The sequence below is a fragment of the Phaseolus vulgaris genome, chromosome 8, assembly GCF_000499845.2.
Source record: "Phaseolus vulgaris cultivar G19833 chromosome 8, P. vulgaris v2.0, whole genome shotgun sequence".
Taxonomy (NCBI): Eukaryota; Viridiplantae; Streptophyta; class Magnoliopsida; order Fabales; family Fabaceae; genus Phaseolus; species Phaseolus vulgaris.
In genome coordinates this window covers 53,795,347-53,939,525 of record NC_023752.2, presented here as the reverse complement: position 1 = coordinate 53,939,525, position 144,179 = coordinate 53,795,347, and the positions used below count along the sequence as shown (strand labels likewise).

Below are 144,179 nucleotides of genomic sequence, written 5' to 3'. Positions count from 1 at the left end.
TCCTTTCGGGAAACCTCCCGTATCATGAAAAAGAGAGCATAACTTCCATTATGTCAGGCTTGAGAGTATCCCAACACGACTTAATGAAGTTGATGTTAAACCCGTCCGAACCTGGGCTTTTGGAGCCATCACATTGCCACATCGCATCTTTTACTTCTTCCTCAGTAAAACCAGATATAAAGCTTAGACTATCCTCCATAGAAAAAGACTTGAAATCTATAGAGCTAAGCCTAACCCCAAAGTCATGAGTAACCGCAAATCTTCCTTCAAACATCTTCCTAGCTTCCCGCCTCACAACTTGGGGATCATCACACCACTAATTTTCTACCTCAACCCCTTTGATCTCATTCCTAAGTCTTCGCCATCTGATAACCGAGTGGTAGTATTTAGAATTGGAATCTCCATGTTTTAGCCAAGAGGCTCTAGCTTTTTGTCTACATAGGGATTCAATCTTGTTGTCAAACACCATCAGTTGATTGAAAATCTCCATTCTTTTCAACTTTGCTTCGTCGTCAAGATCGCATAAATTATCTTTTATGTCAAGATCCTCAATATCCTTCAACAACCTTTTCTTACTCAATTCCAAACACCCGAACACATCACGATTCCATACTTTTAGGTCAGACTTCAACATTTTCAACTTGTATTTAAACTTAGTTATACTAGTTTGCAATAATAGGATGATTATAAGAAAATTTTTATTTTTTAAGAAGATTTTTATTTTTTTGAAATGTGTAAAATATATGTTTACAAATTTATTAATAATAAAATATGAGATATTTTTATGTAAATTTTAATTAATTAAAATTTAAAATTTTAATTAAAAGACTGTTAAATAATTATTTTTAAGAAAATTATAAATTATTGAACATTATCATAAATATAAAAAATTGTCATAAAAATAAAGTAAGAAATGTATTAAATTTTAAAAACTTTTATTTTAATTTCAAAAAATTTTGATGTAATTTTTTTTATTTAATAACTTTTTTATTATAAATACATATAAAAATATCTTTATAAAATCAAATCAAAATTAAAATTAATTTTTTATTATTGTTAATATTATTATTTAATAAATTTTTATTTTAATTATTATTAAATATGTAATTTATATTTATTTTATTTTTATTATTATTGTTTATAATTTATTATTATTATTTTAAAAATTTATTTTAATTACTATTATTATTTATAATTTTATTACTTTTTTATATATTATTTCTATTTTAAATATACTATCATTATTTCATTGTTTTTAGATTTATATTACTAATTTCTTTTCTTTTATTATTACTATATAAATACATTTATATTTTATTATATAAATATGTTGGTTTTATTACTATTATATTATATTATATTATTATAATTAATTATTTCACTTTTATTTATATTATAAATATATAATATTTTTTATTATAATATATATATATATATATATAAAGTATTATTTTATATGTGTATAAAAAAAATAATTAAGGATAATTTTAACTTTTTAAAGGTATTGTGTAAATTTTCCTAAACTTTCATTATTTTTCTTTACTTGATATAGGAAATTGTGTTTATCCCTTTACCTTTAAATTAGCCTTTTTCGAAAGTAAACAAAATGTTTTCTTATTTTTCTATATAAGTAAATAGTATTTACTTGGATAGAAACGGAACTTCATACTTTATTGTTTGTAATGATTTTTTTCTAAGGTAATAAATTAAATTTTTAAAATTAGTGTCCTAAAACGCTATAAGAAGTCATGTTATAACAGTTAGGTGACAGTTTTGTTGATAATACTTACACAGTCACTTTTTAAGTGTGGTCTAGTATTTGGATTTTGAATACGTTTAGGTTATATTCTTTTAATTTTAGACACCAATTTTTTTTTGGATTTTAGATAATATTTTTACATTAATTGACATTTTCAGCTTTTAATTAAGTACACTTTAATTTTAGATTTTTTATAAAATATTTTATAAAAAAGATCTGTCTAGTGAATTTGGAAAGATTAATGTTTATTTGATAACTATACTTCAATCTTTTAATTTTTGTTTAATTATAAATATTAATATTTATTATTATTATGGTTGTAGAGTAAAGTATGATTTTTAAAATATCAGAAATTAGAAATTAGTGTTTGCAGTAGGTCCCAGATAAGTGGGTGTGAAATCAGAGGCATCCTTTTTTTTTTTCAGTGTTCCATTAGCCGCCTTGTGTCGGGCATAGGTGAAAGAATAAGAAAAAAGGAGAGAAGAAAGAAACCGAAAGTTGAATGTTTAAACTAAACGATAAGAAACTTTAGAATCGTAAGTGATTGAATTGACTTGGTAGAATACTTTTTTATATTTATATTCAGAAAAAAATTTAAAACATATAAATTAGAGTTACAGTAAAAGTTAAACTAAAATATAAAATTATTTAAAATCTTAATAAATAAAAAAGGTATATTTTAAAATAATAATGTATTCAAATAAGCCATTTTAAAAAATATTGAAGTTTACATTAGTTAATTTTAATAAAATATTAATAGAGAATATAAATATTAATAAAATATTAATGATATGAGAGAATATTAGCTATTTTTATATTTATTTATTTATTTGTTTGTTTTTTATTCTTCGTTTTATTTGCTTTCCTTTTTTTTTTCCATCCATCTACGTTTTTTTTTTCTTTAAAAATAATCAGGCTATTTCTTCCTGTAGCTCTATTCTTTCTTTTTATATTTCTGTAAATATAAAAAATTTCAATTTGTCCTTTTCTTACAGTTTTTTCCTAATTTTGCAATCCACAAAATTCTTAAATTATGAAATTTGTAAATGGACAGTGATTCTGATTCAGCATATCTTGATGATTAAGGCTATTGTACCGGTATAGGTCGAACGGTATAGGTGGAATCGTTAATATTCTGTCTTGGCTTAAGCGATTAGGTCGATTGACACTTTCGGTCCAATCACGTTCAATCAAGGTCAGTAAAGTTAAGTCATCATTAAGGCTTTGTTTGGATTAGAGGATGTGGAGAAGTGAAAAGTTGAGGGTGTGTGGGAGTGGAAAATTGAGGGTGTGGAGGAGTGGAAGTGTGAAAATTTAAAAAAGAAAGTCTGAAGAAAGTTTAGAGTGTTAGAATTGGAGTATGTTACACTGGATGTGTGAAGAAAATTTATTGAAATATGTGAATGATGTGATGATTGTAAGAATATTTTAAACTATTTTTAATTGTGTAAGTGATAAGATTATAAATTTACCCTTGTGTGAAAATAAATGATAATTAATTTTGAGCACATTTTATTCAATTAAAATAATTTAAAATTTCAATTATAAATAAAAGAATAAAATAATGTAAAATTCAAATAAATAAATAAAATATAAAATGTAAATATAATTATATTATTTTTCAATTTATTAATTTATTTTAATTTTGTTAGTTAATTTAATGTATTTAGATAATTTTAATATTATAATATCTCAAAGTAATAAAATATTATTTTAATACACCTAAATTAAATGATTGTATATAATATCTCAAAGTAATAAAACATATTAAATTAATACATGAATTGTATTATTTTAATACACATAAGTATTGAATGATTGGATAGAGAAAAAAATGCAGTTTATATTTTCCTATTATCAAAATAATAATTTCAAATAAAAACAAAATCTTTTTTAATAAAGAAATAAATGTTAAAAAATACTTTTGTAAACAAAAGAATTAAAAAATAAAGGAATATTCTAAAACCTGAAAAGAAAATTTAATGTTTTATGAATAATATGAAAAAAAAACCTCCTACTAATCAATAAAAAATAATAATTATATTAATTTGGTCTAGATTTAGAATGAATTTTAATTAAGACAAATTCATTCAAATGATTCTTAATAGCAAAAATATGTAATTTATTTATTTAATTTTAAATAATATAATACAAATTTTATTACTATCTTAATATTTTTATTTTAAATTAATGTATATAATTAATTTTCATGAAAATGATTATATTATTTTATTACTAATAATATTTGCAAAACAATACAAATTATTATTAAAAAAAAATTTAATTAACACAAAAATTCACAAATTTGAAAAAAACTAACAAAATCGATTATTTCTATAGTTAAAAAATTAACATAATCAATTATTCAAATACATAATCGATTACCCTCACTTTTACACAAAATGTATAATCGATTATGGTCGAAAAAAATAACGATTATCTCAAGAGCATAATCGATTATCCACTATTTTTAATAGCATAATCGATTATGTACTTTATTCTTTTTCACTCATAATCGATTATGTGCTATACAAAACCAAGACAATGCTAACCTGAGACCAAACAACCACTACGAAACTCACTCCCCTACCACTATGATGCCTCACGAACCTCTCCAACCCTAGTGAACTAATTCACAAGTCTGTAAAGATAGTTTGAGTTTCTTTGAGTGAATTCTGAAGTTTCACATGCCATGCGTAAACATTGCAAGTGCATGGAAGAGAGCTCGTGCAGATTGAATGAAGAAAAGGAAGGGTAAATTCGTAAGTTCTTATGTGTGACGTGGCTTTCCATTCACTACTCTATCCTTTCTCTTCATTCTTTAGCTGATCGCGTAACCTCTTCCCTTTCTCTCCATCACCTCCCTCCCCCCGCATGCAACCCTGGAACCAAACAGGGGTGGCACTCAACATCCGTTGTCGACTACAGTATCACCCCCAGATCCAAACACTGGCTAAGAACTAGGTAACGCACATTCCAAGAATTAGGTACGTCATTTATTACCGTACTCTAACATTCGAGTGTCGAACACCCTTTGCTAACTTGAGCGTCAGAGTGTTTTCTGCTGGTACCCCCCATTCGGTATTCTTTAGAAAACTGAGTGATCGAGTGACCAAGACCCTAAGGAGTAGCAGAAAGTCAGGGAGAGGAAGCTGAAGTGTAGATCGACCGCCCAATAGGAAGGAGAAAGACGAAACCTCTCAATAGTTCTCTAGGTCTCATCTCCCTAACAGGAACAATTAGTGCCCACCGCGGAGCCGAGAGAATTTGATTGAGGAACAAAAGTATATGGTATCAACCTAACGCATGGAAAGGATGAGTGAAGTCGACCAGATGGCGATGTTGTTGTCTCTGCAGAGAGAGATGGTCGAGATGAAGAGAAAGAATAAGTCACGAGAAAGAACAAGCAGGAGATGCATGCTCTCCGCGTAGAGAATGAGGAGATGAAAAAGAAGCTGGTAGATGGAGAACCATCTGCTGGGCCGACAAATGTTGTCGGCAGGTCCTACACCTCCCCTTCCAACCCGAGACCGGTTGAGGAGATCAAGGACAAGGTTCCCACCCATGAGATGGATGGTGAATCCTGTCTCAACAAGTCGGCTAGGACGACTGTCACCCTGGACTCGGTTCGTCGACACCCCTTCACCAATGTTGTCATAGAAGCTCCATTGTCGGACAATTGGAAGGGCTTCAACAGGGATCGATATGATGGTACAACCGGCCCAGACGAGCATATATACCACCCATATGAGTCTCTACACATCGAACGACACAGTGTTATGCCGAGTGTTTCCCACGTCCTTGAAGGGAGGAGCCCTCAGTTGGTTCACCAAGCTCCCGCCCAACTCCATTGACAACTTCGCAACACTCGTATCGAAGTTCGAGACCCAATTTGCTACTAGCAGGCCGCACCACCTGACCTCCATCGTCCTGGTTGGCATTCGCTAGGATAAGGGAGAATCGCAGAGAACCTTCATTGACAGGTTCAACAAGGTGGCAATGAGTATCCGAAACCTTAGCTCGGACGTTGCCATGCACCATATGTTAACGACCCTGTGACTGGAACCGTTTTCCAACAATCTTTGTATGCAGTCGGGCGCTAGCCTGGATGATCTTAGAAAAGAAGCCAAGTTCATGCAGCTGGAGAAGTTGAGGGAGTTTCGCAACCAAGCCTGAGCAAAGGCCAACGGGGAGAAGAGCAATGAGGAGAAGGATCGCCAAGGCCGGTCAAGCCACCGAGGCGACAGGCATAAAGATAACCGAGGAAGCCAGTTCTCGAAGTATACCCCCTTGACGGCTGAAAGGGGAAGAATTCTAGATGAGGCACTCAATGCCGAGCTGATCCCTCCTCCCAGGAAAGTAGCAAGCCCAGACAATGTTGACCAAAGAAAGCAGTGTCGGCATCACCAGAATAGCGTGCATTCTACTGAAGAGTGGCAGGCTTTAAAAGACAAGATCGAAGAACTCATTTAGGCTGGACATCTACGCTAGTTCGTCAGGGGTAGCCGAGGTACGAGGCACTCTCTTCCCCATAGACGAGCTCGCAAAAAGGAGACGTTCGCCTCCAAGACCACGAGTATGACCGAGATCGCCACAAGTGACGATTAAGGATGGACGACCCTCTGCGAAGAGACGACCCTCCACGGGAGACCGAAAGGTTATTAACACAATCGCTGGCAGATTTGCCGGCGGAGAAAGCACCAACACTGCCGAAAGAAGCATCTTTGGGAAATACATTAGGTGAACGCAGTGACATTCCGGCTGAGGATGTCGCCCATCACCTTCACCAACAATGACTTCAAAGGTGTTGACTACCGGCAAGATGATCCTATGGTGATATCGGTTGATATCGACAGGTTCACCGTCAGGAAGATGGTGGTGGACCAAGAAAGTTCAATAGACATCCTATACTGGAAAACCTTCAAAGCCATAAGGATACCCGAAGCCGAGATGGTGCCATATGACGACCATGTGGTCGACTTCTCGGGCGAAAAGGTGGGTACTAAAGGCTATATCGAGCTTTATACCACCTTCAGTGAGAAGAAGAATTGCAAAACCATAAAGATCTGATACTTGGTGATCGATGCAAATACCTCTTACAACATCCTCCTTGGACGACCGTCTATCAATCGACTGATGGCGATCGTGTCAACACCCCACCTGGCGATGAAGTTCCCTTTACTGTCAGGGGATATCCTCATGGTCCATGTCGACCAAAAGGAAGCAAGAGAATACTATGCCAAAAGCCTGAGGGTGGAGCCTTTGAGGAACGACCGCTCCCCCAAACATAAATCTTCTCGGAAACATGACTCCCCTCGAGAAGCCCAGCCGATACCGATGGAACCCGTAGTCGCTTTAAGGGACCTGGACCCCCGAACGACTAAGGATAGGCTGGAGGACAGGAAAGAATTACGACGAGTGCCCCTCCTAGATGAGGAGCACAGTACCTGCGTAGGCACGACCATGGCGACTGTTGAGGCCGAGATAATACACACCATGCTAATGAAGAACATAGATCTGTTCGTGTGGACCTTGTTCATATGCCGGGGGTAAGCTCGGACGTCATCACGCACAAACTGTCAGTATTCAAGGAAGCGCGACCGATCACGCAGAAGAAGAGATATTACGGCGACGAGAAGCGTTTAGCAGCTGAGGCAGAAGCTGAAAAGCTTTTGTCGACCAGTTTACACGCGAGGCTCGGTATACAACTTGGTTGACCAACGTCGTTATAGTCACCAAGCGAACGGTAATTGGAGGATGTGTGTGGACTACAAATACTTGAATAGTGCATGCCCGAAGGATTCATACCCCCTTCCCAACATCGATCGGTTAGTGGATGGAGCGACCAATCATAAAATTCTCAGCTTCCTGGGTGCTTACTCTGGCTATAACCAGATAAGTATACATCCTTGGGACAAAGAGAAGACGACCTTCATGACGGTCGATGCTAACTACTACTACGAGGTCATGTCGTTCAACCTCAAGAACACGGGAGCGACCTACCAGCGACTCATGGACAAAATCTTTCAAGGACTAATTGGTCGGTGCGTAGAGGTCTATGTGAACGACATCGTCGTGAAGTCGGACTCGTTTGACCGATACGTCAAGGACCTCGGGGAGGTGTTCAAGGCCCTCAGGGGAGCCAACATGAAGCTCAACCCCGAAAAGTGCACATGCGAAGTTGAAGGGGGGGGGGAGTTTCTGGTTTTTATGTTAACGCACAGGGGGATAGAGGCCAACCAGGACAAATGTTGGGCCATTACCGACATACGGAGCCCTAAGAACATAAAGGAGGTACAACAGCTCATAGGGTGCCTCACAACCTCTCCAGGTTCGTCCCCGCTTGGCCGAACGTATGAGACCAATGGTGCAGCTACTGCAAAAGACAATCAAGTTTAGTTGGGAGGAAAAGTGTGAAGAAATCTTTAAGCAGTTGAAGGATTTTCTATCATCACCGACAATCATTCAGAAGCTGAGGCCTGATCATCCTATCCTAGTGTACCTAGCGGTTTCGGAGGAGGTGGTCAGTGCTGCGCTAGTGCAGGAAGTAGAGGGAGAAGAACGATCGGTATACTTCGTTAGTCGGACGCTCCATGCGGCCGAAACAAGATAGAAAGTGACTCTCGTCCTCGTCTTAATGACAAGGCGAATGTGCTCCTGCTTTCAGAACCACTCCATCACTGTAAGGACTGACTATCACATTTTAAATTTTTTATCTAAACCCGAACTTGCAGGGTGAATGATAGGATGGCCAGTCGAGCTCTCTGAATTTGACATTTGGTACCAACCGAGAGGCGCCGTCAAGTCTAAGTGCCTGACCGACTTCTAGATCAAGCTCAAACCACTGCCAAACCTCTCGGTAGGGTGGATACTTTATGTCAACGACTCCACCAACAAGTGGAGTAGGAGTCGTCCTCGAAGGACCGGGCGACCTCCTCTTAGATCAAGCAATCCAGTTCGGATTCAAGGCCACCAATAACTAGGCCGAGTACAGGGCCCTGCTCGCTGGGTTAAACTTAACATACGACATGGGAGCCCATGAAGTAACATGCAAAAGTGACTCCCAAGTTATGGTTGGCCAGATCAAGGGGGAGTTCGAGGTCAAGGAACCCCTGCTACAGCGGTACTACCATGTCGCCCGAAACAGCATCGTCCGTTTCCACAAGGCACCAGTAGAACACATCCCAAGGTAAGAGAACAAGAGGGCCGACGCCCTATATCAACTTTCAGTTACCAAGAAAAAGAGCCACCAGAGATCAGTCATGCAAATATGACTAAGACACCCCAACGTCTCAGAGACCAAGTGCCTGGCAGTTGCTGATGTCGAAGTCGATAGCTGGATGACCCCTATCGTCTAGTACCTTGAGCATGACACATGCAAACCAGAAGAAGAGAAAATCATGAAGCAGCAGTGCGTTCAGTACACTATGCTGAATGAGGATCTATACCGCAGAGGCTACTCGACCCCCTGCTAAAGTGCATCACCCAGGAACAGGTCGAGTATGTTCTCAAAGAGATATACAAGGGGGTATGTGACAACCACTCGGGAGCGCGGACAATGGATGCCAAAGTCCTCAGAGTCGGCTACTATTGGCCAATCGTCCAGGGGGACTACACGGAATATGTGAAGAGATGTGCCAAATGCCAAGAGTTTAGCCCCCTACACCATGCAAAACCAGAAGTGTTGCATAGCCTCACATCCCCATGGTCGTTTGCCATTTGGGGGATGAACATCATCGACCCCTTCGCACCAGAAAAGGGGCAAACGAAGTTCCTCCTTGTCGGAGTCGAATACTTCACAAAATGGATCGAGGCCGAGCCACTCACATCCATCTCCACAAAAAATGTGCAAAATTTCGTATGGCAAAGTATTGTGTGTCGGTTCGACATACCGAACACAATAATAACATATAACGACCGATAATTCATGACTAGGGGCTCCAAAGGTTTAAAAAAAAGAATAATTAGGGTGCTGTTTGAAAAGAAAATGATAAAGATTAAGAAATTTAATAATCGGTGATGGTAAAACATTAATGATGGTCACAACAATAGTGAAAGCTTCGCCCCAATATTTAATAGGAAGAGATGCATAAGCCAAGAGAGTCATACCAACTTCAGTAATGTGACGATGCTTTCGCTCAATTGACCAATTTTTCTCATGGGTGTATGGACAAGTTAAATAGTGATTGATGCCATGTTCGTCAAGATATGACTTAATGCATAAAAATTCTTTTGCATTATTTGTTTGAATAGCTTTAAGTTGAAAACTGGTTTGTTTCTCAGCAAATATTTTGAAAGATTTAAAAATTGTTGCAGCTTGAGATTTACGTTGTAAAAGATAAAACGAAATGTATCTCGTGTAAGCATTAAGAAAGGCAATGTAGTAGTATGATCCATTAGAAGATGCAGTAGGAGATGGTCCCTAAATATCAATATAAACTAGTTGTAAGGGTGTAGTGTAAACTGTGTGGGAATAAAAAAAGGGTAACTAATGAGCTTTGCCAATAATGCATGAATCATAGAAACCTTTTTTTGCAGAAAAAGAAAGCAGTGCTTCATAATACGATGGATAATAGTGTCATTAGCCAAAGAGTATAAGTATCAGTTGTAGACAAAAGAATAGTAACATTAGTAGATGATTGAAAGTAAGGAACCAAATTTGAGAAAACATATAAACCATTCCTAAGCTTTTCTTGAAGGAGTATCTTATTTGTGTCCTACTTTTTGACAAGACAATGGTGAGGATGAAATTCAAAGAAAACAACATTATCATGGGAAAATTGAAAGACACTGAGAAGATTTTATTGATGTGAGGAATAAGTAGTAATTTATTTAGAGAAAATATGTAATGATTATTTGGATTAATGAAATTTGTTGAACCAATATGTTTGATATATAAGCCAGAACCATTACTTATTTTGACGATTTCAGATCCAGTATATGGAGTTTTGGCATTGAGAGTTGAGGCATCATGTGTAACGTGATGTGATTCACCACTGTCAAGGTACCAAAAAGATTCATGATAGAGGGAGGAGAACCGAGAATGGAGGGCTCATCATTGTTGCTTAAAGAAGGAGAAAACTGTGAGTGGTTAGCAAAAATTGGAGATGCAGTGTGACGATCATACCTATGCCAGAAATCAAAAGCGCAATGAACCATTTTCTAGCAGATTTGACACTGAATCTTGGTGGAACTAGTGGAGTTTGAAGAAGATGAAGAAGAGGTCCACGAAGGTTTTGTTGAAGATCTTGCACCAGCAAATCGAAAAGGTTTGTGGTGAACGTGGATCTTGAAGAACCACGAGTGTATCGTAGAGTGTTTGGAGAAAACTTGGAGTAAGTAAAAGAAGTAGCATGAGCTTGATAAATATGATCGTTATTGTTGTGATATTTTTCTAAGCGCCCTTCTTAAGCCGAAAGGAGAGCCTTGACTTCTTCTACTGTATAGGGATCAGTTCAAGACATTAAAGAGGTAATGCAGGCATCGTATTCTTCATATAAGCCATCGAGAATTATTTCAATGTGTTCTTCAATGGAGATAGGCGATTCAGCAGCAACCAAGAAATCTACGGATTTCTTGATGTCTTGGAGAAGACCAAAATTGAACGGTCTCTTGTAGGTGTTCGTAGAAGCATTCACAATTTCTTGTATATCAAATGAAAACAAGCTACAATGGCTAGATCTTGTCTATCAAATGAAAGAAAGGCAGTGGAAAAAATGGAATTAGACTCATCTGCAACAGAGGAAAGACATGGACGAGCAGATGCAGAATCCAAGAACTTGGTGAGGTTGAGGCTGTGAAGAGTTGTTAGCAATTAAATGTATTTTCTGTTTTGTGTAGCGGTTACCTATTATTTAGGGATCATGTGTCATGCATTTAGGAAACCACCTATTATTTAGGAATTAGGTGTCATGCATTTAGGAAATCACCCACAAATTCATATATGGAGTTAGTGGGTGTAGAATCAGTTTTTCTCATCTTTAATTATATGGCTATAAAGCCTAGAGTCTGAACTTTGAATTAAGTAACACAAGATTTCACAAAAACAGAGAAAATCTTACTTTTGTGTTCACAATTGGTATCAGAGCTCCGTCATAGGGGTCTGATCTAGAATTTTGTTAAGTGTGAGAGAAACAGTTGTGAGTGAGTGTGTGAGCACACCTCTGAGTGAAAGAAACCAACAATTCTCTCTATTGAAAATAAGAAGGGACATGGCAGAATTGAACAAGAACAAATATGTGCAACCTGCAATCCCTAGATTTGATGGGCATTATGATCATTGGGCAAAACTCATGGAGAGTTTTCTTCGCTCTAAGGAGTATTGGCATTTGGTAGAGAATGGGATCTCAGTTGTTACAGATAAAACAACTGCGTCAGAAGTTGAACTCAAGGCCATGGAAGAACAAAAGCTGAAGGACTTGAAGATAAAGAACTATTTGTATCAAGCCATCGTTCGTGAAATTTTAGATACTATCCTCAATGATGATACATCCAAAGAAATTTGGGACTTCATGAGAAAAAATTTCAAGGGTCCACAAGGGTGAAAAAGGCACAATTGCAAGCTTTGCGTTGAGAATTTGAAATTCTGCAAATGAAGGAAGATGAAAGGGTGAATGAATACTTTGCCCGCACCTTGAAAATTGTTAAAAGTATGAAGGCGTGTGGAGAAGGCGTGTGGAGAATGCATGTGAGAGGACATTATTGCTGCAAAAATCTTACAGTCCATGACCCTGAAATTTAATTATGTTGTGTGCTCAATTGAAGAATCCAACAATTTGAACACTGACAATCGATGAACTGCAAAGTAGTCTTTTAGTTCATGAGCAAAGGATGTTGTGTCATGTTGAGGAGGAACAAGCACTTCAGATTACTTATGAAGATATGGGAGGAAGAGGACGAGGAAAAGGAAGAGGTTCTTTCTGTGGCAGAGGGAAGAGGGAGACAGTCAATCAACAAAGCTGAAATTGAATGTTTCAAGTGTCACAAACATGGACATTTCTAATATGAATCTCCTACCTGGGAGAAAAAAATAAATTATGCTGAGGTGGAAGATAAGATAGATCAAGATGATGAACTCTTGCCAATGACTTCTCTTGATTTTAAGCAAGGGAAAACAGATGAATGGTTTCTTGACTTCGAGTGCAGTGACCACATGAGTGGTAACAAAAATTGGTTCTCAGAATTAGATGAGAACTTTAGAAATGCAGTAAAACTTGGCAATGACACTCAAATATTTGTAATGGGGAAAGGAAGTGTTCGGTTGAATGTTGACGGAGTCACACATGTAATCTCACATGTATACTATGTTCCAGAACTGACGAACAATTTGCTAAGCAAAGGACAACTCCAAGAGAAAGGCTTGTTTATACTAATTCAGAACGGGAAGTGTAAAGTCTCTCACCCAGAAAGAGGACAGATTATGAAAATAGATATGAAGGGAAATAAGATGTTTGCACTAACAGCTACCCAAACACCTTTGAATTCAAAATGTTTTCAAATGGAACTAAAGGAAGGATCACATCTTTGGCACAACCGATTTGGTCATTTAAGCTACAGTGGTTTGAAGACACTTTCCTCCAAACAAATGGTGAATGGACTGCCTACTGTCATAGTTCCAAGAGAGATCTGTACACATTGTTTGGCTGGGAAACAACACCGAAAGTCTATGGAGAGCATCAAACAAACTTCAACTTGTGCATGCAGAAATATGTGGACCTATCAACCCAATTTCAAGCAGCAACAAAAGGTATATTCTAAATTAAATAGATGATTACTCCCGGAAAATCTGGCTTTATTTCATGAATGAAAAATCAGAATTTTTTTCATTCTATAAAAGGTACAAGGTGTTGGTTGAAAAGGAAGTAGGTGTCAACATTGGAAGTTTGAGGACAGATAAAGGAGGTGAATTCACTTCAAATGAATTTGGTGAATTTTGTAAAAGTCATGGCATACGTAGGCAGCTGATTGTACCCTACACACCTCAACGAAATGGAGTTGCTGAAAGGAAGAACAAAACGATTATGAACATGGTGCACTCTATGCTTATTGAAAAACAAGTGCTTAAAATATTTTGGGCTGAAGCTGCAAGGTTGTGTGTTCATATTCTCAATAGAAGTCCTATAGTAGTTGTACAAACAAAACTCCTGAAGAAGCATGGAGTGGAGTGAAGCCCACTATTGATCACTTTCGAGTATTTGGATGTTGGCTCATGTCCATGTACCGGATCAACATAAAGTAAAACTGGATGATAAAAGCAAGAAATGTGTTCTCCTAGGAGTAAGTGATGAATCAAAGGCATACCGATTGTTTGATCCCATCAACAACAAGGTTTTAATTAGCAAAGATGTGATTTTTTGAGGAACAAAAGGGTTGGAATTGGAAGCAAAATATAGAAGAACATCAACAAGATATTCTAAAGTGGGAAGATAATGAAGAGTATGTGAGTGATTCCAAAGAACAGTTTGAAGAAAACGTTGTGGAAAGTATTGATGCTCAAGAAACCGAGGATAAAAATGAAGATATTGAGAATAGTTTTGGAAGTGTTGATACTTATTCTAGTGACTCTCTTATTATTAATTATGAGACTCTAGATGAAGGGAGGGTTAGAAGGAGTAGGACATAACCATTTTGGATGAAAGATTACGAAAAAGGAGAAGGTTTATCAGATGATAATGGCCTAAATGTAATGATAGTCATTGAGGATGATCCAATCTCATTTGAGGAAGCTGTTAAGAGTGAGAAGTGGAGAAATGCTATGATAAAAGAGATGGAATCAATAGAGAAAAACATGACTTGGGAGCTAACTGATATGCTAAAAGGAGTAAATCCAATTGGAGTCAAATGGATCTTCAAAACTAAATTTAAAGAGATTGGAGCAATTGACAAGTTCAAAGTCAGGTTAGTAGTCAAAGGGTACGTGCAACAATATGGAGTGGATTACACAGAGGTATTTGCCCCGGTGTCTAGACTTGACACAATTCGCTTAATACTTGCTATAGCAGCACAATATAACTGGAATGTGTTTCAGCTAGATGTGAAAAGTGCCTTTCTTCATGGTGACCTTAAAGAGGATATCTATGTGCAACAACCAAATGGTTTTGTGAAAAAGGGTGAAGAAGAGAAAGTGTACAAATTTAAAAAAGGCACTTTATGGCCTTAAACCAGCACCAAGAGCTTGGTACAACAAAATAGAAGCTTATTTTGTTCAAAATGGATTTGATAGATGCCTTTGTGAACATACACTGTTCACAAAATCAAAGGAGGGAGGTAAAATTCTAATTGTAAGTCTTTATGTTGATGACTTAATACACATTGGAAATGATAGAAGTATGCGTGATGAGTTTAGAAGATCCATGATGACAAATTTTGATATGTCAGATTTAGGCAAAATGAGGTACTTTCTTGGTATTGATGTTATTCAAAATTCAAATGGAATTTTCATATGTCAGGGGAAATATGCTCAAGAAGTATTAACACGGTTTGGCATGGAAAACTGTAATGCAGTCAAGAATCCAATTATTCTTGGCACAAGATTGTCAAAAAATGATGCAGGAACCAAGGTTGATGCAACTTTGTTCAAACAAATAGTAGGTAGTCTTATGTATTTGACTGCAATTCGACCAGATTTAATGTATGGAGTAAGTTTGATTGGCAAGTTTATGTCCAGTCCCACTGAATCTCACTGGTTTGCAGCCAAAATAATATTAAGGTACTTGAAAGGAACAACTGAACTAGGTATTTACTACAAGAAAGGGGAAAACGCAAAGATTGTAGCATATTCTGACAGTGATTTTGCTGGAGATATAGACGATAAAAGAAGCACTTCTGGATTTGTATTTTTATTTTGCTCTGGAGCATCTCATGGTCCTCAAAGAAACAACCAGTGGTCACATTATCCAACACAAAAGCGGAGTATATAGTCGTTGCATCTTGTACATGTCAATGTATTTGGATTAAAAGGGTGTTCGAGAAATTGGGCCTTGAAGAACATAAAAACATATTGATTTTCTGTGACAACAATTCCACGATACAATTATCAAAGAATCCAGTGTTTCATGGGAGGAGCAAACATATAGATATTAAATTCCATTTTTTAAGAGACTTAGTGAAAGATGGAACTATCAAGTTAAATTACTGCAGCTCACAAACTCAGGTTGCTGATATAATGACCAAGCCACTCAAGTTAGAATAATTCTCAAAGCTGCGTAGGATGTTGGGCATGTTGGAAGCTTCAAAGATAAACTAAATCCCACTGCATCTAGTTTAAGGGAGGGAATTGTTAGCAATTAAATGTATTTTTTGTTTTGTTTAGTGGTTACCTATTATTTAGGGATCATGTGTCATGCATTTAGGAAACCACCTATTATTTAGGAATTAGGTGCCATGCATTTAGGAAACCACCCATAAATTCATATGTGGAGTTAGTGGATGTAGAATCAGTTTTTTTCATCTTTAATTGTATGGCTATAAAGCCTAGAGTCTGCACTTTGAATTAAATAACACGATATTTCATAAAAACAGAGAAAATCTTACCATTGTGTTCATAAGAGTGACGATAACCCGTTGTTCTAATTTAATAAGGAAAGTAATTAAATTATTGTGTGAGTGAATGTAAAATCTATTAAAAAATTAGTACAACTACAGGGGTTATGGATCATAATAAAATGGATTGGACTTCAAATAAATTAAATCTAGATTAAGTCTACTTTGTTAATTAGATTAAATATACTTTATAAAATGGCTTGACATCAATCTGTTTGAATTGACTCGGTTCGACATGAGTCCAGGTCAAGTCAAAATCCAACCCAAAATCTATTTGGATAATTAAAAATGTATACAATCTATAATTAATTCATATCCAATTAAATGAATTGAACTAAAAATCCAAAAATATGGATATAGATTTAAGATAAATTCATTTAAATAGATTAAAAGTAATATGGATTTGGATAATTATGAATTGGATTTGACAATTTAGAATTTTTGTCCACCCTTAATTACACCCTATATAATTTGAAAAACTATAAAAGAAAAAGTATTCGAAACAATATTCATGGTTTGCGGTGTTAATTTCGTATAGATAATTAACATCTTACAACATGTTAAGATGTATGTAAAATAAAAGTGTGACTTTTTAAAATGTTTATTAAAAATAGAAAAAAAGCATTTGAAAATAAATAAAATATTTTTAAAAGTTATTTCACTTAGTTTCAATAAAGATTAATCTTGATATATTTCCATTCATAATAAAAAAAAGTCAGTATTTAAGTAATACTAAAGAATAAAGACTTTTTCTTAGTATGGTTGATATCTTTAATTATTATTTTATATATATATATATATATATATATATATATGTAAAATAAAAATAATTTTTTAAATATTTATTTATTTTTTTTAAAAAAAGCATATGAAAATAAAGATCTTTTTAAAATTATTTGAATTCGACAAGAATTAATCTTGTTCCTACACTTTTCTATTCATAAAAAAAATATCAAAATTTACGTAATTTTAAGGAATAAATATTTTTTATTCATGTGTTTGAATTATGTTTTTAAAATCTTTAATTATTATCCTTTTAATATTTCTTTGATTTATGATTTTATGATTCATGCATGCGAGTGAATAAGCGGAGATAGCATTATGTACAATACTACAGATTGTTTGCATAAATTTTATTAATTTTTTTTTTAATTTTTTGGTATAAAAGTATTGAATAAAAGATAGTGCATATGATTATACAAATACTTAACACAATAGTATTAAATATCAAATTATTTGTCTGGTCAAATAGATATCTAAAATTTATTTAGATGTAGCGCAAATTTTTTATTTATTTATTTTTAATTTTCACACAAAAAAAGTTGGTGATTGTATATATAAAATATTAGTGGCAAATAGCATAAATGTTGGGCTAAAATAACCAGCCCACACTTGTTTAAATAAAATAAACGACTGTTTCTTCCTGCACCTCCATATATTCTTCTAGCACCTCCATACGCAACATGAAAATACAATTTTATCCTTCTTGTGCCATCCCCATAGAATAGCTTCCAGATTATGTAATCCAGAAACGTATTTGAAAAAAGACTTCCAGATTATGTAATCCGGAAAGTAATCATGCATATGAAAAAAGATTTCCAAATTATATAATCCGGAAGCTAATTACAAATTTGAAAAATGACTTCCGGATTATGTAATCCGAAATATTACAGAGGGGCATTTTTGGAAATACGAAAATCTATGGAGGTGAGAGAAGAAGGTATGGAGGTGCAGGAAGAAGCAGCCAAATAAAAACTGGTGGATTCATAAACAGAAAGGCAGTGGGAAATAGTAAAAGTTGATGGGCCACCAAATGGGTACAGGCTTTTCATGAAAGATTGTATATATATTAAAACCGGGTGGTAAATAGTGGAAAGGTTGGGTCGAATGAATGGGCCCATATTTTTTAAAAAGCTAGGCTGAGAATGTAAAGAACAAATTTCGGACTGTTTCTTCCTGCACCTCCATATCTTCTTCTGCCACCTCCATACACAACATGAAAATACATTTTTCTCCTTCTTGTGCCACCCCCATAGAGTAGTTTCCGAATTATGTAATTCGGAAACTCATTTGAAAAAAGACTTCCGGATTACATAATCCGGAAGCTAAATAAGACTTCCGGATTATGTAATCCGAAAAGTAATCATGTATCTGAAAAAAGACTACCGGATTATGTAATCCGGAAGGTAATTACAAATTTAAAAAATGACTTCCGGATTACATAATCCGGAATATTATATAGGGGCATTTTCGGAAATTTGAAAATTTATGGAGGTGAGAGAAGAAGGTATGGAGGTGCAGGAAGAAAGAGTCCAAATTTCGAATAGCAAAAGTAATGGGCCAGATAAATAGGCCTAGTCTTTTGCATAAAAAGATGTTGCGTATATTAAAAAGTGCGAGGAAACTAGTAGAAATGTTAGGCCTAATGAATAGGTCCAGGTTTTTTAAAAGACTAGGGGTGAGGATATAAAGAACGAGTGTGGAATAGTGCAAGGGCTAGGTTATCCAAAATGAGCCCAGTCTTTTCAATAAAATGTAGGGTGTTTCTCCCTGCACCCCAACAAAGGACTTCCTGCACCCCATCATTCTTGGAAAAGATCATTTTACGCATTTAAAAAATGACTTCTTGATTACTCTTTCTGAAATATTTTCAGAACATACTTTTTGGAATATATTTTATGAATTTCTGATTTACCATTCAGAAAATTAAAAAAATGTATTCCAGAAAAGATGTTCCATAATGGTTTTTTGTCTTCTGGATTTTCTATTATGAAAACATACTTTGCTTATAGAACCTCTATTCTGGAAACGCTTACAGAACCCTTATTCCATAATCTTCCAAAATTATCAAGAATAATTTTGGTATTGCAAAGAATGTAGGGGTGTAGGAAGAAATATCCTAAAATGTATGGTGTGTAAGCAACTAGTATAAACTTAGGCCGATTGAATGGGCCTTGTTCCTTTAAAAGAACAAAAGGCTTGGGCAATTGCTTCCTGCACCCAACACTTTTGAACTTGCACTCAACACAATTTTAAAATTCTGAAAATACCCTTTATTCCGGAAATGAAAATCCAGAATTGAAAATAATGCATTCCAGAAAAGTAGACCTGGAAGAGATTATTGTGTTCCGGATATAAAAATCCGGAAACAAAAAAACAAAATCCCATTCCGGATAAAAAAAATTCAGAATTAAAAATAATACATTCCAGAAAAATTTATTTGGAAGAGATTATTGCGTTCCGGAAAAGAGGATCCAAAATGTAATTTTATATGTACCCCATTTTTTTAAGAGTATTTTTAGCTTTTCCCATATAATTGGGTGCAGTGATATGGTGCCGGAAGCAATTGTCAAAGGCTTGTGGTAGTAATAATGAAAACACATCTTTTACAAGGAAATTGCTTCCTACTCCCAATCTTTTTTAACCTACACCCAACACAGTTTTAAATTTTTGAAAATGCCCTTCATTCTGAAAATGAAATTTCAAAACTGAAAATAATATATTCTGAAAAAATAGATCTAGAAAAGATTATTATGTTTCAAAAATAAAAATCTAAAAACAAAAATTAAAATCACGTTTCAGATAAAAAAATCCGTAATACAAAAAATTATGGAAAAAAAATCCAAAACATATTTCGAAAAAGGAGCTTCAGAATGTATTTTTATATGTACCCATTTATTGAAGGGTCTTTTCCACTAAAATTGGGTGGTGATATGGTGCAAGAAGCAATTGCCCATTTTACAAACATGTGCACGAGGAGGCTTATAGTGACAACACTATTGGCAATATCGTGAATCTCAGCCCTTGCTTTTAATCTCGTCGATGGGGCTCTCCGCGTCTTCTAGGTGGCGGGGACACGACCCGGATCCGTAGAGATGGCGTCGCAGTAGGCGATGCCGCAGACAACGGCGAGCGCGGTCCTTAGGGAATGAAAAAAAAAAATGGAATATAATTATTACAACTTCCAATTATTTGCAATCTTGACACTTTTTTTAAAAGTTAGATATTTTTAAGAAATATTTTAGAATATGTTTCCAAATTTTAACCAAGGTTTCACTTGAATTATGAGATAACAATACCTTTTAATAGATAAAATAAGTTTAGTTATTTAGTTGAGAGTCGGTGATTTTAAAATTGAATAGACTGTATTATTTTTATTTATTTTTTCATTGTTTAATTATAAATAATACCTCTGATTAAACATCTTTAATTTCTACACAATATTTTACTCCTTTTTTTGGGGAAACTTAATAAACTCGTTCTGGAATATTTCTATCCTTTTCCTAACTTTGAATAATAAAACAGAAAAAAATACTATAAATTTAATTCAATACACATGAATATGAACGCTATATTTTTTTTATACACAGGAATCCAATTCTGTACAATATAAACCACATTAAATATGCACCACGTGAATTATTTATGTTCATCTTTATTTTCAAGATCGAGCCATCATGTTTGGTAGTTGTAATAATTATATCCCATCTTCTTTTATTCTTGGTCAATCCCTATAATTTAGAAGCTTAATTCAGTGAGACAGCAAAAGCGTGTATCCGCGTAAGAAAGTGTATTTAATCAGAACACACTAAATTGATGAAAGTAGTTGAGAATCCATAGTGTAGTTTTGGTGTGTTTGTAGCATGGGAAAACATGGTGAGGAAGAAGAGCGTCTTGGTTTCACCTATGATGTGTTCATCAGTTTTAGAGGGGAAGATACAAGGAACACTTTTATAGGGCATCTGCGTAGAGAGTTGGGTAGGATGGGAATAAAAAGTTTCAATGATGATAGGAATATGAGAATAGGGGAAAGTCTTTCACCTGCTCTGTCGAAGGCCATTGAAGAATCTAAGATTTTCATAGTTGTGTTTTCTGAGAAGTATGCATCTTCCACATGGTGTCTGGATGAACTTGTTAGGATCATAGAACGCAGCAAGATGAAGAAGAAGATGCATCTTGTTTACCCAGTGTTTTACCATGTAGATCCCTCAGATATAGAGCACGAGAGAAATAGCTTCGGAAAACACATGAAGGCACATGAAAAGGAGATTGGAAAAGAATCACAGAGAATGCAGGATTGGAGGTCAGCCTTCTCTCAAGCAGCAGTTGACTTCCAAGGGAGGCATATTAGCACCGGGTATGTATAACAAACCATTCATTCTTATTTCTTTTTCATCCCATATTTAGAAAAAAATAATGTATTTTATGGGATAATTATTCACAACTAAAATAAAATTAATAATGTAACTTTAGTGAAAGAAATAAGATTATAATATCGTCAGTTTATAAATCTAATGAGAAAATAATAGTATATTATCTATGGAATGGTGTGTACCTATGCATTTTGTTTTGAAATAAAAGACAAGATTTATTGTTATGGGTAATCCATTTTGACTATTAGAATAATCTTTTTGTTGCTTATGTACCTCTTAGTTTATCAGTTAATTTTTGAATTTAGATAGCTTTCGTGTATGTTTAGATAATTTTTATGTTCATATTTTTTTTTGTACTAGACAAAATTATAACATATCATCCAATTTGGATTACCAACATACTGCTTTTCCTATTAGTATACACACATAATCATCAGTAACAAAATTCATTTAATAAAAATCATATAATATAAGTCTCTAAAATATAATTATAATCTTTCAAAACATAATACCATGCCTAATGTTTCTCTAAAGTATTTAAGAATATTCTTAATAACAATTCATTGTTCTCTGCCAGGATTTACCATAAACCTATACTAATCGTTGTCACTCCTTATTTAATGTCTAGTATTTTTTTTTTACATATGACGTACATAAGGTTTTACATTGTTGATGTATATAATACTCAAGAAATCTCAACCCTTATTGCTTCATTTATAGGACTCAAACTTGAAAATAATTTAAAATTGATAACAATTGCACATGCCCATTTGGGTGAGCATACCATATTACTTAGATATGGTTTTTATGAAAGTTATTTGACATATAAGAATATGTGAAAGTCGATTTTAGAGATCTATTCCTTGTCCAAGCTCATACTTTTGTTTGTGGCAAAAAAAAAAATATCTCTTCTGCATACCCGGTCTCATTCTTAAAGACAATTTTATTCTTATAATTTTATATGTTTCAAATGATCTCTACCCACATACACCTCCACATCCTATTTCAATTGTTCACATATTCCACATAACCTGCCTAGTGCTTTTTTTTTATATTTTATTTCTAGTTTCGTGAACCCACTTGTTAGGATTATATTATCACCAGTAGAAATAGAAGATAATGTTCCTTAGCCTAACATTGAATTTAGTAATCTTTGTTAGCCTCTCTTAGAATAACTCTTTTACCTTGCTTTTAACAATGACACGGTATGTACTCCATTACCCTAGATTTTCAACACCTTTAATCTTATTCCTACTTATTTTCCAATCCGTAACAACATGGAAATACCAAGAGTTTGAGTCTCCAAATTGAATCCATTTTGACCTAGACTTTTATTTCTCGAAGGACTTATGTTGCCAGCGTATGAGTTTAAGTTCACTAAATAGCCTCTTTCTTTCCATCCTTCCTTTCTCATTTAGATCACTTAAGTAATCCATTTTGTCGAAATCACCTATGAGTTATAGTGGTTTGATTAATTTGGTTTACATTACCAAATACCTATTTGTTACAAATTTGTAAGTCCTACTAAGTCTTTTTAAATTTGTCTCTTAAAACCATCCACTAACAAAAATTATTGAATTACCAATGGAAATTTATCGACAGATTTATGTGTATCAATATTTTTTTTTATTATTGACGAATTGTATACATTATCGACACATTTACTTACAGATATGTGTTCGTCGATAATTATCGACGAATCTGAAAATCGAAAAAAAAATTAGACACAAATCAATATCTATCAGTAATTGGACATCAAACTTGTTAAAGATAAAAAATTTAAAAAATTTATTTTGTTACAAAATAGAGTTTAGTCACGTTTCTCTAATTAAGAGATAGTTGATAATAGCTACTAAGCCAAAGTTATTTAGTTTAATTATGATTTTTATTATTCCTATTATGATTTTTATATTGTTTTCTTCCTCACCATTGTTCCATCCATTCTTGCAAGGATAAAATTGTGGAACCTACTTTTTGAGAAGTATATTTTCTACCTACTAGAAGGATATCCATGATTTCAGTATTTTCTATAAATTCATTAATTTTTATTATTTCCTTAATTTATACCTCTTCTTTAATATAAATTCCTTATTGTGTTAAAATTTCCCAATACATAGCAGGTATTGCATTATTGTTCCTGTCTTAATCTTAATATTTCATTCCATATTACTTACTTTTCACTATAGTTAGAAAAGGAGTACACATTCACTATTACTATTAACATATTATTCTTTTTGTACTTTCCTTTAACCCCTAAAAAACTTGTGTTTCTAACCAATGTTTCACATGTGAAAGTATCCTTACACCACATAGTTAAAATTCCTTGTATCCCATTTACAACTGAATGTTCCCATATTGTAGCATCTTTCTTTATTCACTATTTCTAATTTGATTTCTTGTAAGCATACTGCCCCAACCTCCTCCTTATTAAATCAATTCCCCTACAATGTTTAAACATATTATCTTCATTAATTGGATTCTATCTTCTCCCCCTTTAATATTTTCATCTCGCAATCTTTTTCCTTCATTTTCTCAATCATCTTTAAAATATTTTCACCCTACACTGTAAATTTAATTCTGATTTCCTAACCCAATTCGCATAACCTAATATCCTTTACACTTCCATTTCGTAACAAAAAAGTCTATTGCTATTATTAATAGCAGAGTCAGATGCAAAGTTGCTAACTTCAATTAACGTTGTTGTAGTGGGTTTTTTTCACACAGATTGTTTTTTTTGTTCCTTGGTTGTTTTTCACTTTCACCATCAATTGCGTTTATTGAACACCGTAAACTCTAACAATATTTTCTCAATGAGTACCATGTTGTTCTCTTGGGTTCCTTCAATACCTCGTTAGATTTTTTAAGCACCATGCTCCCAGGTGAGTATTGCTTTACCTCTAATCATAAATTTTGATGTTGTTGATTTTTGTTTATCAGAAAAAAAATAAAATTAAATTAAGAGGGACACTTTTGGAGTGTCCAAACTCTTATACAAGAACCAACAACCACATGTAGCTATTAACCACATATAGATCAAGACAACCAAATCAGAAAATGCATTCAGGAACAAACATGTATGAGTGGCCAATAATGCTGCAGAATGTGCTGCAGAATTATGCAGCAATAGTCTGCAAACGTTCCTTTTGACAGCAGAGAGAAGAGGTCCGTGTGCACATACTTACTACAAAAAACTGGACGGCATAAATTACCAATACGGTAACAATTGCACAGCTGTTAAACCTTAACACTGCACACGACCAAACCAAGATAGAAAGAAGTAGGCACTTGCTTCTAAGAAAGTATTTAATTCCAAGAAAGTAAAACATTTCTCTTTTTTTGTGAATTTTATTTCTAAAATCTTGTTTGTTGATCCCAAGTAATTATTATCAAATGTCTTCGATTCCCATATTTGAACTTTGTTGGGAATTATTACTAACATATTATCATCGACATATATTATTAAGATGAAAGACTTTACTTCTCTTAAAAAAAATAATTGGTAAGGAAAATTTAAAAGAAAAAAATATTTTTCCTCTCTTAATTTTTCTCTCATCCAAAAATAAATTATTTTAGTTAAAAAATAATTATAGCCTTTTATCAAAGGTTAAACACCAAAAGTAAGTTGACCTTATGTAACTTTACTTTTCACAAACAAAAATATTCAATGATTCAAGTAATAATTGATTTTTTTTCAGGGTGTTAATTGATTTTGTTAGTCATAAAGTATAATTCTGAACATTATAAAAAATAATCTAAAAGATAAAAAAACTAATAAAAAATTAAAAGTGGAAAAAATCATTTTTTATTTGAATTTGATATTATATTTAGGTATTTTTTTTATAAATTATTGATTTTTTTGTTTAGAATAAAATTTCTCTAACTTTTTCATCTCCATTAAATTTTGTATAATGTGTAATCATTATTCTTTTGTGCTACTTGCTATGAGTATCATTGCTTTCTATCTAGTACAAAAATCACAATGCTTATCACTTGGTACAATAATAATAGAAATCATGATATCAAACAAATAATTAATTATTACATTCTACTCTTATAGGGATGATGAAAGCTATTGTATTAAAGAAATTGTTGCGAAGGTCCATGAATATATAACTCCTAAATCTTTATATAGTGGTCAAAACCCTGTTGGACTTGACGCCTGCATAGAAGAAGTTATGTCCCTTTTGGAAATGAAGCCTTATGATAAAACTGTAAATATGTTGGGCATATATGGACTTGGTGGAATTGGAAAAACGGAACTTGCCATAGCTTTGTATAACACAATTTTGCAACACTTTGATGCTGCAAGTTTTCTTTCCGATGTTAGAGAAAAATCAAGCAGAATCAATGGCATTAAAGATCTACAAAAGACACTTTTATCTGAGATGTTTGAGGAGTTGGAAACTGAATTGGGAAGTACAAGTAAAGGAATGACTGAAATAGAAGAAAAGCTTCAGAAAAAAAAAGTTCTTTTGGTTCTTGATGACGTTGGTGATAAAGACCAGTTAGAAAATTTGGCAGGAGGGGGTAAATGGTTTGGTCCAGGTAGTAGAATCATTATAACGACAAGGGAAAAAGATGTGCTAATTTCTCACCAAGTTAAAAATATGTATGAAATGAAGGAACTTGATGACCTACATTCTTTAGAGCTATTTTGTTGGAATGCCTTCAGACAAAGTTATCCTAAAACAGGTTTTGAAGATGTGTCTCTGCGTGCTGTAGATTACGCCAAAGGTCTTCCACTGGCTTTAAAAAGGATAGGCTCTGATTTAGCTACTTTTCATGAAAGTTTAGAAGATTGGGAAATGGCAATGGAAGAATATGAGAGGACTCCAAATAAAAAGATTCAAGATGTGCTTAAAATAAGCTACGATAAATTGGATGATAAGGCCAAACAAATTTCCTTGTTCATCAGTTTTAGAGGGGAAGATACAAGGTACACTTTTATAGGGCATCTGCGTAGAGAGTTGGGTAGGAGGGGAATAAAAAGTTTCAATGATGATAGGAATATGAGGATAGGGGAAAGTCTTCCACCTGCTCTGTCGAAGGCCATTGAAGAATCTAAGATTTTCATCGTTGTGTTTTCTGAGAACTATGCATCTTCTACACGGTGTCTGGATGAACTTGTTAGGATCATAGAACGCAGCAAAATGAAGGAGAAGAAGCAGCTTGTTTACCCAGTGTTTTACCATGTAGATCCCTCAGATATACGGCACGAGAGAAACAGCTTCGGAAAACACATGAAGGCACATGAACATGAGATTGGAAAAGAATCACAGAAAATGCAGGCTTGGAGGTCAGCCTTGTCTCAAGCTTTTGACTTCCCAGGGAGGCATATTATTACCACCGGGTATGTATAACAAACCATTCAATGTTATTTCTTTTTCATCCCATATTTCGAAAAAATCATGTATTTTATGGGATAATTATTTACAACTAAAATAAAATTAATAAAGTAACTTTATAAAATTAAAGAAATAAAATTATAATATAACCACCTTATAAATCTAAAATAAAAAAATAGTATATTATCTATCGAATAGAATACATTTTCACTATTATTGTTATGTGTAAATGCATTTTCACTATTAGAATATTTTTTTTTTTGTTGCTTTATGTCTTAGTTCATCAATTAACCTTTGAATTTAGATAGCTTTCATGTATACCTTTGAATTTAGATAGCTTTCATGTATGCTTGGATGCCTTTTATGTTTTCAATTTATGTACTAGACAAAATTATAAAATCATCCAACTTGAATAATTAACATATTGCTCCACCTATAAGTATACACACATAGTCACTAATAGACTTCATTTAATAAAGATCATATCTAATTCTGATATTTCAAAACATAATACAATGTCTGAGGTTCCTCTGAAGTATCTAAGGATCCTCTTAATAACACTTCACATCTCAGTATCAGAATTTACCATAAACCTATACTAATTGTTGTCACTCCTTATTTAAAGTTTAGTTTTTTTACATATGTCGTACATAAGGTTTTACATCGTTGATGTCTATGGTACTCGATAAATCTCAACTCTTAGTGACTCAAACTTGAAAAAAACTTATAATTGATAACAATTGCATATGCCCATTGTGCGAGTATACCATATTATTTATATAGGGGTTTTATGTGAAAGTTGATAAAGATCTATTCCTTGTCCAAGCTTATACTTTTATTTGTGTAAAAAAAATATCTCTTCATATACGGTCTCATTCTTAAAGATATTTTTATTCCTTTGATTCTATATAATCCAAAAAAAAGATCTCTATCCACATACACCCCCATATCCTATTTCCTTTGTCATTCATTCTCGACAAGTAGAATTGTTGAAAGTTCAACTTTACATGATTTTGAGTAGCAGTACTTACTCCAACATACTTGTTGCACATATTCCACACAACATGCCTAGTGCTTTCTTAATTTCTATTTTGTCTTGTTAGGACTATATTATCACTAGGAGAAATAGAAGATAATGTTCATTAGCCTAACATTGAATTTATTTCTCCAAGGACTTATGTTGCTAGTCTATGAGTTTGAGTTCACTAAAGAGTTTCTTCCTTTCCATCATTCCTTTCTCATATAGATCATTTGAGTAATCCATTTTGTCAAAATCACCTCTATGAGTTATAGTGGTTTGCTTGATTTGGTTTACATTACCAAATTCCTCTTTATTCCAAACTTTTAAGTCATGCTTAAATCTTTTTAATTTTTCTCTTAAAACCACCTACTACAAAAAATTATTGAATTACTAATGAAAATTTATTGACAGATTTATGTTCGTCGATATTATTTTATTATCGACGAATTGTACCAATAGATAATGTTAGACATTTACTGACATATTTGTGTCCATAAATAATTACCCACGAATCTAAAAAAAAAATTTGAGCGCAAATCAATATCTATCATAATTGGACGTAAAACTTGTTAAAGATAAAAAAGTTCATTTTGCTTCAAGACATAATTTAGTCACATTTCTCTAACATTTCTCTAAGGGAACTACACATTTAGTATTACTATTGACATATTATTCTTTTTGTACCTTTCCTTAACCCTTACAAAACTTGTGTTTCTAACCAATGTTTCACATATGAAAGTATCCTTAGGCCACATAGTTAAAATTCCTTGTACTCCATTTACAACTGCAAAATGTTCCCATTTTATGTCATCGTTTCCCATATTGTAGCATCTTTCTTTATTGACTATTTCCAATTTGGTTTCTTGTTAGCACACTACCCCACCCTCCTCCTTATTAATCAATTCCCCTACAATGTTTAAACATATTATCTTCATCAATTGGATTGTCTCTTCTCTCCCTTTAATATTTTCATTTCGCAGTCTCTTCCCTTCATTTTCTCAATCATCTTTAAGATATTTTCATCCTACCCTATAAATGTAATTCTGATTTCCTAACCTAATTCACATAACCTAATATCCTCTGCACTTCCATTTCGTAAGCAAAAGAGTCTATTGCTATTATTAATAGCAAAGTCAAATGGAAAGTTGTTAATGGTATGAGTTGTTACCTCAATGAACGTTGTTGTAATGGGTTCTTTCACACAGAGCATAGAGAGTCTCGATTGTCTTTCTTTCGTTGTTTCTCACTTCCATCATCAATTGTGTTTATTGAACACCATAAACTCTAACAATATTTTCTCAATGAGTACCATGTTGTTCTCTTGGGTTCCTTCAACACCTCCTTAGATTTTCTAAGCACCATGCTCCCAGGTGAGTATTGCTTTACCTCTTATCATAAATTTTTTATGTTGTTGATTGAAATATTTTATTCTAAGGAAGTAAAACATTTCTCTTTTCTATATTGGTGAGTATTTCTAAAATCTTAGATTGTTGATCTTAAATTCTTATTATCAAATGCCCTTCAATTCTCATATTCGAACTTTGTTGGAAACTATTACTAACTTATCATCCACATATATCATCTATTAAGATGTAAGACTTTACTTCTCTTATAAAAAAAATACAATTGGTAAGAAAATTTAAAAGAAAAAATATTTTTCCTCTCTTAATTTTTCTCTCATCCAAAAATAAATTAATTTAGTTAAAAAATAATTATAGCCTTTTATAAAAGGTTAAAAACCAAAAATAAGTTAATCTTATGTAGGACTTTACTTTTCACAAACAAAAATGATTTCAAGTAATATACTTTATGGTATGCAATATTATTTTTATCACGTGTAGTTTGTTATATATAATATTCTACATCTTAATTATAATGGGATGCAATATTGTTTTTATCATGTGTAGTTTGTTATATATAATATTCTACATCTTAAACTTTAGATTTTTTTCAGGGTGTTAATTGATTTTGTTAGTCACAAAGTATAATTCTGGATATTAAAAAGTATAATTTAAAAGATAAAAAACTAATAAAAATCCAAAGTGGAAAAAATCATTCTTTATTTGAATATTATATTATATTTAGGTATTTTTCTTTATAAATTATTGAATTTTTTGTTTAGAATAAAATTTCTCTAACTTTTTCATCTCCAGTAAATTTTGTATAATGTGTAATCATTGTTCTTTTGTGCTACTTGCTATTAGTATCATTGCTTACTATCTAGTACAATAAAATAGTAACCGGAGAAACACGATGGTCGGAGTAAGTAAAGGCGGTTTGTTAACTTTCGACAATGGCGGACACTTCGTTTTTTTTTACTAACTTCCCCGAGCATTTCATGGAGAGAGATCTTTGGAAGGTTTTCCAAAGGTGGGGAAGGGTTATGGATGTCTTTGTTTCAAGAAAGCTCAATGCAAGGAATAAGAAGTTTGGTTTTGTAAGGTTCCAGGGTGTGAAGGATGTTCTTTCCCTGGAAAGAGAATTGAGTGCACTCTGGATTGGCACTTGGAAGATGCAGGTGAACCTTCCCAAATATAAGAGGAAGGATGGTTCAAGGAAGCAAAGGAATGAAGGGTCCAGATTAGGGAGGAACCCAATGACGAGCACAACGAGTGGGAAGGGGAAGCAAACGGAGCAGGTTTCGTTCGCTCAAGTGGTTTCGGGGGGGGGGGGGGGGCAGGAAAGCTTGGAACAGGCGAGATTGTGGGTAGCTCTTTGGGGGGCGACGTTGATTCTCAGGTTACAGTGGAGGTAGAACAAGACGATTGGTTAGTAGATGCTACGTTGGTAGTTTGAAAGAGCTTCCAAGCATGCAAGTGATTAAGGAGAGCTTTGTGTTGGGAGGTTTCAGCCTAGTCAAAGTAAGATATCTTGGTGGTAGGTTCGTTCTGCTGTCTTGCGATGATGGAGGAAGTCTGAAGAAGATCATTGCAGACAACAGGTCTTGGTTCGACGAAGCGTTCTCGGCGGTTACACCCTGGGATGGTTCTTTCGAACTAAAAGAACGTTTTGCATGGATACGATGCAGTGGAATCCCGCTACAGTTCTGGTGCAAACATAGTTTTTCCAAAATAGGGGTAGTGGTGGGAGAGGTGATGGAGGTCGACGAAGTAACTGAGAGAAGAGAAACAGTGGAGTTTGCTCGGTTTAGAGTTAAAACATCGGTAAGATCAACAGTCAATATGGAGAAGGAGTTGTGCATCAATGGTAGGTCATGTAAGGTTGCCTTTGTTGAAGAGATGTCCGTCCCGGAGCAGAGTCTTGGCAAGTGGAATGGCGGAGCTTTAGAGGTAGACACCGAAGCTAACTCCGATGACGGAAGCGTAGGTGCAAGCTTGTGCGATTCAGTGGGGTCGGAGCTTGGGTTGGCCGGAGATGGAGGTGTGGGTGCCGTCGGGGAAGGAGGCTTGGAGTTGGAAGAGACGGTCCAGGGCATGGTGGACCCGGTTTGTCTTGGTAAGGGGCGTGAAGGATGGTTTCAAGATAATTTAAGAGGGCCAATGAATGTGCACGGTATTTCTTTGAGAAAGAGAGTGGAGTTAGTGGGTGGGCACGGTTCTCTTAGCTGTTCAAAGATAGAGATAGTGGATTCCTACGTGGAGGTGGCTAGTTCCAAGGAGTCCAAGTCAGCGAATGATAAGGCAAGGAGTAATGGAGGGGTAAGTGAAAGTAGGTGCATGTTGAGAGGGAATGTGAGGGCTGGAGCGTCTTTTCAAGCGCCACCTCAAGAGCCATTTCAAGAAGTAGGAATGCAGGAAATTAATGATGGTGGGCTCGCTTCTTTAAAAGTGTGTCCCCCTATGATTAAGTGCGTGGAAAATGGAGTTCTAAGTGTGAAAGGAGTGGTGGGGGATTTAAAGTGCCAAAGTGCATTTATGAAGCCGTGCAAAGAGAATTTGAGTGTCCAGGATGGTTGTCACGAAGAAGAAGAAGGAGAAGTCGGGAGCGTCTCAAGACAGACGAGTTCAGTGAGTAGGGTCGCTAATTCGGTAGGGATATGTCCTTCTTTGAATGATTTGGAACAGTCTGGGACCAGTGTGATTAGAGACGGAGTCGACGGGAGTTCAGTAGCAACTGTAAAGGACATCCCAAAGTCTCCAGTAGTCCAAGGTTTGAATGACAGTGAACTGGTAGATCCTGAAAAGTTGGTCGATGCAGAGGGGGCAAGGAGGTCAGAGATGTCAAAGTCGAGAGATGGTGGGTGTGCCCTCCCTCCAGGAGGACTATTAGAGGATTTGGGGGCAGGTATGGAAGATGAAGTGGAAGGTGGAGGCAACAACGGAGATACGGAGGGCAGGGTGACGGGTTTGGATGGAGAAGTCGTAGGAAGACAGTCCTCAGTGGAACAAGTGTTTTTGGTTCATCAAACAGGCAGCTCGTCGAATTCACTTTTCACTTCTGATAGCGCAATTGAGAATTGTAACATGATTTTTTGGGTGAAAACAGATAAGAATTTGGCTGCAAGTGTCTGGGGAGTAGGGAAAGAAGCTGGGTTTTCGCTCGCCGATCGAGAAGAGGTAGTTTTAGATGGTATTTATTCGTTATCTAATCAAGGCGGGGTGACTACGAGAAGAATGTGGAAAGAGAGGAGCAAGGTTGTTAATGAAGATTCTTAGTCTGAATATCAGAGGGGTAGGCGGGGCGGTAAAAAAGAATTATGTCAGGGATTTGATCAGTAGGGAGCAGGTGAACATGGCGTGTTTACAAGAGACAAAGTGTTCAGATTTTAGTAGGGAAAAGGTGTGTCTTTTTTGGGGAACTAACGAAGTGGATTGGGTGGAAAACAAAGCAGTTAATAAAGCAGGTAGGGTGATTACGATGTGGAGCAATAAGGTTTTTCAGTTGTCCAGTTTCAAGAATGGTAGGAACTTTTCAGTGTTAGAAGGGGTTTGGAAGAGGGGTTTTGGAACCCAAGTAACCATCGTGAACATTTATTGTTCAGGATCTTTTCGAGAGAAGAAGGAGATGTGGAACGAGATCAGTTGTTTCAGACAAGGTCAGTTATCGAAGGCTTGGTGCATCATTGGAGACTTTAATTGTATAAGAAGGCAGGAGGAAAGGAAGAGTTTGGTGTCGTGCTCGGATTGGTTGATATTCCGTTGGTGGGCAGGAAGTTTACTTGGTTCAAACCCAATGGTTTGGTGAAAAGCAGGATTGACAGGGTGCTGGTCTCCAAGGAGTGGTTGGAGGTGTGGCCTAACAGCCAACAATTTGTCTTCAATAGATCAATCTCAGATCATTGTGCTGTTATTCTGAAGGAGGTGTCAGTGGATTGGGGTCCGAAGCCGTTTAGGTTTTTGAATGTTTGGCTGAAGGATCACAGGTTCAAGGAGTTTGTGAGTTCGAGCTGGTCTGCTTACAAGGTGACGGGAGGGGGAATTTTTGTGTTTAAAGAGAAGCTGAAAAAGTTAAAAGCAGACCTAAAGGTGTGGAATAGGGAAGTATTCGGAGATCAGGCTAGTAAGGAAATCTAGAAAAGGTTAGACGAGTTAGATTCTCGTGACGACGAAGACGGGTTGTTGGAATCAGAAAAGGATGAAAGAAAGTCCCTATTTGCTCAACTATCTGAGTCCAGATCCAAACAAGAGGCGATCTTATTTTAGAAAGCAAAGCAGAATTGGATAAAGCAGGGGGATCATAATACAAAGTTCTTTCATTCTGCGGTTAAGTGGAGGAGGGCAAGGAATCAGTTACATGGATTTTTCGACAATAATAAATGGTGTGATGATAAGGAGGAGGTAAAGGATAAGGTTCGTAAGTACTTTGAAGAAAGGTTTGCCCGGAACGATGTTTGTCAGGTCACTTTGGATAATGTCAGGTTCAATACCATATCAGAAGCAGATAACGCTATGTTAGTCAGCGTTTTCTCGGAAGATGAGGTAAGAGATGCGATCTGGGGGTGTGATAGTTCAAAAAGTCTTGGTCCCGACGGGTTTAACTTTTGTTTTTTAAAATCTTGTTGGGACATTGTGAAGAAGGATGTGATGAACGCAGTAAAGGACTTTGCTGATTTTGGATGTTGGCCAAGAGTATCAAATGCGTCGTTTCTTTGTTTGATTCCAAAAGTTGAAAATCCTCAACAGTTGGGGGAGTTTAGACCTATCTCATTAGTAGGTTGCCTGTATAAGATCATCTCAAAGGCGCTCTCCTTGCGCCTGAAAAAGGTGATTGGAAAAATTATTGACATAAGACAGTCGGCTTTTATAGAAGGAAGAGGTTTGCTGGATAGTGTGCTTATTGCAAATGAGGTTCTTGAGGAGTACAAGAGAAAGAGAAAACAAAGTATCTGCTTTAAAGTCGACTACGAGAAGGCATACGATTCGGTGAAATGGGAATTTTTATATTATATGTTAAGAAGGTTGGGTTTCTGTGCTCGGTGGATTCGATGGATAAAGGGATGCCTGGAGTCAGTTTCGGTGTCGGTCCTTGTAAACGGAAGCCCAACTAGGGAGTTCTTTCCTAGAAAGGGTCTACGTCAAGGCGACCCGCTTGCCCCTTTTCTCTTCCTTATTGTGGCGGAGGGTTTAGCTGGGGTGACAAGGGTAGCAGAGGAAAAGAAGTTGATTGACAGTTTGGAGGTTGGGAAGAGTAAAGTAAAGGTAAATATGTTACAGTATGCGGACGCCACTTTGTTCTTCTGTGAAGCAAATACCAAAAGTGTCTTTAATATCAGGGCGATCCTGTAGTGTTTCGAGCTATCTTCTGGGTTAAGGGTTAATTTTGCGAAGAGTAGGATTGGAGGGACGGGGATGGACCAGGCCACACTTCAGAGATTTGCAGCGATTCTTGGGTGTGATACGATGGCCCCTCCGTTCATTTACTTGGGTCTGCCTGTTGGAGGGAGTCACAAGTGCGGTACGTTTTGGAACAGGGTGATTGAGAAAGTGCAGGCTAGGTTAAGCAGGTGGAAGGGAAGAAGTTTGTTGATGGCTGGGAGGATTTGTCTGATTAGGTTTGTGCTTTCTGCTATTCCGTTATTTTATATGTCTTTGTTCAGATTGCCTACTAGGGTGGCAAGTAAGTTGATCAAGTTGCAAAGGGATTTTCTTTGGGGATGGGGTGCAGAAGGGAGGAAGATCGCCTGGGCGTCCTGGAACCTGGTGTGTAAACCTCGTGAGTTTGGGGGGCTTTGTTGGGAAAGTGGATTTGGAGGTTGGGTTCGGTTGAGGTAGGACTTTGGAAGGACATCATTTTCTCTAAGTACGGGGGGTGGAGAGATCTGGGGGTGGCAAGTAATGGTAAGAGTTGTTCTCTTTGGTGGAAGGATTTGAAGGAAGTTTGGTATTCGAAGGGGTGGGGGAGATGTTTCGAAGACAGTTTTGAGTGGAAGATTGGGAATGGGATGGACATTTGTTTCTGGAAGGATAGCTAGTTGATGGGTGAGGCGTTGAAGAATGTTTTTCCACGACTTTTCTCAATCAGCTCTAACAAACATGCAAAACTGTCGGATCTTGGGTCTTGGTCTGATGGGAGATGGGTCTAGGGACTTGATTGGAGAAGGCCTTTTTTCGAATGGGAGAAACCGGCGGCGGATCGATTAAGTCAGCTCCTGCTTGGGGTTGAGGTTGTTCTTGGAGAGACTGATAGGTGGATTTGGAAGGGTGGGGGTGTTCAGTCTTACACCGTTAGCTCTGCTTACAACCTTATCAGGAAGGATTTTGAAGCGGTTTCTTCGCAGGAGCTTAGGAAGTTGTGGAGGAGTAAAGCAATTCCTTCTGCAATGGTTTTGGCTTGGAGGGTGTTGAAAAACAAGCTAGCTACCAGGGTCAATCTTAGTAGAAGAGGGGTTCGATTAGAAAGCTTGAGGTGCGTGTTGTGCGGGAAGGAGGAGGAGTCGAGTAGCCATCTGTTCTTTGGTTGTTCGTTTGCTTGGCGAGTTTGGTGTTTATGTTTTAAGTGGCTAGGAATCCAGTTTGTGACTCATATTGAACCAAGGTGCAACTTTGATCAATTTAGATTGTGCTTACCTTCGGAGACGGGTCTGGTTGCTTGGAACACGATTTGGGTTGGGGTGATAAGTGAGATTTGGAGCCACAGGAATCGTATAATTTTTAATAGAGGAGTGGCAGACGAGAAAGAGCTCTTTGCGTTGGCACAGGTAAAGGCTTGGTCTTGGGTTTCAACAAATTCCCGGTTAGTTTCGTTTTCTTATTCTGGTGTTTGGCTCCTTTGGAGTGTACAAGGTTAGTTTCTTGAGGTTTTTTGCTTGGTTTTGTAAGGGGTAGAAGAGTTGGGTTGGTTTTTGGAAGACGTTAGTTGGAGCTGGTTTAGCTTTTTTATGTATAAGGGTTAAACCACCCCTGAAGTGGTTCTATTTTTATTTTATTTATTTTTTATTGCCGATAAAAAAAAATCTAGTACAATAATCACCACTTAGTACAATAAAAAAAATCATGATATCAAACAAATAATTAATTAATACATTCTACTCTTATAGGGATGATGAAAGCTATTGTATTGAAGAAATTGTTGAGAAGGTCCATGAATATATAATTCCTAAACCTTTATATAGTGGTCAAAACCCTATTGGACTTGAGGCTTGCATAGAAGAAGTTATGTCACTTTTAGACATGAAGCCTGATGATAAAACTGTAAATATGTTGGGCATATATGGACTTGGTGGAATTGGAAAAACGGAACTTGCCAAAGCTTTGTATGACAAAATTGTGCAACACTTTGATGCAGCAAGTTTTCTTTCCGATGTTAGAGAAAAATCAAACAGAATCAATGGCATGGAAGATCTACAAAAGACACTTTTATCTAAGATGTTTGAGGAGTTGGAAACTAAATTGGAAAGTACAATTAAAGGAATGGGTGAAATAAAAGAAAAGCTTCAGAAAAAGAAAGTTCTTTTGGTTCTTGATGACGTTGGTGATAAAGACCAGTTAGAAAAGTTGGCAGGAGAGTGTAATTGGTTTGGTCCAGGTAGTAGGATCATTATAACCACAAGGGAAGAAAATGTGCTAATTGCTCACCAAGTTAAACCTACGTATGAAATGAAGGAACTTGATGACCAACATTCTTTACAGCTATTTTGTTGGAATGCCTTCAGACAAAGTTATCCTAAAACAGGTTTTGAAGATGTGTCTGTGCGTGCTGTAGATTACGCCAAAGGTCTTCCACTGGCTTTAAAAGTCATAGGCTCTGATTTAGCTGCTTTTCATGAAAGTTTAGAAGATTGGGAAATGGCAATGAAAGAATATGAGAAGACTCCAAATACAAAGATTCAAGATGTGCTTCAAATAAGCTACGATAGATTGGATGATAATGCCCAACAAATTTTCTTGGACATAGCTTGCTTCTTTAAAGGGGAGAGAATGGAATATGTGAAAAAGATACTTCAAGAATTTTGTCCAACAACCAACATGAAATTACTTCTTAATAAATCTCTCATAACTGTCGAGAATGGCTGCCTGAAGATGCATGATCTAATACAAGATATGGGTAGAGAGATTGTTAAGCAGGAATCACCAAATCCTGCTAAACGTAGCAGAATATGGTATTATGAAGATGCTATTGAAATACTAACAAAAGATTACGTAATCCTCTACTCTTTTATTCTATTTTGTTTTTTATTTATAGATTATAGTATTTTATATTACTGATAATAGGCAGTTGATGTTGCTTCTTTGTACTTGTGTTAAAGGGAAGTGATATGATTCAAGGGTTTATGCTTGATCCCCCTCAACGAGAAAAAGTAGAATGGAGTGGTACTGAGTTGGTGAAGATGGAATGTCTCAGAATTCTCATTGTTCGAAACACACAATTTTCATCTGAACTTGAACATTTACCAAATTATTTAAGACTTCTTGACTGGGAAGAGTGTCCTTCAAAGTCTTTCCCACCAAAATTTAATCCAAAGCACATCATTGTTTTAAATTTGCCTAGAAGTCGTCTAACATTGGAAGAGCCATTTAAGGTACAATTCTATATCATATTTTCCCATTTTTTACGTTTCAATTTTTTATTGAACAAAAACTTCCATATTTATTGTCATTAATAAGTTAATAACTCAAAATGCTGCAAATAATATTTTTATTGACTTTCAAAGTTAATAACTCGATATGTTCCTTGCAAAGGGTGTCGCAAATTCAGAATTGAAGCAGAACGCATCTTGATCTTTGATCTACGAGTTTTGTTCAGTGACAAGAAGTGGGTTGGCCTTGACCGACTTCTGGAGGAGGAGTGAAATCTGGTGCAGATTTAGTACAAAGCCACTTCCTCCTTCGTGATAAGTGGTTGGGGAGCTTTTGTGTATGAAGAGGAAACATGATCTCCTATTGGCTTCTCCCAATCCCCATGTATTGAGACAAGATGTGATAACTATTTTAATAAGGGCATTGTATTTTCAGAACTACAAGGAACAATTGAATAATTAAGTAAAAGATTCACTAAATAAAAAACAAAATAACAAAGTTTGTTGGGAGTTTGTTATGATGATAATGATTAAATAGAAAACAAGTCCAAGAATTTGTTGCTTCAATTTGAAAATTGGGATTGAAATTCATCCTCTTATGTATTGAGTTGATATTTAAATATAATATTTTGTTCTTGATTGATGATTGTTATTGTCATTTTATTTGTAATGTTTGTTTCTATGATCTAGATTGATCTTGACTGGAAAATACTCTTGAGTTTCTGACCCAAATGATAATGTTTAACATATTTTGAATGTTGGGAATAGATTTGAAATGTTAATTGTTATCAACGTCTAATCGTAATGATAAGAAGTTTTTATAAATATGTGATACAACAAGTGCACCGTGTTGTCAGAAGTAATAATTTATCCTTAAGGACGAATATCGAACTCACAAGGAACACTTGAATAATCAAGTAAAATATTCATTAAATAGAAAACAAAATAACAAAGTTTGTTGGGAGTTTGTTATGATTGCAATGATTAAAAAACACAAGTCAAAGAGTTTGTTGCTTCAATTGGGAAAAATGGGATTGAAGTTCATCTTTGAAACTCTTATGACTGGAAAGTAATTCTAAGTTTCTGACCCAAATGATAATGCTTAACGTATTTGAATACTTGGAATAGATTTGAAATGTTAATTGCTATCAACGTCTAATAATAATGATAAGAAATTTTTATAAATATGCGAGGAATCAATATTTAAGAGACTCTCTTAATAATTTTATATGCGAGGAATCAATATAAATGATTTTTATACCGCATCAATATCAATCAAATGATAGACTATTACAGTTCTCGCCGAGATGAGGTCAATCTAAATTTGAGTGGGCTTCGGGTAGTCTCCCTTTAAGCTCTAGTGATTCAACTTCCAAGGAATGAGGGGGGCTCCACCTGCAAAAAATACTCTGACGCTCAACTCAGTAAGAGCATCAAATTTTGTTTATATAGTGAGTATAGTGCCAAAATTCGAGTTGAGATTACTCCCTATGAGTGGTCATCTATTTATAAGCCTTCATGGACTTGGATCTCTAACACTAGTTTCTCCAGGTTTTGATGTGACATATCATAGTATCCTTTCATATAATCTGAATATCATGGATATAAATCGGAGTACTTTGTGATATAATCAGAGCATTTATGTAATATAATAAAGGATATTGTGTAAGTTATTAAAGTAAAAGAAAGAGTAGGGTAAATCCCTTGTGTATATTGAACACATAAGGTACCCCGTTGATCCCGTTTCTCATTCTCCTCCACTTCACTGAGGAGTGGAAAAATTTAGTGTTTAGATCGCCTTGTTTCAACCACTTTAGTCTTGCTTTTTGGTGCAAGACCGCTTCTTGTGTAAAAAGGTTTCGACTTTGTTCCACTAGCAAAAGTCCCTCTCCTCCCTCCCCAGCTCATCTAACTCACTTTCATTGTCTCTTGCGTCCAACTCTTGAATCTTCTTTTGTATAGATTCCCCTTCCCGATTGACATTCTCGAAAACCTCCCTATTCCACCTCTTCAAATCTAGCTTTCAATTTTTCAATTTTTCTTTTAGAACAACCATCCCTCCACAAAACACCTCATAGCTCTGCCATTTACTGCGAACAAAATCCAGGAACCCACTATCCCTTTGCCACACATCCAGACTCCTGAAAGGTTTAGGCCCCCAATCCACCGATAAAACTTTTAGAACTAAAGCACAATGATCAAAGACCTTTCTGGTGAGACAAGAATTCTGTCAATTCTGCTATTGACCGTCCCATTTGGCTTTTACCAAGTAAACTTTTTTTCGACCATTGGAATATCCAATAACTCCGTGTTTTCAATGAAATCATTAAAATCCCTGATCTCTCTACTATAATCTGATGTTGAGACTACGCTTTTTCTCTCATCTTTTCTTCTGATTGAATTAAAATCCCCGACAACACACCATACCTTGTTTTGTTGGTTCTTCCTGATTTCTCGTAACTCATCCCAAACCTCCTTCCTTTCTTTCAACGAGCTGGAACTGTACACATTTACTATCGTAATGTGTATCCCGTCTCCTACTTTCCAAACTCCTTCGATGATAGAGTAACATTTCCCATTTAAAAAACTTGTCTTATTAAAACTACTTCTTCTCCACATAGTAATGATTCCACCAACATTATTTACTGCACCATTCTCCACCCAATCAATTTCATTTGAACCTCACATATAAAAGCAATTGTTCTTACTGAGCACTAAGGACTTTGTTTCCTGTAAACAAACCATTCTAACCTCCTCTTTTCTAATTAATTCTCTTACGTATGTTCTTTTTATATTTCCTCTTACTCCTCTTATATTCAAACTAATTAGACTCATCATAAAAAACATTAATCTCCATCTCCAAATTCCTGCAATCCCGATTCTCCAAACTGCTAAGCCTATTTAATACCACATTTTCTTCACTTAACAGTGTGAAACTCATCTCCTTACCAACTTTCCATCTCTTCCTAGCTTCGCCCTGCTCATCTTTTAACCAAAGCATTCTACTGTATTTTCTGGCATCTTTGTCTAAGATAATGATTTCTGATCTTAAGCATTTTAGTGAATCTGACATAGATAACCTTTCAATCCTCGGTGAGCTTTCGTCTCTCGATTTAGGCAAATCGTCCACCCTTCCGCCAAAACTAGCCATCATCCTCCCCACTGGGTGACTTGCAAAAAAAAGTCTCAGTCTCCCTTATCGTGCCCCTATGAGTGGACGTCTTTGCAGCTCCATCATCCTCTCTACTCCATACTAACCCCATCCTCTCCATCACGCTTGTTGTTTCTCTGATTGCCTCACACCCCAAAGATCCTTTGTTTTCGTCATCAAACCCACCTTCTTCTCCCTCAACATGTGTAACCCTTGCCACCACTACCACCACACATTCGTCGCTCACCTCCTCTCCACTGCCGCGCCCCATGCCGGAACTATCATACATAACAGCGTCAGCCGCTGCCGCACGCTGCTCCGCCCCTACAGACGCGCCGACACCATTGCCAAACACTATAGTCGCGCCATCTCCAACCACTGAAGTCGTGTCATTGCTAGCACCAATCTCGCCATTGCTCGCCACTACAGTCGCGCCACGGCCGTCACTAATTGCACCATCGCCTGCCTCCTTCATTGTTCTAGCATCTTCGACAACCGCCATCAATAATCGTTGCCCCTCACTGCCTGCCTCCGACAACTTCAAGGTATAACCAGCGTTGGGATCCTCAATACCAATTACATTAGCCGCTACCGGCGGCGCAAGAGAAGCCGCGTCGGCTTCGTCGATGTCGAGGCCCTCGAAACCAGTGTCGTAAGCCACCGTCAGCGACGTAGGGGGAACCGCGTCGTCTCCCACCCAGTTCGTCGCTCCTCCTTGTCTAACAATTTCTAGTTGTGAGTCCATGTCAGCAATTGTGTCATAAATTAGGGTTTCCCTAACCCAACTGTATGCATTCAGTTAGGCCTAAACCAACCCACTACAAATTAGGACATCTGCTCATACTCTATCATTAGTCTTTTTGCACTTAATTTCTGCCAAGAAATGTATTAAAGGATACAGATACCAGAGTTATAGAAGGATCCTAATATTAATTGGGTATCTTTTCTAATTATCAATTGTTTCTCTTTATAGAGGAGAATAATTGTCTTTTCTAATTATCAGTTGTTTCTCTTTATAGAGGTGAATAACCTTTATTTTGTCTTTGTGTGTTCTGATTCTAGTATTTAATTATTGATTATTTTCATCTTTAGTTAAACCTAGAATGAGTATACTACTTGTATATATTCAACCATTTGTTTTGATTTCAATAACAAGAAAAGAGAGCTCTGATTAGAGCTTTGGTTGCTACATTTATCTATGGGTGAAGTTGTTGATCCCTCACAAGATCTTTGTTCACCTTACCATGTTAGTTCATAAGATAATTCATCCTTGAATAGAGTTTACTCTCTCATTACACAACAATAGAGGCAAGTTTTTGGTGATCAATCCAAGGCAATGATTGCTAGTAGCAAAGGAGGTTATAATAACAATGCTACGACCTATGGCATGGGTGGTGGATATGGAAGAGGAAACTATGGAGGAGGATATACTTCCAAAATTTGCATTTATTGTGGAAAGACAGGGCATACCATTGATACATGCTATAAAAAGCGTGGTTTTCCACCTCATTTCAAATTTAAAAATCAAAACCATCATCAGAGTCATGCAGCCTTTCACAATACAAATTTTAACAATAATGAGCAAAATCATGAAGGTTCAAAGTTAGAAGTGGAGTCTCAACAAATTGGTTTTACTCCTGAGCAGTATCAAACATTGTTAGCTCTTTTACAACAGGTCAAATCCAGTGACAATGTTTCTAGTCAAGTCTTTGTTATTCCTTCCATCATGACAACACAAACTGGTAATAACTTTATTTCTTCTTTTAGTTCTTGGATTATTGATAGTGGTGCTACTGATCACATTTGTTCATCCTTAACTTACTTCACTTCGTATCATCAAATTGATCCTTTTTATGTCAAATTACCAAATGGAAACCAAGTCATTGCCAATTATTCTGGAAGTGTTTTTCTCAATCAAGATCATGTCATAAACAATGTTTTGTATATTCCTTGCTTCACTTTTAATCTTCTTTTAGTAACAAAACTGATTGATAGACTATCTTGTGTTCTTACCTTTGATTCTAATGGTTGTCACATTCAAGACAAAAACTCCTTGAAAATAATTGGTTCTGCTCAGATGCAAGATAGACTTTATATACTCAGGATCCCATCTCACCGGAAATTTCAAATTAAACCCCTTGAATGTACACACATCATCAATACTGTTAATGTTAGTGCTAGTGATCTAGAAACCCTTTGGCATTTTCGATTAGGTCATATTTCAAATAAATGTATTAATGTTATCAAGAATAAATTTCCTTATGTTAAATATAACAAATCTTTTGTTTGTGATGTTTGTCATTTTGCAAAGCAAAAAATACTTTCTTTTCCTATTAGTACATCTAAATAAAAAAAAAATGTTTTGATTTGATTCATGTAGATATTTGGGGACCATACTCAATACCATCAATTCATGGTCATAAATATTTCTTGACCATAGTTGATGACTATTCGAGGTACACATGGATTTTTCTTTTGAAACAAAAATCTGAAGTTGTTAAGGTTTTGGAACATTTTGTTATTTTTGTTCAAACACAGTTTGAGACAACAATAAAAATAATAAGAAGTGATAATGGAACTGAGTTTGTCATGACTAATTTTTTTGTCAGTAAAGGAATAATACATCAAACATCATGTGTCAATACTCCACAACAAAAATAGTATAGTTGAAAGGAAACATGATCATTTATTAGATGTAGCAAGAGCTCTTATGATACAATCTCATTTACCCAAAATTTATTGGTCATATTCTGTGATACATGTTGCACATATTATAAACATGCTTTCCACACCTGTTTTAAACTATTCTTCTCCTCATGAAATGCTTTTCAAAACTGATGCAAATTTTAATGGATTAAAGGTGTTTGGTTCTTTATGTTATGCTAGCACTTTGTCAACAAATAGAAGAAAATTTGATCCAAGAGCATCAAAATGTGTTTTTATTGGTTTTCAAAGGGGGACAAAATGATATATTTTGTTGAATATTCAATCAAGAGAAATTTGTGTCTAGGGATGTTGTCTTTTATGAACATGTTTTTCCATACCAAAGGATTCAAGATACTAGCAATGAAACTAACAGTTCTGACATTAATGATCAAATTTTGTTTGCTGAAGATCAATCTGTCTTATATCAGTCATCACAAGCCATTCTTGCACCTTGTGATAATACACCTTGTGATAATGTTGAAAATAGCAGTGATAATAATTGTGAGTCAGAAATTGATGTTTCAGAAGAAGATTGTTCCCACATAGATCAAAACCTCAATGAAAATCATGATATAGAACAAAGTTCTAAATCAGATCCATCTTTCCGAATGAGCACAAGAATAAAAAGACCACCTGAGTATTGATTATCATTGTAATCTTAATGTTTCCAGTGCATCTTCAAGAGTTAAATATCCTTTTAATTCTGTTTTGTCTTATAGCAATTTATCACCTCCTTATAAATCTTTTGTTATGTCTCTTTCTTCACATGTTGAGCCAAACACTTATTATGAAGCTGTGAAACATGAATGTTGGAGAAAAGTTATACAATGTGAGATATCTGCTTTATAGTCAAATCAAACTTGGGAGACTGCTCTTCTGCCTAAGAATAAAGGTGCCATAGGTTGCAAATGAGTATTCAAAATAAAATATAAGGCTGATGGGACAATTGAAAGGTATAAAGCAAGGTTAGTGGCAAAGGGATATACACAAACAGAAGGCATTGACTACCTTGATACTTTCTCTCCAGTAGCAAAGATGACCACCATAAGGTTGCTTCTTTCTTTAGCTTCTATTTATAATTGGGAATTGAAACAATTAGACATAAAAATGTCTTTTTACATGGAGATTTGAAAAAGAAAATGTATACATGGTTGCTCCTCTTGGAATGACTTTTATTCCACCAGGAAAAGTTTGTAAACTAAAAAAGGCTTTACATGGCCTTAAGCAAGTCAGTAGATAATGGTTTTGCCAAACTGTCATCATTTTTGCTTTCTATGGGATATACTCAATCTATGAATGATCATTCCTTGTTCATTAATTATTCTGAAGGATCTTTTACAGCATTATTGGTATATGTGGATGATATAATATTGACAGGAAATGATAAAGAAGAGATTGCTCGAATCAAACAAGCCATGAATCAGACATTCAAGATTAAAGATCTTGGGAATTTAAGATATTTTCTTGGTCTAGAAGTAGCAAAAGGTAAGACAGGAATAATGGTAAATCAAAGGAAATATGCATTAGAATTATTAACATATGCAGGTCTTTTAGCCTGCAAACCTACACCCACTCCTATTGATAATCATGAGAAATTCTCTTCTACTGGAAGTGTTCCTTTCACATATATTCAAACCTACAGAAGATTGATTGGAAAACTTATGTATCTCACTAATACCCGACCTGACATAAAAAATTTTGTACAACAACTTTTTAGTTTCTTGCTAAGCCTACAATTGCTCACTATAATGCAGCGATTAGAATTCTCAGATATATCAAAGGGCTCCAAGTCTTGGTCTATTTTTCTCTTCCACTACCTCTGTTCATCTGAAAGCCTTTTGTGATAGTGATTGGGGCACCTGTAGTGATTCAAGACAATCAGTGACTGGTTTTAGTGTGTATCTTGGGAATTCTCTCATATCTTGGAAATCAAAGAAGCAAGGAACAATATCAAAGAGTTCTTGTGAAGCTGAATACAAGGCAATGACCACTGTTACATGTGAAATTCAATGGCTAACTTATCTTTTTCAAGATTTCAAAGTTCCTTTTGAGCAACCATCTCTTTTATACTGTGACAATGACTCAGCAAGATACATTGCAGCAAATCCAGTGTTTCACGAGCGTAGAAAACATATAGAAATAGATTGTCACGTGGTCCGGGAAAAATTAAAGAAGGGTCTCATTCATTTGCTTCTCATTTCCACCACAGAGCAACTGGCTGATATTTATACCAAAGCTTTAAGTCCTCAATCTTTTAAGAATATTTGTTCCAAGCTGGGTCTCATCAATATTTGCTCCCCAGCTTGTGACGGGGTATTAAAGGATACGGATACCAGAGTTATAGAAGAATCTTAATATTAATTGGGTATCTTTTCTAATTATCAGTTGTTTCTCTTTATAGAGGTGAATAACCTTTATTTTGTCTTTGTTTGTTATGATTCTAGTATTTAATTATTGATTCTTTTCATCTTTAGTTAAACCTAGAATGAGTGTACTACTTGTATATATTCAGACCATTTGTTTTGATTTCAATAACAAGAAAAGAAAGATATTCATTCTCATATTTTTTACCTTCCTTTTACTCTTTTGTTCATCTTTTGTTCTCTTTTATTTATCTATGTTCTATTTTGTAATAAAATTATTAGGTTTACACGTTTTCCATACAAAAATTTTCTCTTTCCTCATTTCCAACGTGACATTTTGGCTCTTCCCAACAGAATTAATTCCCCCACTATTACATGCGTCGTCTTTTGGAAACTCTTCTTTTCCGTCGGAAATTGAACGATCTCCTCTCCTCTTCTCTCTTCTTGCCTACCACCATGTTCTGAGTAATCGGAGTCTGAAAAACCTTCACCAACACTATCTTCTATTTGGGCTTTCGATTCTTCCTCCGAAGCGTCATCCCATTTGTTAAACGGACTTCCAATCAAAGATACTGATGAATTGTTCTCCTCAAAATACACCTGACATACCTGTCAGTTCATGCATGTGAGAGAGGGGATATATTTAAAAATGAGAAAAATAAATAGTACATAGGATATAAAGCATCGTGTTTGGTTAGGTTGTTGTTTATGAAAAATTCAAAGTAGTTCAAAGACAGGACATGTAGTAGTAAGTATTTTGCTCAAATAACTTTTCCTTTGATAAGTAGCAATATTGTGACAAATTATGAAGGATAACTTAGTAAGCATGGCAATGTCAGAGGCACGAAAACCGAATCTTACACCACAATAGAATTTTCAGAAGGATTGGTGAGATACAACATACAATAAATGTATTACATAACATAAAAATGGTCGAATAAAAAGAGAGTTGGATATGTTAGGACATACATACATATTACATATTTAACTTGACGTTATCCTTTGAGGTTTTTTGACCATGATGGGGTTATTTTTTTTTTTGTTTTTACCAAAATGGGGTCCGTTTAAAAAAAATTACAAATTTAGGCAAATTGTGTCAATTCGGTACGATTTCATATGCAGAAGTCGTCCTAATTAGGCACGACTTCTGCCATGTCATACTAAAGTCGTGTCAACTTGGCACGACTTCAACCATGTTATACTGAAGTCGTGCCAACTTGGCACGACTTCTGCCACGTCATAATTTTTTTTAATTTTATTATTTATATATTGGGTAGTAAGTTATGTAATGTTAAAAATTAATTTGATACATAATTTTCTAAGAGTGTTAGTTTTAAGGAACAAAAAATGGGATAATCGTGTATGAATCATGTTTGACGGTAATGTAATACAATAACTTGATTATTTGATTAATTAAAAAATGAAGAAAATTGTTATTAAATTTGGAAATAAATACATAAATGAAAATTTATTGTATTTGGAAAATAAATAGAGAATTATTGTTGTGAATTTGCAAAATAAATAGCTTGAGAAATAATGATTTTACAGAACACGTAATGATGAGAAGAGATTAATTAGAACTAAACAAATTAGTAAGATTCATTACAAGATATAAAATAAAACTATAAAGTTGAACTAGAAGTAAATTATTTATGGGAAGACGTGACACAATGTGGTCTTCGTATTTGTTGTCGAGGTCTTCGTGGAAGAGGATCATCAACGACATGTTCATCATCGTTGTTATTGCCTTCATTATGAGATGTTGGTGAGGGCATTGTGGGTCGATAGTGCATGAATGATGTTGGATTATATGCAGAAAGAGGGGTGAATGCCAAAGTTCCAAATATATTTGGTGGAGTGGAAAAAGTACCTGAAGGAGAAGGTAAAAAGTTATACGTGTAAGGAATTTGATGGTGTGGAGAATGAAGTGATAGGGCACGACTTCAGTATGACAAGGCAGAAGTCGTACCAAGTTGACACAACTTTAGTATGACAGGGCAGAAGTCGTGCCAAGTGGCACGACTTTAGTATGACATGACAAAAGTCGTACCTAATTGGGACGACTTCTGCATATGAAGTCGTACCAAATTGGCACGACTTGCCTAAATTTGTAATTTTTTTAAAACGGACCCCATTTTAGTAAAAAAAGAAAAAATAACTCCATCATGGTAAAAAATTACCAAGGGTATCGTCTCTATTTTCAGCCATTTCGGAAAATTTGGCTTTAAGTTGAACAATTTACCATCTTCAAGTTTTTTTTACTGTTGAGTCTCTTCGCCATTTCATTTCAGTTAGTTCTAGTAATATAGTATAGATTTTAATATATATAAAAAAATACATAAAAAAATATACTAATTAAAAATTTACATATTCTTGAGTTAATTAAATGTTTTAGATTTAAAAATGTCAAAGCTGTTATCTTAAATATAATAGATAAAATAAACTTAGTTATTTAATTGAGAGTCGGTGATTTTAAAATTTTAGAGACTGTAATCGAATTCAATACACATGAATAAGAATGCTATATTTTTATGCAGAGTAATCCAAATCCGTACAATATAAACCACATTAAATATGCACCACGTGAAATATTTATGTTCCCATCATCTTTATTTTCTAGATCGGGCCATCATGTTTGGTAGTTGTAATAACTATATCCCCATCTTGTATCAGCGTAAGAAACTGTATTAAATGAAATGATAATAAGGAAGGTGATTACATTATTGTGTCACTTTATGGCATATGGAGTGCGTTAGAAAAGCAGTTAAGAATCTGGTGAAGTATGAAAGAATCATTTTCCGGGACCCTTCAAAGATTTCTGGATTTAGCTGTAATCAAAAGGAGACGTCACGTGCCCCTCTATTTGTATTTCTACTAGAACTTTGACCGTGCAACAAACGGTTATTTTTTCTAAACTTTCATATTTAAATAATAATATTATAATATTAAATAAATTTAGAAAAATTAATTCATATATTACATTAAATTAAATTTGATTTTCTAAAACGTAAAATATTAATTTTGACATTCTGAAACTTAATATGAGTTCTATCATAATTTATAAGTCAAAATTACATTAATTAACAATTACATAAACTAATAAACTAATAATAGATAAGATCAATATATTAAAAAATAAAGTAAAATAAATTTTACAATAATTAATAATTTAAAACACATAAAGAGACGCAAAATAAAAAAATTAAAAACCAAATATTAATATATAAGAAACCAACATAAACATATTCTAATAAATAAATAAACTAAATATCATAAAAATTAATATAAATAATACATTAAAAATAATCATGCACGTAACTAAAATTATTCAAGTATTAATCTGACACAAATTTTGAGAAAAGTAAGTAATAGTAAAGAGTTGTGTAAAAAATGATGTATCCTAAAAGACGAATAAATCAAATTTTATTATTTGGTATGTTAACATTTGCTTAAAAAATAATTATATTGTCTTCTTTAAAGTCATTTAACATACATAAATTCTTACATCCCATTCTAAGTTTTGTTGATTTTTTTGGTGCGTTTTCTTCATTGTTTAGAATAAAAATATAATTTATATAATTAAATATATATATATATATATAAATTTAAATGTAAATAAGAAACTAAATAAAAAATTAAAAATCAAATATTAATATATAAGAAATAAACATTAGCATATAAAAATAAACATATTAAAATTAATATAAACAATGCATTAAGATAAATAATATAGGTAAATAGATAACTTCTTCAAGTATCAACAAACTCACAAATTTTTAGGAAAGTAAGTAATAATAAACATATGTGTAAAAAAGGACTCATCCTAAAAGTCGAATAACTCGAATTTCATTATAAGTATGTTAACCTTTGTTTCAAAAATAATCTTATTGTCTTCTTTGAAATCATTTAACCTACACAAATTCTTTCATCGCGCATCATGTTTTGTTGATTAATTTGACACGTTTTGATTTACTATTTTGTATAAAAATACAATTTATATAATTATATATATAAATGTAAATGTAAATGAGAAAAAAAAATTATACAACAAATATTAATATATAAGAAATAAACATCAGCAAATGCCAATAAATAAAAAAACTAAACATACTAAAGTTAATATAAACAATGCATAAACACAAATAATATACATAAATAAATAAATTGTTCAAGTATCAACAATCTGACACAAATTTTGAGAAAAGTAAGTAACAATAAACAATTGTGTAAAAAAATGGCTCATCCTAAAGCAAAATAACTCGAATTTCATTATTTGGTATGTTAGTCTCTGCTTCAAAAACAATCATATCGTCTTCTTTGAAGTAATCTAACATACAAAAAATCTTCAATTCCATTCCAAGTTTTGTTAATTTATTTGGCTTGTTTTCTTTCACTTTTCTGTATAAAAATATAATTTATATAATTATATATATATATATAAATGTAAATGTAAATAAGAAAATAAAAAAATTAGAAAACAAATATTAATATATAAGATATAAAGATGAGCATATTTGATTAAATAGACAACTAAACATAATAAAATTAATATAAACAACGCATAAACATAAACAATACCTGTAAATAAATAAATTGTTCAAGTATCAACAAACTGTCTTAAATTTTAAGGAAAGTCAGTAACAATAAACAACTGTGTAAAAGAAGAGATTCTTCCACTACAAGAAAAGTTGGTATTACATACAACTCAAATCCGTATGTAACTCAATAAATTTGTATATAAAACATAGTTACATACGGACAAAAATTCGTATATAAAATTATCGTAGGTAATTGTTATATACGGATAAATCCGTATGTAACTGTGATCAGACTTACATACAGATATATTTGTATGTAACTGTGTTCAGATTTACATACAAATATATGTAACTGTGTTCAGATTTACATACAGATATATCCGTATGTAACTGTGGTCAGATTTTAAATTTATTTTATTCCTTTATTTAGATAACCTTACACACCATAATGCAAAACTTTAATTATACTATTTACAATTATACAAACTAGTAAAGAAATAATGTATTACAGATAAAATTAAAAGTGACCATATTAACAACCGGGGTGGTAAACAAATTAACTACTATACTAAAAATATGTCAAAATGAAGAACTGATCATCCAACAACTGATGAACCAAGTCAATCAACCTAGGAAGATTAAAAAAAATTATACTTGGCTTTATTATTGTAGTTTCTTTAAAGCAAAAAACCTAAAGAAGTTCATGCCAACAACATTTAATATGCAGTTCCTTGTAAAGATTTATTTTATTCTTTTATTTAGTTAAACATACACACACCATAATGCAATAAAGAGGTCCATATATAGCATAGGTTGAAAACCTAATGCAAAATTTACAGACTTTCATTTTTTTTATTTTATTTTTTTTTTCATGAAAATAAAGGGATTCGATAGAGGGAGCAATTGTTATCATGGATCAGATGCAAAACTCCACAATAAACTTTGAGAGCCTTTTTTATATTCTCAAAAGAGTCAAGAAACTTCAATACACAGCAGTATACACCAGTCAAAATTACAACAGTATAAATACACAGTATTTTACAGTCTCACACCAGTATTATGTAGTCTCACGATTCAGTACCTATCATGTTTTCTTTTCATACCATTTACAATTATACAAACTAGCAAAGTTCTAGTATTATAAATCAATGCAACAGACAAATTTGAAGTGTCCATGTTAATAACAGGGTGAACAAGTTAGCTACAAATTACTATAATACTAAAAATATGCCAAAATGAAGATTAAATTCCATTCACCTTCAATTTTGAGAATCGATCTGTTGTTAATTCTTATGAACCAAGTCAATCAACCTAAAGAAAGATAAAAAAAAATATACTTAGCGTGGAAGCAAAAAACGGACACAACATGCAGAATCTGGGTTCTGACGCCACGAAACTCAAGTCCTTCCAGTAACTAGGGAAGCATTAACCACTAGACCAGACAAATTCTTTGGTCATATTATTATTAATATAATTATAAATATTATTAATATAATTATAAATATTATTAATATAATTATAAATATTATTAATATAATTATAAATATTATTAATATAATTATAAATATTATTAATATAATTATAAATATTATTAATATAATTATAAATATTATTAATATAATTATAAATATTATTAATATAATTATAAATATTATTAATATAATTATAAATATTATTAATATAATTATAAATATTATTAATATAATTATAAATATTATTAATATAATTATAAATATTATTAATATAATTATAAATATTATTAATATAATTATAAATATTATTAATATAATTATAAATATTATTAATATAATTATAAATATTATTAATATAATTATAAATATTATTATATAATTATAAATATTATTAATATAATTATAAATATTATTAATATAATTATAAATATTATTAATATAATTATAAATATATAATATAAAAAATAAATAATATAAATATTATTAATATAATTATAAATATTATTAATATAATTATAAATATTATTAATATAATTATAAATATTATTAATATTATTATACATATTATTAATATTATTAGTATTAATATTAATAATATTCATATTATTAAAATTAATATTATTAATATTGTTAATATTAATAATATTGTTAATATTATTAATATTGTTAATAATAATAAGTATAATTAAAATTATAATAATACTAAAGAATTTGCTTGGTTTAGTGGTTAAATCTAACTTATAATCCTTTCTAACTTATAATCCAAAATCTAATAATCAACTATATTCCATGATTCTAAGTTAATTCTATAACTATCACGAAATGACTCATATTTCTCAAATTGCTTATGATACTCTCTTTCAGCCTTTATAATGCACTTCTTAGTTTAACTCTTACCTTGACAATGGACTAGGGTTATTAATTTGTTTCTGCTGGGGAGATGGGACCTAGAGAACTATTGAAGTTTTCGTCTTCTTCCCTCAGTCGGGCAGGTTGTTGGGTGCTTGACTGGGGTACTTCTCGTCTTCGTGCTTCTCCCTCGACTCTCGCTATCAGGCGAACATTGGGAAACTATATTAACACACTTATAAAGAATATTGCATATGTGTCATCTCGTTACTTACAACTTACTACATTATTTTGTGCTTCAGTTGGAAAACATTAATTTCTTTTAGAGATCATACTTAGTAACTATAACAATGACATTTATAGAGCATATAGTCAACTTTGAAACACTTTGGATATTGTATTAATTTAAGAATTAAGAATAAGTTACTTACTCACGCACTTAGTCTTAATATGTTTGTATCATATACATTTTCGCTAATTCTTTAAGATGATTTTATGCTTCATTTATGAGAAATAACATCTTTAAAATTATAATGGATATCAAAACAAAAAATCCTAGTTCATTTAGCCATTGCACACATATAACATTTAAATTTATTTAAGTTATATTACTAATTAAAAGTTTTATCCAACTTTTTTTTCTTAAACCAAATAAAACATTTTTAGATAAAATTTATTCTCTATTTTTAAATACATCCATTACCATTTGCACTAATTAATTACTTCATCTTGAATTTATATTCTTAAATTTATGTATATTTTATATAATATTTACAAAATTTAAATACGCATTTTTTTTTACTTTTCTTTTACTATTTTTTAATTAATTATTATTTTTCTACATGTTTTCAAATCTTTATAAACTTTTTAAGATAACTTCATTTAAATAATTTCAAAATTAAACACTTCCTCAATTTAATAAATTTAATTTAACTAATTTATATCATAATTTAAAAAATATATATTTATGACAATATATAAATAAAATAAGTTTAAAATAAATAATTTTTAAAATAATAAAATATTTTATATAACATTTAAATAATTTAAATAGATCTTTTCTTTTACTAAATTAATTTTAAATCAAACGCTTAATTAATTTAATAATTTTAATTTAACTAATTTATATTAAAATTTGATAAATTAAATAATTTATTATAATATTAAAGAAATAATTTTAAAATAAATAAAATAAAGAATTAAATATTAAAATATTTGTTATACATTAAATAATTTTAAAATCCTAAAATATAAACATGCGTGGGCTTTGCGTGGGTTGTGACGGACGCATATGCGTGGGCCGTGGCCGACGCATATGCGTGGGACGCATGCTGACGCATATGCGTGGGCCTGGGCCGACGCAAACTAGATTGTTTTAAAAAAAAACATTAAATCCATAAGTGCGTCCGTTTTGCATCCATTGCCATTTTTGCGTGGGTTTCTCCTCATTTTGGCCGACGATAGTAGCGTCCGAAAATGGCCCACACAGAAATTTGGAAGCTATTTGGCTGTTTTCTTGTAGTGTGTATTGTGTTTGTAACACATTCGTTTTTGTAAAAATCTTGGTGAGTAGTTTAGAATTGAAGTTATTTTGAACTTTATGTAGTATAATGATAATAAGTAATTTCATGTGTGTTTGTGATAATATGTGTTTTGTGATAATTGTTCTATTTTCCATTGAATTAAATTTACTCTTAGAAAAGTGAATGAGTGCTTCATCCACATATAGTGGCAAGATTAGGTAATCCAAGGGGTTTAATCCACATTATTATCTTTTTGCAGTTATAGATTCACTAATTATAAGTACTTCTTCTACCAATGATGTTGTATATATTAAATAGAGTTATCTCTAAAAGGTGCTTCAAAGAAACTGCCCTAGGCCCTTGTGGAAGGAAAAAGGTATTTAGCTTAAAGAGAATATGGTCTATGCCCTTTCATATTCGAGGAGATTACACGTATTTGGATTAGCTTTCCAAATAAGGACATGACTTGCAATATGGAAACGTGGTAGTCTCACAGAAGAGGCATGTGGGTGCTTTGTTTAAAAGTGATGTCCATGAACACTAGTTAGGTTCTCTGCGTGCTAATTCCCACTTATCCACCCACACAGATGGACCTTAGATTCTCTGCAAAAGCTGCATCATGCATTAACACCAACTCCTCCAATTACTATTCAATGTCCATTGTTTTCTCATTTTCCTTAGCATAAATTAACAATCAAACAAAGCATCTATCAAGACCAAAGACAAAAAACAAAAACTTATATGTCCTCCATATAATGAATGACCAAGGATTGGTTTTGTTTGATAAAAGCAAATGAGCAACAAAAAAACACGGGTATTTTAACAGAATGGAAAATTTAACATGGCTCCTCAAAGTCTATATGTGTAAAAAGTAAGTAACAATACATGCAATATTATAGGCATAAACATGGGATAGGACAAACACAACCTTCAAAGAAATTAGATGAAACTCTATTCTGTGAAAGCAATGTCATAGATTAGAATTAATAATATTATAGGAACAAGTAATTGAAAAAGTAAAAATCTAAGTGTTGATGATGAGTTCAATGTAGAATTAATCAATTGTAAGTAAAGAATCCCACTAAAAGGAGATCAAGTTTTTCTCCACTTAGATGGTCCTTTATGGTCTTACGGAGCAAAAGTTCCAAAGTGTGGGTGGTTTGGTACATGAAGCTCCCATAATGTGGGTTTGGGGACAGTCAAATATTACTAACATTTGACCCACACTCTCCACGCCACTTACTCTGCACCTGCTGCCTCTCTTACACCTGCTCCCACTCTTTCCAAAATCTCCACTACTCCCTCATTTCTCTCCCAACTTCCCACCACCTACCTTCACCTACTCTTTTTTTTCTTCTCACTCTTCATCAATATAAGGAGAGGCAGTGACATAGAAAAGGGGATGAGAGAGTGAGTAAGGTTGCGAAAAGGAAAGAGATAAGGAGGCCAGCACTCATGGTTTCCAAACAGTGTCATTCATGTGTCCACCATTGCCTTCCTTTTTCATACCATTCGTTGGCACAAAATACATCATGCAAACAGATATTAGGATAAAGAACAAACTCACCTTTGTATTTTTCAGAAGGTCGGACGGAGCTTCACCTTTGCTTCAAGATTGAGCTTCACACACTCCACTTCTGAAGATAGAATTAGGGCACACGGGTTTTGGGGGCAAACGTTGGGGTTTTAGTGAAAAAATGACAAAACTTCTAAAACTTATTTTTTTAATAAATAAATTTAAAATATCTGTATGCAACAGATGTTCTTTGTTACATACATATTTTTTATACGGATATATTTTATAAAATTTATTTACTTTTACATACAGAAAAATCAGTATGTATAAACAATTTAGTGACTGATTTTTATCCGTATGTAATATCCGTATATAAATCCATAATTATATACGGATCTAAATCCGTATGTAATAATCAGTGTGTAATGAATAAATATCTTTTGTAGTGTTTCTAAAAGGCTAATAACTCGAATTTCATTATTTGGTAGGTACTTCTACTCCAAAAGCAATCTTATCGTCTTTTTTGAAGTCGTTTAATTTACATAAATTTTTTCATTTTGTTGATTTATTTGATGTATTTTCTTTCACTATTCTGTATAAAAATATAATTTATATAATTATATATATAAATGTAAATAAGAAAATAAAAATAATAATTAGAAAGCAAATATTAATATATAAGAAATAAACATGAGCATATACAGATAAATAAACAACTAAACATAATAAAATTAATATAAACAATACATAAACATAAACCATACACAGAAATAAATAATTTTTTTAAGTATCAACAAACTTACACGAATTTTGAGGAAATTCAGTAACAATAAACAATAATGTAAAAAATAAAAATCATCCTAAAATACTAATAACTCAAATTTCATTATTTGGTAGGTTAAACAATCTTATTTTATTCTTTGAAATCCTTTAATCTTATCCAAATTCTTCAATCCCACTCCAAATTTTGTTGATTAATTTGACGCGTTTTTTTCACTATTCTATATAAAAATATAATTTATATAATTATATATATAAATGTAATTAAGAAAATGCAAAAAAATTAGAAAGAAAATATTAATATGTCAGAAATAAACATAAGCATATACAAATAAATAAACAACTAAACATAATAAAATTAATATAAACAATACATAAACATAAACAATACACGTAAATAAATAAGTTGTTCAAGTACCAAAAAATTGAGACAAATTTTGAGGAAAGTTAGTAAAAATAAACAATTATGTAAAAAAAAAATTCATCCTAAAAGACTAATAACTCAAATTTCATTATTTGGTAGGTTAATATCTGCTTCAAAAACAATCTTATCGTCTTCTTTGAGTCATTTAACTTACAGAAAATTCTTTCATCCCGCTCCAAGTTTTGTTGATTCATTTGACGCGTATTCTTTCATTATTTTGTATTAAAAAAAATAATTTACATAATTATATATATATATATATGTAAATGTAAATAAGAAAATTAAAAAAAAAATTAGAAAGCAAATATTAATATATAAGAAATAAGCATGAGCATATACGAATAAATAAATAACTAAACATAATAAAATTAATATAAACAATGCATAAACATAAACAATACACTTAAATATATAAATTGTTTAAGTATCAACAAACTAACACAAATTTTGAGAAAATTAAGTGAGAATAAAAAGTTATATATAAAAAAAAAAACTCATCCTAAAAGGTGAATAACTCGAATTTCATTGTTTGGTATTTTAACCTCTGTTTCAAAAACTATCATATCGCCTTCTTCGAAGTCATTTAACATAGAAAAAGTTTTCTATCCCACTCCAAGATTTGTTGATTTATTTGATGAGTTTTTTTACACTATTTTATATATAAAATATATATATATATATATATAAATAAAAAATAACTAAATAAATTACAAAACAACTATTAATGTGTAACAAATAAACATCAGCATATATATGAATAAATAAAAAAAAAACTAAACATATTAAAATTAGTCTAAACAATGCCTAAAGATATATAATAAACATAAATAAATAAATTGTTTTTTTTAAACTTAATAAATTCGTTCTAGAATATTTTATCCTTTACCTAACTTTCAATGTATAGAAAAACAATACTATAAATTAAATTGAATACACATGAATCTGAACGCTATATTTTTATACACAGAAATCCAATTCTGTACAATTTAAACCACATTAAATATGCACCACGTGAATTATTTCTGTTCCCATCATCTTTATTTTCAAGATCGAGCCATTATGTTTGGTAGTTGTAATAATTATATCCCCATCGTCTTATTCTTGGTCAACCCCTATAATTTAGAAGCTTAATTCAGTGAGACAGGAAAGCGTGTATCCGCGTAAGAAAGTGTATTTAATCAGAACACACTAAATTGATGAAAGTAGTTGAGAATCCATAGTGTAGTTTTGGTGTGTTTGTAGCATGGGAGAACATGGTGAGGAAGAAGAGCGTCTTGGTTTCACCTATGATGTGTTCATCAGTTTTAGAGGAGAAGATACAAGGAACAATTTTATAGGGCATCTGCGTAGAGAGTTAGATGGGAAGGGAATAAAAAGTTTCAATGATGATAAGAATATGAGGACAGGGGAAAGTCTTCCACCTGATCTGTCGAAGGCCATTGAAGAATCTAAGATTTTCATCGTTGTGTTTTCTGAGAACTATGCATCTTCCACACGGTGTCTGGATGAACTTGTTAAGATCATAGAACGCAGCAAGATGAAGGAGAAGAAGCAGCTTGTTTACCCAGTGTTTTACCATGTAGATCCCTCAGATATACGGCACGAAAGAAATAGCTTCGGAAAACACATGAAGGCACATGAATCACAGAGAATTCAGGATTGGAGGTCAGCCTTGTCTCAAGCAGTTGACTTCCCAGGGAAGCATATTGCCACCGGGTATGTATAACAAACCATTCAATCTTATTTCTTTTTCATCCCATATTTAGAAAAAATCATGTATTTTATGGGATAATTAATCATATATAATATAACTCTCTGAAATATAATTCTCATCCTTCATAATACAATGTATAATGTTGCTTTAAAGTATCTAAGGATTTTCTTAATAACACTTCACTACCCTCCACAAGAATTTACCATAAACCTATACTAATCATTGTCACTCCTTCTTTAATGTCTAGTTTTTTTTACATATGGCATACATAAGGTTTTAATTCGTTGATGTGTATGGTACTCAAGAAATCTCAATCTTTATTGCTTCATTCATAAGACTCAAACTGAAAATAACTTACAATTAGCAATCGTATATATTCATTTGAGTGAGTATACCATATTATTTAGATAGGTTTTTATGCAAGTTGTTGGGCATATATACACCAATAAGAATATGTAAAAGTTGATTAAGAGATTTATTCCTTGTCCAAGCTCATACTTTTGTCTGTGCCAAAAGAAATATCTCTTTTGCATATACGATGTCATTCTTAAAAATAATTTTATTCCTATGATTCTATATATTCAAAATAATCTCTACCCACATACACATTTACATCCTATTTCCCTTATCATTCATTTCCGACAAGTAGAATTATTGGAAGTTCAATTTACCTACACCTAACTAAGGAGACCAATTTTGAATTCATGTAAACTACCTGAATTGTCTACCTTAGGTATAAGTGAGTGTAAGTGTTATGAAAGAGACTTTGCATCCCTTATAATATTCCCACTAATTTGAAAAGAGTGGGTAGATTGTATGATTTCCACTTTTACAACCTCCCATAATTTCTTTGTAAAGCCAAATTTATAGTTATCTCACAGACTTTAATCAGTCTTACATTGCCTAGTGTTTTCTTAATTTCTAGTTTCGTAAACCCACATGTTAAAGACTATATTATCACCAATAGAAATAGAAGAGAATTTTCCTTAACCTAACATTGAATTTAGTAATCTACATTAGCCTCTCATAGAATAACTCTTTTACCTTGCTTTTAACAATGATAGGGTTTGCACTCCACTACCCTAGGTTTTCAACACCTTTTTAATCTCATTCCTATTTATTTTTCAATCCGTAACAACATGAAAATACCTAGAGTTTGAGTCTCCAAATTAAATCCATTTTGATCGAGACTTTTATTTTTCCAAGGACTTATATGTTACCAGCGCGTATAAGTTCACTAAATAACCTCTTCCCTTTCATCATTCCTTTCTCATTTAGATTACTTAGTAATCCCATTTTATCCAAATCACCTATATGAGTTACAGTGATTTACTTGTTTTGATTTCATACCTCTTTGTTTTAAAATTATAAATCCTAGTTCCGTCTTTTTAACTTGTTTCTTAAAATCACCTATTAAAAAAAATATTGAATTACCGATGAATTTATGTTTGGCAATATTTTTTATTACCAACAAATTATACCGACATATGACATTATTGACGCATTTACCGGCATATTTGTGTTTGATAAAAAATTTGTTTTGCTACAAGACACAGTTTAGTCCAGATTCACTCAGCTGATAACCACTAAATCAAAATCATTTTTTTGTTTTATTATGGTTATTATTATTCTTAATGATAATAATAATAATAATACTGTATTTATTATTACTAATAATATCAATATTACTGTAATTATTGTTAATTTTATTAATAATATTAGTACTATTAATATTAATAATATTATTATAATTATTATTCATATTACTAATATTATAATTATTAATATTAATATTCTTGTTATTATCCATGTTATTATTATCATCATTAATATTATTATAATTATTATTAATTTTATTAATATTAACTTAGTATTATTATTAAAAAAAATTATAGAAAATTTTATGTTAGGCATTGCAATTTGACATAATAATTATGTATTATTACATGAAAAAAGTATTACAATATTATTATCTTGAAACTAGGATTTGAACGCATAGTTAGTAATTATTATTAATTTTATTAATAATATTATAATATTAATTATTATGATTATTGTAATTATTACCAATACTATTATTATTATTCTTATTAGATTTATATTAATAAATATAATACTAATAATATTAATATTAATAAAATTAATAATGACTACAGAAATTAAATATATTAATAATAATAATAATTAAAATAATATTATTATTAATATTATATTAATAATTATAATATTAATAAGATGAATAATAATATTAGTTCTAATAATACTAATGTTAATATTAATAAAATTAATAATAATAATATTATTATTAATTAATTATAATAATATTAATGATAATAATAATATTATTATTGTTAATATTATTAGTATTAGTATTAATAATATTATTATTTGTATTGATATTAATAATAATATTATTTGTATTGATATTAATAATAGTGTTATCAGTATTAATATTTTTTAATATATTATTATTATTTATATTATTATTAATAATAAGAATAATAAAAATCAGAATGGTAATGTGTTCTAATAATTGAAAATAATAATATAATTTGTTAATGATAAATAGTATTTTAAAAATAATAATTGATAATATTAATAATTACTTAAATAATTTTTTCTCTTGGTAAACTCACCGACAAGCATATTATTGGTGAAATTTGGCTTGTTGCTCTTTCATAGGTATCGACAAATTTTTGGTCTTATTTATTATTTATGGATTTTGACCGTCGATAATATGTTGTTTTCGTAGTGAGTATACCACATCCACCAACACCACTATTCTTCCATGAACTCCTTACTACTACTACATCCAACCTTCTATCACCTAGCCTCTACACTTCCATTTAGTGGGTTCTTTCACACCTAGCTTAGAGATTCTAGATTGTCTTTTTGTCCATTGCTTGTTTCTTACTTCCACCATCAATTACGTTTATTCAACACCTTACATTCTAACAATATTTTCTCAATAACTACCACGTTATTCTCTTATATATTAAAAAAATACAATTGGTAAGAAAACTTTAAAAGAAAACATTTTTTCTCTCATCCAAAAATAAATTATTTTAGTTAAAAAATAACTATAGCCTTTTATAAAAGGTTAAACACCAAAAGTAAGTTGGTGTTATGTAGGACTTTACTTTTCAAAAAAATATTTTTTTTCAAGTAATATACTTTATGGTATGTAATATTGTTTTTATCACGTGTAGTTTGTTATGTATAATATTATACATCTTAATTATAATGGGATATGTAATATTGTTTTTATCATATGTAGTTTGTTATATATAACATTCTACATCTTAATTATAATAATTTATAAAAAATGTTAAATGGTCGACTATGCATTTAAATTTTAGATTTTTCCAGGGTGTTAATTGATTTTGTTAGTCATAAATAATAATTTTGAACATTATAAAAAATAATTTAAAAGATAAAAAACTAATAAAAATTTCAAAGTGGAAAACAAAATCCATTTTTATTTTAATTTGATATTATATTTAGGTATTTTTCTTAGAATAAAATTGTTCTAACTTTTTCATCTCCAGTAAATTTTGTATGATGTGTGATCATTATTCTTTTGTGCTACTGGTTCTTAATATCAATGCTTACTATCTAGTACAATAATCACAATGCTTATCATTTAGTACAATAAATTAAAAATCATGATATCAAACAAATAATTAATACATTCTACTCTTATAGGGATGATGAAAGCTATCGTATTGAAGAAATTGTTGGAAAGGTCCATGAATATATAACTCCTAAACCTTTATATAGTGGTCAAAACCCTGTTGGACTTGAGGCTTGCATAGAAGAAGTTAAGTCACTTTTGGACAAGAAGGCTGAAGATAAAACTGTAAGAATGTTGGGCATATATGGACTTGGTGGAATTGGAAAAACGGAACTTGCCAAAGCTTTGTATAACAAAATTGTGCAAAACTTTGATGCTGCAAGTTTTCTTTCCGATGTTAGAGAAAAATCAAACAGAATCAATGGCATGGAAGATCTACAAAAGACACTTTTATCTGATATGTTTGAGGAGTTGGAAACTAAATTGGGAAGTACAATTAAAGGAATGGGTGAAATAAAAGAAAAGCTTCAGAAAAAGAAAGTTCTTTTGGTTCTTGATGACGTTGGTGATAAAGACCAGTTAGAAAAGTTGGCAGGAGAGTGCAATTGGTTTGGTCCAGGTAGTAGGATCATTATAACGACAAGGGAAGAAAATGTGCTAATTGCTCACCAAGTTAAACTTAAGTATGAAATGAAGGAACTTGATGACCAACATTCTTTAGAGCTATTTTGTTGGAATGCCTTCAAACAAAGTTATCCTAAAACAGGTTTTGAAGATGTGTCTGTGCGTGCTGTAGATTACGCCAAAGGTCTTCCACTGGCTTTAAAAGTCATAGGCTCTGATTTAGCTGCTTTTCATGAAAGTTTAGGAGATTGGGAAATGGCAATGAAAGAATATGAGAAGACTCCAAATACAGAGATTCAAGATGTGCTTAAAATAAGCTACGATAGATTGGATGATAATGCCAAACAAATTTTCTTGGACATAGCTTGCTTCTTTAAAGGGGAGAGAATGGAATATGTGAAAAAGATACTTCTAGAATTTTGTCCAACAACCAACATGAAAGTACTTCTTAATAAATCTCTCATAACTATCGAGTATGACTGTCTGAAGATGCATGATCTAATACAAGATATGGGTAGAGAGATTGTTAAGAAGGAATCAATAAATCCTGCTAAACGTAGCAGAATATGGTATTATGAAGATGCTATTGAAATACTAACCAAAGATTATGTAATCCTCTACTCTTTTATTCTATTTTGTTTTTTATTTATATTACTGATAATAGGCAGTTGATGTTGCTTCTTTGTACTTGTGTTAAAGGGAAGCGATAAGATTCAAGGGATTATGCTTGATCCCCCTCAACGAGAAGAAGTAGAATGGAGTGGTACTGCGTTGGTGAAGATGGAATGTCTCAGAATTCTCATTGTTCGAAACACATCATTTTCATCTGAACTTGAACATTTACCAAATTATTTAAGACTTCTTGACTGGGAAGAGTGTCCTTCAAAGTCTTTCCCACCAAAATTTAATCCAGAGAACATCATTGTTTTAAATTTGCCTAGAAGTCGTCTAACATTGGAAGAGCCATTTAAGGTACAATTCTATATCATATTTTCCTATTTTTTATGTTTCAATTTTTCATTGAACAAAAACTTCCATATTTATTGTCATTAATAAGTTAATAACTCAAAATGCTCCAAATAATATATTTTTTGTACTTTCTATTTGGCAGAAATTTCCATGCTTGACTATTATGGACTTTTCATATAACCAAAGTATCAAAACAATACCTGATATGTCTGAACTTCAGATTCTAAGAGAACTGAGACTTGATCATTGTAGAGAGCTAACTGCAGTACATGAATCTGTTGGTGAGCTGAAAAGGCTTGCTCATTTAAGTGTTTCAGGATGCATAAAACTCGAAAAATTCGTGTCTAAAATGTTTCTGCCGTCTTTAGAAGTCTTTGACCTTAATTTATGTGAAAGCCTTGGTCACTTCCCGGAGATAAGGCTAGAAATGACAAAGCCATTGAAGATTTATATGATAAATACTGCTATTCAAGAGCTTCCAGAATCCATTGGTAAACTTACTGGGCTTGAATGTATAGACATATCAAATAACAGGGAACTTAAATGTCTACCAAGCAGCTTATTCAAGTTGCCAAATGTTGTTTCCCTCAAAATCGAAGCATGCTCCAAACTTCAAGAATCCTTCAGAAGTTTGGTGCAGCACCCTTCAAAAGCCGATGTTCGTCCAAAATTACAATCACTGAATGTCGAAAATGATAACTTGTCTGATGAAGATCTTCTTGCTATTCTTTGCTACTTTCCAAATTTGAAAGAATTGATTGCTTCAGAGAACAATTTTGTTTCTATCCCTTCATGCATCAAGGAATGTGGTGACTTGACAAGTCTCGAACTGAATGGATGTGAGAAGCTTAAAAAAATTCCTGAATTCACTAACTTGAGAATTCTTTATGTTCATCATTGTTCAAACCTTGAAGAAATTTCAGAGTTGTCGTCAACTGTTCAGAAAGTAGACGCAAGATTTTGTTTCAAGTTAACTAGAGAGACATCAGACATGTTATGGAATCAGGTAGCATGAGTTTATTACTTAAGTTAAATCTTGTACCTTTATTTTATGAAAATAATATTTTACAAATTTTCTAAAATAAATATAGAAGTGACAATTGAAAGTGTTATAATAATCTGATAGGTGAAGAAGAAAGGGGTACGTGGAATAGAACTGGTGATGCCATTTACAACTGAGATTCCAGAATGGTTTAACTATGTGGGGGTCCAAAGGTATCCTCGTTTCTGGGTTCGTAAGAAGTTCCCTAACATTGCTCTGGCCATGATCTTCCACTTCCAAGATGAGAGTGAAAGGGAAAAATTTGCTCGTCGTCGCGTTGTTGATCTGCGTTTACTTATCAACGGTCAATATGTTCCTTGCAAAGGGTCTCGCAAATTCAGAATTGAAGCAGAACACATCTTGATCTTTGATCTACGAGTTTTGTTCAGTGACAAGGAGTGGCTTGGCCTTGACCGACTTCTGATGAAGAAGGAGTGGAATCTGGTGCAGATTGCGTATAAAGCCACTTCCTCCTTCGTGATAAGTGGTTGGGGAGCTTTTGTGTATGAAGAAGACAAAACCAAAATGGATGATCTCGTATTCGCTTCTCCCGATCCCATGGATCCAGACGAGATGCCACAGGCAATAGTTCCTAAAAAAGATGATATGGAGGAATATAAAATGATGATAGAGAGTCTAGGTTTGGACGAATCATATAAGAGGACGTTGAATGAATGGCTGGACAACAAAGGAAGAGGGGGGTTTGAAGGAATGGCTGAAAACCATTCCATGCAAATTGTATTGGGAGAACTACAGAGAATATCCCAGGATGCTGAGAATGCATTAAAAGCAGTAGGGTCAGCTTTAAAAGATCCAAAATCCACTCTGAGGCAGATTCTAGATGTGCTAAAAAATGATGATGGAAAGCCTAAAGTTACTATATTAGGTGATCTAGCGTTGATAAGACTAAAGGATCCAGTGAAACTGCATAATGTAGAAGAAGCTTCAACCTCTGGCCATACGGGAAGTGAGGAGGAGGAAGGCTACGATCCTCGGGTGGAAGAAATAGTGAGAGAGATGTTTGTTGAAGGAATGGAGGATGGACTTCTTGAGGCACATATTAGATTTCCTTCACTTGATATTGTTGAAACCAGAAGAGCTGCTTTGGAGAAGGGTTATAGGGTTAGATGGAGACCTGAAGATGAAGTGCAAACATCGATTGAAACCAGGACATACATAAGTGGAATTTACAGTGGACTCTTAGAAGCAAAGCTGATGTTTCCTGATTTGGACATGTGGCCAACAATTAATACTGTGGCAAAAAGGAAAGGGATTACAGAAACTTTTGGATCACCCACTGAAGCAAAGCCGAGCTTTCCACATTTGGATTCACCTCCTCTGGTGGAAGAAATGGTGAGAGAGATATTTGATCAAGGAATGATGGATGGAGGAGCTCCAACCTCTAGCCATAAGGAAAGTGAGGAGGAGGAAGCAATAACGCGAGAATTATGGTATGAAGGAATGAAAGATGGAGTTTTTGAGGCACAAAATAGATTTCCTTCTCTAGATATTGCTGACACCATTAGCATTGCCTTGGCGAAGGGTTCTGGAATTGAATGGACACCTAAAGGGATGGAGATAATACCCTCAGCTGAAAATAGAACATACTTGAGTGGAGTTTACGGTGGACTCTTGGAAGCAAAGCTGAGGTTTCCTGATTTGGACGTGTTGGAAACACTAAATACTGTGGCAAATAGGAAAGGGATAAATACAAATTTTGTATCACCCTAGAACCAAAGCAGAGGATTCCACTATTGGATTGGACTACAGTGACACTTCCTCCTTCTCAAATTAGAGAAGCTATTGAATTGTGTGGTTGAAAGGTTGAAAAAACCAGAGGAGTTTGAAGATTTGATGAGTAAGCTAATAATGAAAACATTCACTAGAATATTTGTTTAAAACTTATACCAGGTGTAAGATGATGTCTTTAAATTGTACTCTCTGTCAATTGTTTTTTTTTTTTTGGAAATGTTCTTTCTTTTTGGTAATGATGTGTGTAACCTTAAAAATCTAAAAAAAAATGTTATTTTCTATTGTAAACAAATCACTTTATTATAAATAAAATAAAAAATGCAAAATGAGCATGCATTGCAGGTCAAAATAGTCGATATGATGGTTTCTATTAATTAGCCGATAGAGATGATCCTTAGGTAGAGAATCAATGGTATTCGAAAACAGTTTCCAATTTTTTTTCCCCTTTGGCCTCTCTTCTTTCTTATAAAACTTCTCTCTTGCCTTTCTTTGTAATTGTTCTATTTACTAACTTAATTCCTTCTTATATTTTCGTAACTCTCCACCTCCACTAATTTTGCACTCTCTTCTTTATGACGATTATGCGGGTATCGTCATTAATTTCTTGGATTGGACTGTTATAATATATTAATTGGATTGCCCCTCAGTGATCAACCCATGACTTCATATTAAGATTCTAAAATTTATTCAAGATTGAATAAATCATTACAAGGAGATAACACTTTGCATAAAAGTGGCAATTAAAGTAATTTTTTATTATTTATTAGTTAAAGTTGTACCATTATAAGACTTTTTTTTTTGGTACACACTTGTTTATTAGTTTTTTTTAATGAAAGTGTAACTTGATGAGGAAGAGTCTCTTGTTTCACCTATGATGTTTTCCTTAGTAAAATTTTGAAAAGTTACTTAATCTATTGTTTATGACTTACTAAAACAAACCAATAGCACATAATAAACCATTGTTTGAAGAAGAGATGTTTTTCTTATCTTCGTAGTTGAGTAAATCGATTTAATGTATTTTATAAAGCATTCTAAAATAAAACCATTTTATTTACATTTGGTAAGATATTTTTTTAATAGTTTTAGTTTATTTTAATTTTACTCGAATGAAACTCATATTTTACCATCTTATTTTTTAAAATAATAATAGAAAATTTTAATGTTCAAACAATATTTATGTTCATTGTTATTGTAGAAGGCTGATATAATAACTTCTCTTTATCATAGTAATGTTTCCTTCCACTTTCTATTTTTGCATTTGGTCTTGGGTTTCTACGAGGATTGTACCTACAAAAGGTTTTCAAACATTTAAGTAGGTGATTGGTATTATGATGTTTTCAAACATTTAATAGACTTTTTTTTTTTTTTGTTCTTATTTATATGGTTTGTTGAATCTTATGTTGAGAATCGCTTCTTAATTTAGTAGGAGATCCTGACCAATAAATATTGGTAACTAATCTATTGAATATATTCAATGATGGTCATTTCAAAAGTCTTGAATTTGTAACTCTCTCTTGAAAATGTGATAAGCATTAATTATCCACTATCTCTTTATGAAGAAGTCTTATTCTCATTCTCTATATAAAAGAAAAGAAACTTGTGAGAAAGAAAAAAGAGATAAAGCTTAAATGAGAGAATAGATTGGGTGAGATTAAGTGTTATCCTCCCAAGAAACAAATATTGTAATCCTACTTTTATAGGGGAAGCATTTTCTAGACTAGATCCCGTGGGTTTTACATATCAAGTTGAGGAAGTTTTTGTTAGAATATATGGTCTTAAACCAGAGGGGAGATGAATTGTTTATGAAAAATTTTCACAAACTTTGAAGGTATAATGAACTTCAATGCAGAATCTCAGATACAGACATCCATAAAGCAATCAAACAAAATTGTTGAAGTTGATTAACAAAAAATCAACCAGTTGTTTATCATTAATATTAATATTAATATCAATATTATCACTATTATTATTACAATTATTAAAAATATTTTTGTATGTAATTCTTTATATACGGATACAATCCGTATGTAGTTATTCTTGCTTCATGGCGCCAAAATTACATACTGACTAAATTTGTATATAATCATTTTTGGCTTACATATGAAAAAAATTAGTATGTAATGTCTATTTACATATTGAATTAAATCCGTATATAATCACTTTTGTTCTTATAAGAAATAAATTACAAAACAACTATTAATGTATAAAAAATAAACATTAGCATGTATGAATAAACAAAAAAACTAAACATACTAAAATTAATCTAAACAATGTATAAAGATAAATAATAAACTTAAATAAATAAATTGTTCAAGTATCAACAACTGACACAAATTTTGAGAGAAATAAGTAATAATAAACAGTTATGTAAAAAAAATCATGCTAAAAGATGAATAACTCGAATTTCATTATTTGGTATGTTAACATCTGTTTCAAAACTAATCTTATCACCTTCTTTGAAGTTATTTAACATACAAAAAAAAATTCATCTCGCCGCAAGTTTTGTTCATTTATTTGACACATTTTCTTTCACTATTTTGTATAAGAATATAATTTACGTAATTAAATACATATACATATATAAGTGTAAATGTAAAGAAAAAATTAAATAAAAAAAAATTACAAAGCAACGATTAATATATAAGAAATAAACATCAGCATATCTGAATAAGTAAAAAACTAAACATACTAAAATTAATATAAACAATGCATAAACATAAATAATACATGTAAATAAATAAATTGTTCAAGTATCAACAACACAAAGTTTTTGAGAAAAATAAGTAATAATAAAAAGTTATGTAAAAAAAATTATTCATCTTAAAAGGCGAATAACTAGAATTTCATTATTTGGTATGATAACTTCTGCTTCAAAAATAATTTTATTGTCTTCTTTGAAGTCATTGAACATACATAAATTTTTCCATCCCACTCCAAATTTTGTTGATTTATTTGGCACGTTTTCTTTCACTATTTTGTATAAAAATATATTTTTTATAATTAAATATATGAATGCAAATGTAAATAGAAAAATAAATTAATTAATTACAAAGTAAATATTAATATATAAGAAATAAACATGAGCATATACGAATAAATAAAAAACTAAACATACTAAAATTAATATAAACAATGCTTAAACATAAATAATATACACAAATAAATAAATTGTTTAACTATCAACAAACTGACACAAATTTTGAAGAAACTAACTAAAAATAAACAGTTTCATAAAAAATGAATTTATCCTAAAAGGTGAATAACTCGAATTTCATTATTTGATATATTAACATTTGCTTCAAAAACAATCTTATCGTCTTCTTTGAAGTTATTTAACATACGAAAATTCTTCCATCTCGCTCATGTTTTGTTGATTTATTTATTTTAGATTTTATTTATGTAGGCACTAAATATTTTAGATTTGTATTTATTTAATATTTTAAATAATTTAAAAAATTTATTTATTTTGTATTTTTATTTAGTATGACATTAAATATTTACGGTTTTTAGTTTTTTTAGCAATTTTGAATAATTTAAAAATTTAATTTATTTTGGATTTTTATATAAATACAGCATTAAATAATTTAAGTTTTATATTTATTTAGAATTTTGAAAATTTTATAAATTTTATTTATTTTAATCATTATTTAAGTAGGAAATACAATAATTTAAGATTTTTAAAAACTTAAAAAATTAATTAATTTTTATATTATTATTTCAAAATGCAATTAAATAATTTATATTTTTTTTTAAAAATGACATTAAAATTTTTTAGATTTATATTAATTTAGAATTTTAAAAAACTTATAAATTTTATTTATTTTAGATTTTTATTTTCTAGATGGGGACATCATGTTTGGTAGTTGTAACAATTATATCCCCATCTTCTTCTTATTCTTGGTCAACCCCAATAATTTAGATGATAATAAGGAAGGTGATTACATTATTCCGGGACCCTTCAAAGATTTCTGGATTCTTATTAGCTGTAATCAAAAGGAGACGTCACGTGCCCCTCTATTTCTATTTCTACTAGAACTTTGACCGTGCAACAAACGGTTATTTTTTCTAAGCTTTCATATTTAAATAATAATATTATAATATTAAATAAATTATAGAAAATTTACATTAAATTAAATTTGATTTTCTAAAACGTAAAATATTAAATTTGACATTAATATGAGTTCTATCATAATTTATAAGTCAAAATTACATTAATTAACAATTACATAAACTAATAATAATAATAGATAAGATCAATATATTAAAAAATAAAGTAAAATGAATTTTACAATAATTAATAATTTAAAACACATAAAGAGACGCGAAATAAAAAATTAAAAACCAAATATTAATATATAAAAAACAAACATAAACATATACTAATAAATGGAAATCGTTTTTTCATTACCCCAAATGTTCACTCAATTATATTTCTAAGTGATGAATGTCGAAGATTAAATAGCTCTTTAGCATTTTGTGGTCCTCTTCGCGAATATTTTTTCAAATGGTATCTAACCCCGCGATAAGATTTTATTATATTTGGTTTTAACATAAAACCTGCATCACCAAGATAGTATTTTCCTACAAAATATTGGAAAGTTGTGTTAGTATATACTACTATAACCTATTTATTCTTCTGCACACTCAATCCCCTAAAACTAACCTTCTGAAATAACCAAAGGATCGTCTCGTACCAAAGCGTCTTTTAATATCCTTGAATCCAAGGTTGTTCCTTCCCAACTGGCCAGGACATATGTGAACTTCATGTTAAAGTCACACACTACAAATATGTTTTGAGTTGGCCAATCTTTTCTCCCTCGAAAACGAGGTGCATCAGCACGTAAAACCTTAACACATACATGAGTTTCATCTATTGCCCCCAAACAATGCTAATGTAAACCAAATTTCATAAGTTTTATTAAACACAAAATAAATAAAACATGATACGTGATTTAAAATAATATTATCATAAACAAACCTTAAAGTAGGGGTAAAATCGATTGTTGTTAAGGATGTGCGATTCTACAACCATTCCATTTGGTTGAATTAAGAATTCCCCCTCCAACCTTAATATTGCACTCAAAACATTATGAAAGTGACGGGAAACTGTTTCTCCAGACCGATGAAAAAAGAATGACACACTTCGATTCTTCACATTATGCCCAATAATGTGTAGAAAGTTCACAACTTGTTCTTCCACGGTTGATCGATATGCATCTTTAACAAGTCCAGTTCCTCGTATTCATTGACATAATTGAAGGAAAGCTTCTGGTCCCATGGGAATAATATCACGACATTGTTCAGTGTGAACCAAGTACTCCATCAATTCTTGTCTGCGACGCTCTTTTTGTGGTTGGAACTCACTAATACGGTTCCTTGTAGTACACACCGTACGTAACAAATTCAATCCAAAACCAACATACAAAGGATCATCACAGAAGCACCTTCAGTATTTTTTTTAATTTGTTCTTGTATTTGTGAAATTAAATTCATGTTCGCCGCAACAAGGTCATCATAAATTGCAACCGTTTCCTCAAAATGTACCATTTCTGCCTCGTCGTAATGGCTACCCGAATTCATAATGTTATCCACAAAATGTAGAACTTTGATTCAGAACCATGATTATGGATATGGATAAGTGTCAATACAACATATCGAATGCAGTTACCGTTTCAGTGTAAAACTACACCAATACAGTAACCCTAATATCTAATTTTAAATAATTATAATAAACATTCTATTGTAAATGACTCTATCATTTAATTTATCTAATATAACAAAATAAATATAGACTAACAAAATTATAATTTAATCAATCAAGAAATAAATATATGTTCTCTTAACTTTTTTGATTTAGGGTTTTAGTACCATAATATTTTAAATATTTTAAATTATATTTACATTTTGTAACAATAAAAAATAAAAAATTGTATAACATTATTAATTTTTTTAATTACATTTTCCAGTATGTAACAATAAAACTTTCTATAACATTATTAATTTCTATAAAAACTTCTGTTAACATTTATTATTTATAACATGTCAAATATGAATTAATGCATCATGTCAAAATATTAACTATAAATAAATAAATGTATTATTTATAAAGAATTTAATTTTAAAAAATATAAAAAAAATTCTAAATTTCTATTTCTATTCTGTAAAAATAATAATATCAAATAAATAAATCTATTTTTTATAAACAATTTGATGTTCAAAAAATATTAACTATGTACACATATTAGTAAAACTTTTAATTTATTACGTAATCTTTTTCTGTTTTATTTAAATTACTACAATATTATATTTAATTTTTAAATAATAATATTAACAATTTATGTAAATTATGAGAAATAAATTATATATATTTTCATAACATTATGGTATGTCTATGTAAAATGGAAAAAAATTATAAATATAACATTCAAAATTTGTATTTCCATTCTATAAAAATAATCATTTCAAATAAATAAATATTTCTTTTATAAAACATTAAATGTTAAAAAAATATTAACTATCTACAAATATTATTAAAAAATCGAATTTATTATGTAATTTTTTCTGTTTTTTTTAATTACTACAATATTTGTTTTAATTTTTTCATAATAGCATTAACTATGTACACATATTATTAAAAATTCTAATTTATTATGTAATCTTTTTCTGTTTTTTTAATTAATAAAATATTTGTTTTAAAAAATAACATTAAAAATAATATTTACATTCTGTAAAAATAATAATTTCTAAAAGGTAGTCTATTCTGTAAATTTAAATAAAAAATTTATTTATTAACAGCTTCAAAGTTAAAATAAAAAAAAAAATCTTCTGTATATTTGATTTTTCTGTTTTTAAATTACTGCAAAAAATTTTATTATCTTTTTAAAAACAATATTTTAGAATAACAAATTTAAATCTCTAATTTCAATCTATAAATTCAATTCAATTCATGTCACAAAAATAACATATTCAAATTTCATGAAATTTTTACATTAACAATATACAATTTTAGATAATCAATTTTCCTAAACATTCACATCTAAAATTAAAAACTAATTAACAACTACTTTAAAATATTTTAAACAAATTAAATTCAAAATAAAACTAAACATCCAAACACAATTTAAAAAAAAAAACACACATACCTCAAGAGAGCAGAACAAAACCACAACACAATGCAAGTCTAAGATTTATCAAACTTTACCTGAAAAAAAAAATCATTCAAAAATTAGTTCAAAAAACATAAAATCATAAATCTGGAAAATTAGAACCATAATCGATTATCACCCCAGTGTAAAATAGCACATAATCGATTATCCAAATGTTTATGGCACATAATCGATTATGCTTCCAGTGCAAAAACGACCATAATTGATTATCTCACGGGAATTTTTACAGATAATCGATTATGTCATGAACATAATTGATTATCAACTATTTTTTTCAACATAATCGATTATGGCATACGTTCATTTTCAGTGATAATCGATTAAGAATGAAACTAAACTCACACAAAGCTCACCTGAGGTTACAAACAAAGAACCAAGCGCACTCACGACCCTCTCCAAGCTCTCTAGGTATGTGCTTTGTGAAGAACCAAATTGCCTTTGCTTTGTGAGGTTTGTGAGCTTGGGAACCACATATATATTGTTGCACCTCTTTATTACGCTCATCCACCCTCTCACCAACTTGCCTATGCATTCATTGAGCTTTTAACTTGGTCAAACAGATTCCTGAACAATGGTCAGGAATCTCATGTGCTTGTTGCTGAAAAGCTTCTCTTCACAAATGTGCATGCATGTTTCACGTACAATGCCCACATACATCCAAAAATCTAGTGAGGGCACAAATGATATTTCACTCATCCTACTTGGCACTCACTCCCTCACCCTCTCCTTTCTCTTCACTTCTGAATGCTCTCTCATTTGGCCCAACTTTCCCCTCACCCTCACCCACACCCTCAACCATGACTAGATCCAAACGGGGGTGGCACCCCACATCCGTTTGCGGCTACAGTGCCACCCCCCAATCCAAATAGGGGCTTAGGTAGGTGATTGGTATTCTGATGTTTTCAAACATTTCATAGACTTTTTTCATTTTTGCTCTTATTTATATGGTTTTGTTGAACCTTATGTTGGGAATCCCTTCTTAGTTTACTAGGAGATCCCGACCAATGAATATTGGTAATTGATCCATTGAATATATTCAATGATGGTCATTTCAAAAGTCTTGAATTTGTAACTCTCTCTTGAAAATGTGATAAGCATTAATTATCTACTATCTCTTTATGAAGAAGTCTTACTCTCATTCTCTATATAAAGGAAACTTGTGAGAAAGAAAAAAGACAAGCAAGGAGAAGAGATAAAGTGTAAATGAGAGAATAGATAACCACCATAATGGTGAGTGGGATGCTAAAGAGACTTTGTATTCCATTCTTCTTGGGTGAGATTAAGTGTTATCCTCATAGAGTGAGAGAAACAAATATTGTAATCCTACTTTCATAGGGGAGGCATTTTCTGGACTAGGTCCGTGGGTTTTACTTCTCAAGTTGAGGAAGTTTTTATTAGAATATATGGCATTAAATAAGAGGGGGGAGATGAATTGTTTATGAAAGATTTTCGCAAACTTTGAAAGTATAATGAACTTCAATGCAGAATCACAGATACAGAAATCAAGAAAGAAATCAAACAAAATTGTTTAACTTGATTAACAAAAATTCAACCGGTTGTTTATCATTAATATTAATAAAAATATTAATATCAATATTACCATTAATATCAATATTATTATTATTACAATTATTAAAAATATTTTGTTTGTAATACTTTATATACGGATACAATCCGTATGTAATTATTCTCGCTTTGTGAAGTCAAAATTACATACTGATTAAAAACATATATAATCACTTTTGGCTTACATATAAAAAAAATCAGTATGTAACGTCTATTTATATACTGAATTAAATACGCAAAAATTCGTATGTAATCACTTTTATTTATTTTAATCATTATTTAAGTAGGAAATAAAATAATTTAAGATTTTGAAAAACTTAAAAATTTAATTAATTTTTATATTATTATTTAAAAATGCAATTAAATAATAAATTTTTTTAAGAATGACATTAAATTTTTAAAATTTATATTAATTTAGAATTTTAAAAAACTTATAAATTTTATTTATTTTAGATTTTTATTTTCTAGATGGGGCCATCATGTTTGGTAGTTGTAATTATTATATCCCCATCTTCTTCTTATTCTTGGTCAACCCCTATAATTTAGAAGCATAATTCAGAGACATGAAACCGTGTATCCGTTTAAGAAACTGTATTAAATGAAATGATAATAAGGAAGGTAGAATCTATTAAAAAGGCAGTTAAGAATCTGGTGAAGTATGAAGGCATCATTATTTTTTCATTGTTTATTTATAAATAATACCTCAACTCTTATTAGGCATCTTTAATTTCTACACAATATTTTACTCTCTTTTTGGGAAACGTAATAAACTCGTTCTATAATATTTCTATTCTTTACCTAACTTTCAATAATAAAGTAGAAAAAAAATATTATAAATTTAATTCAATACACATGAATATGAACGCTATATTTTTTATATACACAGCAATCCAATTCTGTACAATTTAAACCACATTAAATATGCACCACGTGAATTATTTATGTTCCCATCATATTTATTTTCTAGATCGGGTCATCGAAGTAGTTGTCAAAATTATATCCCTATTTTGTATAGATTTTTATTTATTTAGCCTTTTGGAAAACTAATTTTTTTTATTAATTTTAGATTTTTATTTAAGAATGATATTAAATAATTTAAGATATGGTTTCATTTAAAATTTTGATTAATTTAGAAATTTTATTGATTTTTTATTTTTATTTAAGAATGATATTACAAATTTTTGAATTTTTTTTATTTAGAATTTTGAAAACTTAGAAATGTTATTTATTTTATATTTTTATTTAAGTAAGAAATAAAATAATTTCTGGTTTACTATTTATTCAAAAAAAATTTAAAATTTATTTATGTATGACATAAAATAAGTTAAGATTTACCTAGGATTTTGAATATTTTAAAATTTTAATTTATTTTAAATTTTTATTTAAGTAGAACATTAAATAATTTAGAATTATTATTTATTAATATTTTAAATAATTAAATAATTTTATTTATTTCAGATATTTTAGTTAAGTAGTACATTAAATAATTTAGGATTTTTATTTGTTTAAAATTTTAAATAATTTGTATTTGTTTAAAATTTGAAATAATTCCAATAATTTAGAATTTGTAACTATTTACAATTTTAAATAATTTAGGATTTTTATTTAATATAATTTTTTATGAAGGTATGACATTCAATAATTTAGATTTGTATTTATTTATAATTTTAAATAATTGAGATATTTTATTTATTACAAATTTTTATTTAAATATGACATTTAATAATTTAGTATTTGTATTTGTTTAGAATTTTAAACAATTTATAAATTTTTTATTACGATTTTTTATTTAAGTATGACATTAAATAATTTAGGATTGTATTTATTTAGGATTTTTAAAAATTTAGGAATTGAACTTATTTCAAATTTTTATTTGAGTGAAACATTAAATCATTTAGATTTTGTATTTATTTAGGACTGGGTATGTAAACCTCTATTTCAAAAACAATTTTATCACCTTTTTTTTGAAGTCATTTAACGTACAAAAAATTTTCCATCCCGCTTATGTTTTGTAGATTTATTTATTTCATATTTTATTTATGTAAGACACTAAATATGTTAGATTTAGATTAGTATTTATTTAAGATTTTACATAATTTAAGAATTTTATTTATTTTGTATTTTTATTTACGTATGATGTAAGGATCTAGAAAATAACCTTAGAGTAGAAGTGGTATATTTTAAATGATACCTGAATATTTTATTATTAAAATGAAAATGACATATAAATAGTGCACCGTCCCGTCCTTGGGCGTTGACCAAAGTCAAAGTCAACATATGGTGGGACCACTCGAGGGCCCCAAAGAAGGGAAGTCAACAGATTGACCACTGAAGGCGTCGCCAGGAGAAGGCGTCGCCAGGAGAAGGCGTCGCCAGGAGAAGGAGTTGCCAAGAGAAGGCGTCACCAGGGTAAGGCGTCGCCAAGAGGAGGCGTCGCCTAAGGAAGGCATCGCCAGGTTGAAGCATTGCCAGGTTAAGGTGTGGCCCAGAGCAGTTACAAAGAGAAGAGAAAGGTGGCTTCAAGGCCATAGTTCTGGTACCAGCAGGGAGTAACCTGACTCGTGAAGTACCCACGTCACCTCAGGGAGACCCCCGGGATAGATACGACCCACGAGAGGGTCATGCCCAGGGGTGAACCAGGTGCTTGGTGTGAGAGGAAGGTAGATACACTCCCAAGGCGAGTGACTAGAAGTTGGGGCGCATGAGTTGGCACCCAGAAAGTCACCCACTTGCGCCAAATGCACTTCAAGAAAGGAGGGTTTGCACGATGGATTAACCCTAAATTGGGTTACGGCGCTATAGGGCCCTCCACGAAGAGTCACGATTAAGTCAGAAGAACACGTGGCAATAAGCATTGAAAACATCAAGGCTTTTGTAAAAGTTCGCTAAGGTACGCGTTAATTCAGTTAAGATTCGAACGTTCCAAGGAATATTTTTATACGCTTTCAATGCGCTTTAACGCGTTTTAAATGCGAGAGATGTATAAAAAGGGACCTTGGGACGTTTGAAAAGGATCTGAGTTTTAACCTAATTCTCACAGTCTACACAAGAGCACAAACCCTAGTTGTTGTGACGGCGCACCCATTGTGTGCAGAAAAACGATTAGGGCAACACAGTTTTAGCCACTCAGTTATTTCTAACCACCTTCAGAGCATTCGTTTACGGTGTTCCGATACGGAGGTGCGTCACCTTTGATGCTTCTCGCTAGTTGACTTGATCGTCGGAGTGCAAACGGTCGCGAGGGCGCCCCTTTTGTTCACTTCTTTTCAGGTACTCACAGACGGACCAGAACGAAGGTGCCCTAGCTCGTGAGGACAAGCCACGCATAAAGACAACCCAGGTCAACCGGCGGGAACAAATAGAAAATTCGGTTATTCAGGTTTCATTTTAAAATAACCACCATCTCTCTACAAGTTCCAATTTTCCTTTCTCTCCCTTCTATCTAAGATTCTGATCTCCTCACTTATCAGTTTGGCGATCGGAGTCTGCCATTGGACTCCTGGCAGCGAAGACTACAAGACTGCCCGATCAGAATCTCTTATAGAGTAAGTTCAGTTTTGTTCCTCTTTTTCCTTTTCTTTCCCTTCTCCCTAAGATTCTAACCTTCTCGCTTATCAGTTTGGCAATCGGAGTCTGCCATTGGACTCCTGGCAGTGAACCCTATAAGATTGTTCGATCAAAATCTCAGATAGAGTAAGTTCATTCTTGGCCCCTTTTTCTTTTGAGTTAATTTTGATCTTATTAGATTTATGCTTTGCATATGATTCTTTTAGCTTCAGGAGGGTTAATTTTGTTAACAAAAGGTCCTAGTTATATAGTTAGATTTTTATCAGGATTCTGTGGTGCAGGTTAAATTACCTTTAGGCTTTTGGTAGATTTGGAGCTCCTAGCGAGCATCAGTCAAAATTCAGGTAAGGAAAGCTAGTTTTAAATTGCCAAATAGAACCCTAGGCTAGAAGATCTGGATGTGGGGGTGACGTGGTCACCAGTTTCAAATTTTCTTGCACGATCTCTTGTTTTTGTGTAGATTGGAAATTGTTTGAGATTGAAATGAAAAATTTAGATATAGTAGACGGTGTAGAATGTATATAAGTGTAGAATGTATATAATGTATTTGAAAAATGTTTGTGATGATTTTTCTTGACAATTTCAGAGCATATATTTTGATTATTTCGTCATGATTCAGTTTATGAGCTAAAAATTGTTTGTGACAATTTTTAAAGTAAACTATGAGTTGATTATTTAGAGAATTGCTATGTTGATTGTAATCTGAATTCTGGTGCTTTTGAGATAAATTAGTTGTTGGGTTTAACAATTGGTGACCAAACTTTAATTTTCATGTTGTGGCTTTCTTATCCTTTTTATTAAATAATGTTGGATATGTGGTGCTAGGTATATGTAAAGTAAAAAGAAGAACATTTATTGTTCATGCTTTTTTCTTTCATTCTATAAATGTTATACAATGTTGGATAATACTTTTCTTTTCTCCTTTTGTAATTGGTGTAACAATCTTGCAATAATTCTAAATATTAAAGTATTACAATACATGTTGGAATTAGTTCTTGCTAATGCAAATTTGAAGAAGTTGAGAACTATTGGATATAGTTGTAGTTGAGAGATAATTTTCTTTCATTCTCCTTTTATTGTCTCTCTTTTTGGGTAGTAAAACTTGATGTTATTTAGATACACTTTGCAGCCCTTTTGATTCAAGACATTTATATGAGTAGTAAATGAATTGTTGTGTGTTTTGGAAATTCTAAAATTTGGAATGATTTGATTGTTTGATGTTGGAGATTGTGATGTTTAGAATATGAATTTTAATCAAAACATAGTATTTTTAGGAAAGAAAATACCGTGTTAAGATTGTTTAGGATGTGCATTGACTAGGGATCGTCTAGAAGGAGATATCTTGACTCTCCTGAGATAATGGAATCATATAGATGAAGTTATTTAGGTGGTGAGAGTCGAAGGAGGTTCATATGAATGGGTAAGTTGTTTGAAAGATAACTAACTTGACCTGTTATATGAGTTAACCCTGTCATACTAGAAGAGATATGATATTGAGATTCTTTATGCGCATAGCTGTGTGGATTTCACAGTGAGATAGTATGACAAGTGCAGATCTCTGAGTCTAAGTCAACGCACGAGTCTTCCGCAAGTGTCTTTGTGTTGTGAGTCAGTAGAAGTCTAACATATGAAAGATGATGAATTTTATGAATGTAATAGACACCTGATGGTTTGAGAAATCATATGAGAATTGATGAACTATGCTTATAAATTTGAAATTTAAATTATATCAAAACTTTTTATATAGATAGCTTACCCTATTATTTGTTTGTGTTGTTTCTTTATCTGTGATGATCGTGTTTTACATGGGAGCAGATGAGATTGCAGGTAATAAAGCTCCTTAGTGAGCCGCTGAAGGATGAGATAGTTTTATTTGAATGCTTTGTTTTGTTATTAAAACTTTTGATGTATATATTAAATCCCTATGAAGAGATATTTCTTTTGAGATACACATATAAGAAAGTAGTATATGTTTATTTGTAATTAGATATTACTTGTTTTACTTTTATTTAATTATATATGGGTAAAATTAAGGATGTTAATTATGACATTAAATATTTAGGGTTTCTATTTTTTTAGCAATTTTGAATCAGTTAGGAATTTGATTTATTTTGGATTTTTATTTAAGTATAATATTAAATAATTTAAATTTTGTATTTATTTTGGATTTTGAAAATTTTAGAAGTTTTATTTATTTTAGATTATTATTTAAGTAGGAAATACAATAATTTAAGATTTGTACTTATTTAGAATTTTGAAAACATAGAAATTTTTTATTTAAGAATGGCATTAAATAATTTAGAAATTTTATTTATTTTTAATTTTTATTTAAGAATAACATTAAATTTTTTTCGACTTATATTTATTTTTAATTTTGAAAATTTATAAATTTCATTTATTTTGTATTTATTTACGATTTTTGGAAAACGTTAAAAAATTTATTTATTTGAGATTTTTATTTAAGTATAACATAAACTAAGTAAGTATTTGTGTTTATTTAGAATTTTAAATAATTTAGAAATTTTATATATTTCAGATTTTTATTTAAGTAGGACATTAAATAATTTAAAATTTGTATTTATTGAGTATTTTAGATACTTTATTTAAGTAGGACATGAAGTAATTTAAAATTTGTATTTGTTTAAAATTTTGAATAATTTAGAAATTCTATTTATTGTGAATTATTATTTAAGTAGGACATTAAATAATTTAGGATATGTATTTGTTTCAGATTTTGTATAATTTAAAAATTTAATTGATTTTTTATTTTTATTTAATTAGAACATTAAGTAATTTAGGTCTTGTATTACAAACTTTAATAATATAGGAATTTTATTTATTTTAAATTTTTATTTAAGTACAATGTAAAATAATTTAGGATTTGAATTTATTTATAAATTTTAATAACTTAGGAATTTTATTTATTACCATTTTTATTTAAGTATCACATTGAATAATTTAGGATTTGCATAGGTTTAGAATTTTGAATAATTTAGGTATTTTATTTATTGTAATTTTTTTATTTAAGTAGGATATTAAATAATTTAGATTTATATTTTTTTAAGATTTTTCATAATTTGGAATTTTATTTTTTTGGAGATTTTTATTTACGTATGACCTTAAATAATTTATGATTTGTATTTATTTAGAATTTTGAATAATTTAGAAATTTTATTTATTTATGATTTTTATTTAAGTAGAAATTTTTGAATCTTTGTTTGATTTTTTTGGCACCTCAATGTCCACTGTGCACTACTCTCATTCTGATTATACAAAGCTGCCAATACAATGTAGTACAAAATAGAGAAAAACAATGATAGAATAAAACTCAATGGATTCACAATAACCAAGTTATAGATTAATCCATTCATAATAAAGATATCAATTATTCCTCCATTGACACTTGTAGTTAAATTTTGTTCTTTGCATATTCTGAAAATAATTTTATTTGAATTTTCACACTAATTGTGCAAAACTTGGATTGCACATTTTTGTATAGTAGAGTTTCAAAATGCATATTGTATGATACTTTTCAGATTTGGGTTTCCATGTCTCAGAGCAATTTGAACACACTTCGGGAAAGACTCACATGTGGATGCTAGTCTATTGCTTTTTTCTCTAGGTCAGAATACTTCATTGTATTGGCAGCTTTGACACTTGCCTGACTTGTTCAAAATTCATTTGATGCAGCACATCATCTTGCCTACAATAGCTGTGATATATAGAAAAGAAAATTTGTAGACAATTCTTGAGAGTTTTCGTATTCTTTTCTGAAACTTTAGCACTTGGTTGACTTGTTCAAAATTCATTTGATGCAGCACCTCACCTTGCCTATAACAACTATGATATATAGAAAAGAAAATTTGTAGATAGTTCTTTAGAGTTTTCGTATGCTTTTCTGAAGTTTATACACTATTGTAATAAACATTGCAAGTTTGTATTGCTTTATTGCTTTTTTCTGGTTAAGTATAAAGTTGTTTTATTTTGCATATCAGTGTATCCCTATTATTTTGGAACCTCACTGTTCATTTCAATATTCAATGCAACGCAGACTTTTGATTCCTCTATACAAAGTTTGATTTATATTTGTTTTTTTTTTTTTATGTTCAGTTTGATTCCTACACTAGTTTGATATGATTGCTGTTATAAAATTATAATGTTGTTGATTTTTGGTTGCTTGAAGTTGATTTAGAGTAATTTTCAGCTATAGCATGGACTTTGTAATTCTGGTGCTCTCTGGTATCATTTCGATCAACCTAAAAATATTTTCGAACAATCTAAAATTTCTGGTGCTCTCTGGTGTCATTTCGATCAACCTAAAAATATTTTCGATCAATCCAAATTTTCTGGTGCTCTCTGGTGTCATTTAGATCAACCTAAAATATTTTCGATCAATCCAAATTTTCTGGTGCTCTCTGGTGTCCTTAAGATCAACCTAAAATATTTTCGATCAATCCAAAATTTTGTATACATATATGGATATTACTATTATTATTATTTTAGCATAGTTTATTTTGGATTACTATTATTAAATAACTTCTTGGATATATTCGGATTGTTAGAAAGTTAAATTATATGTTATGATTGCATAGTGTATTGATGTGTTAAATGAAGTGTGCAATGATGTGAAAGTAAGATCAAGGCATAGTATTTTCAGGGAAGAAAATACCGTGTTGAGATTGTTGTTAGGGTGTATTGACTTGTGAGTATCATGTGAATGAGACGATCTTGACTCTACTGATATAATGTAATCACGTAGATGAAGTTATTCAGTTGGTGAGAGTTGATGGAGGTTCATATGATTTTACCCTATCATATGAGTGGATGAGATATTGAGATAATTATGCGCATGGTTGTGTGGATTTCACAACAATAATATGACAGGTGCAGGTCTCTGGATGCTAATTTCAATACACGAGTCTTCCGGAAGTAGAATCAAGTGTTTATGTTATATGAGTCGGTGGAAGTCTGGCATATGAAAGATGAATATTGAATTTTAATAGACACGTGATGATTTGAGAATTTGTATGAGACTTGTTGATTTATGTTTTATAAATTTCAAATTGAAATTTTATAGAATTTTGTTTTATATGGCTAGCTTACCCGTTATTTGTTTGTTTTTGTTTTCTTTAATCTGTGATGATCATGTTAATTTACACGGGAGCAGATGAAGTTGTAGGTAATAGAGCTCTTCAGTGAGCAGGAGGAGGATTAGATAGATTTAAATTGAATGCTTTGCTGTGTTTTGTTTTTAAACTTTTTGATGTATATATTAAATCCCTATGAAGAGGGATATCTTTTTGAGATACAAATATCAGCAAGTAGTATATGTTTATTTGTTAATTAGATATTGCTTGTTTTACTATTATTTTATTATATATATATGGGTAAATTTAGGGATGTTACATTATGGTATCAGAGCTTTTCGAACCTTAGGAGACCTAAGAGTTATGGGGTTGTTTTTGTGTGCTTTAATTGGTTTGTTAGTAAAAACTACATAGTTTAAAATTCTAAAGATTTATCATGAATCTTTCTTCTTTGTTTTATAGAATGGCTCCTAGACCTCCTACCCCTCCCCAACCTTCTTCTGAGATGAACCAGATTGTCAGGGCTATTGAGATGATGGCAAAAGCTATCCAACAACAGAATATGGCAATGGCTCAGAATCACCAGACAACAATGCATCATTGGGAGAATGCTAGATTTGCTGCAACAACTTCCCATGTCAGTTTGTCTCAAGAGCAGTTGGGACTGACAGAGTTCATGAGGCATAACCCACCTAAGTTCAGTGGGAATGCCACTCCGGATCAAGCAAACCAATGGATAAGGGAGATAGAGAAGATCTTTAAGGCAACCTCATGCCCTGAGGATAAGAATTTGGTTTTTGCTACATATTTGTTGTCTGGAGAAGTAGAGTTCTGGTGGATGGGAGCTCAACAAATGATGGAAGTCAGAGCTGAAGTTTTGGACTGGGAGTGTTTTAGAGTGATGTTTCTGGAGAAATATTTTCCAGATAGTGCAAGGTTTGCAAAGGAAACTGAATTTCTCAAGTTGGAACAGGGAGAGATGTCAGTTAATGCTTATGCTGCTAGGTTTGAGTATCTAGCCAGATTCTACAAGCTACCTCTGAGGCTTGGAGGTGTAGGAAGTTTGAAGAAGGTTTAAAACATGAGTTGAAAAAGATTATATCACCTATGTGCATCAGGGAGTTTCCTAGCTTAGTGGAGAAGGCGAAGATGGTGGAGACCTTGGAAAAGGGGGATTCCAGGGTAATGAGATCACACCCAGGAGGGTCTTCTAGTGGAAAGGCCAAGGTACAACATCAACAACACATGCCTTATGCTAGACCTCCACAACATAGGGCAGGAGCAGCTCCACCGCAGTTTCAGCAACAACCACCATAGATACCCACATGTTATCACTGTGTTGGACCCCATTTGAAGAAAGATTGTCCTAAACTTTTATCAGAGAGAAAATGTTATACTTGTCATAAAGAAGAACATCTATCAAAAGATTGCCCTAATAAGAGGAGGATAATTCTTGGAGGTAACTTACAACTAGGAAGAGGAGGGGGTGGCAGACCCCAAGCAACTGGAAGAGTTTTTTCTATGTCAGGAGCTGAAACATCTCAGTCAGGTAATTTGGTACAAGGTGTATGTTATATAGCTGGTAGATGTGTGAAAGTTTTGTTTGATTCAGGAGCGACACATTCTTTTGTGTGTAGATGAGTTGGGTCTTTTAGTGAAAGAGTTGTCGTTTGAACTGCTGGTCTCTACCCCTGCATCAGGAAAAGTATTGACCTCTACAGTTTGTTTTGAATGTCCAATAATAGTTCATATCTCACAGTTGTCAACCCTTGAAGAGATTCCCGCCTTTCTTGCTAAAGCGGCTTTCATGCAATGCAAGCAAGCCTTTGTAATGCGCCAACCAATCCCAGAACATTTATTTTCACAAGAAAGGACCTTTAAATGCATACATCAAAATAAATTATCAAATCAATGCATATACTTACTTAATAATTCAAACAAAGGATAAAGGGTAGATGCCACTAGAGAGACTGCATATTCAAATCAATCTCCATTTCCAGTCCAAGATAGATCACAGAGAGCCTGCTGGAAATTTATATTAAGATCGAGTTCTTTACCTACCGCAACACTTTGTAGAGCAAAGACGGGGTCAGTGAGTGCCAGCTAAAGATCCGAAAGTAAAATCGATACTTTCAAAATAAATTTAATTTGTCTACCTCTTCAAGACCTGGATGTTATTCTAGGAATGGATTGGCTATCTGTCAATCACATTCTCATAGATTGTAGTCAACAGAAAATAGTGTTTTCATATTCCAAGGAGTCATATGTGATGTCTGCTCAACATGTGTGGTCAGAATTGAAAGAAGGATCAAGGTGGCTTGTAATCTTAACTCAGATGGGAGTTAAGAATGATAAAGAAATAAGTAGTATACATGTGGTGAAGGATTTCATGGATGTATTTCCAGAAGAAATACCTGGATTACCTCCCAAGAGAGAAGTAGAATTCTCTATTCATTTGGCACCTGGAGCTGGACCAGTGTCAATGGGACCTTACAGAATGGCTCCAGCTGAATTAATTGAACTAAAGAAGCAAGTTGAAGACTTATTGGAGAAACAGTTCATCAAGCCCAATGTATTTCCATGGGGGGCTCCGGTGCTTCTAGTTAAAAAGAAGGATGGAGGGTCTCGGTTGTGTGTAGATTACAGGCAGTTGAATAAGTTGACCATCAAAAACAAGTATCCTCTGCCCAGAATTGATGATTTAATGGATCAGTTACATGGAGCCTCAGTGTTCTCAAAGATTGATCTGAGATCTGGATACCATCAGATTTTAGTAAAAGATGAAGATGTTCAGAAGACAGCTTTTAGGTCTCGTTATGGACACTATGAGTATGTGGTGATGTCGTTTGGAGTAACAAATGCTCCAGCTCTTTTCATGGATTACATGAATAGAATTTTCCGTCATTTCTTGGACAAGTTTGTTGTAGTCTTTATAGACGATATACTTATTTATTCAAGGACCGAGGAAGAACATGAAGAACATCTGAAGATAGTGTTGGAAATTTTGAGGGAAAAACAATTATATGCTAAGTTCTCTAAGTGTGAGTTTTGGCTGGAGGAAGTCAATTTCTTAGGGCATGTAATATCAGCTCAGGGGATCTCAGTGGATCCAGCCAAGGTGGAGGCAGTGCTTCAGTGGGAACACCCTAGGACAGTCACAGAGATAAAAAGTTTTGTGGGTTTAGCTGGATACTATCGAAGGTTCATTGAAGATTTTTCCAAGGTAGTAGCTCCTTTGACTCAATTAACTCGCAAAGATCAACCTTTTGCTTGGACTGACAGATGTGAGTAGAGTTTTATAGAGCTGAAGAAAATATTAACTAGTGCTCCGGTGTTAGTGATTCCTGATACAAGAAAACCTTTTGAGGTTTACTGTGATGCTTCCTATCAGGGTTTAGGTTGTGTCTTAACGCAAGAGAAGAGAGCAGTTGCATATGCTTCAAGGCAACTCAAAGTTCATGAGAGAAATTATCCTACTCATGACTTAGAATTGGCAGCAGTAGTGTTGCTTTGAAGATTTGGAGGCATTATTTGTATGGAGCTCAATTTCAGGTGTTCAGTGACCATAAAAGTTTAAAATATTTGTTTGATCAGAAAGAGTTGAATATGAGACAAAGAAGATGGATGGAGTTTCTGAAGGATTATGATTTTCAATTGATGTACCATCCAGGGAAGGCTAATGTAGTTGCAGATGCTTTGAGTAGAAAGTCAGTACAGGTGTCAGCTATGATGATTGAAGAGCAGAAGTTGATTGAGCAGTTCAAGGATCTAAATTTGGGAGTGAAATTTCATATTAATCATATTAGTTGTAGTAAGTTAACTATAACTAATGATTTCCTTGGAATAATAAAGGAAAAACAGTTAGAGGATCCTAGTCTGAAGCGTACTGTGGAGTTACTAGGTACAAATCAAGTTAAGGACTTTGTGATGGGAGAAGATGAGATCTTGAGATTTAATGGCAGGATTTGCATACCTGAAAATGAAGAGCTGAAGAGAATGATCCTAGAAGAGGGTCATAAGAGTCATCTTAGTCTACATCCCGGTATGAAAGATGTACCAAGATTTGAAAGAGTCCTTTTGGTGGTCAGGCATGAAGAAAGAAATAGCTCAGTATGTTGGTACATGTTTGACATGTCAGAAGGAAAAAGTAGAACATCAGAGACCTGGTGGTTTGTTACAGCAGTTGGATATTCCTGAGTGGAAATGGGACAACATTGCTATGGATTTTGTTACTCACTTACCAAGATCAGTAAGGGGTCATGATGCAGTCTGGGTAATAGTTGATCGACTGACAAAGAGTGTTCACTTTCTTCTAGTTAATTTAAGGATATCTATGGCCAAGTTGGAACAGTTGTACATCAAAGAGATTGTGAGATTGCTTGGAGTGCCTTCCAGTATTGTTTCGGATAGAGATCCCAGGTTTACTTCACGGTTTTGGCAAACTCTACAAGACTCTTTGGGAACTAGGTTGAGAATGAGCTCTGCATATCACCCTCAAACAGATGGACAGTCTGAGAGGACGATCCAGTCTTTAGAAGATCTGTTGAGGACATGTATTTTGGATCATCTGGGAAGTTGGGATGAGATGTTACCTCTAGTGGAGTTCACTTATAATAATAGTTATCATGCCAGTATTGGGATGACACCATATGAAGCTCTATATGGGAGGAAGTGCAGAACTCCTTTATGTTGGTATCAGGATGGTGAAACAGTTTTGGTTGGGCCAGAGTTAATTCAACAGACCACTGAGAAAGTGAAGCAGATACAAGACAGATTGAAAGCTTATCAAAGTAGGCAGAAATCCTATGCAGATAAGAGGAGAAAACCTTTGGAGTTTGCAGCTGGAGACCAAGTGTTCATGAGAGTGACACCAACCAAGGGTGTAGGACGAGCTATCAGATCAAATAAGTTATCTCCTAAGTTTTTTGGACCATATCAAGTCTTAAGGAAGATAGGTCCAGTGGCTTATGAGATTGCTCTACCTCCTCAATTAGCAAACCTGCACAATGTATTTCATGTATCACAACTAAGAAAGTATATTCCAGATCCTAGTCACGTGTTGGAAGTGGATAATGTGCAAATCAAGGATAACTTGTCTTTTGAAGCAAAACCAATTAGGATTGAAGATCAAAAGAGTAAACAACTCAGGGGCAAGACCATCAGTATGGTGAAGGTGGTGTGGGATGATATATCTGGTGATTCCACTTGGGAATTAGAAGAAACCATTAGGGAAAGTTATCCCTATCTCTTTTCTGGTAAGTCAATTTTCGGGGACGAAAATTTTTCTTGTTGGGGAGAATGTAAGGATCTAGAAAATTACTTTAGAGTAGAAGTGGTATATTTTAAATGACTCCTGAATATTTTTTTATCTAAAATGAAAAGGGAATATAAATAGAAATTCAGTTATTCAGGTTTCATTTTAAAAAGAACCACCATCTCTCTAGAAAGTTCTTTTCTTTTTCTCTCCCTTCTCTAAGATTCTGACTTCCTCGTTCATCGGTTTGACGATCAGAGTCCACCATCAGACTCCTGGCAGTGAGTACTACAAGACTGCCCGATCAGAATCTCTGATAGAGTAAGTTCATTTTTGCTCTTCTCTTTGAGTCAAATTTTGAACTTGTCAGGTTGTTTTTGTCTTGCTTTGCATGTGACCCTTTTAGCTTCAAGGTTAATCTCTGTTAGCTCAGGGTCTTAGTAATATAGTTAGATTTTTTATTTGGACTTTGTGGTGCAGGTTAAGTTACCTTTGAGTTCTTGGTGGTTTTGGAGCTCTTAGTGTATATCTACTAAAATTCAGGTAAGGGAAGCTAGCCTTAATTTCCAATAGAACACTAGGCTAGAAGATCTGGATGTGAGGGTGATGTGGTCACCAGTCTCAAACTTTCTTCCAAGGTTGTTTGATTTAAGTATATTAGTAATTGACTGAGATTTGAATGTAAAATTTGATATGATTGTTGTTATAAAATTATAATGTTGTTGATTTTTGGTTGCTTGAAGTTGATTTAGAGTAATTTTCAGCTATAGCATGGACTTTGTAATTTTGGTGCTCTCAGGTGTCATTTCGATCAACCTAAAAATATTTTCGATCAATCTAAAATTTCTGGTGCTCTCTGGTGTCATTTCGATCAACCTAAAAATATTTTCGATCAATCTAAAATTTCTTGTGCTCTCTGGTGTCATTTCGATCAACCTAAAAATATTTTCGATCAATCTAAAATTTCTGGTGCTCTCTGGTGTCATTTAGATCAACCAAAAATATTTTCGATCAATTCAAATTTTCTGGTGCTCTCTGGTGTCATTTCGATCAACCTAAAAATATTTTCGATCAATCTAAAATTTCTGGTGCTCTCTGGTGTCATTTCGATCAACCTAAAAATATTTTCGATCAATCCAAATTTTTTGGTGCTCTCTGGTGTCATTTAGATAAACCTAAAATATTTTCGATCAATTCAAAATTTTGTATACATATATGGATATTACTATTATTATTATTTTAGCATAGTTTATTTTGGATTACTATTATTAAATAACTTCTTGGATATATTTGGATTATTAGAAAGTTAAATTATATGTTATGATTGTATGGTGTATTGATGTGTTAAATGAAGTGTGCATTGATGTGAAAGTAAGATCAAGACATAGTATTTTCAGGAAAGAAAATACCGTGTTGAGATTGCTGTTAGGGTGTATTGATTTGTGAGTATCTGTGAATTAGACAATCCTGACTCTACTGATATAATGGAATAACATAGATGAAGTTATTCAGTTGGTGAGAGTCGATGGAGGTTCATATGATTATGTCTGGGGTTTGAAATAGAACCTGATCTTTCAGGTCATATGAATTTACCCTGTCATATGAGTGGATGAGATATTGAGATAATTATGCGCATGACTGTGTGGATTTCACAGCAGTAGTATGACAGGTGCAGGTCTCTGGATGCTAATTTCAATACACGAGTCTTTCAGAAGTAGAATCAAGTGTCTATGTTATATTAGTCAGTGGAAGTCTGACATATGAAAGATGAATGTTGAATTTTAATAGACACTTGATGATTTGAGAATTTGTACGAGACTTGATGATTTATGTTTTATAAATTTCAAATTGAAATTTTATAGAATTTTGTTTTATATAACTAGCTTACCATGTTATTTGTTTGTTTTTGTTTTCTTTAATCTGTGATGATCGTGTTAATTTACACGGGAGCAGATGAAGTTGTAGGTAATAGAGCTCCTCAGTGAGCAGAAGGAGGATTAGATAGATTTAAATTGAATGCTTTGCTGTGTTTTGTTTTTAAACTTTTGATGTATATATTTTTGAGATACAAATATCAACAAGTAGTATATGTTTATTTGTTAATTAAATATTGTTTGTTTTACTATTATTTTATTATATATATATATATATATATATATGGGTAAATTTAGGGATGTTACACCAACAGTTAGTATAAATACATTTTTTAAATTTTTATGGAGAAAACGAATAAAATTATAAATAACTCGACATTAGTAACATAATTAACAAAATACATCAAAATTAACATAATAACAAATATTCATTGAACAACATTTGCTTATGATCAACAAAATATTGATTACATTTAATCTTGTTCGTATCACCAAAATACAGCTTACCTACAATTTTCAGTAATAATTCACAAACAAAAAATAAAGGATGGCATAGAATGATCAAAGTTTGCGTAGAACAATGAAAATTAAAAAAAAAAAAACAAAGAATCATAAGAAAAAAAATGGGGAAAACGTAAGAGAAAATATTTTGACAAACGCCAAAGAATAACAAAAACAGAGAACCAAAAATAAAAAAATGAAAAAGATGCAAGAGAAAGCATTTTGGCAAAAGAAATGAAAGAATGACAGAGATAATTAAAGTTTGCAACTTTGACCAGAAAAAAAAAACCGAAAAAACGTAAAAGAAAACATTTTTATACAAGGGAATCCAATATTATAAAATAGAAAAACAATATTATAAATTTAATTAAATACACATAAATATGAACGCTATATTTTTTTATACACAGGAATCCAATTCTGTACAATATAAACCACATTAAATATGCACCACGTGAATTACTTGTGTTCCCATCATCTTTATTTTCAAGATCGAGGCATCATGTTTGGTAGTTGTAATAATTATATCCCATGTTCTTCATCTTCTTGGTCAACCCCTATAATTAAGAAGCTTAATTCACTGATACATGAAAGCGTGTATCCGCGAAAGAAAGTGTATTTAATCAGAACACACTAAATTGATGAAAGTAGTTGAGAATCCATAGTGTAGTTTTGGTGTGTTTGTAGCATGGGAGAACATGGTGAGGAAGAAGAGCGTCTTGGTTTCACCTATGATGTGTTCATCAGTTTTAGAGGAGAAGATACAAGGAACAATTTTATAGGGCATCTGCGTAGAGAGTTAGATGGGAAGGGAATAAAAAGTTTCAATGATGATAAGAATATGAGGACAGGGGAAAGTCTTCCACCTGATCTGTCGAAGGCCATTGAAGAATCTAAGATTTTCATCGTTGTGTTTTCTGAGAACTATGCATCTTCCAGATGGTGTCTGGATGAACTTGTTAGGATCATAGAACGAAGCAAAATGAAGGAGAAGAAGCAGCTTGTTTACCCAGTGTTTTACCATGTAGATCCCTCAGATATACGGCACGAGAGAAATAGCTTCGGAAAACACATGAAGGCACATGAAAATGACATTGCAAAAGAATCACAGATGCAGGCTTGGAGGTCAGCCTTGTCTCAAGCAGTTGACTTCCCAGGGAAGCATATTACCACCGGGTATGTATAACAAACCATTCAATCTTATTTCTTTTTCATCCCAAATCTCGAATAAAAAATAATAATGTTACTTTAGTGAAAGAAATAAAATTATAATATTTGTTTATAAATCTAAATAGAAAATAATAGTATCGAACGATGCATAACTATGTGTTTTGTTTTGAAATAAAAGACCAGATTTATTGTTATGTGTAATGGATTTTGACTATCAGAATAAAATAATCTTTTTGTTGTTTATGTTTTAGTTCTTTGGTTAGTGACCTATGTTTGGATAGTTCGCATGTTTTCAATTTTTGTACTAGACAAAATTATAACATTATCAAACTCAGATAATCAATTTACTGTTCCTCCTATAAGAATGCATGATCACTATACTCCATTTAGGTCTAGACTCCATTTAGGGGTGACAAAGTGGAACGGGTTATACGGGTCGGTCTACGGCAAAAAATGCAGGGCGGATTGACGTTTTCAATCCGCTAATCCACATTAGCCCGTCCCGTATAATCCACGATCCGCGCGGGTCAGCGATGGAGCGGGGCGAATTGGTCAGGAAAAAATAAATAAAAATAAATAAAAAATAAAAAAATAATTAACTTGACAACAATGATTCAATGGAAGAGTGACAACTTTGAGGGAAAGAAAATTATTATGCAAGTTGTTGGGCATATATACACTAATATCTCCCAATTAATTAAAATTTTAAATAATAAATGTTATAATTAATGTTAGAACTAAACTGCAGGTGCAGGTGATTTCAAGTTCCTTGAAAAAATATTCATAGAAGATTTAACCATTCCACCAGTCAAGTTTTGTTATCATGTTATGATTATTATTATATTTATGAGTATGATTATCAATATTAAAATAATTAATAAAATAAAAATTAATAACATTATTCATATATTTAATATCATTTATTAAATATTATTAATATTGTTAAATATAATTAATATCGTTAAATATTATTAATATCGTTAAATATTATTAATATCGTTAAATATTATTAATATTATTAATATTGTTAAATATTTTTAATATTATTAATATTGTTAAATATTTTTAATATTATTAATATTGTTAAATATTGTTAATATTATTAATATTGTTAATATTATTAAATATTGTTAAATATTATTAATATTGTTAAATATTGTTAAATATTATTAATATTATTAATATTATTAATATTATTAACATTATTAATATTGTTAAATATTATTAACATTATTAATATTGTTAAATATTATTAATATTGTTAATATTGTTAATATTATTAATATTATTAATATTATTAATATTGTTAAATATTATTAAATATTGTTAATATTATTAAATATTGTTAATATTATTAATATTGTTAATATTATTAATATATATTATTAATATTGTTAATATTATTAATATTATTAAATATTATTTAATATTATTAAATATTATTAAATATTATTAAATATTATTAAATATTATTAAATATTATTAAATATTATTAAATATTATTAATATTATTAAATATTATTAATATTATTAAATATTATTAATATTATTAAATATTATTAATATTATTAAATATTATTAATATTATTAAATATTATTAATATTATTAAATATTATTATTATTATTATTATTATTATTAAATATTATTAATATTATTAAATATTATTAATATTATTAATATTATTAAAATTATTAAATATTATTAAAATTATTAAATATTATTAAAATTATTAATATTATTAAAAATTATTAAATATTATTAATATTATTAATTTTATAATATTAAAAATATGTATAAATTAGTTATGGTTATTATTATTTATGAATATTAATTATGATTTTATAATGCTTCATATTATATTAATATTTTTAATTTATGTATGTAATTATTATGATAATAGTTGGTAGGTAATAGAGATCCGTAGGTAAAAGTTGGTAGGTAATAAGATTTGTGGGTAATAATTAGTAAGTAATGTTGAATTTACCTACAGACTAAGAATCTGTGAGTAATATCCATGGGTAATATATGTAGATAATGTTGAATTTACCTACGGGTTCAGATTCATGGGTAAAAATGCATAAATAATACTGATTTTTTTTTGTAGTGATAAGAGTACTTACTCCAACCTAGTTGTTGCACATATTTCACACAACGTACAATGTTACATCTGAAGAATAAATGGTTAACGAATTGCTCCATTAATATGCACATAGGGCAAAAAACATTATCTATCATTACTCCCTTACTCCTCCAATTTTCTTTTGTTTTGTTGCTACACGATTTAATATTTATTACCTTCCATGCAAAATGTTGTATTGAGGGTAGCATCTTCACCTTCTAGAAAAGATTAAACATGTTAGAGTCTTTCTTCTTACAAATATGTTATAACTTTTTGTAATTTACATTGTAAAATTCCCCATCCTCCTCTTTCCATTCATTCGTCATCATTGCATCTATTTTACTTGTTTTCTTTAATCAAATACTTCATCATGAATGTTGATTAGTAGCTCTCAATCATCTTAGATAGATATGTTTTAACCTACTAGACAACACTTTACATATTATCTTATACATACACCCAACTAAGGAGTTTGAAAGAATGGGTAGATGGTATGATTTTTACTTTTACAACCTCCCATAATTTCTTTGTAAAGCCAATTTTATAGCCATTGCCCAAAATTTAATCACTCTTACACTGTCTATTGCTTTCTTAATTTCTAGTTATGTGAACTCACTTGTTAGGACTATATTATCACTAATAGAAATAGAAGAGAATGTTACTTAGCCTAATATTGAATTTACACTACAAGAAAATCATCAAATAGAAACCAATTTTTAGAGATTAAAATAATTAGTTGCAATAGTAACTAAATTAGAAACCTTTTTAGAGACTAAAATAAGTAGTTGCAATAGTAACTAAATTATAGACCATTTTAGAAACTAAAAAAAATGATTTCTAAATTAGTTTCTATTATATTTAAATAGTTTCTAAATTGGTATCTAATTAGCAACCAAAATTCTAACTACCAATTATTTAGATTTTAAATTTGGTAGCAAAAAAGTTGGTTACTAATTAGATACCAATTTAAAAACCATTTAACAATAATAGAAACTAATTTAGAAACCAAAAAATTATTTAGTCCCTAAAATGGTCTCTAATTTAGTCACTATAGCAACTAATTATTTTTTGTTTCTAAAATTGATTTCTATTTCATGATTTTCTTGTAGTGTTAGTAATAATATCAAATTATTATAATTATTGAAATTATTGTGAATTTTAGTAATAGTAACATTTAGAATTATTACTATAATTATTATTCATATTATTAATATTAATATTATAATTATTAATATTTTATTATTATTATTATTGTAATTATTAAATATTATTAATTTTATTAATATTAAGATTAATAATAATGTTAGTATTAATATTATTAGTAATTTTATTATTAATAATATTATTATTATTGTAATTATTACCACTATTATTATTAGTTTTATATTTGTAATTATAATACTAACAATATTAATATTAATAATGACTACAATAATTATAATATATTAATAATAATAATTACAATAATATTCATAATAATAATATTATTATTATTATTTTTAATATTATTATTATTATTAATAACATAATAAAAATCAAAATATTACAATGACATCACTTTATTCAAGTGGTTAGAGACTCTCCTACCACTAATCCTCAGTTTTAAGTCCCACTTGCAACAAAATAATAATGTGCTAATATAATTAGAAATAATAATAATAATATAATTTGTTAAAGATAAATATTATTTTTAAAATAATAATTAATAATATTAATAATTATTGACAGAACTTTTTCTGCTGGTAAATTTACTGACAACCATATTATTGATGAAATTTTGGTCTTTTTTATGGATTTTGACCCTCGATTGTATGTTTATTTTAGTGACCATACCACATCCACTAACACCGCTATTCTTTCGTGGACTCTTTACTAGTGCATCCATACATTACAAGGTCATGGATTCAAATCCCAATATATTTGTATGGAATTTAACACCATAACACAATGATCTAACGCTCTCCTGAATAAAATTTTGTGAAACCTACTTTTTGCAATTCCATTTGGATACGAAGTAAATTTTCTAACTACTATCCATGATTTCAGTGTTTTCTATAAATTCATTAATTTCTATTGTATCCCTCTAACCTCTACCATCTTGATTTATACCTCTTCTTTCATCTAAATTTCATATTCCGTCAAAATTCTCCAATACACACTAGATTTTGCATTCTTCTTCCTATCTTAATCTTGCTATTTCATCCAACATTACTATCTTATCACTATAGTTACAAGGGAGTACACATTCACTATTACTATTGACCTATTATTCTTTTTCTAGCTTTCTTTAACTCCTAAAAAAACTTGTATTTCTAACCAATGTTTTAATGGGAAAAAATCACATGGAAGCAACACATATAATCACGAATCAACTGCAGAAAATAAATAACACAGGATTTAATGTGGTTCGGTCGCCAACTGCAACCTACATCCACACAGACAACTATTAGGTTTTCATTTCTGTCCTATTGCACACCAATTACAAGTACAATGATCTCTTTAAATAGAGATTATAAAATGGATACAGTGATTAAGCCCACTCATTAAACATGGTGTCTAGTCAGCCCAACCCAATTGGTCTTGGCTTCATACCCAACAATCTCCCACTTGAAGCCACGGAACAATGTTCACCTGCGCTTCAACTGTGTACAATGATTAAGCCCACTCACTAAACATGATGTATAGTCAGCCCAACCCAATTGGTTTTGACTTCATACCTAACAATCTCCCACTTGAAGTCACGAAACAATGTTCACCTGCGCTTCAACTGTGTACATGTACTTTTGTAATCTGTCGACGAAATTCAATGTTCCACCTCTAGTTGCCACCAACTTTCTTAATCATTTAGAAGACTTCGTTAAAACTCCCCTAAGTTTCAACACGTCAATCACTAACCCACTGTCGTCTAGGAACCTCTACTGAAGCACGACCCGTGCTCCCACTACCATAAGTACCTCTGACTGGTCTACCTGAACCTTTCCATGCTCGTTCATCCTGAATCTGACCTGTGGCTCTGGGTTTCTCTCTTGTAAAGACGACCCTCTTCTGCCCACGAGATTTTGTGAACCAAACTTTGTTTATCTTCTGAACTGGGATGGTCACTCCCTTAGAAGGTAATCCGACCATATACAACGAACCTCTCTTTCTTCTGCAGGCTATGACAAGATTTCCCTTGACGACCTTCCACTGCTGATTTTCGAACTTCACTTCATGTCCCTGTTCGTCCATTTGCCTAACAGAAATCAAACTTTTCGTCAAGCTTAGAACAACTCTGACATCCTTCAAAGTCTAGAAACGAACTAGTGTCTTCAACATTATGTCACCCATGCCCGTAACATCAAGAGTTTTGTTGTCTGCTAGTCTTACCTTTCCAAAGTCTCCAATAACTAGATTTTGCAATGCTTCAGAATCCATGACCTAGAAATCCACACTTCAATCCGCACAACAAGCTAAAAGGTCCTCGTCCACGAAGTCTTCTGCAATGTTGACTTATTTATCATTTGGGCATTGATTCCTGAAATGCCTCACCTCCTTGCAGTTCCAACATGTTACACTTGAGCAATCCCGAGTCTTTGACTGACTCCTTTTTTTGTTCTTGCTCCCACTATCTTTGATATTTTTCTTACCTCTGATGACATATAGTGATTCACTAGCTAATTCCCCAAAACTCCTTCTTCGGACATCCTCGCCAAGAATGAGATCACAAATCTTCTCAAAAGTGAATCCATCGGATCCTACTGAACTGGTAACTGTTGTAACCATTCCGGACCAACTGTCAGGCAAAGACAATAGCAGTAGTAAAGCTTGAACTTCATCATCGAACTTAATGCCCACTGACATAAGTTTGGCTAAGATCGAATTCATTTTATTAATGTGTTCAGTAACTGAATTGTCTTAACTTCGTGCCGCAGCAAAAACCAGCCACACCCGCGCCTAGCACCGCACCGTCACTGCTGCACCAGCAGAAAAATGTACGTGCCACCCTGCGTCTTCCGTCACTGCCATCGCACTGCACCTTCGTGTCGTCTCGCTCACCATAAGCACCTGCACCTGTTCGCCGCGAAACGCGATCTGTCGTCACATTAGCACACTCCACCGCATTGCCTGGACACGACCCTACTACGAGCAAGCCATCTGCACAACGTCACGAGCCGCCACCACTCTTGTAGCGATCCACACCATTGCACACCTGCCGCGAGTCGCAGGTCTAGGCTGTCGCGAATCCTGGGCCACCGTGAAACCCTAACTTTGGGACGTCGCTGCAGCCCTTGCGAAACCCTAGCTTAGGAACGTTGCAGTCCCTGTGAAACCCTAGCTTAGGAATGTTGTTGTCGCCTCTGCGAAACCCTAACTTTGGGACGCTATTGCGCCTATGAAACCCTAGCTTTGGGACGTTGTTGTCGCCTTTGTGAAACCCTAGCTTTGAGACGCTACTTCAACCCTTGCGAAACCCTAACTTTGGAACGTTAATCTCGCCTTTGTGAAACCCTAGCTTTAGGACGCTACTGCAGCCGCAATTTTCACGTCTCGTCGATTAATTTCTGCTGATCGGATCTCTAGTGTGTAAACGAACCAAAGCTCTTGATACCACTTGATGGGAAAAAACGCAAGCAGAAGCAACACACATAATCACGAATCAACTGCAGAAAATAAACAATACAAGATTTAACGTGGTTCGGTCGCCAACTGCAACCTACACCCACACCGACAACTATTAGGTTTTCATTTCTGTCTGGTTGTACACCAATTACAAGTACAATGATCTCTTTAAATATAGATTATAAAAGGGACACAATGATTAAGCTCACTCACTAAACATGGTGTCTAGTCAGCCCAACCCAATTGATCTGGCTTTATACCCAACATGTCACATATGAAAGTATTCTTATGCCACTTAATTAAAATTTCATGTACCCCATTTACAACTACAAAATGTTCCCATTCTGTATCATTGTTTCTTATATTGTAGCATCTTTCTTTATTGACTATTTCTAATTTGGTTTCTTGTAAGAACACTACCCCAACCTCCTCCTTATTAATCAATTCTCCTATAATGTTTAAACATATTATCTTCATTAATTGGATTGTCTTTTCTCTTCCTTTAATATTTTCGTTTTGCATTCTCTTTCCTTTGTTTTCTCAATCATCTTTAAAATATTTTCATCCTACTCTGTAAATGTAATTTTGATTTCCTAACCCAATTCGCATAACCTAATAGCCTCTACACTTCCATTTCGTAACCAAAAATAGTCTATTTCTATTATTAATAGCAGAGTCAGGTACAAGTTTATAATTGTATGAATTGTTAACCTCAATTAACGTTGTTGTAGTAGGTTCTTTCACACATAGCATAAAGAGTCTCGATTGTCTTTTTGTACCTTGGTTGTTTCTCACTTCCACCATCAATTGCGTTTATTGAACACCTTAGACTCTAACAATATTTTCTCAATGAGTACCATGTTGTTCTCTTGGGTTCCTTCAACACTTTCTTAGATTTTTTTAAGCATTGTGCTCGTAGGTGAGTATTGTTTTACTTACCATTAATATTTAATTCTAAGAAAGTAAAACATTTCTATCTTTTCTATCTCGATGAATTTTTATTTCTAAAATCTTGTTTATTGATCCAAGTCCTTAATATTAAATGCATTTCTCATATTCGAACTTTGCTGGAAGTCATTACTAACATCACTATCATAAGACTTACCTTTTCTTAGATATAAAAAAAAATACAATTGGTAAGGGAAATTTAAAAGAAAAAATACTTTTCCTCTCTTAATTTTTCTCTCATCCAAAAAATATGATTTTAGTTAAAAAAATAATTATAACCTTTTTTAAAAGGTTAAAAACCAAAAGTAAGTTGATCTTATGTAGAACTTTACTTTTCACAAACAAAAATGATTCATGTAATATACTTTATGGTATGTAATATTGTTTTTATCACGTGTAGTTTGTTAAATATAATATTCTACATCTTAATTATAATGGGATGTAATATTATTTATATCATGTGTAGTTTCTTATATATAATATTCCACATCTTAAATTTTAGATTTTTTCAGGGTGTTAATTGATTTTGTTAGTCATAAAGTATAATTCTGAACATTATAAAAAACAATTTAAAACATAAAAAAACTAATAAACAAAGTTGAAAAAAATCCATTTTTTATTTGAATTTGATATTATATTTAGGTATTTTTTTATAAATTATTGAATTTTTTGTTTAGAATAAAATTTCTTTAACTTTTTCATCTCCAGTAAATTTTGTATAATGTGTAATCATTATTCTTTTGTGCTACTTGCTATTAGTATCATTGCTTACTATCTATTACAATAATCACAATCACTTAGTACAATAATAAAAAAATCATGATATCAAACAAATAATTAATTATTACATTCTACTCTACTCTCATAGGGATGATGAAAGCTATTGTATTGAAGAAATTGTTGGGAAGGTCAAGGAATATATAACTCCTAAACCTTTATATAGTGGTCAAAACCCTGTTGGCCTTGAGGCCTGCATAGAAGAAGTTATGTCACTTTTGGACATGAAGTCTGATGATAAAACTGTAAGAATGTTGGGCATATATGGACTTGGTGGAATTGGAAAAACGGAACTTGCCAAAGCTTTGTATAACAAAATTGTGCAACACTTTGATGCTGCAAGTTTTCTTTCCGATGTTAGAGAAAAATCAAACAGAATCAATGGCATGGAAGATCTACAAAAGACACTTTTATCTGAGATGTTGGAGGGGTTGGAAACTGAATTGGGAAGCACAAGTAAAGGAATGCGTGAAATAAAAGAAAAGCTTCAGAAAAAGAAAGTTCTTTTGGTTCTTGATGACGTTGGTGATAAAGATCAGTTAGAAAAGTTGGCAGGAGGGTGTAATTGGTTTGGTTCAGGTAGTAGGATCATTGTAACGACAAGGGAAAAAGATGTGTTAATTGCTCACCAAGTTGGAAATATTTATGAAATGAAAGAACTTGATGACCAACATTCTTTAGAGCTATTTTGTTGGAATGCCTTCAGACAAAGTTATCCTAAAACAGGTTTTGAAGATGTGTCTGTGCGTGCTGTAGATTACGCCAAAGGTCTTCCACTGGCTTTAAAAGTCATAGGCTCTGATTTAGCTGCTTTTCATGAAAGTTTAGAAGATTGGGAAATGGCAATGAAAGAATATGAGAAGACTCCAAATAGAAAGATTCAAGATGTGCTTAAAATAAGCTACGATAGATTGGATGATAATGCCAAACAAATTTTCTTGGACATAGCTTGCTTCTTTAAAGGGGAGAGAACGGAATATGTGAAAATGATCCTTGAGGAATTTCGTTCAACAACCAACATGAAAGTACTTCTTAATAAGTCTCTCATAACTATCGAGTATGACTGCCTGAAGATGCATGATCTAATACAAGATATGGGAAGAGAGATTGTTAAGCAGGAATCAACAAATCCTGGTGAACGTAGCAGAATATGGTATTATGAAGATGTTACTGAAATTCTAACAGAAGATTATGTAATCATCTACCCTTTTACTCTCTTTGTTTTCGATTTATACATTATAGTATTTTATATTACTGATAATATGCAATTGATGTTGTTTCTTTGTACTTGTGTTAAAGGGAAGTGATAAGATTCAAGGGATTATGCTTGATCCTCCTCAGCGAGAAGAAGTAAATTGGAGTGGAATTGAGTTTGAAAAGATGAAATGGCTCAGAATTCTCATTGTTCGAAACACATCATTTTCATCTGAACTTGAACATTTACCAAATCATTTAAGACTGCTTGACTGGGAAGAGTATCCTTCAAAGTCTTTCCCACCAAAATTTCATCCGAAGAAAATTGTTGTTTTCAATTTGCCTCGAAGTCGTCTAACATTGGAAGAGCCATTTAAGGTACAATTCTACATCATATTTTCCTATTTTTTAAGTTTCAATTTTTCATTAAACAAAAACTTCCATATTTTATTCACATTAGTAAGTTAATAACTCAAAATGTTGCAAATAATAATTTTTATTGACTTTCCATTTGGCAGAAATTTCCATGCTTGACTATTATGGACTTTTCATATAACCAAAGTATCAAAGAAATACCTGATGTGTCTGAACTTCAGAATCTAAGAGAACTGAGACTTGATCATTGTAGAGAGCTAACTGCAGTACATGGATCTGTTGGTTTCCTGAAAAGTCTTGCTCATTTAAGTGTTTCAGATTGCACAAAACTCAAAAATTTCATGTCTGAAATGTTTCTACCGTCTTTAGAATTCTTTGACCTTAATTTATGTGAAAGCCTTGGTCACTTCCCAGAGATAAGGCAAGAAATGACAAAGCCATTGAAGATTTATATGATAAATACTGCTATTCAAGAGCTTCCAGAATCCATTGGTAAGCTTACTGGGCTTGTTTGTATAGACATATCAAATAACAGGGAACTTAAATATCTACCAAGTAGCCTATTCATGTTGCCCAATGTTGTTTCCCTCAAAATCGAAGCATGCGCCAAACTTCGAGAATCCTTCAGAAGTTTGGTGCAAAACCCTTCAAAAGCCAATGTTCGTCCAAAATTACGATCACTGAATGTCGAAAATGGTAACTTGTCTAATGAAGATCTTCATGCAATTTTTTGCTACTTTCCAAAATTAGAAGAATTGATTGCTTCAGAGAATAATTTTGTTTGTATCCCTTCATCCATCAAGGAATGTGGTGACTTGACAAGTCTCGATTTGACTGAATGTAAGAAGCTTAAAAAAATTCCTGAATTCACTAACTTGACAATTCTTGATGTTCATCGTTGTTTCAACCTTGAAGAAATTTCAAAGTTGTCGTCAACTGTTCAAAAAGTAGACGCAAGATTTTGCTTCAAGTTAACTAGAGAGACATCAGACATGTTATGGCGTCAGGTATCATGACTTATTATTACTTAAGTTAAATCTTGTACCTTTATTTTAGGAAAATAATATTTTACAAAATTTTCTAAAATAAATGTAGAAGTTACAATTGAAAGTGTTATAATAATTTGATAGGTGAAGGAAGGGGTACATGGATTAGAAGTGGTGATGCCATATACAACTGAGATTCCAGAATGGTTTAACTATGTGGGGGTCGAAAGGAATCCTCGTTTCTGGGTTCGTCGCAAGTTCCCTAACATTGCTCTAGCCATGATCTTCCACTTCCAAGATGAGAGTGAAAGGGACAAATTTGCGCGTTGTTGATCTGCGTTTACTTATCAACGGTCGATATGTTCCTTGCAAAGGGTGTCGCAAATTCAGAATTGAAGCAGAACACATCTTGATCTTTGATCTACGAGTTTTGTTCAGTGACAAGGAGTGGCTTGGCCTTGACGCACTTCTGGAGGAGGAGTGGAATCTGGTCCAGATTGCGTATAAAGCCACTTCCTCCTTTGTGATAAGTGGTTGGGGAGCTTTTGTGTATGAAGAAGACAAAACCAAAATGGATGATCTCCTCTTCACTTCTCCCGATCCCGTGTATTCAGACGAGATGCCACTGGCAATAGTTCCTACAAAAGATGATAGGGAGGAATATAAAATGATCATAGAGAGTCTAGGTTTGGACGAATCATTTAAGAAGACGTTTAAAAAATGGCAGGACAGCAAAGAAAGAAGGGGGTTTGAAGGAATGGCTAAAGACGATTGCATGCATATTGTATTGGGAGAACTAAAGAGAATATCCCAGGATGCTGAGGATGCATTAAAATCAAAAGGGTCAGCTTTAGAAGATCCAAGCTGAGGCAGATTCTAGATGAGATAAAAAATGATGATGGAGAGCCTAAAGTTACTATCATAGGTGATCTAGCGTTGGTAACACTAAAGGATCCACTGAAACTGCGTAATGTAGAAGAAGCTTCAACCTCTGGCCATACGGGAAGTGAGGAGGAAGGCTATGATCATCAGATGGTAGAAATAGTGAGAGAGATATTTGATGAAGGAATGACGGATGGACTTTTTGAGGCACAGAATAGATTTCCTTCTCTTGATATTGTTGAAAGTAGAAGAGCTTCTTTGGAGAAGGGTTATAGGGTTAGATGGAGCCCTGAAGCGAAAGTGCAAACATCGGTTGAAAGTAGGACATACATAAGTGGAATTTACAGTGGACTCTTAGAAGCAAAGCTGAGGTTTCCTGATTTGGACATGTGGCCAACAATTAATACTGTGGCAAAAAGGAAAGGAATTACAGAAACTTTTGGATCATCCACTGAAGCAAAGCTGAGGCTTCAACGTTTGGATTGGACTACAGGGACTACGTTTGGATCCTCACGACCCTCTGATGCAAATATTCATGGTAATGAAGCAACAAAGTACTTTGGAACCGGAGGTCAAGAGTAAACTCTTTTGGAAGTTGAAGGAGGAACACCAAGCTCTGCGTGACAAATTTGCACAACTTGAAAATGAAAATGAAAATGCTGCTCAAAACACAGCCAGCTCTGGGAAAAATCAATATGATAAGTTTGTTGGGAAGAGTCAAGAGAAATAATACCCTCAGCTAAAGGGATGGAGATAATACCCTCAGCTGAAAATAGAACATACTTGAGTGGAGTTTGCGGTGGACTCTTGGAAGCAAAGTTGAGGTTTCCTGATTTGGACGTGTGGGAAACACTAAATACAATGGCAAATAGGAGAGGGATAAATACAGCTTTTGTATCACCCCCAGAACCAAAGCAGAGGATTCCACAATTGGATTGGACTACAGTGACACTTCCTCCTTCTCATGACCCTCTCATGCAAATGTTCATGATGATGAATCAACAAAGTACGTCGGAATTCGAGGTCAAGAGTAAACTCTTCTCGAAGATGAAGGAGGTAAATCAAGTTCTGGGCAACAGATTTGCACTACTTGAAAAGGAAAATGAAAATGCTGCTCAGAACACAGCGAGCTCTTCCAAAAATCCATATGATGAACTGATTCAGAAATTCAACATTCAATATGATGAGTTTGTTGGGAAGAGACAAGACGACCTTGATCATGTGGCAGAGTATGAGCATGTTAATGGTGTTTTGAAAGGAAGAGGTGAAGAATTAGAGAGGCTGTTTTATGGTTTGGTTGAAAGGTGGCAAAAATCAGAGGAGTTTGAGGATTTGATGAGTGTAATATACTTGAATGCACTCAGGGATGGAATCCTTGAAGCACTTGTCATCTTACTTGCACTCCACTCGGACACAAAAACTGATGAACGTGTCAACGATGAGGCTGCGAATAATTGAAGCATCAGAATTAAACTAGATGCAATAGCATCTAGTTTAAGGGAGGGAATGTTAGCACCAGTTAGAATCTCAATTGTTATTTTTTAATTTATTTAATTAAGTAGAGTTGTTTTTCTGTTTCAAATAAGTGGTCAATTATTGGCCTAATTTTTAGGAATATAGTTGTTAGGAAACCACCCATTATTCAGTACATGAATTAGTGGGTGCAGGTGTGATATTTTCTTATTTCTATTTTGGGTTTGTACGGCTATATAGCCTAACTTGCATTCTGAATTCAAAAACACAGTTTTATAAAATAAAGAGAGCTTACATTAATTGTGTTCAACAATTGGTATCAGAACTCCTTTATAAGGGGCCTGATCCAGAACTTGAGTGTGAGAGAAATAGCTGTGAGTGTGAGTGTTTGATAACATCAGTGTGAGTGTGAGAGAAACAGTTGTAAGTGTGTGCCAACATCAGTATCCTTCTAAGAAGAAGGAAATATCGAAAATGGCAGATTCCAGCTAATATGTGCAACCTGCAATTCCCAAGTTTGATGGGCATTATGATCATTGGGCAAAATTAATGGAAAATTTTCTACGTTCTAAGGAGTATTGGCAGTTGGTGGAACATGGGATTTCATAAGTAGAAAATAAAGCTACTGCATCAGAAGTAGAACTCAAACTCATGGAAGAACAACGATTGAAAGATCTAAAGATAAAGAACTATCTGTATCAAGCCATTGATCGAGAAATCTTAGATACTATCCTCAATGATGATACATCCAAACACATATGGGATTCTATGAAGCAAAAATTTCAAGGTTCTACTCGAGTGAAGAGAGCACAATTACAAGCCCTGCGAAGAGATTTTGAAATGTTGTAGATGAAGGACGGAGAGATAGTTAACTCATACTTTGCCCGTACTTCGAAAATTGCTAAAAACATGAAGGCGTGTGGTGAAAGCATGCTTGAGAATATCATTACTGCAAAAATCTTACAGTCAATGATTCCTAAATTTAATTACGTTGTGTGTTCAATTGAAGAATCCAACAACTTGGACACTATGACCATTGACGAATTGCAGAGCAGTCTTTTGGTTCACGAGCAAAAAATGACATATCAAGGAGAAGAAGAACAAGTACTGCAAATTACAAATGAAGATAAAGGAGGAAGAGGCAGAGGTTCTTTCCAAGGTAGAGGAAGAGGCAGAGGTTCTTTCCAAGGTAGAGGAAGAGGGAGACAATCATTTAACAAAGCTGAGATAGAATGCTTCAAATGTCACAAACTTGGACATTTTCAATACGAATGTCCTACCTGGGAAAAGAAAATAAATTATGCTGAAGTGGAAGATGCAGTGGAACAAGAGGATGAACTTTTGCTAATGGCTCACGTTGATGTTAAGCAACAAAAGGAAGATGAATGGTTTCTTGACTCCGGATGCAGTAATCACATGAGTGGTAACAGGGAGTGGTTCTCAAAGTTAGATGAGAACTATCACAATACATTAAAGCTTGGCAATGATGCTCAGATAGATGTGATGGGAAAAGGAAGTGTTCAATTAAATATTAATGGAGTCGTATATGTCATTTCACATGTGTATTATGTTCCTGAACTTAAGAATAATCTCTTAAGTGTAGGATAACTTCAAGAGAAAGGCTTGACTATATTGATTAAGGAAGGGAAGTGTGAAGTCTATCATCTTGAAAGAGGACAGATTATGGAGGTTAAGATGAAGGAGAATCGGATGTTTGTGCTGACAGCCACCATGATATCAACAAAGTCTTGTTTTCAGGTGGAGCTAAAGCATAATTATGAGCTTTGGCACAATCGACTTGGTCATTTAAGTTACAATGGTTTGAGAACGCTTTCATCCAAGAAATTGGATGATAAAAGCAAGCAATGTATTCTTCTGGGGGTAAGTGATGAATCCAAAGCATATCGTTTGTTTGATCCACTCAACAAGAAAGTACTGATAAGCAAGGATGTGATATTTGAAGAACAAAAGGGATGAAATTGGGAACAGAATGAGGAATACCAACAGGGCATTCTTGATTGGGGAGGAGATGAGGAATACATGAGTGACACTGAAGAACAGAGTGAGGAGAATGTTGTGGATCATAACGATGATCAAGAAATTGAGGAACAAAATGAAGAGGATGTTATGGACAGTTCCATAGGCACCAATGCTCCTCCTAACAATTATGAGACTCCAGTTGAAGGGAGGATTAGAAGGAATAGGAGAGAGCCGGTCTGGATGATTGATTATGAAAAAGGAGAAGGTCTATCTGATGATGCTGACCTAAATGTAATGATGGTCACCGGAGATGATCCAATTTCATTCGAGGAAGCTATCAAAAGACAAAAATGGAGAGATGCAATGATGAAAGAGATGAAATCCATAGAGAAAAATCAGACTTGGGAGCTTACATATTTTCCAAGAGGAATGAAGCCAATTGGGGTAAAATGGATCTTTAAAACCAAATTTAAAGAGAATGAAGAGATAGACAAGTTCAAAGCAAGGCTAGTAGCAAAAGGGTATGCGCAACAATATGGACTAGATTACACAGAAGTATTTGCTCTGGTTGCTAGGCGTGATACTATTCGTATAATACTTGCAACAACAGTACAATATGGTTGGACTATTTTTCAGTTAGATATGAAGAGTGTCTTTCTTCACGGTGAACTTAAAGAGGACATTTATGTGCAGCAGCCCACTGGTTTTGTGAAAAAGGAAGAAGAAGACAAAGTGTACAAATTAAAGAAGGCGTTATATGGCCTTAAACTATCACCTAGAGCTTGGTACAACAAGATAGAGGCTTACTTTGTTGGTAATGGCTTTGACAGATGTCTTTGTGAATATATATTGTTTACAAAATCAAAGGAGGAAGGTAAAATTTTAATTGTGAGTCTTTATGTGGATGATTTAATATATACTGAAATGATTGCAGTATATGTGATTAGTTTAGAAGATCTATGATGTCTGAATTTGATATCAATGATTTAGGAAGAATGAGATATTCTCTTGGAGTTGAAATTATGCAGAGTTCAAATGGAATTTTTGTATGTCAGAAGAAATATGTTCATGAAGTGCTATCACGTTTTGGTATGGAGTTGTCAAGTTAAGTTACTACAGTTCACAGGATCATGTTGCTGATATCATGACCAAGCCCCACAAATTGGAGCAATTCTTAAGGTTTCGCAATATGTTGGGCATAATTGAAGCATCATAATTAAACTAAATGCTATTGCATCTAGTTTAAGGGAGGGAATGTTAGCAGCAGTTAGAATTTCAATTGTTGTTTTTTAATTTATTTAATTAAGTAGAGTTGTTTTTCTGTTTCAAATAAGTGGTCAATTACTAGTCTAATTATTAGGAATATAGTTGTTAGGAAACCACCCATTATTGATAAGTGCTTAATTTCATTAATGTTTCATATTAAAATATAGGCACTTATGAGGATCTATTGCTAATTTACATATAAAATAATCCCTAATTTATAAATTTATACCTTTTTACATTTTTATGAGCTTTATTTGAATAAGAGCATTTTATTCCTAAATTTGGTGTTAATTGCAGATTTATAGGAAAGATTGAAGATTTGAAATAAAGGAGAATAATTTGAGCTAAAAAGATAAAGCCGGAAGGTCCCAGAATGGAAAAAGATGCAAAGAAATATTGGGTTTTTTTATGTTTTATCATTTAGCCCATTAGCGTGACACATGAAGCAACCTAACCCTAGAAAACTAGGATAAATAGAGGGCTAGAGGCTCAACCCTAGAGTGCCAGATTGAGAGGAAAACACCATAAAGTGAATTGTAACCCAATTGGGAGAATGGAAGGTGCTAGAAGTATGCGTGGCTAATTCTACCCTTTAGGATTGGGTAATCTGCTCAAACTCTTATGTATTGAGATGATATCTTATATATTAATATTCAGTTCTTGATTGATGATTGGTATTGTTGTTTTACTTTTAATTTTCCGTGACAAATTGAGAATCTTAAATCTGACCGGGAGGTATTTTTAGGGTTTGGACCTAAACAACAATACTTAACATATTTGAGTGCTAGGAATAGACTTGAAATGTTAATTGCAATTAAACGTCTGAGCTTCGTTCTAAGTTGTTCTTATAATTATGCGAGGGATCGATAGTTAGGGGACATTCTTAAGGATTTTATATGCGAGGAATCGATATAAATTATTTTTATACGGGCATCAATTTCAATCAAAGAACTTAATATTGACATGCTAATCAAAATACTTAAGGGTGAGAGAGATGAAACTAATCCTTATTTTTCCAATTGAAACAACTAATTCTTTGTCTGTTTTCTTATTGATCAATGCCAACACAATTAATTCAAAAACTCTTTTAGTTGTTCTGTTTTTATATTTAGCGATTATTGTACTCGATAATTCAGTGTTCCTTGTGGGATTGATATCCGTCCTTAGAGACAATTATTACTTCTGACAAACGCGGTGCACTTGCCGTAAAAAGTCATCAAATAAGTGGTTAATTACTAGCCTAATTATTAGGAATATGGTTGTTAGGAAACCACCCATTATTTTGTACATGAATTAGTGGGTGCAGGTGTGATATTTTCTTATTTTTGTTTTGGGTTTGTACGGCTATATAGCCTAACTTGCATTCTAAATTCAAAAACACAAAGTTTTATAAAATATAGAGAGCTTACGTTAATTGTGTTCAACAAGATAATGTCGTTAAATTGTACTCTCTATGTCAATTGTTTTTTTTTTTGGAAATGTTCTTTCTTTTTTGTAATGATGTGTGTAACCTTAAAAATCTAAAAAAATAATGTTATTTTCTATTTGTAAACAAATCAATTTAAAATAAATAAATAAATAAATAAAATGCAAAATCGAGCTTGCATTGCAAGTCAAAATAGTTTATACAATGGTTCCTATTAATTAGAGATAATTTCCTCAATACTGGGAGATAACATTTTGCATAAAAGTGGCAATTAAAGTAATTTTTTATTATTTATTAGTTAAAGTTGTATCGTTATACGACTCTTTTTTCCGTACACACTACTTTATTAGTGTAGCATCGTGAATCGTCTAACTTTAAGGTCATGAACCAATTGGTGTAATTAAGGTCATCAGCGCAATTTATTATAGAATCAGGCCAATAAGAAGGTTGGATACATAATAGGTAGCGAAGAGATTTTAGTATATTAGAGGGTACACAAGAGGAAAAGACAGATCACTTACTAAGTTAAGAGTACACTTATTTTTTGTCACTCTAAATATTCTAGGTTTGAGTTCACTAATACTCTTATCTAGAACATTTTGGCACCCACCGTGGGACAAGTAAAACTTTCCTATGCCATATCAATTTTAGTTACAAATTACTGAGCATTATGCGGGGCACACGAAGAGCGGCACCAGAGGAAGAGGCGAATGGAGCGCCACTGCTTGATGCAACTCATGTTCTGATGGAAATGATGGAGGTTATGAGGAGGCAAAATGAGGAAAGGGTGGAAGAATTCAGGAGGGCTCACGAGGATTTCAGGAGGGAGAGTGCAGAAGTGAGGGCTAGGATGGAGGAATCTGCGAGAGTGCAAGAAATGATACAAAGGAGAAATGAGGAGCTTCGACGGCAAATTGAGGGCCAGAATATAAAGGGTCAATGACAGTAGGAGGTGGAGACAGATTTCCAACCATTCTCAGAAGAAATCTTGGGAGAGCCAATTTCTTCGGGTTATGAATTCCCAAAAATGGGGATGTTCAGTGGAAAGCAGGATCCTAATGCTCACATCAGATGTTGATTTGTAGAGGACCAGAGTTTGTCCGATAGATGTTGGCTAGCACTTTAGTTGGAATGGCGCTGAATTGGTTTAGTAATATGCTAGGTGTATTCATCATGTCGCTAGAAGTCTTCACCGGGTTGTTTGTTGCCCACTTTGTAGCAAACAAAGCAAAGCCTCTAGAGGTGGCAGATTTGTTTTAGGTAAAACATGCGAAAAATGAGTCAATAAAACAGTTTTTGCAGCGTTCCAATGAGGTGGTGGTACAAATTCCTATGCCTAATGAAGGCATGTTTGTGGAAGCCTTTATTAGAGGGCTTAGGGTAGGAACATTTGGTGAGTCACTAGTCCAAAGAAGACTAGAAGACATGACAGCCATCAACATTAAGGCAGTGTCTCACATAAAAGTAGAAGAGTTTACCATAAAGAAGTTAGATGAAGAAATGAGGACTGAAGGGTCGGTGGTCGGTATACAACCTGTCAGTAATAGAGGCAAACCTTTGAAAGGGAAAAGGGATAAGTGGAGGTTTGGTGGGTCGTATGGAGGTTTTAAACCAGTGAATGAAAGGAGGTTGGGAAGACCGGAGTGGGTGTCACCAAAATTGGTGGCATCTCAGGAGGAAATTGTTAAAGATGTGAACACGACTAGACTTTTGTGCTTCCCAGAAAAGACAACAAAACATATGGGAGGAAACAAAAATGTTTGGTGTTACTTCCATAGAACATACGGGCATGAACTGGAGATTGTTACATCCTTTCAAGGCAAATTGAAGGGTTGCTAAGACAGGGATTGTTAAAAGTTTTCATGGCAAGAGAAGGAGGGGAGGAGAGACAGGTAGAAAAAAAGAAGGATCGGATAAGGAAGGAAGAGTTGAGGAGGGAGGTAGGTGGAAGGTAATCATGAGAAACCAACGTTAGGGGAATTGAACACAATTTCGGGAGGATTCTCGGGTGGCGGTAGATCAAGTGCTCGGTCGGTGATGGTTTTGTCAATCGAGGAAGTGTGTATGTCGTCTTTAAACTTTATAGAGGACGACTTAAATGACGTTTCCCACATGCTAATGACCTTGTGGTGATATCGGTGGTAATGTGGAGCCGAAAAATTCATAGGGTGCTAGTGGATCAAGGGAGTTCAACAGATATTTTGTTTTAGGATGATTTTATCACTATGGGAGGATCGTTGGACGATTTGGAACCATATGACAGAGTTTTGGTTGGATTTTCGGGCGACCCGGTGCAAGTTCGGGGGTATCTTGAGGCCAAGACGATGTTTGGGGAAGGAGAGAAGGCCAAATCAATTATAATAAGGTACATGATTGTAAACACCACTTCTTCTTATAATGAACTGTTGGGAAGACCGATAATAAATAAGTTAGGAGCAATAGTATCATCGATCCATATGAATGTGAAGTATCCTATGGATGAGGGGACAATTGGGGTGTTAATAGTATATCAGAGGGCAGCAAGAAAGTGTTACAAAGGAAGTCTAAAAATAGAAGGAGATGTATGCAGGTAGAACGGGAGGATAGGAATTTGGAGGGGGTAGAGTGAGATCCAAGGGTTGATTATAAGGATGAACAGCCACAACCGATGGAAGACATTAAGGTCATAAAGTCGGATGGGGGGAGAAGTTTAAAGATAGGTAGCAAGTTGGAGGAAAAAGAAGAAAGGAGGTTGGTAGAGTATTTGGGAGATAATTTGAGTGTTTTTGCATGATCATTGCACGATATGCCAGGGGTGGATCCAAATTTTATGTGTCATTGTTTGATTGTTGACCCTAGGACCAGCTGATTGGATATTGGAAGGGTCGGACAGTGTGTTGGTTGGACAGTCATTAAAATTTTCATTTAAAGTAAGCAACAACCAGGCCGAATACAAGGCTTTAATCGTAGGGATGCACTTAGCAACAAATATGGAAGTTAGAAGAATGATAGTAAGGAGTGACTCTCAAGTGGTAACCGTGCAAGTAGTAGGAAATTTCCAAGCTAAGGATTCGCATTTGGTCAAATATTTGGCCAAGGTGCGTTCCATGGTGGTCTTGTTTGAAGAGTTTGGGTTGATGTATGTTTCTCGAGACCAGAATGCTCAAGCAGATTTTTTGTCGAAATTGGCAAGTACCAAGAGGTCGGGAAATCATTGGTCGGTCATTCATGAGAACCTTGAATCACCAAGTGTGACGGTGGAGGTATTGGAAATAAGAGGTAAGCAAAGTTGGATGGATGTTTATGAAGAGTGGTTGAAGGAAGGGGAGGAACAATTGGATTCAGAGGAATATAAGTTATTAAGAAAAATGCAACACGGTATGTCATCGTTAATGGGGTGTTGTACAGAAAAGGCTTCCCAATACCGTTATTACGATGCGTTGGGGAGCTACAACAAAATAGGATCATGGAGGAGGTGCAGGAGGGTGTTTGTGAGAGTCACACTGACGGACAATCATTGGCATTAAAAATAATTAGGGCGGGGTTTTATTGGCCTACGCTAAGGGAGGATTGTCTTGGGTATGTCAAAAAATGTGATAGGTGCCAAAGGCATTCAAATAATATTGGCGTATCAGCTAAGCATTTGTATTCCATAATTTCTTCATGCCCCTTCCAGAAGTGGGAAATTGATATATTAGGACATTTTCCTATGTCAGTAAGGCAATTTAAATTCATTGTGGTTGTAATTGAGTATTTTACAAAATGGGTCGAGGCTGAGCCACTAACGACCATCACGACAGAAAAAATATCTAAGTTTATTTGAAAGTCTATTGTATGTAGATTCGGTGTGCCAAGGGAATTGGTGTCGGACAGAGCGCAATTTGCGAGTAGGGAAAGTGAGGCACATGTGTGAAGAGTTGGGAACTCGAAAAATATTTTCATCAGTATAGCACCCTCAAATAAATGGGCAACTAGAAGCAACAAATAAAATAATATTGTAGGGTTTGAAGAAGAAGTTAGGAGCGGCTAAAGGTGGATCGAGCTTCTTCCGCGGTAATATAGTCATACCACACAACGAAGCAATCAACTACGAAAGAAATGTCTTTCAGTTTGGTTTATGGCAGTGACGTGGTGTTACCCATCGAGTTGGAAATCTCGTCTAAGCAGGTGGAGGATTTCTCACAGGAAGCATAGAAAAAAGGGCGGGGTTTTCAGTTGGATACCATAAAAGAGTTGAAAGGCAGGGCAAAGATACAACAGGCGGCTCAGAAAAGGAGAGTGGAGGCGAAGCATTTAAGTAGGGTGTTTCCAAGAGAGTTTAAAGAGAAGGATTTGGTACTAAGAAAGGCAGGGGAAATAAACAAGGACAACAAGTTGGCACCTCATTGGATCGGGCCTTACCGAATCTGTGAGGTGGTCGGTAGGGCAGCATACCATTTGGAGACATTGGATGGTGGAGTTATTCCGCAAACTTGAAATGTGGCGAATCTGCGTTTTTATTATAGTTAATATGGTTTGGATTTAGTGTGGATTTAGTGTATTGTTAAACAATTTATTATTTTGCTTTATGTTTATATACGACTCGAATTATTTCAGGGGTTTATAGATATGATTGTTCAGGATTGTTAGGAGTACAATGTGTAAGGGATCGATAAAAGTGTTATGCTTTTACATTTGAAGAAAAAAAACATGAAAGGGTTTTAACCCTCTATGGTACCGAGCATGATCTCAGGTGTCGAGCATGATCTCGGTCCACTTGAGGAAAAAACCATGAAGGAGTCTTAACCCTCCATGGTGCCAAGCATAATCTCGGTCCATTTGAAGAAAAAATCATGAAAGGGTCTTAACCCTTTATGGTATCGAGCATGATCTCAGACCACTTGAAAGAAAACCATGAAAAGGTCTTAACCCTCCATGGTGTCGAGCATGATCTCGATCCACTTGAAGAAAAAAACCATGAAGGAAACATCATTTTTATGAATATGTATATAAACATAACTTTATGTTGGCATGTCGATGATTATCAAGTGTTGTGCATAGTGGTGGGACTAATATTTGTATACATTCCATAGCGATATGTTAAGCAAAATAATGAAGGAAAGTAATGATCTAAAAACATAGCGTAATGTTAGTACATAGTAGCATGATATTAACATAATGTTAGAACATAAAATTACATGTCCAATCATATTTTTAAAATTTGTTCAAAAAGAGTAGGAAGATGATAGTAAAGTTATTCACAGGAAATCCCGTCTAAGCGAGTGGAGGATTTCTCACAGGAAGCATCGAAAAAGGGGTGGGGTTTTCAGTTGGATACCATAAAAGAGCTAAAAGGCAGAGCAAAGATACAACAGGCAGCTCATAAATGGAGAGTGCAGGCGAAGCATTTAAGTAGGGTTAGAATATATTTAAAGTAGTTATAATAAATAGCATTTAAGGCAGTTACAGAGACTCCCTGAGAATCAGGGGCACATCCCACCAAATCCGAGTAACATCTCGAGAAATCAGGGAACCTCCCTATAAATAAATTATCACTAATATTTAATAGATTTGGCTTATCGTAAAAGAGGGTCCATAACCAAATACTATAAATAAACCCTTTATAGAGGAGTAAGGTACTTTTTTATCAGTTTCATTATACACTCTTAACATAGAGTACTTATTTGATTGTTGGAGAACCTTTTGCAAGTTAACTCCCGACCAGGCACGAAGGAGCGAGTACGAGAAGGATGAAGGAGGAGCGATCGAGAGATCAAAGACAATTATTACATCCAAATCCATGTACTATCTAGGCCCTACCAGTCTATACAAGTACAATTGGCGCCCATCGTGGAGCCAAAATAGTATTGAAGAGTAGCAAATGGTATTAACAAGGCAGATGGAAGGCGAGAAAATGATGGAGGCCAAGAAAATGGCTATGTTCCAGACCTTATAAAGAGATGGCGAAGATGGTCCAAAAGAACAAGGAGGAGATGCGAATCATGCGCCAGAAGAACGAGAAGGAGATATGAATCCTCTGAGAATAGAATGATCAAATGAACCAACAACAACTGGTCGGGATCATACCTGAACCAAGGGCCAAAAGCCATATCCTGAAGCTAGAAGACCCGCCTCCCCAAACAAATCTGAGGACACACGTAATCAATAGAAGACGACCATCCTTTAAACTCAGACTCATCAATCATCCAGGCTTCACCAATCGAAACACAATATTATTTTGGAAGAGAAACTTAAAGGACATTCCTTTACTGATCAAATCATGGAAGCACAAATTCCTCCTAATTGGAAAGGTTTGAACATTGACCGATATGATCTTAATCGAATATAAACCCGATGTGAGGTAATCGGAAAAATTATTTTTATCATTAAATATGTTGTGATATTATTATGAAGATAAAAGATATGATTGTTATTATTTCAATATTTTGTGATATTATTCCAAACATAAAAGATATGATTATTATTATTTAAATATTTTGTGATTATTTTAAACATAAAAGATATTATTGTTATTATTTAAATCTTTTGTGATATTATTCTAAACATAAAAGATATGATTGTTATTATTTAAATTTGTTATCATATTATTTTGAAGATAACATATATGATTGCTATTATTTAAATATGTTATCATAGTATTATGAAGATAACAGATGTGATTGTTAATATTTAAATATGTTGTGATATTATTTTGTTGAAAAAAGACTAATGATAGGAGATCAGCCAAAACTCTATAATTAAAGGATGACCCCCAAGAATAAGATAAGTATTATTTTATGCAATACATACAGCACTGATATATTTTATGCTCTTACACATGATCGTTGGAGTATGGACAACAAGTGAAGACTTCCTCATCTCATTGTAACTTCCACACATCTAAAAAGTTTTCAATTATGACAAAATTCCAAACATCATTTGGTCAAGGCAACTTGCTTAACAATTAGCAGTCCTTGTCGAACGAACGCGACACTGCATGCAACTCTTCGGCCAAAGCAGCTTGCTTAACAATTAGCAGCCATTTTCAAACAAACTCTTCGACCAAGGCAACTTGCTTAATAAATAGCAGCCCTTCCCGAACCAACGTGCAATGCTCTTATACAGTTAAGGAAGTTTTGCCTTAAAACGACAATCCTTACCGATATCCTTAATCAATATCGTTCGGCTAAGGAAGCTTTGCCCCCATGAGGCAATCCCTCCCGAACGGTTAAAATAAAGTTTGTTTCGATTAAGGAAATTGTATTAAAATAACAATCTTCAACATTCGATCGGTGTTCAACCTATCTGAAGCTCAAAACAACTTATTTAAATCATATTGATTCAGTATCAAGTCAGCATTCAATCTGTTAAAGGCTCCACATATTTAAATTATTTTGATTCAAGTATCAGGTCAGCATTCAATCTATTAAAGAATCGGCTTATTTAAGTTGTATTGATTCCAGCATGCACTTGGCATTCAAAATTGTAAAGCAATTCAAAAGCCTGAGCGACGTCCAAAGGATCTTAGTCCTAACGATCATTCAACATACATTGTTTAAAACTATACAAGTGTCCATAAAGGCATTCAAACAACTACTGAAAAGATCAAAAGCAATAAAGTCGTTCAGTCAGCCTTCAAAGAAGGACAAGAAGTCACTTCATACATCGAAGCACCCAACAGTCACATTTAGACTCTTATAAAGTAAACATTCCTCGAGTCTGGGGGCAAGCGTACTGATCACTAATATGTGAAGATGAAAATATCTTACAGTCATACATATGTGGTATGAAAATTTTGTAATTCAAAACTATTCTTACTTCTTCTCTTTGTTCTAATATATGAAGATGAATTTAACAATTTATAATCATTTTTTTTTTGTAATAACAAGTTTCTTCTCCTTTATAATTTGGTTGGTATGAACATGTTTTTTACGGTCGTGAAACACTAGATTTGTTGCAATGTATCTTGCCGAGTCATTGTCACAGTATAAAAGAGATGGTTGCTCAAAAGGAACTTTGAAATCTTGAAGAAGATAAGTTAGCCATTGAATTTCACATGTAACAGTGACCATTGCCCTGTATTCAGCTTCACAAGAACTCCTTGATATCGTGTTTTGCTTCTTTGATTTCCAGGATATGAGAGAATTACCAAGATACACACTAAAACCAGTCATTGATTGTCTTGAATCACTGCAGGTGCCCCAATCACTATCACAAAAGGCTTTGAGATGAGCATAAGTGTTGGAAGAGAAAAATAAACCAAGACTTGGAGCTTCTTTAATATATCTGAGAATTCTAATCGCTGCAGTATAGTGAGCAATTGTAGGCTTAGCAAGAAACTGAGAAAGTTGTTGCACAAAAAATGTTATGTCAGGTCGGGTATTAGTGAGATACATAAGCCTTCCAATCAATCTTCTGTAGGCTTGAATATCTATGAAAGGAACACTTCCAGTATAAGCAAATATTTTATACCTTTCAATTGTCTGCATCAACCTTATATTTTATTTTGAATACCCATTTGGAACCTATGGTAGCTTTGTCCTTAGGCAGAACAAGAGTCTCCCAAGTTTGATTTGACTCTAAAGCAAATATCTCACATTGTATAGCTTTTCTCCAGCAGTCATGTTTCACAGCTTCAAAATAAGTATTTGCCTCAACATGTGAAGAAAGAGACATAACAAAAGATTTGTAAGAAGGTGATAAATTTTTATAAGACAAAACATAATTCAAATGATATTTAACTCTTGAAGATGTATTGGAAACATTAAGATTACAATGATAATCCTTTAAATACTCAGGTGGTCTTTATATTCTTGTACTCATTTGGACAGATTGATCTGATTCAGAATTTTGTTCTATGTCATGATCTTCATTGAGGTTTTGGTCTATATGGGAACAAACTTCTTCTGGAACCTCAATGTGTGACTCACAGTTATTATCACAAGGTGCAAGAATGGCTTGTGATGGCTGACTCAAGACAGGTTGATCTTCAGCAAACAAAATTTGATCATAAATGTCAGGACTGTTAGTTTCATTGCTAGTATCTTGAACCCTTTGATATGGAAAAACATGTTCATAAAAGACAACGTCCCTATAAACAAAAATTTATCTTGATTGAATATTCAATAAAATATATCCTTTTGTCCCTTTTTTAAAACCAATAAAAACACATTTTGATGCCCTTTGATCGAATTTTCTTCTATTTGTTGACAAAGTGCTAGCATAACATAAAGAACCAAACACCTTTAATCCATTAAAATTTGCATCAGTTTTGTAAAGCATTTCATCAGGAGAAGAATAGTTTAAAACAAGTGTGGGAAGCATGTTTATAATATGCATAGCATGTATCACAGAATATGACCAATAAATTTTGGGTAAATGAGATTGTATCATAAGAGCTCTTGTTACATCTAATAAATGACCATGTTTCCTTTCAACTATACTATTTTGTTGTGGAGTATTGACACATGATGTTTGATGTACTATTCCTTTATTGACAAAAAAAAATAGTCATGAAAAATTCAGTCTCATTATCACTTCTTATTATTTTTATCGCTGTCTCAAATTGTGTTTGAACAAAAACAACAAAATTTTCCAAAGCCTTAACAACTTCAGATTTGCGTTTTAAAAGAAAAATCCATGTGTACCTCGAATAGTCATCAACTATGATCAAGAAATATTTATGACCATGAATTGATGGTATTGAGTATGGTCCCCAAATATCTACATGAATCAAATCAAATCATTTTTTTGATTTAGATGTACTAATAGGAAATGAAAGCCTTTTTTGCTTTGCAAAATGACAAACATCACAAACAAAATATTTGTTATATTTAACGAAAGGAAATTTATTCTTGATAACATCAATACATTTATTTTAAATATGACCTAATCGAAAATGCCAAAGGGTTTCTAGATCACTAGCACTGACATTAACAATATTGATGGTGTGTGTAGATTCGATGGGTTTGATTTTAAGTTTCTAGCAAGATGGGATCCTGAGTATATAAAGTCTATCTTGCATCTTAGCAGAGCCAATCATTTTCAAGGAGTTTTTGTCTTGAATGTGACAACCATTAGAGTCAAAAGTAAGAACACAAGATAATTTATCAATCAATTTTGTTACTGAAAGAAGATTAAAATTGAAGCAAGGAATATACAAAACATCGTCTATGATATAATTTTGATTGAGAAAAACACTTCCAAAATAATTGACAATGAGTTGATTTTGTATTTAATAAGTCTTATTTAATTATTTTTGTAACATTACAAATCTTCATGAAAATCTGATATTTAAAGGAGAGACTCTATCATTATCCTAAATTGATCAATAATTTTGGTCATATTACTTTTATTTTTCGTCAATTTTATCTATTTTTATATTACTACAAGAAAATCATCAAATAGAAACCATTTTTTAGAAACCAAAATAATTAGTTGTAATAATAACTAAATTAGAGACCATTTTAGAAACTAAAAAAAAAGTTAGTTTCTAAATTAGTTTCTATTATTGTTAAATAGTTTCTAAATTGGTATCTAATTAGCAACCAAAGTTTTAACTATCAATTATTTAGATTCTAAATTTGGTAGCAAAAACTTTGGTTGCTAATTAGATACCAATTTAGAAACTATTTAACAATAATAAAAATTAATTTAGAAACCAAAAATTTATTTAGTCCCTAAAATAGTTTTTAATTTAGTCACTATAACAACTAATTATTTTTGTTTCTAAAATTGGTTTCTATTTCATGATTTTCTTGTAGTGTATTATTTATTAATAATTGATGTAATTTTGATTTATAATTATCATACATTCTACCAATTCATTTAATTTTAATATACGGGAGAAAAACAAATTTAATGTAATACATGTAAATATTATATTTTAAAAAAATTTCCGTGCATTACACGGGTCACGGGTCAAGATACTAGTCCTGTGCAATTTAAAACACATTAAATATGCACCACGTAAATTATTTATCTTCCCATTAGTATATCTTGGTCGGGACATCTTGTAATAATTACAGGAAAGCGTGTATCCGCGTAAGACACTGTATTTAATCACAACACACTAAATTGATCAAAGTAGTTGATCATCCTTAGAGTAGTTTTGGCTTGTTTGTAACATGGGAAAACATGGTGAGGAAGAAGAGTGTCTTGGTTTCACATATGATGTGTTCATCAGTTTTAGAGGGGAAGATATAAGGTACAATTTTATTGGGCATCTGCGTAGAGAGTTAGGTAGGAAGGGAATAAAAGATTTCAGGGATGATAAGAACATGAGGATAGGGGAAAGTCTTTCACCTGCTCTGTCGAAGGCCATTGAAGAATCTAGGATTTTGATCGTTGTGTTTTCTGAGAACTATGCATCTTCCACATGGTGTCTGGATGAACTTGTTAGGATCATAGAACGCAGCAAGATGAAGGAGAAGAAGCAGCTTGTTTACCCAGTGTTTTACCATGTAAATCCCTCAGATATACGGCACGAGAGAAATAGCTTCGGAAAACACATGAAGGCACAAGAAAATAAGATTGGAAAAGAATCACAGAGAATGCAGGCTTGGAGATCAGCATTGTCTCAAGCAGGTGACTTCCCAGGGAAGCATATTAAAGACGGGTATGTATGTAATTACGATAACAAAGCATTAAATCTTATTTCTTTTTCATCCCAAATCTCGAAAAAAATCATGTATTTTATGGAATAATAATTCACAACTAAAATAAAATAAAAATTAATAATGTTACTTTTACTGACAGAAATGAAATTATAATATTTGTTTATAAATCTAAATAGAAAATAATAGTATCGAACGTTTGGATAGTTGGCATGTTTTCAATTTTTGTACTAGACAAAATTATAACATTATATTGTTATTCCTGTATGAATTACTATAAAAAAAATAGTATTATTTATGAATTTTATTTACGAATTTTAATTCGTAACTAAATTCAGTATTATTTATGGATATTATCTACGAACAACATTACCTACTAATATTATCTACAGATCTGAATCTGTAGATAAATTCAGCATTACCTACTAACTATTATCCACAGATCTTCTTATCTACAAACTTTTACCCATGAATCTTATTACCTACAAACTTTTATCCACGGATCTTATTACCTACGAACTTTTACACACGGATCTCTATTATCTACCAACTATTATCATAATAACTATATACATAATATTAAAAATATTATTATTATATAATTAATTATAAAATCATAAATAATAATAATAATCATAACTAATAAATATAACATATTATTAATATTATAAAATTAATAATATTAATATAATAATATATGAATAATATTAATAATAATAAAAAATTAGTAATATTAATGATATTAATAATATAATAAAATTAATAATATTAGTAATAATAAAATTAATAATATAAGTATTTAATAATATTAATAATATAATAAAATTAATAATATTAGTAATAATAAAATTAATAATATAAGTATTTAATAATATTAATAATATAATAATATTAATAATATTAATAATATTAATAATTTTTAATAATATTTAATCATGTTAATAATTTTTATATTATTAATTATATTAATATTGATAATCTTACTAATAAGTATATTAATAATCATAATGTGACAACAAAACTTTAACGGTGTAATGTTAAAGTTTCTTTGAACATTCCTTAAGGAACTTGGCATCGTGTTCCACCTGCTACAGTTTAGTTTTAACTTTAATTATAATTGTTAATAATAATCATAAAAATTGGAATAAAATAATATTTATAAATAATAATTGAATTTTTCGTGTAATGAATGCACACATAGTCATTAATAGATACCATTTAATAAATATCATATGTATTTTAAGTATTTTGATCCTTTAAAACATAATACAGTGCGTGAGATTCCACCAAGATCTACCATAAACTTATATTAATCGTTGTCACTCCTTATTTAATGCCTAGTTTTTTTTACATATGACGTACATAAGGTTTTACATCATTGATATATATGGTACTCGAGAAATCTCAACCCTTACTACTTTATTTATACGATTCAAACTTGAAAATAACTTATAATTTTTTTTTATCGGCAAAGAATTAATTGAAATAAAGGTGACCACTTCAAGGGTGGCTCAACCGGTATACAAAACGGAAACAAAAAACAACAGCAGTTTGCTACCAAAGCATACTTACTGTAGTAGTAACCCACAAATCCCCCAGCCCATTAGAGGTCCACACCAGACCCAAACAGATCATCAAAAAGAGAACCAGCAGCTCCATGTTTGAGGTCCACATCACACCAACAATGCATCCAAACATAGGAGAAAAGAACTTGCTGCACTTGATTGCCTCATGCTTGGAGCACCAACTAGCAACCCTTTCCCAACCCAGTTTTGGCATCACAACAGGTGCATCATTCGGGGCTCCATGTACAGGCCAACAATCCACTGCATTTGATTGAAATCTGCCTTGCATCTAACGCACAAATTTGACAAAAAAATACCCCTTGAATAAAGCTTTTAAGGCCAAGCTACAATTCAAGAGTATAGATGAATCCTCCTACATTTGATGGCCCCTTATTGTAAACCAGTGAAATTCACTTGCACCCAGCCAACAGCTCCAACACAAACCAGCAAACCAGTACTAGCAGCACATGAGATGTGAGAAGTGAGGCTCCATACAAGGTAAACCAGCCACTTCAGGTTTAAAGACCATCTTTAAAACCATCACTACAGACAGCCGCTCCAAACATCATATTACCATGGGTTTTACTTCCAAAAACCATGTGGTTTGAATCTACCCTGCCTCTTCGTGTAAAAAACCAGAAAAAAAGAAAAAAAAACCTCTTCAGACAGTAACAACAACCACAAAAAGAGACCTCCTTGGAGCTTGTTTCACTGGTCATATAAACCCCCTTGAATAAGGTGTTAGTAGCCAACTAATGCACCAACAACAAAGGTCTGCGTTGCCGCTGATGACCCTTGTTAAAGTGGTAAACGTTAGACTTTTCCTGCTACCTCAACCATTGAATTAGACATTCCATAAAAAACTCCATCAGCCCTTCTATGGTTGCTGCAAGCTCCATGAAAATATTTAAGAGAGTATATCTTCATTTTCCTTCACATGGGCACCAAAACACCTGCACTGCCTACACCTCTTTTTCCTCAGTTCCTTAGACAACTCAGCTATCTTGTCAGACCTACAACAGCACAGACAACACCCACAAACTGGTTTTCCTACATAGAAGTTGATAAATTCCCCTACAACTGTTTAGGCATAACTCGTAGACCAAGGTTATTAATCTTGAATATCAATAACCTACAATCCACCATCCAGTATCCAAAATGAAGCCACAAAAACTATGCATATTGCAGTTATCTTTTACACCAAAAGCTTATGGACTACTACATCCAAGACAGCTTTGTGTGTCCAAAAACCTACATCAAGTGAACTGCCCCTGCTTACAGATTCTGCAACGAATCCGCTACTCCACCCACCTCTTTCAGAACCAGACCACTTCTTGCTTCCTACCTCCTCCAAGGAAAAGCAACACTGCCCTCCCTCCTCCTCCAGGGCATCTTGGCTCCACCTAAAGCCACTTACTTATAGCTACTAATGCAGGACATTGGATTCAAAACCTAATATGCAAAAAGTAGTTAAAATTATGTGCCTTATGCTTCATCCATAACCACGATTTAAGTTAGGCCTTTTGGAACACTTTTTCTGCATTTGCAACTCCTTGGTTAAACACAACTGAGTTTCTATGCTCCCACATACACCGGACTATAGCTGCCCATACCCCTTTTCAAACCAAGTTTTGTTTATTACTACTCTGAGTCAAGTGGAAGCTCTCAAAGTGAGTTATAAGATCTTTATGTAGGACAAATAAGATTCCAATCCATTTAAAGCACAAAGACCAAACACACAAGGCATGTTTACATTCTAGGAAGAGGTGTTGACAGGACTCTTCTGTGGTCTGACATAAGGCGCAATCTGTAGTGTTCAACATCACCCCTCTCCTACGCAAACACTCTATTGTTGGCATTCTACCCAGCAGTACCCTCTAGGCAGAGATCGTCACATTTAGGAACGCCTTAATCTTCCATAGATACTTGAACGCATCAATTTGGGGGGCCCTTTCAGACTTTGCTAGGCATCCATAAGAAGAACTCACCGTAAAGCACCCAGATTCATCACCTCTCCACACCTAGGCATCCTTCTCTTCCTTGAATACATTGACCTTGGAGATGTGCATACCAAGCTCTATTTCGATCGGGGTTTCCCACTCAAATCTACCACGCCTCCACCTTAAGGTCTACCGCCACGCCGATTCTTCTCACACACCTACCTCTTCCATCTTTTGACCTTTGTTCAACGACAGTGAGTACAATCTGGGGAATAAAGTTTTGATAGTAGAGTTTCCAACCCACACACCCTCCCAGAATCTTGCTTTGTCTCCACTCCCTAGCTTCCATCCGACTTCTTCTTGAAACCATTCATCTCCTCTTCCCTCCTTACAAACCTTCAATAAATCTCTCCACCAATAGGATTGTAGTTTCACTGATGTTTGAGAGGTATCGAGTTTCATGCCATACTTTGAGTCCAAGCACTCCTTCCACCTTCCTTTCTCATTAGAGATACACCGCCATCTCCACTTAGCCAATAGCGCATTATTAAACTTTCAAATGTCTCTGAGGCCCAGCCCTCCTTCCTCTCTCGGTTTACATAAGATTTTCCAACTAACCCATGAGATCGGTCTCTTCTCCTTTCCCCAACCCCACAGAAACCTCCTTTGGATACTGATGATGCATTTGCATACCGACTCCGGAGCTCTAAACAAAGACAGGTAGTAAAGTGGATTGGCCGTGATAACAAATTTTATTAAACAAATTCTTCATGCCTTAGATAAGAATCTCCCTTTCCACACATTGAGCCTCGAGTTCAGCTTGTTCAAAATAGGCTCTCAGAAGTTTTTCTTCCTTGGATTTCCTCCCACTTCTAGGCCCAAGTAGGTAAACGGAATACCCATCTAAGCACAGTTCAAGGTCTTTGTATAGTAGTCAATATTGAAAATAACTTATAATTGATAACAATTACATATCTCCATTGGGGTGAGTATACCATATTACTTAGATAGGGGTTTTATGCAAGTTGTTGGGCATATATACACCAATAAGAATATGCGAAAGTCAATTTCAGAGATTTATTCCTTATTCAAGCTCATATTTTGTCTGTGTCAAAAACAATATCTCTTACGCATATACGGTTCCATTCTTAAAGATAATTCTATTCCTATGATTCTATATATTTCAAATGATCTCTACCCACAGACACATCCATATCCTATTTCCTTTGTCATCATTTCTGACAAGTAGAATTGTTGGAAGTTCAATTTTACATGATTTTTTAATAGGAGTACTTACTCCAACCTACTTGTTGCACGTATTTCACACAACCTACAATGTTGCATCTAAAGAAAAAATGGTTAACGAGTTGCTCCGTTAATATGCACATAGGGCAAAAAAACATTATCTATCATTACTCCCTTACTCCTCCAGTTTTCTTTTGTTGCTACATGATTTAATCTTTATTACCTTTCATGCAAAATGTTGTATTGAGGGTAGCATCTTCACCTTCTAGAAAAAGATTAAACATGTTAGATTAAATTGGTATCTAAATTATTTTGTCATTAAAAATTAGTTTTTATTTCTTGATTTTCTTGTAGTGTTATTTGTATGGAATTTAACACAATGTATTGTTTTCTTCGAGACCATTGTTCCGATCATTCTTGTGAGAATAAAATTTTTTGAAACCTATTTTTGCAGTTCCATTTGAATACGAAGTAAATTTTCTACCTAGTGGAGGAATATCCATGATTTCAGTATTTTATATAAATTCATTAATTTCTATTGTATCCCTCTAACCATCTTGATTTATACCTCTTCTTTCATCTAAATTTCTTATTACGTCAAAATTCTCCCATACACACTAGATGTTGCATTCTTCTTCCTATCTTAATCTTACTATTTCATCCAAAATTACTAGCTTATCACTATAGTTACAAGGGGAGTACACATTCACTATTACTATTGACCTATTATTCTTTTTCTAGCTTCCTTTAACCCCTAAAAAAACTTGTATTTATAACCAAAGTTTCACATATGAAAGTATCCTTATGCCACATAGTTAAAATTTCCTGTACCCCATTTACAACTACAAAATGTTCCCATTCTATATCATTGTTTATTATATTGTAGCATCTTTCTTTATTGACTATTTCTAATTTGATTTCTTGTAAGATACTGCCACAACCTCCTCCTTATTAATCAATTCCTCTACAATGTTTAAACATATTATCTTCATTAATTGGATTCTATCTTCTCCCCCTTTAATATTTTCATCTCGCAATCTTTTTCCTTCATTGTCTCAATCATCTTTAAAATATTTTCATCCTACACTGTAAATTTAATTCTGATTTCCTAATCCAATTCACATAACCTAATATCCTCTACACTTCCATTTCGTAACAAAAAAGTCTATTGCTATTATTAATAGCAGAGTCAGATGCAAAGTTGCTAATGGTATGAGTTGTTAACTTCAATTAACGTTGTTGTAGTGGGTTCTTTCACACAGAGCGTAGTAAAGAGTCTCGATTATCTTTTTGTCCCTTGGTTGTTTCTCACTTCCACCATCAATTGCGTTTATTGAACACTGTAAACTCTAACAATATTTTCTCAATGAGTACCATGTTGTTCTCTTGGGTTCCTTCAATACCTCCTTAGATTTTGTATTTCTAAAATCTTGTTTATTGATGCCGACACTATAAGAAAATCATGAAATAGAAATCAATTTTAGAGAAAAAAAATAATTAATTGTTACAGTGACTAAATTAGAGACCATTTTAGAAACTAAAAAAAATTGATTTTTAAATTAGTTTCTATTATTGTTAATTGGTTTCTAAATTGGTATCTAATAATAGCTACTAAGATTTTTCTACCAAATTTAGAATCTAAATAATTGATAGTTAAAACTTTGGTAGCTAATTAAATACCAATTTAAAAATTATTTACCAACAATAAAAACTAATTTAGAAACCAAAAAATTTGTTAGTTTCTAAAATTATCTTCTAATTTAATCACTAAAACAACTAATTATTTTTTGTCTTTAAAATTGATTTCTATTTCATAATTTTTTTAGTAGTAAGTCCTTAATATCAATGCCTTCATTTCTCATATTCGAACTTTGTTGGAAGTCATTACTAACATGACTATCATAAGACTTTACTTTTCTTAGATATAAAAAAAAAAAAATACAATTGGTAAGGGAAATTTAAAAGAAAAAATACTTTTTCTCTCTTAATTTTTCTGTCATCCAAAAAAAAATAATTTAGTTAAAAAATAATTATAGCCTTTTATAAAAGGTTAAACACCCAAAGTAAGTTGATCTTATGTAGAACTTTACTTTTCACAAACAAATATGATTCAAGTAATATACTTTATGGTATGCAGTATTGTTTTTATCACGTGTAGTTTGTTATATATAATATTCTACATCTTAATTATAATGGGATGTAATGTTTATATCATGTGTAGTTTCTTATATATAATATTCTACATCTAAAATTTTAGATTTTTTCAGGGTGTTAATTGATTTTGTTAGTCATAAAGTATAATTCTGAACACTATAAAAAATAATTTAAAATATAAAAATACTAATAAAAAATCCAAAGTGGAAAAAATTCCATTTTTTAATAGAATTTGATATTATATTTAGGTATTTTTCTTTATAAATTATTGAATTTTTTGTTTAGAATAAAATTTCTTTAACTTTTTCATCTCCAGTAAATTTTGTATAATGTGTAATCATTATTCTTTTGTGCTACTTGCTATGATTATCATTGCTTACTATCTAGTACAATAATCACAATCACTTAGTACAATAATAAAAAAAAATCATGATATCAAACAAATAATTAATTATTACATTCTACTCTTATAGGAATGATGAAAGCTATTGTATTGAAGAAATTGTTGGGAAGGTCAAGGAATATATAACTCCTAAACCTTTATATAGTGGTCAAAACCCTGTTGGACTTGACGCCTGCATAGAAGAAGTTATGTCACTTTTGGAAATGAATTGGAAATGAAGGCTGATGATAAAACTGTAAGAATGTTGGGCATATATGGACTTGGTGGAATTGGAAAAACGGAACTTGCCAAAGCTTTGTATGACAAAATTGTGCAACACTTTGATGCAGCAAGTTTTCTTTCCGATGTTAGAGAAAAATCAAACAGAATCAATGGCATGGAAGATCTACAAAAGACACTTTTATCTGAGATGTTGGAGGGGTTGGAAACTGAATTGGGAAGCACAAGTAAAGGAATGCGTGAAATAAAAGAAAAGCTTCAGAAAAAGAAAGTTCTTTTGGTTCTTGATGACGTTGGTGATAAAGATCAGTTAGAAAAGTTGGCAGGAGGGTGTAATTGGTTTGGTTCAGGTAGTAGGATCATTGTAACGACAAGGGAAAAAGATGTGCTAATTGCTCACCAAGTTGGAAATATTTATGAAAAGAAGGAACTTGATGACCAACATTCTTTAGAGCTATTTTGTTGGAATGCCTTCAGACAAAGTTATCCTAAAACAGGTTTTGAAGATGTGTCTGTGCGTGCTGTAGATTACACCAAAGGTCTTCCACTGGCTTTAAAAGTCATAGGCTCTGATTTAGCTACTTTTCATGAAAGTTTAGAAGATTGGGAAATGGCAATGGAAGAATATGAGAAGACTCCAAATAAAAAGATTCAAGATGTGCTTCAAATAAGCTACGATAGATTGGATAATAATGCCAAACAAATTTTCTTGGACATAGCTTGCTTCTTTAAAGGGGAGAGAACGGAATATGTGAAAAAGATACTTGAGGAATTTCGTTCAACATCCAACATGAAAGTACTTCTTAATAAATCTCTCATAACTATCGAGTATGACTGCCTGAAGATGCATGATCTAATACAAGATATGGGAAGAGAGATTGTTAAGCAGGAATCAACAAATCCTGGTGAACGTAGCAGAATATGGTATTATGAAGATGTTACTGAAATTCTAACAGAAGATTATGTAATCATCTACCCTTTTACTTTCTTTGTTTTCGATTTATACATTATAGTATTTTATATTACTGAAAATATGCAATTGATGTTGTTTCTTTGTACTTGTGTTAAAGGGAAGTGATAAGATTCAAGGGATTATGCTTAATCCTCCGCAGCGAGAAGAAGTAAATTGGAGTGGAACTGAGTTTGAGAAGATGAAAAGGCTCAGAATTCTCATTGTTCGAAACACATCATTTTCATCTGAACTTGAACATTTACCAAATCATTTAAGACTGCTTGACTGGGAAGAGTATCCTTCAAAGTCTTTCCCACCAAAATTTCATCCGAAGAAAATTGTTGTTTTCAATTTGCCTCGAAGTCGTCTAACATTGGAAGAACCATTTAAGGTACAATTCTATATCATATTTTCCTATTTTTGAAGTTTCAATTTTTCATTGAACAAAAACTTCCATATTTTATTCACATTAGTAAGTTAATAACTGTTGTTCCAAATAATAATTTTTATTGACTTTCCATTTGGCAGAAATTTCCATGCTTGACTATTATGGACTTTTCATATAACCAAAGTATCAAAGAAATACCTGATGTGTCTGAACTTCAGAATCTAAGAGAACTGAGACTTGATCATTGTAGAGAGCTAACTGCAGTACATGGATCTGTTGGTTTCCTGAAAAGTCTTGCTCATTTAAGTGTTTCAGATTGCACAAAACTCAAAAATTTCATGTCTGAAATGTTTCTACCGTCTTTAGAATTCTTTGACCTTAATTTATGTGAAAGCCTTGGTCACTTCCCAGAGATAAGGCAAGAAATGACAAAGCCATTGAAGATTTATATGATAAATACTGCTATTCAAGAGCTTCCAGAATCCATTGGTAAGCTTACTGGGCTTGTCTGTATAGACATATCAAATAACAGGGAACTTAAATATCTACCAAGTAGCTTATTCATGTTGCCCAATGTTGTTTCCCTCAAAATCGAAGCATGCTCCAAACTTCGAGAATCCTTCAGAAGTTTGGTGCAAAACCCTTCAAAAGCCAATGTTCGTCCAAAATTACGATCACTGAATGTCGAAAATGGTAACTTGTCTGATGAAGATCTTCTTGCAATTTTTTGCTACTTTCCAAAATTAAAAGAATTGATTGCTTCAGAGAATAATTTTATTTTTATCCCTTCATCATCAAGGAATGTGGTGACTTGACAAGTCTCGATTTGACTGAATGTAAGAAGCTTAAAAAAATTCCTGAATTCACTAACTTGAGAATTCTTGATGTTCATCATTGTTTCAACCTTGAAGAAATTTCAGAGTTGTCGTCAACTGTTCAGAAAGTAGACGAAGACTTTGTTTCGACTTAACTAGAGAGACATCAGACATGCTATGGCGTCAGGTATCATGACTTTATTACTTAAGTTAAATCTCGTACCATTATTTTAGGAAAATAATATTTTACAAAATTTCTAAAATAAATATAGAAGTTACAATTGAAAGTGTTATAATAATCTGATAGGTGAAGAAGGAAGGGGTACGTGGAATAGAAGTGGTGATGCCATTTACAACTGAGATTCCAGAATGGTTTAACTATGTGGGTGTCCAAAGGTATCCTCGTTTCTGGGTTCGTAAGAAGTTCCCTAACATTGCTCTGGCCATGATCTTCCACTTCCAAGATGAGAGTGAAAGGGACAAATTTGCTCGTCGCCGCGTTGTTGATCTGCGTTTACTTATCAACGGTCAATATGTTCCTTGCAAAAGGTCTCGCAAATTCAGAATTGAAGCAGAACACATCTTGATCTTTGATCTACGAGTTTTGTTCAGTGACAAGGAGTGGCTTGGCCTTGACCGACTTCTGATGAAGAAGGAGTGGAATCTGGTGCAGATTGCGTATACAGCCACTTCCTCCTTCGTGATAAGTGGTTGGGGAGCTTTTGTGTATGAAGACGAAACCAAAATGGATGATCTCCTATTCACTTCTCCCGATCTCGTGTATTCAGACGAGATGCCACTAACAATAGTTCGTACGAAAGATCCTATGGAGGAATATAAAATGACCATAGAGAGTTTAGGTCTGGACGAATCATTTAGGAAGACGTTGAAGGAATGGCTGGACAAAAAAGAAAGACGGGGGGTTGAAGGAACGCTTGAAGACCATACCATGCAAATTGTATTGGGAGAACTAAAGAGAATATCCCAGGATGCTGAGGATGCATTAAAATCAAAAGGGTCAGCTTTAGAAGATCCAAGATCCAAGCTGAGGCAGATTCTAGATGCGCTAAAAAATGATGATGGAAAGCCTAAAGTTATTATCATAGGTGAACTAGCGTTGGTAAGACTAAAGGATCCAGTGCATAATGTAGAAGAAGCTTCAACCTCTGGCCATACGGGAAGTGAGGAGGAAGGCTATGATCATCAGATGGAAGAAATAGTGAGAGAGATATTTGATGAAGGAATGACGGATGGACTTCTTGAGGCACAGAATAGATTTCCTTCTCTTGATATTATGGAAACCATAAGAGCTGCTTTGGAGAAGGGTTATAGGAATAGATGGAGACCTGAAGATGAAGCGCAAACATCAATTGAAACTAGGACATACATGAATGGAATTTACAGTGGACTCTTAGAAGCAAAGCTGAGGTTTCCTGATTTGGACATGTGGCCAACAATTAATACTGTGGCAAAAAGGAAAGGGATTAGACAAACTTTTGGATCACCCAATGAAGCAAAGCTGAGGCTTCCACATTTGGATTGGACTACAGGGACACCTCCTCACGACCCCCTGATGCAAATATTCATGATGATGAAGCAACAGAGTACTTTGGAACCGGAGGTCAAGAGTAAGCTCTTTTGGAAGTTGAAGGAGGAACACCAAGCTCTGCGTGACAAATTTGCACAACTTGAAAATGAAAATGAAAATGCTGCTCAGAACACAGCCAGCTCTGGGAAAAATCAATATGATAAGTTTGTTGGGAAGAGTCAAGAGAAACTTGATCGTGTGGCAAAGTATGAGAAGGTTAGTGTTGTTTTGAAAGGAAGATGTGAAGAATTAGGGAAGCTATACGATGGTGGGGTTGAAGGGTTCCAGGAATCAGAGGAGTTTGAAGATGTGATGAGTGCAATATACTTGAATGGAGTTAGGGGAGGAGTCCTTGAAGCACGTGCCATCTTACTTACTCTCCATACGGACATAGAAACTGATGAAGGTGTGACTGAGGATCCCGTGATTGTAAAAGAAGCTCCAACCAATGGCCAAAAGGAAAGTGAGGAAGAGGAAGCAATAACGTTGGAATTATGGTATGAAGGAATGACAGATGGAGTTCTTGAGGCACAAAATAGATTTCCTTCTCTAGATATTGATGACACCATTACCATTGCCTTGGCGAAGGGTTCTGGGATTGAATGGACACCTGAAGGGATGGAGATAATACCCTCAGCTGAAAATAGAACATACTTGAGTGGAGTTTACGGTGGACTCTTTGAAGCAAAGCTGAGGTTTCCTGATTTGGACGTGTGGGAAACACTAAATACTGTGGCTAATAGGAGAGGGATAAATACAGCTTTTGTATCACCCCCAGAACCAAAGCAGAGGATTCCACAATTGGATTGGACTACAGTGACACTTCCTCCTTCTCACGACCCTCTCATGCAAATATTCATGATGATGAATCAACAAAGTACGTCGGAATCCGAGGTCAAGAGTAAACTCTTCTCGAAGATGAAGGAGGTAAATCAAGTTCTGGGCAACAGATTTGCACAACTTGAAAAGAAAAATGAAAATGCTGCTGAGAACACAGCGAGCTCTTCCAAAAATCCATATGATGAACTGATTCAGAAATTCAACATTCAATATGATGAGTTTGTTGGGAAGAGACAAGGCAACCTTAATCATGTGGCAGAGTATGAGAAGGTTAGTGGTGTTTTGAAAGGAAGAGGTGAAAAATTAGAGAGGCTATTTAATGGTTTGGTTGAAAAGTTGCAAAAATCAGAGGAGTTTGAGGATTTGATGAGTGTAATATACTTGAATGGACTCGGAGATGGAATCCTTGAAGCACTTGTCATCTTACTTGGACAAAAAAACTGATGAACGTGTCAGTGAAGAGGCTGCTAATAATGAAAACATTGACTAGAATATTTGTTTAAAACTTATAGCATGTGTAAGATGATGTCGTTAAATTGTACTCTCTATGTCAATTGTTTTTTTTGAAATGTTCTTTCTTTTTGGTAATGATGTGTGTAACCTTAAAAATCTACAAAAAAAAATGTTATTTCTTTTTGTAAACAAATCAATTTAATATAAATAAATAAATAAATAAATAATGCAAAATCGAGCTTGCATTGCATGTCAAAATAGTTGATACAATGTTTCCTATTAATCATAGATAATTTACTCATTTTTTATTCAAAGGTAATGTAATATTTTAAATTTTTTTCAAGATAGAATAAATCGTTACCGGCAGATACACTTTGCATAAAAGTGGCAATTAAAGTAATTTTTTATTATTTATTAGTTAAAGTTGTGTCATTATACAACTTTTTTTCCGTAATACACTAGTTTATTAGTGTAGCATTGGGAACGGGTCTGATTTTAAGGATAATGGTCGTTAATCGATTGGTGTGATTAAGGTCATCGATGCAAATTAGAAAATTTTAAATAATCAGTCTTTGGCGAGAAACAAACATTTATTATATAATTAAGTCAATTAAGTTAATAAAAAGGTTGGATACGTAACGAAGAGATTTTAGTATATATCAAAGGGTACTTACTAGGTTAATAATACACTTATTTTTTGTCACTCTAAATGTTCTAGGTTTGAGTTCGCTAACACTCTTATCTGGAACATTTTTTGTGCCCACCATGGGACAGGTAAAACTTTCCTGTGCCATATCAATTTTAGTTATGAATTACTGATCATTATGTTGGGCACACGAAGAGCGACAGCCGCGGAAGAGGCGAATGGAGCGCCACAGCCTTATGCGACTTAGGTTTTGATGGAATGATGCAGGTTATGAGGAGGCAAAATGAGGAAAGGGCGGAAGAATTCAAGAGGGCTCGGGAGGGAGAGTGCAAAAGCGAGGGCTCAGAAGGGAGAGTGCAGAAGCGAGGGCTCAGGAGGGAGAGTGCAGAAGCAAGGGCTAGGATGGAGGAATATGCGAGAGTGCAAGAAAGGCTACAGAGGAAAAATGAGGAGCTTCAACGGCAAATTGAGGGCCAAATTATAGAGGGTCAGCGTTAGGAGGAGGTGGAGCCATATTTCCAACCATTCTCGGAAGAAATCTTGGGAGAGCCAATTTCTTTGGGTTATGTATTCCCGGAAATGGGGATGTTCATGGGAAAGTAGGATCCTAATGCTCACATCAAAATTTTCAGGGCTCAAATGTTTATTTGTGGAGGACCGAAGGTTGTCCAATGTAAGATGTTGGCTAGCACTTTAGTTGGAACAACACTGGATTGGTTTAGTAATCTATCGGGTGGAACAATCACGTCGCTATAAGTCTTCACCAGGTTGTTTGTTGCCCACTTTGCAGTAAACAACGCAAAGCCTCTAGAGGTGGCAAATTTGTTTGAGGTAAAACAAGCGAAAAGCGAGTCAATAAAATAGTTTTTGAAGCGTTTCATGGGGTGGTGGTACAAATTCCTATGCCTAATGAAGGCATGTTTGTGGAAGCCTTTATTCGAGGGCTTAGAGCAATAACATTTGGTGAGTCACTAGTCCAAAGGAGACCAAAGGACATGGCAGCCATCAACATTAGGGCAGCGTCTCACATAAAAGCAGAAGAGTTTACCATAAAGAAGTTAGATGAAGAAAGGAGGACTGAAGGACCGGTGGTCGGTATACAACCTGTATGTAATAGAGGCGGACCTTTGAAAGGGAAAAGGGAGGAGCAGAGGTTTGGTGGGCCGTATGGAGGTTTTAAACCAGTGAATGAATGGAGGTTGGGAAGATCGGAGTGGGCATCACCAAAATTGGTGGCATCTCAGGAGGAAATTGTTAAAGATGTGAACACAACTAGACTTTTGTACTTCCCAGAAAAGACAACCAAACATATGGGAGGAAACAAAAATGTTTGGTGTTACTTCCACAAAACATACGAGCAAGATACGGAAGATTGTTACACCCTTTCAAGGAAAATTGAAGGGTTGCTAAGACAGGTATTGTTAAAAGTTTTCAAGGCAAGAGAAGGAAAGGAGGAGAGACAAGTAGAAATATAGGAGGATCGGATAAGGAAGGAAGAGTCGGGGAGGGAGGTGGAAGGTAATCATGAGAAACCAACGTTGGGGGAATTGAACACAATTTCGGGAGGATTCACGAGTGGCGGTACATCAGCTATGGGTAGAAAGAGATATGCTCGGTTGGTGATGGTGTTATCAACCGAGGAGGTGTGTATGACGTCTTTAAACTTTACAGAGGAGGACTTAAAGGACGTTTTCCCACATGATAATGATCTTGTGATGATATCGGTGGTAATACGGAGCCGACGAATTCACATGACTGTAAACAACCATTCTTCTTATAATGTAATGCTGGGAAGACCGACAATAAATAAGTTATGAGCAATAATATCATCGATTCATATGAAGATGAAGTATCCTATGGGTGAGGGGACAATTGGGTGTTAAGAGTAGATCAGAGGGCGACAAGAAAGTGTTACGAAGTAAGTCTAAAAAATAGAAGGAGATGTATGCAGGTAGAACTAGAGGATAGGAATTTGGAGGGGGTAGAGTTAGATCCAAGGGTTGATTATAAGGGTGAACGGCCACAACCGATGGAAGACATTAAGGTCATAAAGTTGGATGGGGGGAGAAGTTTAAAGATAGGTAGCAAGTTGGAGGAAAAAGAAGAAAGGAGGTTGGTAGAGTGTTTGGGGGATAATTTGAGTGTTTTTGCATGGTTGGTGCACGATATACCAGGGATGGATCCAAATTTTATGTGTCATTGTTTGACTTTTGACCCTAGGGCTAGCTGATGTGATATTGGAAGGGTCGGACAAAGTGTTGGTTGAACAATCATTAAAAATTACATTTAAAGCAAGCAACAACCCGACTGAATACAAGGCTTTAATCGTAGGGATGCACTTAACAACAAATATGGGAGTTAGAAGAATGATAGTAAGGAGTGACTCTCAGTTGGTAACCGAGCAAGTATTAAGAAATTTCCAAGTTAGGGATTCGCATTTAGCTAAATATTTGGCCAAGGTGCGTTCCATGGCGATCTTGTTTGAAGAGTTTGGGTTGGTGTATGTTCCTCAAGCCATGTCATTCGGCCTCGGTGATTGGTCGATCGAGTTAGAATATATTTAAAGTGATTATAATAAATAGCAATTAAGGTAGTTTCAGAGACTCCTTGAGAATCAGAGACACATCCCACCAAATCCGGGTAACGTCTCAGGAAATCAGGAAACCTCCCTACAAATAAGTTAACACTGATATTTGATAAATTTGATTCATCATAAAAGAGGGCTCATGACCAAATACTATAAATAAAACCTCTACAAAGGAGTAAGGTGCGAGATAGGCGGAGAACAGTGTGGCTCTATCTCAAAGTGAGGTTGTCAGTTGTCAGAGTCATGGGAAAGTTGGAGTTTAGGATAGTTGCGTTTGATACACATTCAAACCGTAGGGCCTCACCCACCTCTCATCTCTCTTTACTTTTTAATAATATACTTTCATCTTTCTTTTGTTTTCCCCTTACTCTTCCACATCACATTTCCTTAAAAAACTCTGCACCAACTGTCAAAACATTTTTTTCCATTTTATAACTTCATGTTTTAACCACCAATACACTCTCAGAAATTTCTTATTTCCTCTTAAATTTGGAAATTATTATTTGTGTTCTTCATCTTCCTCCTTAAAATGTAACCAAGTAGTAGTATGTTGTAGTGTTTTTGTTGAGTGTTAACGTTTGTGATGGTAGGTCTCATCTGCATCTTTGACGTGTTGGATAAATTATCTTGAGCTTTGTGTTCATTTTTTATCAGTTTCACTATACACTCTTAACATAGAGTACTTACTTGATTATCGAAAAATCTTTTACATAATACTTCTCGACCTAGCATGAAGAAGCGAATCAAGAAGATGAAGGATGAAGAAGCAGTGAGCGAAAGATAAAAGACAATTATTACATTCATTTGCATCGAGCCTATATCAATTTATACAATTACACAAACTACATGAACACAAAAGTAGATGTGCGGCAATAATTACGATCCAATGTAGGGTTTCTCATATCTTACATTGGAATGCCAAGCTTTTTAATTTTAAAAAGCTATAATGTTAACACTTTTTTTATCAAATAAACACTCACTGACAAATTTATTTTAATAATATAATAATGCATTAATATTTTAATTTGAAAATAAAAATATATAATTAATTGTTAAAGGATTCTTATCTTATTATGAGTGGCCAAATATCAATGTTCTTAATTTAATGTGTTTGAATGGTTTTCTAAACAAACAAGTGGCTGGAAAGGGAGAGAAAAATCTGTCAAGAAAATGGGCTTAGATAACTTGCACAATCAAGATCAATGGAGACTGTTCAAATCAAGAAACCCACTAGAGACCTGTTTTAAAATATTTTTGCTTTGACATAGTGAGTCTTATATGTAAACTTTTATTAAAAAAATATATCTAAAAAAATAAGTAAAATATGTGTGTTCAATACTTATGAATATCTATTAAATATATTGGTTAAGAATATTGCACGGTAGGACTTCTTTTTACTATACTTGTTCTGGTTTCAAGATCTTTAATCTTTTTTTTTTTTTCTTAAAATTTTTTATTTTTTAAGGTTTTCAGTTTCTTGACAAATACTTATGATATAATTAAAATCTCAAGTCACTTTCAGTCTAATTTAAAAATATTAACTCAGGATCAGAATTGTATTACATTTGATCTTTTCACGTTTCACTTATTTCTAGTAGTAGTATTAGATCTTCAGTTGTAAATACGATTAAATTGAGTCAAATAAAATCTAATTGTTATTTGTGAATGTGTAATATTTAAAGATATAGCTAGTTCTTTTCGATTTAGTATGAGAAATTTTCACATAGTTTTTTTATCCCTATTATAGAGAGAATTTACTATCAAAGTCTAAACTTTTCTCTTTTTCTCTAGTTTATTGTGTTTTTCTTGGGTTATTTAAAAAAATTATGTGTGACAGACAATATTATTCAAGTGATTACATAAATTAAATGAAAATTGTATAATATTTAAAAGGAGATTTGAAGTGAAATTATACTAAACCATGAAAGTGCATGCATGACTTGGGTAGGCAACTACGCATGATATTTATATAAATTAGAAAATTTAGCACTGAATTAGGAGAAATAAGTTGAATATTTGCAGTAATCTTCACAGTTATTTTAGAAAAAACTGTGATTCCACCTTAAAGTATTTCAAATTTTTGGTCCATTAAGGTAAGGATCAACTATAACTTGCAACTTGATACAATATGGTTTCGTACTTAATTACCTAATTTAGTCCACATTTTCTCATTTAATTTATAAGGAATCAAATATAGTTTCGATTGATTAGAAAGGTCATATCTGGCCAAATCACACTAACATATTTTCTCTATTATATATGAGTACAAAAAAACTATTATCAAATGTCTTAATTTGGTTCATTTTATCATTTAAAAGGCAATATTTTTTATCTTGCAGTATTATCAAATTAAAAAAAATATGAATAAGAATAGTTAGAGATTCCAACTTGAGAATTTCTTATCATATTTGATGATCGATACCAAACTTAATAACGACACTTGTTAAATTTATTCTTTATACATCTCAAAGTATCTTAAAAAATTAACTGAATAATAATAATTAATAAAAAAAAATATTAGCGACCAACAGAAAACATATTTAATTGAGATGGATTTTAAAAGCATATATTTTTTACATTATGATCAATATATTATAACTAAATTAATATTATTATTAAAAAAATAAATAGAATACATCTTATAAAAGTATTTTAGTATGGATTCATGTTTCTTCTAAGAAACATGAGACGCGTAATAATCTGACCGCTTCTATTTTCAATTTTTCATGAAATCATCAAATTATATATTGAAATTTCCTTATTCAAAAATAAATAAATAAATAAAGGAAAGAAAGAAAGAAAGAAATAGAAGATATGGAAATTTGAATTTTCAAATTCATTATTTAAAATTAAAAATATTTTACTATATAAACTATTGACATGGTCGCGAGATAGATAATATTACAAGGTTTAAGAAGTTTCTTTGAAGAATTGACCACGAGTCAGTCTCGTACATTATATATATAATCAAATAATTAAATATTTAATTGATTAAATTTCAATGAAAATAATTCATAATTTAGTTCTTATATAAAATTATTAAATAAGATGATAATAATTTATGAGGCTCGAACACCTCTCTTAAATGGTGTGTTGTGTAGGACACACATATTGGATACGGACACTCGTAAAACACGTATTGGTGAAGTATCCAATTCAAAAAGTATTTGTTAGATTTCTAACAATTTTAGCACGATTCTAACACAATTTTAAAAAGAAAAAATACATTAATTTTTTAAAAACTCAAACTTATTGTATGATTATAAAAATAAAGAACAAATTCTTTTGAACTAGTCATGAAAAATATTTTTCTGATAAAAAAAAAACTGAAACATACTTATGCACATAAATTTTTATTGTCAAATTATATAATATATAAATATGTATTTCCATATCTTAAATTTTAAAAATTATAAATATTTTCATATTTATATTTATGTCCGTGTTGTATCAGTGTTTATCTGACTGTCTCTCTCTGGTACTTAAGATAATAATTCTCCTTATAAGACTAGCTTCACTATTCTCATAATAAGCTCTACTCTTGTCATAATAAGCTCCAGAAAACAATGCCCGCGACTTGTTTTTTAAAATAGTAAATAATTAAATACTATGCTAAATAATTACCAAATAACATGATTTGCTGTAAAGATATTGAATTCTCAACGTAATTTAGTGTAATTTTATTTAAGAAAGAAGAAAAGAAATTTTATAATTTTAAGTTTCTAAAAAATAATTATTTAAAAAAATTATTTGAAAATAATTTCTTTAAAAAATATTTAAAAGATGATTATACAGAATGTTTTATTAAGTTTTAAGTTTTTTATAAACTTAAATGTTTTCAATTGAGTTTTTATAAGAAAAAAAATATAATTTGAGTTGTAAAAAATATATCAATATTTAAAAAATTATATTTTTTAATTGAATCTCTATCTTTTAATTTTATTATTTATTGAGCGACCGTGACTCTTATTTATTTGATGGATCATCTTGTTTATTTTTTTATGCATATTAAAAAAATATAAAGTTTTGTAATTAATATAGAAAAATAATGTAATTAATGTGAAACTACAAGTATTTTTTTATAATTTTCATCAAAAATATATTAAATAATAAAAACTTTTATTGTCACATCAATAGTGACATTGACAATCGTTTGATTATTATAGGTAATAACATAGAAATTATTAGGAAACATCACAATGTCGTTACATAACCTGTTTTTATCTAAATTAATAAAAACTATTTACCGTTTTTAATTAACCATAATATTATTTTATACTCACTACAAAATTTCATATTTTTTAATAGAATAAAATAATAATCACGTCATCTAGATATTAAAAAAATACAAATATAAAATTTTAAGTATTTAATATACTTAAAAGTATTAATAAGTATTTAATTGAAAATACCTAATTTCATCAAGAACTTAAAACTTAATTTTAAAAAAATCATTTAAAATAATTATATAGAATATAATAATTTTAAAATAATTATTTAAAAGCATATATTTTAAGCAATAATTATTTAGAAAAATATATAAATAAAAAAAATATTAACATTTATAAATTTTAATTTTTATATATACAATTTTGGTTTGGAAAATTTTTTATATAATTTGAATTATTTATTTGTGAATAATAAATGTAATAATTAAAATATCTATAAATGTAATCATTATTTATTGTAATTATTAAAAAAGGTAATAATTTATAAAAATATTTTTTTTATAAAGAACCCCATTTCCTACTCTATTTTTATCGATATTGTTATTATCATAATTATTTAATAACTATGTGTATGATTAAAATAAATTTTAAAATCATACCAATAACAAAATTTGAAAATTGGCTTAGAATTTATTTTAATATAGGATTTATTTTTACATTTTTTACATTTACATTTACTTAATCTATATTTTATTTATAAATAAATAGTTATTAATATTATATATTTTAAATATTTTTTCTAAATTTTTATTCAAAATATTCATTTTCAAGATAGTACCTTTTATTTTAAATATTTAAAATTCATTTCTCTTCATTTTTAAATAGAAAATAATATTAAAACTCAGTTCAAAATTCGATTGTTATTTTGACATTATTACCCCAATCATGTTTAGAAATTGATTATCTATATATCGAATTTTAAATTGTAACACTAAATCCTACTATTAATAATTATTTAACACAATATGCTAATGGATATAAAAAAAAGTGAAAGTGTATTAATTAGTGCTGGTGGACCATCTTTTATTTAGATAAAAAAAAAAAGTAGTCTAAAATTTCAATTTTTGTTTTATTTTTATACGAAAATTGTGTTGTATTTAGGACCCAATATGTTAAGTTAGTGAATTATTTTATTTAATATTTTTATTTATTTATTTATTTATATTTTAACCCACTAATCTACATCTTTAAATAGGACGAGTTACATTTTTTAATTTATATTTTCAAAAATAATTAGGTTATTTTAGACTTTTGATTAGTTAATATCATAGTGGATCTAATGGTGTGTTTAGATTGAGGAAGAGATTTGAGAGAATGAATTTGGAGTAATTTGAGAGAAAAATAAAGTTGTTTGGATGGAGGTATGTTAGAATAAATTTGTAAAAAAAAATTATTGAAGTTTGTAAGTGATGTGATGGTTGTGTGAAAGTTTGTGAGTAATTTAATAGATATAATAAATTTAAAATAATTATATATAATTTAATATAAAATCTTTAAAAATTAAAAATAATAAATAAAAAAATATATTAATAATTAAATTTTAAATTAATTTTTATTTATTATTTTAATTATTCATTTTATTATAATATAAAAATATATTAAACATTATACTTATATTTATATTAAAACATAACTTTT

General features: G+C 32.5%; 3 protein-coding genes and 2 pseudogenes across 5 annotated transcripts; all 5 read left to right on the top strand.

The window, feature by feature from the left end:
- The first annotated feature begins 20,834 nt into the window (after positions 1–20,834).
- On the top strand, positions 20,835–38,376 carry LOC137827165 (disease resistance protein Roq1-like). Of its 2 annotated transcripts, none has more exons than XM_068633389.1 (5): positions 20,835–21,437; positions 25,586–26,803; positions 36,257–37,358; positions 37,466–37,738; positions 37,899–38,376. In XM_068633389.1, the coding sequence occupies exons 1-5, from the start codon at positions 20,944–20,946 to the stop codon at positions 37,935–37,937; spliced, it is 3,126 nt and encodes a 1,041-aa protein (XP_068489490.1). In that variant the 5' UTR covers positions 20,835–20,943; the 3' UTR covers positions 37,938–38,376. The 2 variants fall into 2 exon arrangements, with proteins under 2 accessions (XP_068489490.1, XP_068489489.1); XM_068633388.1 differs by having other exon boundaries at positions 25,511–26,803.
- A 19,710-nt stretch (positions 38,377–58,086) lies between these two features.
- Positions 58,087–135,272, top strand: LOC137827163 (TMV resistance protein N-like). 2 transcript variants are annotated; one of them, XM_068633384.1, is made up of 5 exons: positions 58,087–58,773; positions 62,477–63,578; positions 63,669–63,941; positions 64,081–64,944; positions 132,506–135,272. In XM_068633384.1, the coding sequence occupies exons 1-5, from the start codon at positions 58,301–58,303 to the stop codon at positions 135,068–135,070; spliced, it is 5,277 nt and encodes a 1,758-aa protein (XP_068489485.1). In that variant the 5' UTR covers positions 58,087–58,300; the 3' UTR covers positions 135,071–135,272. The 2 variants fall into 2 exon arrangements, with proteins under 2 accessions (XP_068489485.1, XP_068489488.1); XM_068633387.1 differs by lacking the exon at positions 132,506–135,272 and adding an exon at positions 65,065–66,968.
- Positions 92,246–104,930, top strand: LOC137827164 (TMV resistance protein N-like; annotated as a pseudogene).
- LOC137827167 (uncharacterized) lies at positions 105,184–106,537 on the top strand (annotated as a pseudogene).
- Positions 121,926–132,385, top strand: LOC137827166 (disease resistance protein Roq1-like). Its single transcript, XM_068633390.1, has 4 exons — positions 121,926–122,519; positions 129,895–131,007; positions 131,114–131,386; positions 131,524–132,385. The coding sequence occupies exons 2-4, from the start codon at positions 130,039–130,041 to the stop codon at positions 132,196–132,198; spliced, it is 1,917 nt and encodes a 638-aa protein (XP_068489491.1). The 5' UTR covers positions 121,926–122,519; positions 129,895–130,038; the 3' UTR covers positions 132,199–132,385.
- Positions 135,273–144,179: the final 8,907 nt, after the last annotated feature.

What these genes read in the sequence shown, in the direction of transcription:
- LOC137827165 (XM_068633388.1), top strand. Translation starts at nt 20,944, where the DNA reads ATGGGAAAACATGGTGAGGAAGAAGAGCGTCTTGGTTTCACCTATGAT. An exon ending in GGGAGGCATATTAGCACCGG is followed by an intron (nt 21,438 to 25,510) that starts GTATGTATAACA and finishes CTACTCTTATAG; the next exon opens with GGATGATGAAAGCTATTGTA. An exon ending in AGGCATATTATTACCACCGG is followed by an intron (nt 26,804 to 36,256) that starts GTATGTATAACA and finishes CTACTCTTATAG; the next exon opens with GGATGATGAAAGCTATTGTA.
- LOC137827163 (XM_068633384.1), top strand. Translation starts at nt 58,301, where the DNA reads ATGGGAGAACATGGTGAGGAAGAAGAGCGTCTTGGTTTCACCTATGAT. An exon ending in AAATACTAACCAAAGATTAT is followed by an intron (nt 63,579 to 63,668) that starts GTAATCCTCTAC and finishes CTTGTGTTAAAG; the next exon opens with GGAAGCGATAAGATTCAAGG. An exon ending in CATTGGAAGAGCCATTTAAG is followed by an intron (nt 63,942 to 64,080) that starts GTACAATTCTAT and finishes TCTATTTGGCAG; the next exon opens with AAATTTCCATGCTTGACTAT.
- LOC137827166 (XM_068633390.1), top strand. Translation starts at nt 130,039, where the DNA reads ATGAAGGCTGATGATAAAACTGTAAGAATGTTGGGCATATATGGACTT. An exon ending in AAATTCTAACAGAAGATTAT is followed by an intron (nt 131,008 to 131,113) that starts GTAATCATCTAC and finishes CTTGTGTTAAAG; the next exon opens with GGAAGTGATAAGATTCAAGG. An exon ending in CATTGGAAGAACCATTTAAG is followed by an intron (nt 131,387 to 131,523) that starts GTACAATTCTAT and finishes TCCATTTGGCAG; the next exon opens with AAATTTCCATGCTTGACTAT.